Raw genomic sequence first — 144,179 nt, forward strand, 5'->3', positions numbered from 1 at the left:
GTCCAGTTCAAGGCAAGTAAGAAAGTCTAACCTTTGGTTGAGTATGGAAAACCCTTCTCGGAGAATGGCTCCAACACGCAATTGGGTAGAATGTCCCCTAAAGCGGCGGAAAATTCCTCACTACTTTTCTCTATCCTGTTCTCTCTTAAACTTCTCCTTTTCTCTCAGGGACCATTCACCAGGCATCTATTGCTGCCAGGCAGAATAGGAAAGATGTTCACCAGGCACCTGTTACTGCCAGGCATCCGAGGGAAGGTACACAAGGGATGCAATGCTGGTGGACTTCCCCATCACCCATTGCTATAGGAACCCCACATTAGGAACGACAGGTGGGATGCTGCCCTAGGTTCACAGGGGATTTTCAAGGAAATTCACGTGTCTCATTCATCTTTGTTAGAGTTACACGGGCCATTTTCATCTCCTTTTTAGCTTTGCAACCGGAAAACAGAGGAATCTTTGAAGAGTCAAGGCCTCCACGCCTGGGAGCCCCAACTTTGGCTTTCTACCCTGATCACCACGGCAACACCAAGTAGGGTGCCCTTTTTTGGCAGATGACTGATTGAGGATTTTAGTCACCTACTGAGTTGGCTATGAGGGTAGCAGACCTGTGATTTATTCTGTGAACTGTCGTGCTAGGGTAGTGTGCCCCAGCATGGGAACTGTTGTGTGACTCTTATCTTGAGAACCCTCTGGGAGTGGCCATGAGGGTGAGGTCTGGTGTCTTCTTTTCCTTTCTTTGTTTTGCTCATCATGTAGTCTGTTGTCACCAAGTCGAGCTTAAGTTCAGGGTGTACCTGACCAGAACCTGGACCTTCTGTAAAATCGAAAAACTTGAAAACATTTTGCAAGGGACTTAACTCTCAACCCGGCTGCTGGGAGCCCTGACCTCCAGCCAGTTCCCGGCTTCTGTGGGCACTGCACCCTTTTCCAGTCCACTGTCAGTCAGACACTGGCCTTACTGCCATGGGGAATGCCGTAAGCATCCCCAGAGACTCACCACTCAGAATCCTTCTAACTAATTAGAAACACTTTCAATTGTATGGTGATGCCCCAGAAACTCCAACTAGGAGAAAATTTGCGAGGTATCTCTGTGCCTTTCTGGTGCAGTTGGACAGGTGGATCAACCTAAAAGGACCTTCAAGTTACAGTCCAGTTTCTGGGAAATAAAGAGCAACTGTCCTTACAAAATCCTTGCAAGACTGGAAAGACAGCTCTAGAGGCAGTTCAGATTCCACCTAGTTCCTTTATCATGAAAAAGATTATCATCCTCCCTCTCCAGGAACTACTGTCCAGTCCATCACTCATTCTTAAGACTGAAAAACAAAAAAGGAAGGGAAAGGAAAATGAACATAAGTGTGCCTTTGCCAAAAGTCTAGCATGTCAAAGGTCTTCTCCATAAGTATTAGTAAAAAGGCTCAAAACAAAGTTTGGATTCATAACTTGTGAGCTCAATATTATTGTTCCTGACTCACAGCAGTAGTTTTTAAAAGGATGGTTGTACAGTCTCTCTGTATGTGTGGCTATGTGTATGTTATAGGTGTGATACTTTTATCCTGGATGCTATGGCCAAAATTAAGATCTCTGTTTAGTTGGCTTAAAGTAAGTGCTTTATTAAATTCTAAATGTAGTAGAAATTAACTCAGTGCCTTTCAAAGTAAATGAGACGTGAATTGACCTATGGTAAATGAAAACTTGTTTAAGTTTGTTGGTTTGATTGAAAATAGTCTTCTTGTCAGAGTTGTCTGTATTTGCATAGTATGCAGGCATTCATCCTGGGTTGACTAGTCACATAAGTTCACGTTGTCTGTTAAATTTGTCAGCAAAATAATAGCTGTAAACGATGACCAGTTTTTTCAAATGCCTCATGAGGTTTCTGTAGGTAATCTGAACATAATTGTCGGAAAAAATGATTTAAATACATAAAACTCACAATAACTTTTACAGTCTGTATACTTGGGGAAAAAAACAGCTTCGAAATTCTTTTTGGTAACAATCTTGAGTTTTGCCAAGTTAAGTTAAATGATAAAAATCTGAATATCTGGGTCATTTTTGGATAGGATGAAACACTGAAACATTATTAATAAACATAGCTAAGTTATCTGATTTTGGCTTCTTAGTGAAGAGGCTAAAAGCGTTTGGGTGTATTAAGAAGCATGCCTTGTGTTTTGTTGTAAACTACCACGTTTCTAAATTTATGAAGTGTTTAGAATGCTGATATAAAACACAATTCATAATTGTTTACATTTTTAGTGTTTACTAGGTCTGTTAAGGTTTAAATGTTCTAATTAACCTATGGAATTAAAGCTACTGGAAATTAATAAGCAAAAGAGCTCTGTATTCAAGGAAGTTAAAATGGATGTTTTCAGTAAAAAAGGTATAAAGAATGGAAATATTTTTGTTTGATAGGTTAAGAAACATAAATTTGTCCTGATGTACTAGAAAGGAAAAAGAAAGACTTTGGGACAAAGTTGTAGAATGCTTGTGAAGGAGAAATTCTGAAAGGAGTTTTATGCCTGGTCAAGTAGACTAAAGTAAGTTCAATTAAGTGCATGAGTTTGAATGTTAAAAATAAGTACGTGCAGAAATTCAAATTTGGTTTTCTCTGAAAGGATACTTTTTCTTGAACTTTGGATCTGCTCTTGAAAAAGACGTTGTAAAAGCTATTCCTTTCAGTAATTCTACCTAAGAGACAAATCTGTTTTTTGAAAATAATGACTGAGGTCACTCTTAAGATTTTTCACTCTTTCTGTTATCACTTTGAATAGATAGCTGAGCATTGTTTCACAGTGAGTGTTGTTTCCTATTTGAAGAAGCACTTTAAAAACTTTTGATATGTGTTGACAAGTTTCTCCCTGAAAAATATTCAAATCCTGAATGAAGGCTTTCTTTTGACCTGGTAGACAGAAGAAAAATTACTCTGAGGATTTTCAGAGGCCCCCTGAGTCTTCTCAAAGAAATTTTCTCTCTCTTCCTATAAGGAGGAAAATACCAAACTAATTAGGCTTATTTGGTCTATTAAATTACATGGAAAACATTGGGAAATAAGTGAAGATAGACTTTCTTAGGTGGTATTAGATGGGTAAATGTTATTAATATAGATGTCTTAAAATTATATGGCATTCTTAAGATTCTGATCTGTCCTGGTTATCAGTCATAAGTCCAATTACTATCTGGAAGTGTTATATGTCACAGAAGTAGCCAAGTTTCTTTGGCAATTGCCCTTTGGAGTCCTTTGTCCATTTGCAGATAGCTGTTGTTTTACTCTGATGCTTTTTCTTTTGCAAATATCTTTCATCTTCCAAGAAATTCCTGGAAAGGATTCTGACACAGAGGTTCTAAACTACACGTTTCTGACAAACTTTCAGATTGTAAAACTGAACTGAGTAAGAAATGAGAGAATTCTAACAGAAACTAAGTTCATCAATCTGCTGACAGAAGATTCAGCTCAAGAGTTGATTATACAGGACTGTGTGAACTGATGAGGATGATTATAATTTTTTTAGGACATCTGTTTGAAATATTGTTGACTTTTGATGTGTTGTTTTGTTTTCTCGTAATGGAGGAAATATTTTTTCTTTTCTCCTATGCTAACTTTGACTTACAACCGTTTGGTGAAATTATGCCTTTATAAGAAAAACTGAAACATTTATCTTTTTCTCCCTACCTTATCCCTCTGGAATTGGGAAACCCTTTGTGACCGAGTATGGTTATGTAGTGGCAATATTTGCATAAGTTCCATAAGAATCTGTTCTCCTTATAACAGGACACATTTGTTATACTACCAAGGCTTTGACTGGAATGTCATATTTGAATCACACAGGCTCAGATATGACAAGACAGCATTTCAGGAACAAAGATTGGACTTTCTGGAATACAGCCACTTGGAAACATGGGCCTGGTACCTTGTTTACAGAGATTCTGGCAATCTTACCCAGTAAGTAAGGAAGCTTGCTTATCTGACAGGTGTAAGGACCTCCGAATATTTTGGGGGACCTCAAAGAGAACACCACTCAAATCTGTAAGTACTGCAGGCCAAATCTGATGGCAAGTCCTTAGCTTGGCTTTTCTGGCCTTGCAAGACCTTCACAGTTGAATCTGAGATTCCTCATAAAAAAGTCCGGCAAAGCAGATTTTAAAAAGCCTGTATAAGCAATTACTATTCTTGTTCCTCTTATGTAAATAATTGGAGCAAGTTGTATTGAAGCTACACTTTATCTGCAAACCAGTTCATCCTAATTTGGCTATCTTTTGTAAAAATGAGGGTGATTTAAGAGAGAAAAAATACGTTTATGTAGAAGCTATAGTAGGTATTCCTGGATATTAGATTCTAGCTGTTTTCTTTTGCAAGATTCATCTATTGCTAATTGTAATGTCTCCTTGTGGCCATCTATCTCTGACACCTGGGAGTTCCCTGGCCACCATCAAACATTTTCCTTCAATACTACTGCCCGAATACTAAATAGATTTGCTTTGTCACGGGTGGATCCTAAACAACATGTTCCAAATTTAAAGTCCCCAGCTTATCAAGACACAGGATGGACCCTATCAAATTTGGAATGAATATATTTGGTTCACTCCTACTAGTGGTCAACCCAGTAAAAGATCACTCTCTGTTGGGAACAAACCAATCACACCTGTGATACATGGCCTAATAGCACTCGACTTATGGGGAAAATTCCCTGTTATTTGTGTTCTCGTATCATAGCCTTAAAAAAATAATGACTGGTCTGGGACTGACTGGGATAGACGGCCCAGCACGTTTTGGTTAGCCCCTAATGGTGCTCAGTGTTGATGTGGGTCCAATTTATGGCCTTGGCTGCCACCTGGATGGATTGGATGATGCACCCTAGGCTTTGTCTGCATGCAAGGTAGAACTACATTTAATATATCTCCTCCTGCTAACCTACCCAACTGCAACAGCGCTGGACCAGCTGTGTCTTCCACTGGTATTTCCATCTTTACTCAATTATCCTTCACCAATTAGGAATTGAAAATGCTGTCCTGCACATGGAAGTCCTAATCAAATTCAGTAGGAAGGCATTAAATGACGCACAATATAGCATTTCGCTGCTCAATTTGGAAGTATCCCAAATGTGTAAGGCAGTCCTCCAAATCCAAGTGGCACTGGATGTCTTGACAGCAGCACAAGGGGGCACCTGTGCCATTATAAAAACTGAATGTTTTGCCTATATTCTTGACTACCATCAAAATATTTCTGGCTTCCTATCCCAGCCACCAAATTAAATCCATGTCTGACCAACCCTAACTCTAAACGATTGGTTGAACTCCCAGTCAGTACCAGGTTTCTGCACTACTTCAAAACCTTATTCATTGGGTTAAACATACTGCTTGTATTTCTACTTGTAGTTTGTTGTCTATTTCGTTGTTTGTCTTCTGCATGCCAAAATATTTCACCTCTTGGAGCACATCTCGTCAAATGATTCTCTCCTCTCCAGGGGCTCTGTATAACTTAGCCTTGGACTCCACAGGTGAAGACTTCTGGTCCACTGAACTTATACCTGTGCCTATGGCCCCATTTAGGGACACCTCTACAACATTGTACAGCCAGAAGTATTTACAGAAGAGTGAACATCATCCATATCCCCAAATATTTCCGGTCCAAATGGGTTCGAGGGGGTTTATGTCGTGGATTGAGGCTGCTCCAGCTACAAAAGCCCAAGATGACCTGGCCTACATGCCAATCTATATGACCCGGTGGAGTTTTTGTTGATATGAATTAGGGCTGTCCCATGGAGAGCATCTCAGGGCATACTAACCTACATGGTAATATATATGGGCAGATCCGTATCTAAAGTTATATGACCGCACAATAACCCGACCCCATCTGCACTGAAATCATTTAAAGACATTGAACATCATCATTTCTTTTTCCAGTAAAAACAAGTCATGTACCAAGTCCTTATAAAATTATCACTAACCCTCAAATGAGAGATGCAGCAGGAGCTCTGACTGCTCATGGGTCCCTTCCCCAGGGAGCAGCAGCAGCTCTTCACTGCCCATTGGTACTGTCCCCATGCCATCCCGTACTATTCTCTAAATAAAAGAGCACCAATGCCAGACCTTGAGAGTCCAAGAAATCTTATATTTGAGTCTTCAGCTCGCCGAGCCCATATCAACAATTATACCATGGAAAAGAGAAAACGGTCACAGAAAATGGAAGGCACACAGAAATCACATCTGAATAATCCACAATGAAACAATTAAGTTTTAGTCATACTCTGAACGTTCGAAAGTCAGAGAAAGTCACATCCACAAAAACTGGAGCAAATGTCAAACTTAGGCAAATTGGTAAAGGTGAGTTATCACACTGCTAACATCGGGCTCTGAAAACCTGTGTCAATGAAGTGTGCAAGGACAGCAGAGACAGAATTCTGACAAATCTTCTGACATCACAGTGGAGAAGAAAAATAAACTGGCCTCATCTACACAGTGCCACATTTGGCCCAAGTAGCCCATTCAAGTCACATTCCACTCAACTGCAGGTTGCCAATGGAACATGAAAGGTGCCGGCCAGTGGTGTAGTGGTGAACACTGCATGTTGTGGTCAGCAGCCCCGGGCAGGCCATGCGGAATCCTGGGGGTGAACCTCATCACAGCTGGTCCAGCCATTCTGGGACAGGCGTCTGAGGTAGTGTAGAGGCAGATGGGAAGCAACGTCGGACAGCGTCAATCTTCCTCAGAAAGTACAGCATCATCGCCAGCAGATGTGAGCACAGCCATGAACATCTGCCAAAACAAAACCAATGAAAAGTTGCATAGGATAGAAAAAACCTCAGAAAGAAAAAACATGCACGTAAGAACAATAGGATTTCTAGGAATTAGCTTAGACAAACAGGTGCAAGCAATGGAAACCGAAAACTAGCAAAGCTTTGGCGAAAGCAATTCCAGAAGACACAAGCAAACGGAAGGGTATTCCATGCTCTAGGAATGTAAGAACTAAAACAACTGAAATGGCCGTAAAGGATAAATCAATCTCTAGATTCCATGCAATCCCAGTCAAAGTTGCAGCAATCTTTCCCAGAGAAATAGAAGAGAGAATCCTAAAGTCTCTATCCAGCAACAAGAACCCTGAATACCCAAAGGAATCCTGAGGAAAAAAGCAGGACGAACAAAGCAGGATGTAAAACACTTTCTGATTCCAACATGTAGGACGAAGAGCTAGGTACCGAAACATAGCCTGCTCCCAAAAACAGGCAAACAGACCAATGGAACAGAATCCATGGCCAGAGGTCAACTCGTCCATATATGAACAACTCATTTGCAACGAGGAAGGCAAGAGGAGACAGTGGAGAAAGGTGAGTCTCTAAAAGAAACGGTGCTGGGAAGCCTGCACAGCCACATGTAACACAATGAGAGTAGACCATGATGTTACACCAGGCACACACCCCACCTCGAAATGGATTAAACCCTTCAACTTAAGACTTGAAACCGTGAAACTTCTAGAATAAAACCCAGGGAGCTTGCTCTTTGCCATCTGGCGTAGCTGCCTATTTGGAAGAAGCATGTGTGACTAGTCAAGGTCAACAATGGAAACAAGAAACAAACGGGACTCCATCCAATGCAGTAGGTTCTGTCCAGCCAAGGCAACCGTCGACTCAATGCAAGGACAGCACAACAGCAGGAAGAGAATATTTCAAACCGCAGATCAGAGAAAGGCTGAATAGCCAAAAGATCCAATGACCTCACACGTCTCCACAAGAGGAAAAACAACAAACCCAGTAAAACCTGGGCAAAAGATGGAAACAGAGATTTCTCCCAAAGAGAGAAAGATGGGCAACAGCTGTATGAAAACATGTTCACCATCATAAATTCTCAGGCCAGTGCAAATCCAAACGGCAATGGGATAACAGCTCCCTGTGGTCAGAATGGCTATAAGGAACAAGACAGGAAACAAGTGTCAGAGAGGAGGTGGAGACAAGGGAAGCCTCCTGCACCACTGGTGGGAGTGTAAACCGGTGCAGCCAGTAGGAAAAGCAGTGTGGAATTGCCTCAGAAATTTCTACCATCTGATCCAGCTATTCCTCGGCAGCTTGTCTATCCATAGAACTTGGAAACACTAATGCATAGAGATCCGTGCACCACTGTGTTCACCACAGCCTTACTCCCGAGATACAAGACTTGTAAGCCGCCCTGGTGCCCATCAAGGGACGAATGGAGAAGGAAGATGGGCTATATCAACACAATGGCATAGCACTCAGCTGTAGGAATGGATGCAGTCCAGTCATTTGTGACCACCAGAATGGCTCCTGAGGGTATGAGGGGAATTGAAACAAGACCAGGGAGAAGCTCAAATACCATGCGATCTAAGTTACAAAGAGATATAGAAAAAAAGGACAAACAAGCTGGAATCACGTGAGATGGAACCGGTGGTTCCCAGAGGGAATGGGAGCCTGGGCCTGGAGGGAGACATAGTTGAATAGGCACAAGTGTGTGGTGAGGGCCTGTAATTAGGCTTATGGTGGTGAAGATGATGTAACCTACACAGAACTTTAAATCTGTGAGGATGTAAATGTGAAAGATATAGGATGTTATAATGCAGGGTTACGGCCACCAATTCACATAAAATCAAAACTCCAAAAAGGGGTGCAGATTTACGGCCTAAAGCTTTGGAGGCTGAAACAGATTAGAGAAGATGAACTTCCAAGGATTGGTAATCACCTCAAAATGCTTAATGATGCTACAGAAAGGTAGACCTTTGCAAAGAGATGAAGCGGAATACTAAGAAGAGAACATGTTCCGTGCTAAACTCATGAACCAACGGAAAATGCTACCTTCCATGTTGTTACTACTGATTCCCTTCATCCATGATCCAAGCAGGCCAACATCTTCCCAATTTCAGCCCAAAGTTTGGTCCAAAAGTCCAATTCAGGGCCTGCCCTGTATTGCAGCAGGTAAGTTCCCACGTTCCGCCTCGGTGGCCGGGGCTTCATTGGCTAGCATCACGTATGTGGATCAGATTACTAGCATTAGGAAATCCAGATTTCATGGTCTCGTGGGCACAGAGATCATAAAGAAGTAGAAAGTGTGAGATGACCTTATCAATACTCACCAGCAAAAGAACCATGAGAATATTACAATCTATGAACGCGTCAACTACACTTGCCCAAATGATGAAGGAAACAAAACATGTGAGATGCCAAGGTGGAATTGTCACACCGCTAGGAGATCACACGATCATTGTGCATCAGGGGATTGCCTGGACAACATCAACTTCTTACGGAGTTCAGGACGTTCTCTGAGGAAAGTCCATTGGCCATATCCACAAAAGATGAGAGATAAAACCAGGGATGATCTTTAAGGGAAGAAACCAGTGTCTAGAGGGAATATAGTAGACCTTTCAAAGTTCGAGGAGAAAGTTAGAAACTGACAAGAAATCCAGAAGAAGGAAAACTATCCTACCTGGAAAGGGGGAACAGTCAGACTGGTATGAGATGGGTCTGAACCACTGCGTGCATGGAGGTTTTCAGGACAACTTAGAATTCTGAGGGTGTTTATGACATCGCGGTGAACATGTCACCCAAGATGGCCACATGTTTCCAGTCCTAGCATTGGACTAGGCTAGGATAGTCAAGTGAGAGATACCCAGAAACAGCTTTTACAAACAGAAACCAGGCACAGAATCTCGAAGAGACCAAAGAGACGCTGGTTCAAGGGATAAGAAAGGAATCATTGTGATGATACGTCATGATTTCTTTGTTTTCCTCAGGATTCCTTTGGTTCTTCAGGGTCTTTTGTTGCTGGAGAGAAACATTAGGATTCCCTCTTCTATTTCTGTGGGAAAGATTGCTGCAACGTTGACTGGGATTGCATGGAATCCAGAGATTGCTTTATCCAGTACGGACGTTTCAAATTTGTTACATCTTCCATTCCAAGAGCACTGAATGCCCTTCCAGTTCCTTGTGTCTTGTGGAATTTCTTTCCTCAAAGCTTTGCTATTTCTCGGTTTACATAGCTTTCACCTGTTTGGCTCAGGTTATTCCTAGATACCTTAATCTTCTAAAGCATGCTTTTATTTTTTTTAAGGGTAAGTTTTTCTGTCATTTGTAACTTTTAATTGCTTTTGTTTAGGCAGAAGTTTATCGCTGTGCTCACATCTGTTGGCAATGCTCCTGTATGTCCTGATGAAGAGGGCCCTGTCTAACGTCTCTTCCCTTCTGCCTCTACACTACCTCGGACGCATGTCCCAGAGTGGCTGGACCAGCCGTGAGGAGGTTCACGCCAGGATTCTATGCGGCCACCGCTGGCTGCCTACCCAGAGCACATGGACTTCACCTCTGCACCACTGGCCGGCCCCTTCATGTTCCATTGACAGCCTGCAGTTGAGTGGAAGGTGACTCGAGTATGCTACTTGAACCCAACTCTGGCCCTGTGTAGATGAGGCCAGCTTGTTTATCTGGTCCAGTGTGATGTCAGAGGATCCGTCAGAATTGTGTCTCTGCTGTCCCGGCAAGCTTCATGGACACCGGCTTTCATAGCCCACTTGGAGCAAACTCATAACTCACCCTTCCCAGGTAGCCCAGCTTTGACCTTTGCTGCAGTTTTTGGGGTTGTGAATTTCTCGGACTTTCAAACATTCCAGCAGAGTCTGTCTAATGAATGACATATTTCATAGTGGATTATTCAGGTGTGATTTCAGTTTGCCTTCCATTTCGGGGACCTTGGTTTCATTTCCATAGTCTAATCATCATGGTCTTTCTCAGCTATCTCCCCTACATATGCTTATCAATCCGTTCTCCTTCATTCCAAGTTATTAATTTTGTATTTTTTTAATCACCATATTTTCTGTAGGCCAAGGTGTGAGTCCTTTCGTGATTGTTGGGTGTTGTCTTGGAATTTCCATCTGTCACTTGAAGGAATCTCTGCTATCCTAGCCTAGGCCAAACTGAGCACTGAGAACACCAGGTCCTCTTGGATGGTTTGACATTCTGAGATCAGAAACTCCAGATTCATGGGTGTCCTGGCAACCACCTTCACGGAAATGATGTTTCCGAGACAAATTAGACAAATCTGATGAACTCCTCTCTCCAGGCAACAGATTTTTCTGTCTCTTTTCTGGATTTGGGAAGTTTCTAACTTGAGCCCTGATCCTTGAACATTCCACTAGCTTACGTCCAGATACTGGCTTGCTGTATTTCTATAGGGTTTATTTGTTTGATTTACATCCTCAGATCTGGCATGTGTAGTTTTCTTTAAATGTCACTGTAATGTTTAATTTTCCACCAACTCCTTACATAAGGTGTCAAAACACATAATCAATACTCCTTCCAGGGTCAGAGATATGGGGAGAGAACTTCATTAGAGTCCAATGGAGCAATCTAGCCTGGGAGGGCAGCCTTCACAAAGGAACGAAGCCCTCTGGAAAAGGGTGCATTTCAGCACACTTCTGGAGCCCTTCCAAACAAGGAGTCATACCCCAAGCATGACAGGTGCCCACGCCTTCAGGGCTTCAAAGAGTACTCTTGTGAGACATAACCGTCTACCCAGTGGGCCCCTGTGATGCCAGACCTATGGAAAGGGTGACTTCTCCTCAAAGAATGCTAGGGGCCCAGGAAAGAAGGCATGGATTCTCCTCTTTGATGTCCTGAAGACTTCATTCTTGACTTTGGATTAAGATTAAGTCAGAAGGACAATGTCGGTCTGATAAGCCCCAAGTCTGGCCTCTTGTTTCCAATCAAGTTTCAAGCTTGAATCAGCATGGTCTCCCCATCTACTTGAGTAGATGACAATGTTCCCCTCTTGGTGCTTGTCCCTCTATTATCGCTTCTTCCCAATGATTCCTTTCTTGTCCCTTGGATCATAGTCTCTTTGATCTCTTCAAGATTCTGTGCCCAGTTTCTGTTTGTAGCAGCTGTCTCTGGGTATCTCTCACTTGAATATCCTAGCCTAGTCCAACGCTCCGACTGGAAATATGCGGCGATCTTGGGTGACATGTTCACCGTGATATCATAAACACCCTCAAAGTTACAAGTTGTCCTGACAACCTCCCTGCACACCATGTTTCAGAGCCATCTCATACAAGTCTGACCACGCACCTTTTCCAGGCAGGATAGTTTTCCTTTTTCTGGATTTCTTGTCAGTTTCCAACTTTATCCTCCAACTTTGAACGGTGTACTACATTCTCTCTAGACACCGGTTTCTTTCCTTTAAGATTATCCTAGGTCATCTCTCATAATTTGTGGCTATGACCAAATGGGTGGACCTTCCCCATAGAAAGTTCTGGAGTACTTCCCAAGTTGAGGTTGCCCAGGCAATCCTCTGATGCGCAATGATCGTTTCATCTCCTAGCAGTCTCACAAGTCCACCTTGGCAGGTTAAAAGTTTTCCTTCCTTCTTCATTTGGCAAGTGTACCAGCTGCTTTCACACATTGTAGTACCCTCATGTTTCTTTTTCTGGTGCATATTGCTAACACATCCTCACAATTTCTACTTCTTTATGGTCTCTGTCTGCACCATCCCGTGAAATCTACATTTCCGATTGCTACTAATCTGATCCCCACACCTGATGCGAACCACTGAAGCCCGGGCCGCCCAAGCGGAACGTGGGCACTTACCCCCTACACCACAGGGCCAGCCCTGAATTGGACTTTTGGGCCAATCATTGGCCTGAACTGGGGACGATGTTATCCTCCTTTGATTATGGGTGAATGGCATTACTAGCAACATCATGGACGGGAACATTTTCCGATGGTGCATGAGATTAGCACAGAACATGTTCTCTTGATAGTATTCCTCATCATCTCGTTGCAATGGTCTACCTTTCTGTAGCAGTACTAAGCATTTGGAGGTGATTGTCAATACTTGGAAGTTTATCTTCTCTCATCTCTTTCAGACTCCAAAGCTTTATGCCATAAATCCACACGCCTTTCTGGATTTTGGATTTTATGTTAGTTTATTGTTGTAACCCTGCATTATAACATCCTGTAGCTTTCAGATTTCCACCCCCAGAGATTTAGACTTCTGTGTAGGTTATATCATCCTCCCCTCCGGAAGCCTCATTACAGGCCTGAACCACATGCTTGTGGCTAATCTTCTCTTTCACCCTCCCTCCGCCCCCCAGTCCCCTTGGGAACCACCAATCCACTGTCCCATGGTACCTGTACATTAGCCCATGTTTTTCTGTTCTCCTTGTAAGTGAGAACCTACGGGATTTGACTTTCTCCCTGTGACTGGTTTCACTTCCCATAAGACCCTCAGGAGCCATTCTGGAGGTCACAAAGGGCTGGATTACATCCTTACTTATAGCTGAGTAGTATGCCCTTGTGTCGCTATAGCCCATCTTCCTTCTCCATTGGTCCCTTGATGGGCACCAGGGCAGCTTCCAAGTCTTGGATATCAGGAGCAAGGCCGTGGTGAACACAGCGGTGCAGGGATCTCTATGCATTGATGTTTCCAAGTTCTTTGGATAAATACACCACCGAGGAAAAGCTGGATCATATGGTAGATGGAATCTTAAATTTCTGAGGCAAGTCCACACTGCTTTGTGGAGTGGCAGCATCGGTTTACACTACCACCAGCAGTGCTGGAGTCTCCACTTCTCTCCACCTCCTCTCAGACACTTGTTTCCTGGCTTGTTACTTAGGGCCATTGTGACCACAGTAAGCTGCTATCTCATTGAAGTTTGGATTTGCACTGGCATGGGACTTCCTGATGAGGAACATGTTTTCATACAGCCTATTGGCCATCTTTCTATCTTCTGGGGAGAAATCTCTGTTTGCATCTTCTGCCCAGGTTTTAGTGGGCTTGTTGTGTTTTCTCTTTTGGAGCCGTATGAGGTCATTGGATCTTTTGGCTCTTAACCCCTTCTCTGATGTGTGTTTTGAAAACATCCTCTCCCAGTTGTTGTGCTGACTTTGCACTGAGTCGATGGTTTCCTTGTCTGGGCAGAAGCTTCTGCAGTGTATGAAGTCCCGTTTGTTTCTTGTTTCCTTTGTTGCCCTTGACTAGTCAAACATGCTTCTTCCAAATAGGTGGCTAAGCCAGATGGCAAAGAGCAAGCTGCCTGGGTTGTCTCCTAGAAGCTGCACGGCTTCAAGTCTTCCATTCAAGGGTTTAATCTATTTCGAGGTGGTGTGTGTGCCTGGTGTAACATCATGGTCTACTCTCATTGTGTTACATGTGGCTGTGCAGTCTTCCATGCACCGTTGCTTGTCGAGACTCTCCTTTCTCCGCTGTCTCCTCTTGGTTCCCTTGTCGAAAATGGGTTGCCCATATGTAGTTAAGTTGACCTCTGGGCTCTCGATTCTGTTCCATGTGTCTGTGTGCCTGTTTTTGGACCCAGACTGTGCCATTTCGGTTGGATGCACTCCGTCCTACATGAGGAAATCAGACAGTGTGATATGTCATGCTTTGTTCGTTTTCCTCAGGATTCCTTTGGGTATTCAGATTCCTTTGCTGCTGGGTAGAGGCTTTACTATCCTCTCTCTATTTCTGTGAGAAAGATTGCTGCAACTTGGACTGGGATTGCATGGAATCCACAGATTGCTTTATGGGGTATGGACGTTTCAAGTGTATTAGTTCTTCCATTTGAAGAGCATGAAATAGCCTTCCGTTTCCTTAGGTCTTCTGGAATTTCTTTCCGCAGAGATTTGCCAGGTTTTAGTTTACATAGCTTGCATCTGTTTGGCGAAGCATAGTCTTAGATATCTTATTTCTCCTACTGGCATGCTTCCCTTTTTGAGGTTCATTATTTCTATTCTTTGCACCTTTTAATTGGTTCTGTTTTGGCAAACGTTTATTGCTATGCTCACATCTGCTGACAATGCTGCTGTACTTGCTGAGGATGAGTGGCACTGTCTTACGTCGTTTCCCAACTGCCTCTACACTACCTCGGACGCCTGCCCCAGATGGCTGTAACCACCATGAGGAGGATCACCCCAGGATTCCACGCTCCCGACCGCGGCCGGCCGACCAAGAACACGTGGACTTCACCCCTGCAACACTGGCCGGCCCTTTACATGTTCCATTGCCAACCTGCAGTTGAGTGGAATGTGACTTGAATATGCTACTTGAGCCCAACTCTGGCCCTGTGTCGACTAGGCCAGGTTGTTTTTCCGGTGCAATGTGATTTCACAGGATTTGTCAGAATTTTGTCTCTGCTGTCCCCGGAAGTTTCATGGACACACGGTTTCAGAGCCCGTTTGGAGCAGCCTGAGAACTCACCCTTCTCAGTTAGCCCAGGTTTGACCTTCACTGCAGGTTTTGGGGTTGTCACTTTCTCAGACTTTCCAACATTCAAGCAGAGTCTGTCTAAAGACTGACGTTTTTTACTGTGGATCATTGAGGTGTGATTTCTGTTGGCCTTCCATTTTCTGGGACCATGTTTTCTTTTCCATAGTCTAATTGTCATGGTCCTTCTGATCTATCTCCCTTTGACATGCTTATGATTGCATTCTCCTTCATTCCAAGTTAGGAATTTTGTATTTCTTTAATCACTGTATGTTCTGTAGGCTGGTGTGTGAGTGCTTTTGTGATTGTTTGGTGTTATCTTTGAATTTCTATTGGTAACTTGAAGTAATCTTTGCTATGCTAGTCTAGGTGCAACTGACCACTGAGTACATGTGGTCATCTTGGTTCGTTTGACATTGTGAGATGAGAAACTCCATGTTGTCCTGGCAACCAACTTCAAGGACCCAAGGGTTTAGAGACAAATTGGATGAATCTGATGAATTCCTCTCTCCAGGGGGGAGATCCTTCCATCCCTTTTCTGGATTTGGGTGGTTTTGTACTTCACCCCTCATCCCTGAACGCTCCACTAGATTACGTGTAGATCGTTTCTTACTTTATTTCTACAGGTGTTTTTTATTTGTTTGAGTTACATCCTCAGCTGTGGCATGTTTATTTTTCTTTAAATATAATGGAAATGTTCTACTTTTTCAGCCAACCTCCTTACATGTAGTTCGAAACACATAATCAATACTCCTTCTAAGATAAGAGATGGGGGAGAGAATCTCATTGATCCCAACTGAGCACTCTAGCCTGGGAGGGCAGCCATCACCAAGGAACGAAGCCCTCTGGAAAAGGGTGCTTTTTAGCACACATCTAGAGCCTTTCCAAAGCAAGAAACACACCCAACCATGGCAGAGATCCATTCCTTCCAGGCTTCAATGAGATCTCTTGAGACACACTGGCATGTACCCAGTGGACCCCTGTGAAGCCAGAGCTATGGAAAGAGAGACTTGTCTTCAAGATGCTAGGGGCCTAGAAAAGGAGGTCTTGATTCTTCTCTTCAATGTCCTCAAGTGATCATTCTTGACTTTGGATTATGAGTAAGGCAGAAGGACAACGTAGGTCTGATAAGCCCCAGGTCTGGCCCCTTTTTCTAAACAAGTTTCAAGCTTGAATCAGCACAGTCTGCCCATCTACTTGAGTAGATGACACTGTTCTCCTCTCAGTGCTTGCCCCTCTAGTATCGCTTCTTCCCAATGATTCCTTTCTCAACTCTTGAATCAGCATCTCTTTGATCTCTGCAACATTCTGTGCCAGGATTCTGTTTGGAAAAGCTGTTTCTGGGTAACTGTCACTTGAATATACTGTCCCAGGCCTATCCTCGGGCTGGAAACCTCAGCCAACTTGGGTGACATGGTCACCATGATGTCATAAACACCCTCAGAATTCTAAGTTGTCCTGACAACCTCCATGCACACAGTGGCTTAGAGTGATCTCATACCAGTCTGACTACTCTCCCTTTCCAGGTAGGACAGTTTTCCTTTTTCTGGACTTGTTGTCAGTTTCTAACTTTATCCTCGAACCTTGAAAGGTCTACTACATTCCTTCTAGACACTGGTTTCTTTCCTTTAAGATCGTCCTGGGATTTATCTCTTATCATTTGTGGATGTGGCCAAATGTGTGGTTTTTCCCCACAGAAAGTCCTGGAGTCCTGGCCAACTTTATGTTCCCAGCAATCCTCTGATGTACAATGATCGTGTCATCTCATAGCACTCTGGCAATTCCACCTTGGCTGGTCACGTGTTTTACTTCCTTCATCATGTGGGGAAGTGTACCTGATGCGTTCATAGATTGTGATATTCTCATGGTTCTTTTTCTGGTGTGTATTCATAAGGTATCCTCACAATTTCTACTTCTTCATGATCTCTGTCTGCATCATACCTTGAAATCTATGTTTCCAAATGCTCCTAATCTGATCCGGACCTGTGATGCTGGCCAGCAAAGCCCAGGCCACACAAGCAGAACATGGGCACTTACCCGCTACACCACTGGGCCGACCCTGAATAGGACTTTTGAACCAACCTTTGTACTGAACTTTGGAAGATGTTGGCCTGCTTTGATTATTCATAAAGGTTATTAGTAGTAACATCATAGACAGCTACATTTTCCGTTCTCTCATGAGCTTAGCATGGAACGTGTTCTCTTGGTAGTGCTCCTCTTAATCTCTTTCCAATGGTCTACCTTTCTGTAGCATCATTAAGCATTTGATGGTGATTATCAATCCATGGAAGCCCATCTTCTCTAAACTCTTTCAGCCTGCAATCTTTATGCCATAAACCTGCTTGCCTTTATGGAGTTTTGATTTTATGTGAACTGGTTTCCGTAACCCTGCATTATAACATCCTATAACTTTCAGATTTACATCCTCATATATTTAGACTTCTGTGTATGCTACGTCATCTTGACCACTCTAAGCTTAATTACAGGCCCACACCACACACTTGTGCCTAATCAACTGTTTCCCCCTCCGTCCCCTGCCACCCGTTACCTCTGGGAACCACCAATCCTTGTCACATGCTACCGCTTTGTTGCTCCTTGTTTTAACCTTCTCCTTGTAAGTGAGATCCTATGGTATTTAACTTTCTCCCTGGGGATTGTTTCAGTTACCTTCGTACACTCAGTAGCCATTCTGGTGTCACAAATGGCTGGACTGCACCCTTTCTTACAGCTGAGTGCTATGCCATTGTGTGGATATAGCCCATCTTCCTTCTCCAAGAGCCCTTGATGGGCACCAGGGAGGATTCCAAGTCTTGGATATCGGGAGTAAGGCTGTGGTGAACAAAGCAGTGCAGGGATCTCCATGCCTTAGTGATTCCAAGGTCTTTGGATAAACACGCTGCAGAGGAATAGCTGGATCATATGGTAGATGGATTCTGAAATTTTTGAGGTAATGTCACATGGCTTTACGTAGTGCCCGCACTGGTTTACACTCCCACAAGTTCTGCAGGACTCTTCCCTTCTCTCCACCTCCTCTCCAACACTTGTTTCCTGTCTTGTTCCTTGTAGCCATTCTGACCACAGTGAGCTGTTATCTCATTGCCGTTTGGATTTCCATTGGCCTTAGACTTAACGATGATGAACATGTGTTTATATAGCTATTTCCCAACCTTTCTGTCTTCTTGGGGTAAATTTCTGTTTCCATCTTTTGCCCAGGTTTTAATGGGCTTGTTGATTTTTCTCTTGTGGACACGTGTGTGGTCATTGGATGTTTTGGCTATTCAGCCCTTCTCCGATGTGTGGTTTGAAACATCCTCTCCCTGTTGTGCTGTCTTTGCATTCAGTAGATGGTTTCCTTGGCTGGACAGTAGGTTCTGCATTGGATGGAACCCCGTTTGTTTCTTGTTTCATTTGTTTCCCTTGCCCAGTCACACATGCTTCTTCCAAATAGGTGGCTAAGCCAGATGGTAAAGAGCAGGCTGCCTGTGTTTCCTCCAGGAAGTTTCACGGTCTCAAGACTTCCATTCAAGGCTTTAATCCATTTCGAGATGGTGTGTGTGCCTGGTGTAACATCATGGTCTACTCTCATTGTGTTACATGTGGTTCTCCAGTCTTCCCAGCACTGTTTCTGTTAGTCTCTCCTTTCTCCACTGTCTCCTCTTGCCTTCCTCGTTGCAAATGTGCTGTCCATATATGTGTGAGTTGAACTCTGGGTTCTGGATTCTGTTCCATTGGTCTGTTTGCCTGTTTTGGAGACCAAACTGTGCCGTTTTAGTACCTAGCACTTCGTCCTACATGTTGAAATCACAAAGTGTGATACGTCCTGCTTTGCTTGTTTCCCTCAGGATTCCTTTGGGTATTCAGCGTCCCTTTTCACTGGATAGAGACTTTAGGATTCTCTCTTCTATTTCTGTGGGAAAGATTCCGCAACTTTGACTGGGATTGCATGGAATCCAGATATTGCTTTATCCATTATGGAAGTATCAAGTGTTTTAGTACTTACATTCTTAGAGCACGGAATACCCTTCCGTTTGCTTGTGTCTTCTGGAATTTCTTTCCCCAAATCTTTGCTAGCTTTCGGTTTCCATAGCTTGCAGCTGTTTGGCTAAGCTTATTACTAGAAATCTTTTTGTTCTTACTGGCATTTTTTTCTTTGAGGTTCAGTTTTTCTGTTCTTTGCAACTGTTCATTGATTTTGTTTTGGCATATGTTTATGTGTGTGCTCACATCTGCAGGCGATGCTGCTGTATTTTCTCAGGAAGAGTGATGCTGTCTGACATCACTTCCCAGCTGCTTCAACACTACCTCGGAGGCCTGCCGGTAAACGGCTGGACCAGCAGTGAGGAGGTTCACACCCAGGATACCACGTGTCCGGCCCCGGGCTGCCGACCCAGAACATGTGGACCTCACCACTGTGCCACTGGTGGCGCCTTTCATGTTTCATTGGCAACCTGCAGTTGAGTGGAATGTGACTTGAATATGCTACTTGAGCCCAACTCGGGCACTGTGTAGATGAGGCCAGTTTGTTTTTCTTCTCCACTGTGATGTCAGAGAATTTGTCAGAATTGTGTCTCTGCTATTCCAGCAAACTTCATCAACACAGGTTTTCAGAGCCCGATTTTAGCAGTCTTGTAACTCACCCTTCCCAGTTAACCTAGGTTTGACCTTCGATGCAGTTTTTGGAGTTGTGACTTTCTCTGACTTTAGAACGTTCAGAGTATGTCCAAAATTGATGTCTTTCATTGTGCATTATTCAGGTGTGATTTCTGTGTGCCTTCCATTTTCTTGAACCGTTTTTTCTTTTCCATGATATAATCGTTGATAGGGGCTCGGCGAGCTGAAGACTCGAATGAAAGATTTCTTGGAATCTAAATGTCTGGCATTGGTGCTCTTTTATTTAGAGAATAGTACGGGATAACATGGGGACAGGATCCATGGGCAGTCAGAGCTCCTGCTGTTGCCCTGAGTTAAGGGTTATGGCGAATTTTATAAGGCATGGGTACATGACTTACTTTCACTGGAAAAAGAAATGATGATGTAAAATATCTTTAAATGATTTCAGTGCAGAATGGGTCTGGTTATTGTGTGGTCATATAACTTTAGATACGAATCTGGCAATATAGATCAGCATGTACGTGATGATGGCCTGGGCTTCTCTCCCTGGCTTCTCAGCCCTAATTCATACCATAAAGAAATCCAGATGGTCACATAGTTTGGCATGTAGGCCAGGTCACCTTGTGTTTCTCTAGCTGGGGCCGGCTTAATCCACATCATAAACCCCCCTGAACCCATTTGGACCAGAAATCTTTGGGGATATGGACGATGGGCTGTCTTCTGTGACTACTTCTGGCTGTACAAGGTTATAGAGCTGTCCCTAAATGGGACCATAGGCACAGGTAGGAAGTTCAGTGGAGTGTAAGGCTTCACCCATGGTGTTCAAGGCTGACAAGGTATACAGAGCCTCTGGAGACAAGAGAATCATTTGACGAGAGGTGGTCCACGAGGTGAAACATTTTTGACATGCGGAAGACAAACAATGAAACAGATAAGTTATCACAAGAAATACAAGCAGTATGTTTAACCCAATGAATAAGGTTTTGAAGTAGTACAGAAAACTGATCCGGACTAGCAGTTCAATGAATCGTTTAGAGTTAGGGTTAAGACATTGATTTAATTTGGTGGTGGGGGTAGGAAGCCAGAAATATTTTGATGGTAGTCAAGAATATGGACACAACATTCAGTTTTTATAATGGCACAGTGCTGCTCTTGTGCTGCTGTCAAGACATCCAGTGCCGTTTGGATTTGGAGGACTGCCTTTCACATTTGGGATACTTCTAAATTGAGCAGTGAAGTGCTATAGTGAGTGTCATGCAATGCCTTCATAATAAATTTGTTTAGGACTTCCATGTGCAAGACGACATTTTGGATTCCTAATGAGGGAAGGAAAATTGAGGAAAGATGGTCACACCAGTGGAAGACACAGCTTGTTCAGTGTTGCTGCAAGTTGGGTAGGTTAGCAGGAGGAGATATAGTAGATCTCGTTGTACCTTGCATCCAGACAAAGCCTAGGGTGCATCATCCAATCCATCCAGATGGCAGCCAAGGCTGTAAATTGGAGCCACATAGCCACTGAGCACAATTAGGGGCTAACCAATGTGTGCAGGGCCATCTATCCCAGTCAGTCCCAAACCAATCAGTATTTTTTTAAGCCTATGATATGAGAACACATATAACAGCGAATTTTTCCCATCGGTCAGGTGTTAATAGGTGATGTATCACAAGCGTGATTGGTTTGTTCCCAACAGAGAGTGACCTTTGACTGAGTTGACCACGAGTAGGAGTGAACCAAATATATTCATCCCAAATTTGATATTGTCCATCCTATGCGTATCAATAAGTTGGGGACTTTACATTTGGAACTTGTTGTTTAGGATCCACCTATGACAAGGCAAATCTAGTTAGTATTTGGGCAGTAGTACTGAAGGAAAATGTTTGATGATGGCCAGAGAACTCCCAGGTGTCAGACATAGATGGCAACAAGTAGACATTACGATTAGTAACAGATGAATCTTGCCAAAGAAAACAGCTAGAATCTAGTATCCAGGAATGCCTATTATGGCTTCTAGAGAAACATAATTTTTGACTCTTAGATCACCCTCATTTTTACAAAAGATAGCCAAATTAGGATTAACTGGTTTTCAAATAAAGTGCAGTTTCAATACAACTTTCTCCAATTATTTACATAGCAGCAAGAATAGTAATTGCTCATACAGGCTTTTTAAAATCTGCTTTGCTAGAATTTTTTCTGAGGAATCTCAGATTGAACTGTGAAGGCCTCTCGAGGCCAGAAAAGCCAAGCCAAGGACTTGCCATCAGATTTGGCCTGCAGTACTTACAGATTTGAGTGGAGTTCTCCTTGAGTTCCCCCAAAATATTCAGAGGTTCCTTACACCTGGCAGATAAGCAAGCTTCCTTACTTACCGGGTGAGATTGCCAGAATCTCTGTAAACAAGGTACCAGGCCCATGTTTCCAAGTGGCTGTATTCCAGAAAGTCCAATCTTTGTTCCTGAAATGCTGTCTTGTCATATCTGAGCCTGTATGTTTTAAATATGACATTACAGTCAAAGCCTTGGTAGTATAACCAATGTGTCCTGTTATAAGGAGAACAGATTCTTATGGAACTTATACAAATATTGCCACCAAATAACTGTACTCAGTCACAAAGTGTTTCCCAATTACGGAGGGATAAGATAGGGAGAAAAAGATAAAAGTTTCAGTTTTGCTCATAAAGGTATAATTTCACCAAATTGCTGTAAGTCATAGTTAGCATAAGAGAAAAGAGAAAAAGATTTCCCTCATTATGAGAAAACAAAACAACACATCAAAACTCAACAATATTTCAAACAGAAGTCCTAAAAATTTATAATCATCCTCATCAGTTCAGACAGTCCTGTATAATCAAGTCTTGAGCTGAATCTTCTGTCAGCAGATCGAGGAGCTTAGTTTCTGTTAGAATTCTGCAGTTTCTTACTCAGTTTAGTTTTACAATCTGAAAGTTTATCAGAAATCTGTAGATTAGATCCTCTGTGTCAGAATCCTTTCCAGAAATTTCTCGGAAGTTGAAACATATTTGCTAAAGAAAAAAGCAGCAGAGTAAAACAAGAACTAACTGAAAATTTGCAAAGGAATCAAAAGGGCAATTGACAAAGAAACTTGGCTACTCCTGTGACATATAACACTTCCAGATAATAATTGGACTTATGACTGATAACCAGGACAGATCAGAATTCTAGGAATGCTATATAATTTTAAGACATCTATATTAATAACATTTACCCATCTAATACCACCTAAGAAGATCTATCATCACTTATTTCCCAATGTTTCCCATGTAATTTAATAGACCAAATAAGCCTAATTAGTTTAGTATTTTCTTCCTTATAGGAAGAGAGAGCAAATTTCTTTGAGAAGTCTCAGGGGCCCTCTGAAAATCCTCAGAGTAATCATTCTTCTGTCTGCCATGTGAAAAGATAGCCTTCATTTAGGATTTGAATATTTTTGAGGGAGAAGCTTGTTAAAACATATCAAAAGTTTTTAAAATGCTTCTTCAAATAGGAAACAATACTCACTGTGAAACAATGCTCAGGTGTCTATTCAAAGTGATAACAGAAAGAGTCAAAAATATTAAGACTGAGCTCAGTCATTATTTTCACAAAACAGATTTGTCTCTTGGGTAGACTTACTCAAAGGAACAGCTTTCATTACCTCCTTATCAAGAGCAGATCAAAGGTTCAAGAACATTTATCCTTTTAAAGAAAACCAAATTTGAATTTCTGCACCTACTTATTTTGAACATTCAAACTCATTCACTTAATTGAACTTACTTTAGTCTACATGACCAGGCATAAAACTCCTTTCAGAATTTCTCCTTCACAAACCTTCTAAAACTTTCTTTTTTGGTTTCAGATTTTGTCCCAAACTCTGTCATTTTTCCTTTCTAGTACATTAGGACACATTTATCTTTCTTAACCCATCAAACAAAAATATTTCCATTCTTTATACCGTTTTTACTGAAAGCGTAGACTTTAACTTCCTTGAATATGAGCTCTTTTCCTTAGTAATTTCCAGTAGCTTTAATTCCATAGGTTAATTAGAACTTTTAACCCTTAACAGACGTAGTAAACACTAAAAAGGCAAACAGTTATGAATCGACTTTTATATCAGCATTCTAAACACTTCATAACTTTAGAAACACGCCACTTTACAATAAAACACAAGGCATGCTTTTTATACGCCCAAACGCTTTTAGCCTCTTCAATAAGAAGCCAAAAGTAGATAACATAGATATGTTTATTAATAATGTTTCGGTGTTACATCCAATCCAAAAACAACCCAGATATTCAGATTTTTATCATTTAACTTAACTTGGCATAACTCAAGATTGTTACCAAAAAGAATTTTGAAGCTGTTTTTTTTTCAACAAGTATACTGACCATAAAAGTTATTGTACTCATTTTTATGAGTTTTATGTATTTAAACCATTTGTTTCCAACAATTATGTTCAGATTACCTACAGAAACCTCATGAGGCATTAGACAAAACTGGTCATCATTTAAAGCTATTATTTTGTTGACAAATTTAACAGACAACGTGAACTTATATGACTAGAAAACCCATGCTGAATGCCTGCATACTATGCAAATACCAACAACTCTGAGAAAAAGACTATTTTCAATCCTTAATCTACATCAATCGTCTTTTTCTTTCTCAGCTATCTCTCATAGGTATGCTTATCAGTCCATTCTCCTTCATTCCAAGTTATTAATTTTGTATTTCTTTAATCACCATATGTTCTGTAGGCCGATGCATGAGTGATTTTGTGATTGTTATGTATTGTCTTTGAATTCCCATTGTTCACTAGAAGGAATCTTTGCTACCCTAGCCTAGATCCAACTGAGCACTGAGAACACATCATCATCTTGGTTGGTTTGACATTCTGAGATCAGAAACTCCAAATGCTAGGTTGTCCAGCCAACCAACTTATGGACATAATGTTTCTGAGACAAATTAGACAAACCTGATGAATTCTTCTCTCCAGGTAAGATATTTTCATGTCTATTTTCTGAATTTGGGAAGGCTCGAACTTGATCGTTAGAGTAGATTACATCTAAGGACTGCTTTACTTTAATTCTGTAGGGATTGTTAGTTGTTCGATTTACATCCTCAGCTCTGGCATGTTTATTTTTCTTGAAATATAAGTGTAATGTTTCAATTTTCAGCCAACTTCCTCACATATGTTTCAAAACACATAATCAATACTCTTCCAAAAAGGCATGCAGATTTGCACCATGAAGCGTTTGAGGCTGAAAGACGTTAGAGAAGATGAACTTCCAAGGATTGTGAATCTCCTCCAAATGCTTAATGATGATACACAAAGGTAGACCATAGCAAATAGATTAAGAGGAATACAATGAAGAGAACGTGTTCCGTGCTAAGCTCATGAAGCAAGGGAAAATGTTACCATGAGTGAGGTTACTACTAATTACCTTCACGAATAATCACAGCAGGGCAGCTTCTTCCCAAGTTCAGGCAACAGATTGGTCCAAAAGTAAAATTCAGGTCCAGCCATGTGTTCTGGTGTGTAAGTGCCCACGTTCCTAGTGGACGACCTGGGATTCATGGATTCAATGATGGGTGCTGATCAGATTAGTAACATTAGGAAAGATAGATTTCTGAATCTATCACCATGGTATGGTGCAGACAGAGATCAAAAATAAATGGAAATTGTGAGCATACCTTATAGATACGCACAAGGAAATAAACATGAAAATATTGCAGTCTATGACACATCTGGTACACTTCTCTAAATACAAAATGAAGGAAGGGATGTGACCTGCATAGGTGGAACTGTCAGACTGCACGAGATAACGTGATCATTGCACATCAGAGGATTGGCTGGGCAACTTCAACTTGGGAGGGACTCCAGGACTTTCTCTGGGGAAAGTCTACACATTTGGCCATATCTACAAAATGTAACAGCTAAAACCCAGGATAAACTTAAAGTAAAGAAACTAGTGTCTAGAGAGAATGTACTAGACGTTTAAAAGTTCAAGGATAAAGTTAGAAACTGACAAGAAATCTAGGAAATGGAAAAGTATTCTAGCTGGAAAGCGTGAGTAGTCAGACTGGTATGAGATCGCTCTGAAATGCTTTGTGCATGGAAGATGCCGGGACAACTGAGAAGCTTGAGGGTGTTTATGACATCACAGTGAACATGTCACCCAAGATGGCCTCATGTTAATAGTCCGAGGATTATCTTAGGCTACTGATACTCAAGGGAGAGATACCCAGAAGAGAATTTAAAAACAGAAACCAGGCAGTGAAACTTGAATAGATAGAATAGACGCTGATTAAAGGGATAAGAAAGAAGTCATTGTGAAGATACAATAATAGAGGGACAATCACTGAGTGGAGACCACTGTGATCTACTCAAGTATAGGGGGAGGCCATGGAGATTCAAGCTTGAAACTTGATTTGAAACCAGAGGCTGGACTTGGGTCTTATCAGGCCTACATTTTCCTTCTGCGTTAATCATCATCCAAAATCAAGAGTGATCTCCTGAGGACATTGTAGAGAAGGATTGATGCTTCCTTGCCTATGCCACTAGCATTCATTGAAGAGAAGTATCACTTTCCATAGCTCTGGCATTACGGAGCTCCAAAGGGTACATGCTAATGTGTCACAAGACATCTCTTTGGACCCTTGAAGGAATGGACCCCCGTCGTACTTTGTGTATGTCTCATTGTTTGGCAGGGCTACAGAAATGTGCTGAGAAGCACCCTTTTCCAGAGGGCTTCGTTGCTTTGTGAGGGCCACCGTAACAGGCTAGTGTGCTCAGTTTGGCTCCAATGAAGTTCTATTCCCGTATCTCTTGGAGTAGAATGATTATTGATGACGTGTATTGACAAAATATGTAAATAGGTTGGCTGAAAATTAGATCATTACAATTATCTTTATAGAAAAATAAACTTGCCAGAGCTGAGGATGTAAATCAAACAAATAACACACCCTATAGAAATAAAGTAAGCCAGTATCTAGACATAATCTAGAGGAATGTTCAAGGATGGGGGTCAAGATTGAAACTTCCCAAATCCAGAAATGAGACAGAAAAGTATCTTATTTGGAGCGGAATTCAGCAGATTTGCTGAATTTGTTTTGGATACATTATGTTCATGAAGGAGGTTGCCAGGCCTACCTAGAATTTGGAGTTTAAGATCTCAGAATGTCAGACCAACCAAGATGAACACGTGTTCTCAGTGCTCATCTTCACCAAGGCTAGCATGGCAAAGATGGCTACACGGGACCATGTAAATTCAAAGACAACACCCAACAATGAAAAGCACTCACACGTAGGTCTATAGAACATAGGGTGCTTAAAGAAATAGAAAATTGATACCTTGGGATGAAGGACAACCGACTGACAAGCATACCAAAGGGGGAAATCTGAGAACGACCAGGATGATTATACTATGGAAAAACAAAATGTGCTCAGAAAAGGGAATGCAAACACAAATAACACCTGAATAATCCACAACAAAAGATGTCAGACTTTAGACAGACTCTGCTTGAACTTTTGAAAGTCAGAAAGTCACAAACCAAAAAGCTGCAGCGAGGTAACACCTGGGCTACCTTGAAAGGGTGAGTCTGAGATTGCTCTGAAACTCTGTGTCCATGATGCTTGCCTGGACAGCAGAGACACAATTATGACAAATTCTCTGACATCACAGTTGAGCAAAAATACAAACCGTCTACATCAACTCAGTGCCAGAATTGGGCTGAAGTAGCCTATTTAAGTCACATTCCACACAACTGCAGGTTGCAAGGGAACTTGAAAGGGGTCGGGCAGTGGAGAACTGGGGAAGTCCGCGGGTTTTTGGTCGGCAGCCTGCACTTGGCTGGGTGGAATCCTGGGGGCAGACCTCCTCACCGCTGGTCCAGCCATTCTGGGGCAGGTGTGGGAGGGAGTGTAGAGGCAGATGAGAAGCGACGTGAGACAGGGCCACTCTTCCTCAGCAAATACAGGAGCACTTCCAGCAGATGTGAGCCCAGCGATAAACCTCTGTCAAATGGAAACAAATTAAAAGTTGCAATGAATAGGAAAATTGAACCTCAAAAAAAATGCCAGTAAGAATAATAAGATACCTACGAATAACCTCACCCCGACAGGTGAAAGCTCTGTAAATCGATAACTAGCATACCTTTGCAGAAGAAAAATGGGAGAAGACACAAGGAGGCGGAAGGATATTGCATGCTCTTGAAATGGAAGAATTAACACACTGGAAACCTCCACACCAGCTAAAGCAATCTCTAGATTACATGAAATCCCAGTCAAAGTTGCAACTATATTTCTCACAGAGATAGAAGCGAGCATCCTAAAGTTTACATCCAGCAACAAAAGGCCCCAAATAACCAAAGGAATCCTGAGGAAAAAGAACAAAGCTCAATGTATCACATTTTCTGATTTGAATATAGAGGACGAAGAACTAGAAATGGAAACGGCACAGGCTGGGATGCAAAACAGACACACAGAACCATGGAACAGAATCAAGAGCCCAGAGGTATACGCACACCTATATGGACAGCCCATTTTCGACCACGGCGCCAAGAGGAGACAGGGGAGGAAGGAAAGTCTCTACAATAAATGGTGGTGGGAAGACTGCAGAGCCTCACCTAAGACAAGGAGAATAGACCACGGTGTTACACCAGGCACAAACACCAACTCGAAATGGATTAAAGTCTTGAATGTAAGACTGGAAACCATGAGACTTCTGGAAGAAAACGCTGGCAGCTTGCTCTTTGTCATCTGTCATAGCCTCCTATTTGGAGGAAGCCTTTCTGTCTGGGCAAGGGCAATAAAGGAAACTAGAAACAAGTGGGACTACATCAAACGCAAAAGCTTCTACCCAGCCAAGGAAACCATCGATTCAATGCAAAGACAGTACAACCACAGGGAGAGGAAGTTTGAAAACCACACATCAGTGAACGGATGAATAGCCAAAAGATGCAGTGAACTCATATGGGTCCACAAGAGAAAAAAACAAATAAGCCCATTAAAACCAGGGCAGTAGGTGGAAACAGAGATTTCAACCAAGAAGAGATAGAGATGGTCAACAGGTGTATGAAAACATGTTAATCATCATTAAGACTCAGGACAATTGAAATCCAAATGGCAGCGAGATAGCAGCTCAATGTGGTCAGAATGACTATAGGTAAAAAGTCAGGAAACAAGTGTCAGAGAGGAGCTGCAGAGATGGGAAGACTCCTACAGTGCTGCTGTGAGTGTAAGCTGGTGCAGCCATGACGCAAAGCCCTGTGGAATTGCCTCAAACATGTCAGAATCCATCTACTATATGATCCAGCTATTATTCAGTGGCGTGTTTATCCAAAGACCTTGGAAAAGGTCGTGCACCGATATATGTGCACCCCTGTGTTCACCCTGGCCTTACTCCCGTTATCCAAGACTTGAAAGCTGCCCTGATGCCCATCAAGGCAGAAGGAAGAATAGATAGGGAAGATTGGAGAAGGAAGCTGGGCTTTATGAACACAATGGCATATCTCTGAGCCATAACAAAAGAGAGAATCCAGCCATTAGTGACCAGAAGGATCATTCTTGAGGGTTTCATTGGAACTGAAACAGCTCGCAGGGAGAAACTCAAGTACCGTAGGAGCTCACTTACAAGGAGAAGAGACAAACAAGGACCAACAAACTGGAAAGCTTTGCGGAAAGAAATTAAAGAACACATAAGGAAACGGAAGTCTATTCACCGCTCTTCAAATGGAAGAACGAACACACTTGAAACGTCCATATTGGATAAAGCAATCTCTGGATTCCACGCAAGCCCCATCGAAGTTTCAGCAATCTTTCCCACAGGAATAGAAGAGAGAATCCTAAAGTTTCTATCCAGCAACAAAGGAGCAGGGAAGGCCAAAGGAATCCTGAGGAAAACGAACAACTCAGCAAGTACCACATTTTCGAATTTCCACCTATAGGACGAACAGCTAGGTACCGAAACGGCAAAGGCTGGCCACAAAAAGAGGCACACAGACGCAAGGAAGAGAATCGAGAGCCCAGAGGTCAACTCCCACATATATGGACAGCCCATTTTAGACCAAGGAGCCAAGAGGAGACAGCAGAGAAAGGAGAGTCTCGACAAGAAACGGTGCTGGGAAGACTGCACAGCCACATGTAACACAATGAGAGTAGACCATGATGTTACACCAGCCACACACACCACCTGGAAATGGATTAAGGCCTTGAATGGAAGGCTTGAAACCATGCAACTTCTAGGAGAAAACGCAGGCAGCTTGCTCTTTGCCATCTGGCTTAGCCGATTATTTGGATGAAGCATGTGTAACTGGGCAAGGGCAACAAAGGAAACAAGAAACAAGCAGGACTCCATCCAACGCAGAAGCTTCTGAACAGCCAACGACTCCATCGACTCAATGCAAAGACAGCACAACAACTGCGAGTGGATGTTTGCAAACCACACATCGGAGAAGGGGTGATTAGTCAAAATATCCAATGAACTCATATGTCTCCACAATAAAAAAACAACGAGCCCCATAAAACGTGGGCAAAAGATGGAAAGAGATATTTCTCCCAGGAAGATAAAAGATGGCCAACAGTCTGTATGAAAACATGTTCAGCATCATTAAGTCTTTGGCAATGCAAATACGAACGGCAATGAGATAGCAGCTCACAGTGGTCAGAATGGCTATAGGGATGAAGACAGGGAACAACAAGTCTCGGAGAGGAGGTGGAGAGAAGGGAAGCCTCCTGCACTGCTGGGGGGAGTGTAATCAGGTGCAGCCACTACCCAAAGTGCTGTGGAATTGCCTTAGAATTTTCAGAATCCATCTACCATATGATCCAGCTATTCCTCTGTGGCATATATATCCAAAGAACTTGGAAACACTAATGCTCAGAGATCCATGCAGCACTGTGTTCACCACAGCCTTACTCCCAATATCCAAGACTTGGAAGCCTACGTGGTGCCCATCAAGTGACGAATGGAGAAGGAAGACGATCTATAGCCACACAATGGCCAATCTTCGGACTGTATAGATGTGGCCATCTTGGGTGACATGTTCATAAACACCCTCAGAATTCTAAGTTGTCCTGACAACCTCCATGCACACAGTGTTTCAGAGCCATCGCATACCAGTCTGACCACTCCCCATTTCCAGGTAGGATAGTTTTCCTTTCTCTGGATTTCTTGTCGGTTTCTAACTTTCTCCTCGAACTTTGAAAGGTCTACTACATTCCCTCTACACACCAGTCTTTTTCCGTTACGATTATCAAAGATTTTATCTCTTATGTTTTGTGGATATGGTGAAATGGGTGGACTTTCCCCAGAGAAAGTCATGGACTCCCTCCCAAGTTGAAGTTGCCCAGGCAATCCCCTGATGCACACTTATCATGTCATCTCCTAGCAGTCTGACAATTCCACCAGGCAAGTCACATGTTTCCTTCCTTCATCATTTGGGGAAGTGTAGCTGATGCGTTCATAGATTGTAATATTCACATGGTTTTTTTCTGGTGCATATTGCTCAGTTTCCCTCACCATTTCTACTTCTTTATGATCTCTGTGCCCACCAGACCGTGAAATCTGGATTTCCTAATGCTAGTAATCTGATCCACAACCGTGGTGCTATCCTGTGAAGCTCAGGCCGCCCAAGCAGAACAGGGGCACTTACCTGCTACATCACAGGTCCGCCAATGAATTGGACTTCTGGACCACCTTTTGGCCTGATCGTGGGAGGATGTTAGCCTGCTTCGATTATTCGTGAAGGGAATCAGTAGTAACATGAATGACGGTAACATTTACCTTTGGTTGATGAGTTTAGCAAGGAACATATTCTCTTGCTAGTATTCCGCTTCATCTCTTTGCTAAGGTCTACCTTTCTGTAGCATCATTAAGCATTTGGAGGTGATTACTAATCCTTGGAAGTTCATCTTCTCTAATCTCTTTCAGCCTCCAAAGCTTAGGACGTAAATCTGCACCGTTTTTTGGAGTTTTGATTTTATGTGAATTGATTGCCGTAACCCAGCATTATAACATCCTATAGCTTTTCACATCTACAATCTCATAGATTTAGACTTCTGTGTAGGTTACATCATCTTCACCACTGTAAGCCTAATTACAGGCCCTCACCACACACTTGTGCCTAATCAACTCTTTCTCCCTCAGACCCCCGCATCCATTTCCCTTTGGGAACTACCAATCCCATGTCACGTCCTACCTTTTTGTGGCTCCGTTTTTCCTCTTCTCCTTGTACATGAGATCCTGTGGTATTCAACTATATCCCTGGGCCTTGCTTCAGTTCCCATAAGACCCTCAGGAGCCATTCTGGTGGTCACAAATGGCTGGACTGCATCCATTCCTACAGCTGAGAGCTATACCATCGTGTGGCTATAGCCGATCTTCCTTCTCCATTCATCTCTTGATGGTCACCACTGACCCTTCCAAGTCTTGGATATCGGGAGTAAGGCTGTGGTGAACACAGCAGTGCATCGATCTCTGTGCATTAGTGTTTCCATGATGTTTGGATATATACGCCACAGAGGAAGACATGGATCATGTGGTAGGTGGATTCTGAAATTTTTGAGACAATTCCACACCACTTTGTGTAGTGGCCGCACAGGTTCACATTCCTACCAGCAGTGCAGGAGGCTTCCTTTCTCTCCACCTCCTCTGTGAAACTTATTGTTTCCCGTCTTCATCCTTATAGCCATTCTGACCACTGTGTGTTGCTATCTCATTGCCGTTCGGATTTGCATTGACCAGAGCCTTAATGATGATGAACATGTTTTCATACAGCCTGTTGACTATCTTCCTATCTTCCTGGGAGAAATGTCTGTTTCCATCTTTTGCCCAGGTTCTATTGGGCTCGTTGTTTTTATTCCTGTGAAGACGTATGAGTTCATTGGATCTTTTAGGTACTCACCCCTTCTCTGATGTGTGGTTTGCAAACAGCCTGTCGCAGTTGTTGTGCTGTCTTTGCATTCTGTCGATGGAGTCGTTGGCTGGGCAGAAGCTTCTGCGTTGGATGGAGTCCCGCTTGTTTTTTGTTTCCTTTGTTGCCTTTGCCCACTGACACGTGCTTCTTCCAAATAGGCAGCCAAGCCAGATGGCAAAGAGCAAGCTGCCTGGGTTGTCTCCTAGAAGTTGCACGGTTTCAAGTATTCCATTCAAGGCTTTAATCCATTTCGAGGTCATGCGTATGTCTGGTGTAACATCATGGTCTACTCTCATTGTGTTACCTGTTGGTGTGCAGTCTTCTCAGCACCGTTTGTTGTGGAGACTCTCCTTTCTCCACTTTCTCCTCTAGGCTCACTGTTCGAAAATGCGCTGTCAGTAGATGTGTGAGTTGGCCTCCGGGCTCTCGTTCTGTTGCATGAGTCTGTGTGCCTATTTTGGGGGCCAGGCTGTGCTGTTTCCGTACCTAGGGCTTCGTCCTATATGTTGAAATCAGAAAGTGTGAGACTTGCTGCTTTGTTCGTTTTCCTGAGGATACCTCTGGCTATTCCGGGTCCTTTGTTGCTGAATAGAAACTTTAGGATTCTGTCTTCTATTTCTGTGGGAATGATTGTTGCAACTTTGACTGGGACTGCATGCAATCCAGACACTGCTTTATGCGGTATGGACGTTTGAAGTATGTTCGTTCTTCCATTGGAAGAGCATGGAATAGCCTTCCGTTCCCTTGTGTCTTCTGTAATATCTTCGCCCAAACCTTTGCAAGTTTTCTGTTTCCATTGCTTTCTGCTGTTTGGCCACGTTTATTCCTAGATATCTTTTTCTTCCTACTGGCATGCTTTCTTTTTTGAGGTTCAGTTTTTCTATTCTTTGCAATTTTCAATTGGTTTTGTTTTGACAGAAGTTTATGGCTGTGCTCACATCTGCTGGCCATGCTGCTGCATTTCCTGAGGAAGAATGGCGATGTCTATCGTCGGTTCCCATCTCCCTCTACACTACCTCAGATGCCTTCCCCAGAATGGCTGGACGAGCAGTGAGGTGGCTCACCCCCAGGATTCCACATCGCCAACCCTGGTCTGCTGAACCACAATGTGCAGACTTCACCAAGGCCCCACTGGCTGGCCCTTTTCATGTTCCATTGGCAACCTGCAGTTGAGTGGATTGTGACTTGAATATGCTACTTGAGCCCAACTCTGGCCCTGTGTAGATGAGGCCAGCTTGATTTTCTGGCCCACTGTGATGTTGGGTGATTTGTCGGAATCGTGTCTCTGCTGTCCAGTCTAGCTTCGTGGACACAGGCTTTCAGAGCCCGTGGGGAGCAGTCTCATAACTCACCCTTCTCATTTAGGCCAGGTTTGACCTTTGCTGCTGTTTTTGGCATTGTGACTTTCTCTGACTTTCAAACGTTCAAACAGAGTGTGTCTAATGACTGATGTCTTTCACTGTGGATTAGTCAGCTTTGATTTCTGTTGGCCTCCATATTCCGGGATCCTTTTTTCTTTTCTATAGTCTAATTGTTATGGTCTTGCTGAGATATCTCCATTGGATTTGCTTATCAGTGCGTTCTCCTTCCTTCCAAGTTAGGAGTTTTGTATGTCTTTAATTACCATAGGTTCTGTAGCCCGAGGTGTGAGTCATTTCGTGATTGTTGGGTGTGGTCTTGGAATTTCCATCGGTCACTTGTAGGAATCTTTGCTATCCCAGCCCAGGTGACACTTAGCCCTGAGAACACATGGTCGTCTTGGTAGGTTTGAGATTCTCAGATCAGAAACTCCAGATTCGAGGTTGTCCCGACAACCACCTTCACGGACATTATGTTTTTGAGAGAAATTAGAGAAATCTGATGAATTCCTCCCTCCAGGTAAGTGATTTGTCTGTCTCTTTTCTGGATTTGGGAAGTTTCAAACTTGACCCCTGATCATTGAATGCTCCAACAGAGTACGTCTGGATACTGGGCTTTTTATTTCTACATGGTTTCCTATTGGTGTGATTTTCATTCTGAACTTTGGCAGGTGTATTTATATTTAAACATAATGGCAATGTTCTAATTTTCAGCAAACCTCATTCCATATGTTGTCAGAACAAGAAATCAATACTGTTTCCATGGCAAGAGGTGGGGGAGAGAATTTCATTGGAGCCCAACTGAGCACTGTAGCCTGGAAGGGCAGCCTTCACACAGGAACGAAGCCCTCTCGAAAAGGGTGCTTTTAAGCACACTTCTACAGCCCTCCAAACCAAAGGACACACCCCAAGCATGACAATCATCCCTTCCTTTAAGTCTTCACAGAGATGTCTTGGGACACATTAGCATGTACCCAGTGGGACCCCGTGACGCCAGAGCTATGCAAAGGGAGACCTCTCTTCAAAGAATGCTACGGGCCTAGGAAAGAAGGCCTCAATTGTTCTCTTCAATGTCCTCAAGAGATCATTCTTGACTTGGGATTATGAGTAAGGCAGAAGGAAAACGTAGGTCTGATATGCCCCAAGTCCAGCCTCTTGTTTCAAATCAAGTTGCAAGCTTCAATCAGCATGGCCTCCACATCTACTTGAGTAGATAACAATGTTCTCCTCTCAGTGCTTGCCCCTCTAGTGTCCCTTCTTCCCAATGATTCCTTTCTTATCCCTTGAATCAGTGCCTCTTTGATCTCTTCAAGTTTCTGTGTGCGGTTTGTGTTTGGAAAAGCTGTTTCTGGATATCTCACACGTGGGTATCCTAGCCACGGCAATCCTCGGACTCTAAACTTGCTGCCATCTTGGGTGACACGTTCACCGTGACGTCATAAACACCCTCAGAATTCTAAGTTGTCCTGAAAACCTCCAGGCACACAGTGTTTCAGAGCCATCTCATATCAGTCTGATGACTCCATCTTTCCAGGTAGGATAGTTTTCCTTGTTCTGGGTTTCTTGTCAGTTTCTAACTTTCTCGTGGAACTTGAAAGGTATGCTACATTCCCTCTACCCACCGGTTCCTTTCCTTTAAGATTATCCCTTGTTTTATATCTTATCCATTGTGTATATGCCCAATTGGGTGGACTTTCCTCAGAGAAAGTCCTGGAGGCCCTCCCAATTGGAAGGTGCCCAGGCAATCCCCTGATGCACAATGATCGTGTGATCTCCTAGAAGTCTAAAAATTCCACTTGGCAGGTCACATGTTTTCCTTCCTTCATCATTTGGGGAAGTGTTCCTGATGCGTTCATAGATTGTCATATACTCATGGTTCTTTTTCTGGTGCATATTGTTAAGGTCTCGTGACAATTTCTCCTTCTTTATGATCTCTGTGCCCACCATACCTTGAAATCTATATTTCCTAATGCTAGTAATCTGATCCGCACCCCTCATGCTAGCTGGTGACTCCCGGGCCGTCCAAGTGGAACGTAGGAACCTACCTGCTACATCACAGGGCCGGCCCTGAATTGCACTTTTGGACCAACCTTTGACCTGACCTGTGAAGATGTTGGCCTGCTTCGATCATTCGTGAAGGAAGCAGTAGTAACATCATGAATGGTAACGTTTTCTGTTGGTTCATGAGTTTAGCACAGAACATGTTCTCTTGGTAGTATTCCTCTTCATCTCTTTGCAAAGGTCTACCTTTCTGTAGCAACATTGAGCATGTTGAGGTGATTACCAATACTTGGAAGTTCATCTTCTCTAACCTCTTTCTGTCTCCAAAGCTTCCGGTTGTAAATCTGCATCACTTTTGGGAGTTTCGGTTTTATGTGAATTGATTGCCGTAACCCAACATTCTAATGACCTATAGCTTTCAGATCTACATCCACATAGATTTAGACTTCAGAGTAGGTTACATCATCTTCACCAACGTAAGCCTAATTACTGTCCCTAACCACACACCTGTGCCTAATCAACACTTTCTCTCTCTGGCCACTGCCCCACTTTCCCTCTGGGAAATGCCAATCCATTGTCATGTGATACCTGTTTGTTGGTCCGTTCTTGCTCTTCTCCTTGTACGTGAGATCCTGTGGTATTTGACCATACACCTGGGGCTTGTTTCAGTTCCCCTAAAACCGTCAGGAGCCATTCTGGTGATCACAAATGGCTGGCCTGAATCCGTTCCTATAGCTGAGTGCTATGCCTTTGTGTGGCTATAGCCCATCTTCCTTCTCCATTCATCCCTTGATGGGCACCAGGCAGGCTTCCAAGTCTTGGATATCAGGAATAAGGCCAGGGTAAATAGAGGTGTGCACCGATCTCTGTGTAGGAGTGTTTCCAAGTTCTTTGGATAAACACACCACAGAGGAATAGCTGGATCATATGGTTGATGTATTCGGAAATGTCTAAGGCAAGTCCACACCGTTTTGTGTCGTGGCTGCACCTGTTTACACTCCCTCCAGCAGTGCAGGAGGCGTCTCTTCTCTCCACCTCCTCTCCGAAACTTATTTCCTGTCTTCATCGTTATAGCCATTCTGACTGCCGTGAGCTGCTATTTCATTGCCTTTCAGATTTGCACTGACCAGAGACTTAATGATGATTAACATGTTTTCATACAGCCTGTTGGCCATCTTTCTATCTTCCTGGGAGAAATGTCTGTTTCCAGCTTGTGCCCAGATTTTAATGGGGCTTGTTTTTTTTTTTTTTCTTGTGGAGCCGTATGAGTTTATTGGATCTTTTGGCTATTCACCCCTTCACCAATGTGTGGTTTGCAAACATCCTCTCCCAGTTGTTGTGCTGTCTTTCCATTGAATCAATGATTTCCTTGGCTATGCAGAAGCTTTTGTGTCTTATGTAGTCCCATTTGTTTCTTGTTTCCTTTATTGCCCTTTCCCAGACAGATATGCTTCTTCCAAATATGAGGCTAAGAAAAATGACAAAGAGCACCCTACCTACGTTTTCTTCCAGAAGTCTCATGGTTTCCAGTATTACATTCTAGACTTCAATCCATTTCGAGTTGGTGTTTGTGCCTGGTGTAACACCATGGTCTACTCTCCTTGTCTTACATGAGACTCTGCACTCTTCCCAACACTGTTCATTGTAGAGACATTCCTTTCTCCACTGTCTCCTCTTGGCGCCCTGGTCGAAAATGGGCTGTCCATATATGTGTCCCTATACCTCTGGGCTCTTGATTCTGTTCCATGGTTCTGTTTCTCTGTTTTGCATCCCAGCCTGCGCTGTTTCCATTTCAATTTCTTCGTCCTATATGCTGAAATCAGCAAGTGTGATACATTGAGCTTTGTTCTTTTTCCTCAGGATTCCTTTGGCTATTCGGGTTCTTTTGTTGCTGGATGTGAACTTCAGGATGCTCGCTTCTATCTCTGTGAGAAATATTGCTGCAATTTTGACTGGGACTGCATGGAATGAAGAGATTTCTCTATGCGGTTGGACATTTCAAGTCTGTTAATTGTTCCATTTCAAGAGCATGGAATATCCTTCCACTTCCTTGTGTCTTCTCCCATTTCTTTCTGCAAAGGTTTGCTAGTTTTCTGTTTACAGAGCTTTCACCTGTTGGGGTGAGGTTATTCCTAGGTATCTTATTCTTCTTACTGGCATCCTTTTTCTTTTTTATTGAGGTTCAATTTTCCTATTCTTTGCAACTTTTAATTTGTTTCCTTTTGAAAGAGATTTATCACTGTGCTCACATCTGCTGGAAATTCTCCTGTATTTGCTGAGGAAGAGTGGCTCTGTCTAATGTCGCTTCTCATCTGCCTCTACATTACCTCCCACTCCCGCCCAAGAATGGCTGTACCAGCGGTGAGGAGGTTTACCCCCAGGATTCTACCCTGCCAACTCCTGGCTGCCAACTCAGAGTGTGTGGACTTCCCCAATTCTTTACTGACCAGCCCCATTCATGTTCCCTCGGCAACCTGCCTTTGAGTGGAATGTGACTTAAATAGGCTACTTCAGCCCAACTCTGGCACTGAGTAGATGTAGCCAGTTTGTATTTTTGGTCAACTGCGATGTCAGAGAATTTGTCATAATTGTGTCTCTGCTCTCCCGGCAAGCTTCATGGACACAGGGTTTCATAGGACGTGTGGAGGAGTCTCATACCCACCCTTTCCAGGTAGCCCAGGTTTTACCTCGCTGCAGTTTTTTGGTTTGTGACACTTTCTGACTTTCAAAAGTTCAAGCAGAGTCTGTCTAAAGCCTGACATCTTTCGTTGTGGATTATTCAGGTGTTATTTGTGTTTGCCTTCCTTCGTTTGAGCCCATTTTGTTTTTCCATAGCATAATCATCGTGGTCTTTCTCAGATTTCCCCCTTTGGTATGCTTGTCAGCCAGTTCTCCATCATCCCTAGGTATCAATTTTCTATTTCTTTAACCACCCTATGTTCTATAGGCCTACGTGTGAGTGCTTTTCATTGTTGGGTGTTGTCTTTGAATTTACATTGGTCACTTGTAGCAATCTTTACCATGCTAGCCTTGGTCAAAATGAGCACTGTGAACACGTGTTCATCTTGGTTGGTCTGACGTTCTGACATCTTAAACTCCAAATTCTAGTTTGTCATGTTAACCTTCTTCATGAACATAATGTACCCGAGACAAATTAGACAGATGTGATGAATTCCGTTCCAGGTAAGATACTTTTCTGTCTCATTTCTGGATTTGGGAAGTTTCGATCTTGACCCCCGATCCTTGAACGTTCCACTAGATTACGTCTAGATACTGGCTTACTGTATTTCTATAAGGTGTGTTATTTGTTTGATTTACAACCTCATGTTTATTTTTCTATAAAGATAATTGTAATGTTCTAATTTTCAGACAACCTCCTTTCACATGGTGTCAATACACGTCATCAGTAATCATTCTACTCCAAGAGATGGGGGAGGAGTATTGAATTGGAGCCAAACTGAGCACACTAGCCTGGTAGGGCATCCCTCACAAAGCAATGAAGCCCTCTGGAAAAGAGTGATTCTCAGCACACTTCTGGAGCCCTGCCAAACAATGCGACATACCAGGAGCATGACGGGGTTCTAGTCCTTCAAGGGTTCAAAGAGATGTATTGTGACACATTAGCATGTACCCAGTGGGCCTCCGTAATGCCAGAGCTATGGAAAGTGAGACTTCTCTTCAATGAGTGCTAGGGGCATAGGAAGGGAAGCATCGATCCTTCTCTACAATGTCCTCAGGAGATCATTCTTGATTTTGGATTATGATTAAGGCAGAAGGACAACGTAGGTCTGATAAGACAGAGTCCAGCCTCTGGTTTCAAATCAAGTTGCAAGCTTCAATCAGCACGGCCTCCACATCTACTTGAGTAGATAACAATGTTCTCCAGTCAGTGCTTGTCTCTCTGTTATTTATTGCTTCTCCACAATGACTTCTTTCTTATCCCTTTAATCAGCGGCAATTTAACTCTTCAAGTTTCAGTGCTGGTTTCTGTTTTTAAATTCTTTTCTGGGTATCTCTCACTTGAGTATCGTAGCCTAGGACAATGCTCGGACTATATAGATGAGGCCCTCTTGGGTGACATGTTCACTGTGATGTCATAAACACCCTCAAACTTCTCAGTTGTCCCGGCATCTTCCATGCACACAGTATTTCAGAGCCATCTGATATCAGTCTGATAGTTTTCCATTTCCTGGATTTCTTGTCTGTTTATAACTTTATCTTTGGACTTTTAAATGTCTACTACATTCTCTCTAGACACTGAATTCTTTACTTTAAGTTTATCCTTGGTTTTATCTGTCACATTTTGTGGATATGGCCAAATATGTAGACTTTCCCCAGAAAAAGTCCACGAGTCCCTCCCAAGTTGAAGTTGCCCAGCCAATCCTCTGATGTTCAATGATCGTGTCATCTTGTGCAGTCCGACAATTCCACCTATGCAACTCACATCACTTCCTCCATTCTGTATTTGAGAAGTCTACCAGATGCGTCATAGATTGCAATATATTCATGTTGTTTTCCTGGTGCATATGTATAAGGTATGCTCACAATTTCCACTTATGTATGATCTCTGCCCGCACCATACCATGAAATCTATCTCTCTGGATGTTACTAATCTGATCAGCACCCGTGATGCAAATCCATGAGTCCCAGGCCACAGACTAGGAACGTGGGCTCTTACACACCAGAACAAATGACTGGCCCTGAATTTTACTTTTGGACCAATCTTTTGCCTGAACTTGGGAGAAGCTGGCCTGCTGTGATTATTCGTGAAGGTAATGAGTAGTAACCTCACAGAAGGTAACATTTTCCCTTGGTTCATGAGTTTAGCATGGAACACGCTGTCTTTGTAGTATTCTTCTTAATATATTTGCAATGGTCTACCTTTCTGTAGCATCATTAAGCATTTGGAGGAGATTCACAATCCTTGAAAGTTTATCTTCTCTAATCTCTTTCAGCCTCAAAAGCTTTATGCCGTGAATCTGCACAGCTTTTTGGATTTTTTCTTTCCCCCTGGGAACCACCAATCCAAAGTGAAGGCTGCCATCAAAGCTAAAATGCTCCATTTGGCCCCAATGAAATTCTCTCCCCCTATCTCTTGTCATAGAAGAGTATTGATTATGTGGTTTGCCACCGTATGTGAGGAAGTTGGCTGAAAATTAGAACATTACACTTATATTTAACGAAAAATAAACATGCCAGAGCTGAGGATGTAAACCAAACAACTAGCAAACCCTACAGAAATAAAGTAAACCAGTATCTAGACGTAATCTACTGGCACAATGAAGGATCCGAAGTCAAGGTCTAGCCTACCCAAATTCAGAAAAAAAGACATAAAAATATCTTACCTGGAGAGAGGAATTCATCAAATTTCTCTAATTTGTCTCAGAAACATTATGTCCATAAGGTGGTTGCCAGGACAAACTAGAATTTGGCATTTCTGATCTCAAAATGTCAAACCAACCAAGATGACCTCCTGTTCTCAGTGCTCAGTTGGACCTAGGCTAGGATAGCCAAGATTCCTTCAAGTGAACGATGGAAATTCAAAGACAAAACCCAACAATCACGAAAGCACTCACATCGGCCTAGAGAACACATGGTGATTAAAGAAATACAAAATTCCTAACTTGGAATGAAGGAAAACACACTGATGAGCATATGTATGGGAGACAGCTGTGAAAGACCATGAGGATTGATGTGGATTAAGGCTGCCCCCATTCGAAAGCCCAAGGTTAGCTGGTGAACATGCAGAACTATAGGACCCGTTGAATTTCTTTTGGTATGAATTAGAGGTGCCCCAGTGAGAGAAGCCCAGGTCATGCTCACCTACATGCCTATCTATGGGGCCAGTTTCGTATCTAGTATTATATGACCACACAATATCCAGAACCCATCTGAACTGAAATCATTTAATGACTTTTTACATCATCTTTTCTTTTTCCAGGAAAAATAAGTCACGTAACCATGCCTGATAAAATTAGTGCTTAACCTCAACTCCGGGCAGCAGCAGGAGCTGTGACTGCCCATGGGTCCTTTCCCAATGCAGCAGCAGCAGCAGCTCTTCACTGCCCATGGGTCCTGTCCCCATGCCTGCAGCTCTTCACTGCCCATAGGTCCTGTCCCCATGCTATCCTGTACCATTCTCTAAATAAAAGAGCACCACTGCCAGACCTTGAGGGTCCAAGAAATCTTATTTTCAACTCTTGAGCTTGCCGACCCCACATCATATCTCGTGTCCCATATGAGGATCGTGCTTCATTGGTTTGTGAGCTCGAATTCTCGTAAGTGCCCTTTCCTTCCTTGTGCCTCTCTCTTTTTCGAGGATGGATCTAAATTCACTTCTCCATCAGGAACTGTCTTGAATAGCTGTATGAATTCATGTTTGCTGCCCATGGCTACTCTATGGTGCAAATCTGGCATTCAGCTTGAAGAGAATCAGTGGCTTAAGCCTAAGAGTGATGTAGAATGAATTAATCCATTCCTTCCTGACCCTATCTCTAATACATAAATTTTACGTGGGAACGGGTCAGCCATTTAAGTCATTAGGATGGTTGGCAATCTCCAAGACTCTCGTGGAAGGTTTCTATCCCTAAAGCTGGATTGGGATACCTCCCATGCACTTGACCATCTGAACTGTGTGAATGTCCCAATCGGGACTGCAGTTCAGGGAAAGTACCAACGTCTAACCTTTGGCTGAGTATTGGAAACCCTTCTTTGGAGAATGGCTCCAACACGCATTGGGTAGAATGACCCCAGCGTGGCAGAAACTTCTTCACTATTTCTCTCCATCATGTTCTCTCTTAAACTTCTCCTTTTCTCTTGGGGACCACTCACCAGGCACCTATTACTTCCAGGCAGAATAGGAAAGATGTTCAGCAGGCACCTGTTACTGCCAGGCATAGCAGGGAAGTTATCCAAGGGATGCAATTCTGGGGGACACCCCCATCACCCCTTGCTATAGGCACCCCACAGTAGGAACAACAGGTAGGATGCTTCCCTAGGTTCAGGGGGGATTTTCAAGGTAATGGACCTGTCTCTTTCATCTTTCTTAAAGTTACAATGGCCATTTTCATCTCCTTTTGAGCTTTGCAACCGGGAAACAAAGAAATCTTTCAACAGTCAAGTCCTCCAACACTGGGAGCCCCAACTTTGGCTTTCTGGGCCTGGTCACCCCGACGACCCCAAGTAGGGTGCCCTCTGTTGACGGTTGACTGATTGAGTATTTTAGTCACCTACTGAGTTGGCTATGAGGTTAGGAGAGCTGTGATTTATTCTGTGAACTGTCATGCTAGGGTAGTGTGCCCCAGCATGGGAACTGTTGTGTGACTTTTATCATGATAACCCTCTGGGAACGGCCATGAGGGTGAGGTCTGGTGTCTTCTTTTAATTTCTTTGTATTGCTCATCATGTCCTCTGTTGTCACCAAGTCTTGGTTAAGTTCAGGCTGGACTTGACCAGAACCTGGACATTCTGTAAAATTGAAAAACTTGAATATATTTTGCAAGGGACTTAACTCTCAACCCGGCTACTGGGAGCCCCGGCCTCCAGCATGTTCCAGGCCTTTGTAGGCACTGCACCCTTGAACAGTTCACTGTCAGTCCGACACTGGCTTTACTGCCATGGGGAATGACGTAAGCATCCCAAGAGACTCACCACTTAGGGTCATTCTAACTAATTAGAAACACTTTCAATTGTATGGGTATGCCCCAGAAACTTCATCTGGGAGAAAATTTGTGATGTATCTCTGTGCCTTTCTGGTGCAGTTGGACAGGTAGATCAACCTAGAATGTCCTTCAAGTTACAGTCCAGTTTCTGAGAAATCAAGAGCAACTGTCCTTACGAAATCCTTGCAAGACTGGAAAGACAGCTCTAGAGGCAGTTCAGATTCCACCTACTTCCTTTATCATGAAAAGGATTCTCATCCCTCCTCTCCAGGAACTACTATGTAGCCCATCACTCATTCTTAAGACTGAAAAAAAAAAAGGAGGGGAAAGGATAAATGGTCATAAGTGCGCCCTTGCAAAAAGTCTACCATCTCGAGGGTCTTCTCCATAAGTATTAGTAAAAAGGCTCAAAACAAAGTGTGGATTCATAACCGGTGAGCTGTACCTGATTCACTGGAGTAGTTTTTAAAACAATGGTTGTACAGTCTCTGTCTATGTGTGTCTATGTCTACATTATACGTGTGATATTTTTACCCCTGGATGGTCTGGCCAAAATTAAGATCTCTGTTTAGTTGGCTTAAAGAAAGTGCTTACATAAATTCTAAATGTAGTAGAAATCAACTCAGTGCCTTTCAAAGTTAATGTGATGTGAATTAACCTTTGGTAAATGAAAGCTTGTTAAAGTTTGTTGGTTCGATTGAAAATTATCTTCTTGTCAGAGTTGTCTGTATTTGCCTAGGATGCAGGCATTTCAGCCTGGGTTATCTAGTCATATAAGTTCACTTTCTTAAATTTGTCAGTAAAATAATAGCTTTAAATGATGACCTGTTTTGTCTAATTCCTCATGAGGTTTCCATAGGTAATCTGAACATAGTTGTTGGAAACAAATGGTTTAAATACATAAAACTCATAAAGGTGAGTACAATAACTTTTATGGTCAGTATACTTGTTGAAACAAAGCAGCTTCAAAATTTTTCTGTGTAACAATCTTGACTTTGGCAAAGTTAAGTTAAATGATAAAAAGATGAATATGCAGGTCATTTTTGGATAGGATGAAACACTGAATCATTATTAATAAACATATCTAAGTTATCTACTTTGGGCTTCTTCTTGAAGAGGCTAAAAGCGTGTGGGTGTATCAAAAAGCATGCCTGTGTTTTATTGTAAAGCTGCATGTTTCTAAAGTTATGAAGTGTTTAGAATGCTGATATAAAAGACAATTCATAATTGCTTACTTTTTTGTGTTTAGTAGATCTGTTAAGGCTTAAAAGTTCTAATTAACTTATGGAATTAAAGCTGCAGGAAATTAATAAGGAAAAGAGCTCTGTATTCAGGGAAGTTAAAATGTATGCTTTCAGTAAAAAAGGTATAAAGAATGGAAATGTTTTTGTTTGATGGGTTAAGAAACATAAATTTATCCTAATGTACTAGAAAGGAAAAAAGAAAGAGTTGTTGACACATTCTGAAAACGAAAAAGAAAGTTGTAGAAGGTTTGTGAAGGAGAAATTCTGAAAAGAGTTTTATGCCTACTCAAGTAGACTAAAGTAAGTTCAATTAAGTGAATGAGTTTGAATGTTCAAAATAAGTAGGTGCAAAAATTGAAATTTGGTTTTCTCTAAAAGGATACTTTTTCTTGAACTTTGGATCTGCTCTTGATAAAGAGGTTATAAAAGCTCTTCCTTTGAGTAAGTCTACCTAAGAGAGAAACGTGTTTTGTGAAAATAATGACTGAGGTCACTCTTAAGATTTTTGACTCTTTCTGTCATCACTTTGAATAGATACCTGAGCATTGTTTCACAGTGAGTGTTGTTTCCTATTTGAAGAAGCATTTAAAAAACTTTGGATATGTTTTGACAAGCTTCTCCTTCAAAAATATTCAAATGCTGAATGAAGTCTTTCTTTTGACCTGGTGGACAGAAGAGAAATTACTCTGAGGATTTTCAGAGGGCCCCTGAGTCTTCTCAAAGAGATTTGCTCTCTGTTCCTGTAAGGAGGAAAACATTAAACTAATTAGGCTTATTTTTTCTATTAAATTACATGGGAAACATTGTGAAACAAGTGATGATAGATATTCTTAGGTGGTATTAGATGGGTAAATGTTATTAATATAGATGTCTTCAAATTATATAGAATTCCTAAGATTCTGATCTGTCCTGGTTATCAGTCATAAGTCCACTTATTATCTGTAAGGGTCATATGTCACAGAAGTATCCAAGTTTCTTTGTCAATTGCCCTTTTGAGTCCTTTGTCCATTTGCAGATAATTGTTGTTTTTCTCTGATGCTTTTTTCTTTTGCAAATATGTTTCATCTTCCGAGATATTCTGGGAAAGGATTCTGACACAGAGGATCTAAACTACAGGTTTCTGATAAACTTTCAGATTGTAAAACTGAGCTGAGCAAGAAACTACAGAATTGTAACAGAAACTAAGCTCCTCGATCTGCTAAGGACAGATTTAGCTCAAGAATTGATTATACAGGACTGTGTGAACTGATGAGGACGATTATAATTTTTTAGAACTTCTGTTTGAAATATTGTTGAGTTTTGATGTGTTGTTTTGTTTTCTCATAATGAAGGATTTCTTTTTCTCTTTTCTCTTATGCTAACTTTGACTTACAGCCATTTGGTGAAATTATACTGTTATGAGCAAAACTGAAACATTTATCTTTTTCTCCCTACCTTATCCCTAAGGAATTGTCAAACTCTTTGTTACTGAGTATGGTCATTTCGTGGCAACATTTGCATAAGTTCCACAAGAATCTGTTCTCCTTATAACAGGTCACATTGGTTATATTACGAAGGCTTTGACTGGAATGTCATATTTGAAACATACAGGGTCAGATATGACAGGACAGCATTTCAGGAACAAAGATTGGACTTTCTGGAATACAGCCACTTGGAAACATGGGCATGGTACCTTGTTTACAGAGATTCTGGGAATCTTACCCGTTAAGTAAGGAAGCGTGCTTATCTGGCAGGTGCAAGTACCCTCCGAATACTTTGGGGGACCTGAAAGAGAACTCCACTCAAATCTGTAAGTACTGCAGGCAAAATCTGATGGCAAATCCTTGACTTGGCTTTTCTGGCCTCTAGAGGCCGTCACAGTTCAAGCCGAGATTCCTCATAAAAATTTCCAGCAAAGCATACTTTAAAAAGCCTGTATAAACAATTGCTATTCTTGTAGCTGTTATGTAAATAATTGGAGCAAGTTGTATTGAAACTACACTTTACTTGCAAACCTGTTAATCCTGATTTGGCTATCTTTTGTAAAAATGAGGGTGATTTAAGAGAGAAAAAATTATGTTTCTGTAGAAGCTATAGTAGGCATTCATGGATATTAGATTCTAGCTCTTTTCATCCACAAGATTCATCTATTACTAATCGTAATGTCTCCTTGTGCTCATCTATGTCTGACACCTGCGAGTTCCCTGGCCACAATCAAACATTTTCCTTTAAAACTACTCCCAAATACTAACTAGATTTGCCTTGTCACAGGTGGATCAGAAACAACAAGTTCCAAAGGGAAAGTCCCCAACTTATCGATACACACAGGATGGACAATATGAAATTTGGGATGAATGTATTTGGTTCACTCCTACTAGTGGTCAACTCAGTAAAAGGTCACTCTCTGTTGGGAACAAACCAATCACACTTGTGAGACATGGCCTAACAACAGCCGACCTATGGGAAAAATTCGCTGTTATATGTGTTCTCATATCATAGTCTTAAAAAAGTACTGATTGGTTTGGGACTGACTGGGATAGACAGCCCAGCACGCTTTGGTTAGTCTCTAATGGTGCTCAGTGGCTATGCGGCTCCAATTTATGGCCTTTGCTGCCACCTAAGTGGATTGCATGATGCACACTAGGCTTTAGCTGGATGCGGGGTAGAACTAAATTTACTACATCTCCTCCTGCTATCCTACCCAACCTGCAGCAGCGCTGAACAAGGTCTGTCTTCCACTGGTATGACCATCTTTCCGCAATTTTCCTTCCCCAATTAGGAATCGAAAGTGTCGTCTTGCACATGGAAGTCCTAAACAAATTTAGTATGAAGGCATTAAATGATGCACAACATAGCATTTCGCTGCTCAATTTAGAAGTATCCCAAATGTGTAAGGCAGTCCTCCAAATCCAAATGACACTGGATGTCTTGACAGCAGCACAAGGGGGCACCTATGCCATTATAAAAACTGAATGTTGTGTCTATATTCCTGACTACTGTCAAAATATTTCTGGCTTCCTATCCCAACCACCAAATTAAATCCGTGTCTTATCAACCCTAACTCTAAACGATTGGTTGAACTCCAAGTCAGGACCAGGTTTCTGCACTACTTCAATACGTTATACATTGGGTTAAACATACTGCTTGTATTTCTTATGATATTTTGTTGTCTGTTTCATTGTCTGTCATCCGTATGTGAATAAAGTTTCACCTCCTGGACCACCTCTCGTCAAATGATTCTCCCGTCTCCAGAGGCTCTGTATACCTTGTCAGCCTTGAACTCCACAGGTGAAGGCTTCCAGTCCACTGAACATCCTACCTGTACCTATGACCCCATTTAGGGACAGCTCTGCAACCTTGTACAGCCATAAGTAGTTACAGAAGACTGACCATCGTCCATATCCCCAAAGCTCTCCAGTCCAAATGGGTTCAGGGGGTGTTTATGATGTGTATTAAGGCTTCCCCAGCTAGGGAAGCCCAAGGTGATCTGGCCTACATGCCAAACTATATGAGCAGGTGGAATTAGGGCTGACTCAGGGAGAGAAGCTCAGCGCATCCTCACCTACATGCTGATCTACAGGGCCAGATCCGTATCTAAAGTTATATGACTGCACATTAACCAGACCCCATCTGCACTGAAATCATTTAAAGACATTTTACCACATCATTTCTTTTTCCAGTAAAAATAAATCATGTACCCATGACTTATAAAACTAGCCCTAACCCTCAACTCAGGGCAGCAGCAGGAGCTTTGACTGATCATGGGTCCCATCCCCAGGGAGCAGCAGCAACTCTTCACTACCCATGGGTCCTGTCCCCATGCTATCCCATACTATTCTCTAAATAAAAGAGCACCAGTGCCAGACCTTCAATGTCCGAGAAATCTTTCATTCGAGTCTTCAGCTCGCCGAGCCCATTTCAACAATTATAACATGGAAAACAAAAAACCGTCCCAGAAAATGGAAGGCACACAGAAATCACACCTGAATAATCCACAATGAAAGATGTCCGTTTTGGACATTCCCTGAACGTTCGAAAGACAGAGAAAGTCACAAACCCAAAAACTGTAGCAAATGTCAAACCTAGGCTAACTGGTAAGGGTGAGTTATGAGACTGTTAAAATCTGGCTCTGAAAACCTGTGTCGATGAAGTTTGCCATGATAGCAGAGACACAATTCTGAGAAATCCTCTGACATCAGAGTGGAGAAGAAAAACAAACTGGCCTCGTCTACACAGTGCAAGATTTGTCCCAAATAGCATATTCAACTCACATTCCACATCAAATGCAGGTTTCCAATGGAACATGAAAGGTGCTGGTCAGTGGTGCAGTGGTGAAGTCCACAAATTCTGGGTCAGCACCCAGGGCAGACCATGCAGAATGCTGGAGGTGAACCTCCTCACCGATGGTCCAGATATTCTGGGGCAGGCGTCCAAGGTAGTGTAGAGGCAGATGGGAAGCAACGTCAGACAGCGTCATTCTTGCCCAGCTAATACAGCAGCATCGACACCAGATGTGCGTACAGCCATAAACATCTGCCAAAACAAAAACAATGAAAAGTTTCAAAGAATAGAAAAACTGAACCTCTGGAAAAAAACATGCAAGTAAGAAGAAGAAGATTTCTAGGAATAAGCTTAGACAAACAGGTGCAAGCTATGGAAACCAAAAACTAGCAAAGCTTTAGGGAAAGAAATTCCAGAAAACACAAGGAAACGGAAGGGTATTCCGTGCTCTAGGAATGTAAGATCTGAAACACCTGAAACGTCCGCAATGGATAGAGCAATCTCTGGATTGCATGCAATCCCAGTCAAAGTTGCAGCAATCTTTTCCACAGAAATAGAAGAGAAAATCCTAAAGTCTCTATCCAGCAACAAGGGACCCGGAATACCCAAAGGGATTCTGAGGAGAACGAACAAAGCAGGACTATCACACTTTGATTTCAACATGTAGGACGAAGCTCTTGGTACCGAACCAGCACAGCCTGGTCCCAAAAACAGGCACAAACCCCAGTGGAACAGAATGGAGAACACAAGGGTCAACTCACACATATATGGACAGCGCATTTGCAATGAGGAAGGCAAGAGGAGACAGTGGAGAATGGAGAGTCTCTAAAATAAATGGTGCTGGGAAGACTGCACAGCCACATGTAACACAATAAGAGTAGATCATGATGTTACACCAGGCACACACACCACCTCGAAATGGATTAAAGCCTTCAACGGAAGTCTTGAAACAGTGAAACTTCTAGGAGAAAACACAGGCAGCTTGCTCTTTGCCATCTGGGGTAGCCGCCTATTTGGAAGAAGCATGTGTGACTGGGCAAGGGCAACAAAGGAAACAAGAAACAAGCAGGACTCCATCCAACGCAGAAGCTTCTGCCCAGTCAACGACACCATGGACTCAGTGCAAAGACGTCACAACAACGGCGACAGCAGGTTTGCAAACCACACATCAGAGAAGGGGTGAATAGCCAAAAGATCCAATGAAGTCATATGTCTCCACAGGAGAAAAAACAACGAGCCAAATAAATCCTGGGCAAAAGATGGAAACAGACATTTCTCCCAGGAAGATAGAAAGATGGCCAACAGGCTGTATGGAAACATGCTCATCATCATTAAGTCTCTGCTCAATGCAAATACGAACGGCACTGAGATAGCTCACAGTGGTCAAAATGGCTATAAGGATGAAGACAGGAACCAACAAGTTTCAGAGAGGAGGTGGAGAGAAGGCAAGCCTCCTGCACTGCTGGTGGGAGTGTAAACCGGTGCAGCCACTACGCCCAGTGGTGTGGAATTGCCTCAGAATTTTCAGAATCCATCTACCACATGATCCAGGTATTCCTCTGTGGCATATATATCCAAAGAACTTGGAAACACTAATGCACAGAGATCCATGCACCGCTGTGCTCACCACAACCTTACTCCCGATATCGAAGACAGGGAAGCCTCCCTGGTGCCCATTAAGGGACGAATGTACAAGAAAGATGGGCTATAGCCACACAATGGCATAGCACTCAGCTGCAGGAACAGATGCATTTCAGCCATTTGTGACCAACAGAATGGCTCCTGAGGGTTTTAGGGGAATGGAACCATCCCCAGAGGGAAGGTCAAATACCATAGGGTCTCACTTACAAGGAGAAGAGGAAAAAAAGGACCAAGAAACAGGTAGCACGTGAAATGGGATTTCTGGTTCCCAGAGCGAAGGGTGGCGGGGCCCAGAGGGAGAAATAGTTGATTTGACACAAGTGTGTGGTGAGGGCCTGTAATTAGGCTTACGGTGGTGAAGATGATGTAACGTACACAGAAGTCTAAATCTATGAGGATGTAGATCGGAAAGGTATAGGATGTTATAATGCTGGGTTATGGCAAACAATTCACGTAAAATCAAAACTCCCAAAAGACGTTAAGGTTCACGGCTTAAAGCTTTGGAGTCTGTAAGAAATTAGAGAAGATGAACTTCGAAGGATTGGTAATCACCTCCAAATGCTAAATGATGCTACAGAAAGGTAGACCATTGCAAGGAGACGAAGAGGAACACTAACAAGAGAACGTGTTCCCTGCTAAACTCATGAACCAGCGGAAAATGCTACCGTCCATGATGTTACTAACTGCCTTCACGAATGATCGCAGCAGGCCAACATATTCCCAAGATCAGGCCAAAGGTTTGTCCAAAAGCCCAATTCAGGGTCGGCCCTGTGGTGTAGCAGGTAAGTGCCCAAGTTCTGATTGGGCGGCCGGGCTTCACCTGCTATCATCAGGGTTGCAGATCAGATTGCTAGCATTAGGAAATACAGATTTCACAGTATGGTGGGCACAGAGATCATAAAGAAGTAGAAATTCTGAGGATACATTTTCAATACACACCAGAAAATGAACGCTGAGAATATTACAACCTATGAATGCATAAGGTACAATTTCCCAAATGATGAAGGAAGGAAAACATGTGACCTGCCCAGGTGGAATTGTCAGACTCCTAGGAGATGACACGTTGATTGCACATCAGAGAATTGCCTGGGCAAATTCAACTTGGGAGGAGCTCCAGGAATTTCTCTGGGGAAGGTCCACCCGTTTGACCACATCCACAAAAGATAAGAGAGAAAACCGGGGATAATCTTCATGGAAAGAAACCCGTGTCTAGAGGGAATGTTGTAGATCTTTCAAAGTTCGAGGAGGAAGTTAGAAACCGACAAGAAATCCAGAACTGGGAAAACTATCCTACTTGGAAAACGGGAGTAGTCAGAATGGTATGAGATTGCTCTGAAACACTGAATGCATGGAGGTTGTCAGTACAACTTAGAATTCTGAGGGTGTTTATGATATCACGATGAACATGTCACCCAAGATGGCCACATGTTTACAGTCCAAGGATTGGCTTAGGCTAGGAGAATCAAGTGAGAGATACCCAGAAACAGCTTTTCCAAACAGAAACCGGGCACAGAAACTTGAAGAGACCAAAGAGACGCTGATCCAAGGCATGAGAAAGGAATCATTGTGATGATACCTCATGCTTTCTTCGTTTTCTTCCATTCCAAGAGCACTGAATTCCCTTCCGTTTCCTTGTGTCCTCTGGAATTTCTTTCCCAAAGGTTTCCTATTTCTCGTTTACATAGCTTTCACCTGTTTTGTGCAGGTTATCCCTAGATTACTTGTTATTCTTTCTAGCATGCTTTTTTTTTTGAGGTTCAGTTTTTCTATCATTTGCAACTTTTAATTGGTTTTGTTTAGGCAGATGTTTACTGCTGTGCTCATATCTGCTGGCAACGCTGCCGTATTTGCTGAGGAAGACTAACGTCGCTTCCCATCTGCCTCTACACTACCTCGGACGCCTGCCCCAGAAAGGCTGCACGAGCGGTGAGGAGGCTCACCCCCAGAATTCCACGCAGCCAACCACACGCTGCCGACACAGAACACGCGGACGTCACCTATGCAACACTGGCCGGCCCCTTTCGTGTTCCATTGGCAACCTGCAGTTGAGTGGAATGGGACTTGAATATGCTACTTGAGCCCAAATCTGGTCCAGTGTAGACGAGGCCAGGTGGTTTTTCCGGGTCACTGGGATTTGTCAGAATTGGGTCTCTGCTGTCCCAGCAAGCATCATGGACACAGGGTTTCAGAGCCAGCTTGGAGCAGTCTGAGAACTCACCCTTCCCAGTTAGCCCAGGTTTGACATTCACTGCAAATTTTGGGGTTGTGACTTTCTCGGACTTTCAAACGTTCAAGCCGACTCTTTGTAAATACTGACTTCATTCACTGTGGAGTATTCAGGTGTGATTTCTGTTTGCCTTCCATTTTCTGGGAGCTTGTTTTCTTTCCTTAGTCTAATCGTAGTGGTCTTTCTGATCTCTCTCCCTTCGATATGCTTATCAGTGGGTTCTCCTTCATTCTAGGTTAGGAATTCTGTATTTTTTAATCACCATATGTTCTGTAGGCCGACGTGTAGGTGCTTTGGTGATTGTTGGATGTGGTCTTTGAATTTCCATCTGTCAGTTGAAGGAATCTTTGCTATCCTAGCTTACGTCCAAGTGAGAACTGAGGACACGTGTCCATCTTGGTTCATTTGACATTGTGAGATGAGAAACTCCAGGTTAGACGTTGTCCTGGCAACCACCTTCACGGACACAATGGTTCCGAGACAAATTCGATGAGTCTGATGAATTCCTCTCTCCAGGTGAGAAATCCTTCCGTCTCTTCCCCTGGATTTGGGAAGCTTCGACGTTCAGCCCTGAACCTTGAACGCTCCCCTAGATTACATCTAGATACTGGCTTACTTTATTTCTACAGAGTCTGTTACTGTTTGATTGACATCCTCAGCTCTGGCATGTGTATTTTTCTTTAAATATCATGGTAATGTTCTAGTTTTCAGTCAACCTCCTTCCATATGGTGTCAAAACACAGAATCAGTACTCCTTCTACGGCAAGAGATGGGGGAGTTAATTTCATTGGAGCCCAACTGAGCACTGTAGCCTGGGAGGGCAGCCTTCACACAGGAATGAAGCCCTCTGGAAAAGGGTGCTTTTCAGCACACTTCTAGAACCCTTCCAAACCAAGCTACATACCCAAAGCATGACAGGCGTCCATGCCTTCAAGGCTTCAAAGAGATCTCTTGGGAAAGCTTAGCATGTAGCCAGTGGGCCCCCGTGAGGCCAGAGTTATGCAAAGGTAGAGTTCTCTTCAAAGGATGTTAGGGGCCTACGAAAGGAGTCCTCGATTCTTCTCTTCAACGTCCCCAAGAGATCATTCTGTACTTTGGATTATGAGTAAGGCAGAAGGACAACGTAGGTCTGATAAGCCCCAAGTCTGGCCTCTTGTTTCAAATCAAGTTCCAAGATTGAATCTGCACGACCTCACCATCTACTTGAGTAGGTGACAATGTTCTCCTCTCAGTGCTTGTCCATCTATTATCCCTTGTTCCCAATGATTCCTTTCTTCTCCCTTGAATCAGAGTCTGTTTGATCCTTTCAAGTTTTTGTGTGGAGAAGATGTTTCTGGGTATCTCTCACTTGAGTGTCCTAGACTAGGCCAATCCTCGGACTGTAAACAAGCGGCCATCTTGGGTGACATGTTCACCGTGATGTCATAAACACCCTCAGATTCTAAGTTGTCCTGACAACCTCAATGCACACAGTGTTTCAGAGCCATCTCATCCCAATCTGACTAGTCCCCCTTTCCAGGTAGGATAGTTTTCCTTGCTCTGGATTTCTTGTCGGTTTCTAACTTTCTCCAAGGACTTGAAGGGTCTACTACGTTCCCACTAGACACCGGTTTCTTTCCTTTAAGCTTATCCCGGGTTTTATCTCTTATCTTTTCTGGATATGGCCGAATGGGTGGACATTCCCCAGAGAACGTCCGGGAGGCCCTCTCATGTTGAAGTTGCTCAGGCATTCCCCTAATGCACACTGATCGTGTGATCTCTTAGAAGTCTGACAATTCCACCTTGGCAGGTCACATGTTTTCCTTCCTTCATCATTTGGGGAAGTGTTCCTTATGCGTTCATAGATTGTAATATTCTCGTGGATCCTTTTCTGGTGCGTACTCATAAGGTCTCCTCACCATTTCTACTTCTTTATGATCTCTGTGACCACTAGACCTTGAAATCTGTATTTTCTATGCTAGTAATCTGATCCGCACACATGATGCCAGCCAGTGAAGCCCGGGCCGCCCAAGCGGATGTGGGCACTTACCTGCTACACCACAGCCAGGCCCCAAATTGGGCTTTTGGACCAACCTTTGGCCTGAATTTGAGAAGATGTTGGCCTGATTCGATCATTCGTGAAGGGAAGCAGTAGTAACATCAGGGACGGTAGCATTTTCCGTTGATTCATGATTTGGCTCGGACCATGTTCTCTTGGTAGTATTCCTCTTCATCTCTTTGCAAAGTTCTACCTTTAGGTATCATCATTAAGCATTTGGAGGCGATTGCTAATCCTTGGATGTTCATCTTCTCTAATCTCTTTCAGCCTCCAAAGCTTTAGGCCGTAAATCTGCACCCGTTTTCGGAGTTTTGATTTTATGTGAATTGATATCCGAAACCCTGCATTCTAACATCCTATAGCTTTCAAATCTACATCCTCATAGATTTAGACTTCTGTGTAGGCTACATCATCTTCACCAGTGTAAGCCTAATTACAGGCCGTCACCACACACTTGTGCCTAATCAACTCTTTGTCCCTCCGTCCCCCGCACCCCTTTCCCTCTGGGAACTGCCAATCCTATGTCACGTGCTACCTGTTTCTTGGTCCATTTTTCCTCTTCTCCTTGTACGTGAGATCCTGTGGTATTTGACCTTACCCCAGGGCTTGTTTCAGTTACCCTGATACCCTCAGGAGCCATTCAGGTGGTCACAAATGGCTGTACTGCATCTGTTCCTACAGCTGAGTGCTATGCCATTGTGTGGCTATAGCCCATCTTCCTTCTCCATTCGTCGCTTGATGGGCATCAGGGAGGCTTCCAATTGTTGCATATGGCGAGTAAGGCTGTGGGGAATACAGCGATGCATGGATCTCTGTGCATTAGTGTTTCCAAGATCTTTGGATATATACGCCACAGAGGAATACCTGGATCATGTGGTAGATGGATTCTGAAAATTCTGAGGCAATTCCACACTAGTGTGCGTAGTGGCTGCACCGGTTTGCACTCCCACCAGCAGTGCAGGAGGCTTGCCTTCTCTCCACCTCCTCTCTGAAACTTGTTGGTTCCTGTCTTCATCCTTATAGCCATTCTGACCGCTGTGAGCTGCTATCTCAGTGCCGTTCATATTTGCATTGAGCAGAGACTTAATGTTGATGAGCATGTTTTCATACAGCCTGTTGGCTATCTTTCTATCTTCCTGGGAGAGCTGTCTGTTTCCATCTTTTGCCCTGGTTTTACTGGGCTCGCTGTTTCTTTTCCTGTGAAGACGTCTGAGTTCATTGGATCTTATGGCTGTTCACCCCTTCTCCGATATGCGGTTTGCAAACATCTGCTGTCAGTTGTTGCACAGTCTTCGCAGTCAATCGATGGTGTCGTTGGCTGGGCAGAAGCTTCTGCGTTGGATGGAGTCCCGCTTGTTTCTTGTTTCCTTTGTTTCCCTTGCCCGGTCACACATGCTTCTTCCAAACAGGTGGCTAAGCCTGATGGCAAAGAGCTAGCTGACTGCGTTTTCTCCTAGAAGCTGCACGTTTTCAAGTCTTCTGTTCAAGGCTTTAATCCATTTCGAGGTGGTGTGTGTCCCTGGTCTAACATCACCGTCTGCTGTCACTGTGTTCCATGTGGCTGCGCTGTCTTCCCAGCACCATTTCTTGTCGAGACTCTCCTTTCTCTGCTGTCTCCTCTTGGCTCCCTGGTCGAAAATGGGCTGTCCATATGTGTGTCAGTTGACCTCTGGGCTGTCGATTCTGTTCCATGGGACTGTGTGCCTCTTTTGGGCGCCAGGCTGTGCTGTTTCCGTACCTAGCACTTAGTCCTATATCTGGAAATCAGAAAGTGTTATGGCTGCTGCTTTGTCCGTTTTCCTCAGTATTCCTTTGGCTATTCAGTGTCCTTTGTTGCTGGATAGAAACTCTAGGATTCTCTCTTCCATTTCTGTGGGAAATAGTGCTGCGACTTTGACTGGGACTGCATGGAATCCAGAGATGGCTTTATGTGGTATGGACGCTTCAAGTGTGTTAGTTCTTCCATTCGAAGAACACGGAATAGCCTTCCATTTCCTTGTGTATTCCGGAGTTTCTTCCCCAGAATCTTTGCTGGATTTCGGTTTCCATAGCTTTCTCCTGTTTGGCCAAGTTTATTGCTAGATATCTTTTACTTCTTACTGGCATGCTTTCTTTTTTGAGGTTCAATTTTTCAATTCTTTGCAACTTTCGATTGGCTTTGTTTTGGCAGAAGTTTATGGCTGCGCTCACATCTGCGGGCCATGCTGCTGTATTTGCTGTGGAAGAGTGGAGCTGTCTAATGTCGCTTCCCATCTACCTCTACACTACCTCACACATCTGCCCCAGAATGGCTGGACGAGCCGTGAGGATGCTCACCCACAGGATTAAATGTGGCCGAAGCCGGGCTGCCGAACCAGAATGCACGGACTTCACCACTTCCCCACTGGCAGGCCCCTTTCGTGTTTCATTGGCAACCTGCATTTGAGTGGGACATGACTTGAATATGCTACTTGAGCCCACCTCTGGCCCTGTGTAGATGAGGCCAGCTTCTTTTTCTGGCCCTCTGTGATGTCGGAGGATTTGTCAGAATCGTGTGTCTGCTGTCCTGTCTAGTTTCGTGGATGCAGGCTTTCAGAGCCCGTGGGGAGCAGTCCAATAACTCACCCTTCCCAGTTAGTCCAGGTTTGACCTTCACTGCAGTTTTTGGCGTTGTGACTTTCTCGGACTTTCAAACGTCCAGTGAGAGTCTGTCTAATGACTGAAGTCTTTCACTGTGGATTATTCAGATGTGATTTCTATTGGCCTTCCATTTTCAGGGATTTTTTTCTCTTTCCAAAGTCTAATCGTTATGGTCTTTCTGACCTATCTCTCTTCGATATGCTTATCAGTCCGTTCTCCTCCATTGCAAGCTATGACTTTTGTATTTCTGTAATCACCATATGTTCTGTATGCCGAGGTCTGAGTCTTTTCGTGATTGTTGCGTGTTGTCTTGGAATTTCCATCAGTCACCTGTAGGAAACTGCTATCCTGGCCGAGGTGACACTGAGCCCTGAGAACACGTGGTCGTCTTGGTTGCTTTGACATTCTGAGATAAGAAACTACAGATTCCAGGTTGTGCTGGCAACCACCTTCACGGACATTATGTTTCCGAGACATATTAGAGAAATCCGATGAACTCCGCTCCAGGTAAGATACTTTTCTGTCTCATTTCTGGATTTGGGAAGTTTTGAACTTTACTCCCGATCCTTGAGTGTTCCACTAGATTACGTCTAGATACTGGCTTACTATAGTTCTATAGAGTGTTTTACTTGTTCGATTTACATCCTCAGCTCTGGCATGTTTATTTTTCTATAAACATAATTGTAATGTTCTAATTTTGAGCCAACCTCCTTACATCTGCTGTCAATTCACGATATTAATAATCATTCTACTTCAAGAGATACGGGGAGAGAATTTCATTGAAGCCAAACCAAGCATACTAGCCTGGTAGGCCAGCCCTCACAAAGCAACGAAGCCGTCTGGAATAGGGTGCTTCTCAGCACAATTCTGGAGCCCTGTCAAACAATAGGACATACACGAAGCATGATGGGGGTCCATTCCTTCAAGGGTTCAAAGAGATATCTTGTGACACATTAGCATGTACCCAATGGGCCTCTGTAATGCCAGAGCTATGGAAAGTGAGACTTCTCTTCAATGAATGCTAGGGGCATAGGAAAGGAAGCATCAATCATTGTCTACAGTGTCCTCAGGAGATCATTCTTAATTTTGGATTATGATTAAGGCAGAAGGACAATGTAGGTCTGATAAGCCCCAAGTCCAGCCTCTAGTTTCAAATCAAGTTTCAAGCTTGCATCAGCATGGCCTCCCCATACACTTGAGTAGATTACAATGTTCTCCACTCAGTGCTTGTCCCCCTATTATTGCTTCCTCACAATGACTTCTTTCTTACCCCTTTAATCAGCATGTATTCTCTCTCTTCAAGTTTCAGTGCCTGGTTTCTGTTTTTAAATTCTCTTCTGGGTATCTCTAACTTGAGTATCGTAGCCTAGGACAATCCTCAGACTATAACCATGAGGCCATCTTGGGTGACATGTTCACTGTGATGTCATAAACTCCCTCAAACTTCTAAGTTCTCCCAGCATCTTCTATGCACATGACTACTCTCCCTTTCCAGCTTGAATAGTTTTCCATTTCCTGGATTTCTTGTGGGTTTCTAACTTTATCCTTGAACTTTTAAATGTCTACTACATTCTCTCTAGACATGGTTTCTTTACTTTAAGTTTATCCTGGGTTTTATCTGTTACATTTTGTGAATATGGCCGAATGTGTAGACTTTCCCCAGTGAAAGTCCTGGAGTCCATCCAAAGCTGAAGTTGCCCACTCAAGCCTCTGATGTGCAATGATCGTGTCATCTCATGCAGTCCGCCAATTCTACCTATGCAGGTCACATCACTTCCTTCAGTCTGTATTTAGGGAAGTGTACCAGATGTGACATAGATTGCAATATTTTCATGTTTCTTTCCTATTGCCTATCTCTAACGTATGCTCACAATTTCGACTTCTTTGTGATCTCTGTACACACCATATCATGAAATCTATCTTTCCCAACGTTACTAATCTGATCAGCACTAGTGATGCGAATCCATGAATCCCAGGCCACCCAATAGGAATGTGGGCACTTACACTCCTGAACACATGGCTGGCCCTGAATTTTACTTGTGGACCAATATTTTTCCTGAACTTGGGAAGAAGATGGCCTGCTGTGATTATTCATGAATGTAATTACTCGTAACATCATAGACGGTAACATTTTCCCTTGGTTCATCTGTTTAGCACGGAACACATTCTCTTCATAGTATTCCCCATAATCTATTTGCAATGGTCTACTTTCTGTAGCATCATTAAGCATTTGGAGGAGATACACGGTCCTTGGAAGTTCATCTTCTCTAATCTCTTTCAGCCTCAAATCCTTTATGCCCCAAATCAGCATGCCTTTTTGGATTTTTTCATTCCCTCTGGGAATCACCAATCCAAAGTGAAGGCTGACATCCAAAGCTAGAATGCTCACTTTGGCACCAGTGAAATTCTCTCCCATCTCTGGCCGTAGAAGATTATTGACTATGTGTTTTGACAGCATATGTGAGGAAGTTGGATGAAAATTAGAACCTTACACTTATATTTAATGAAAAATAAACATGCCAGAGCTTAGGGTGTAAATCAAACAACTTACAAACCCTACAGAAATAAAGTAAAGCAGTATCTAGATGTAATCTACTAGAAGGACTATGGATCTGGGGTCAAGTTCCAGCCTTCCCAAATTTAGAAAGGAGACATAAAAATATCTTACCTGGAGACAGGAATTCATCACATTTCCCTAATTTGTCTCAGAAACATTATGTCCATAAGGTGATTGCCTGGACAACCTAGAATTCGGAGTTTCTGATCTCAGAATGTCAAACCAACCAAGATCACATCGTGTTCTCAGTGCTCAGTTGGACCTAGGCTAGGATAGCAAAGATTCCCTCAAGTGAACGATGGAAATTCAAAGGCAATGCCCAACAATCATGAAAACACTCACACATCAGCTTAGAGAACACATGGTGATTAAAAAACACAAAATTCATAACTTGGAATGAAGCAGAATGGACTGATAAGCGTATCTATGGGAGATGGCTGAGAAAGACAATGACGATTGATGTGGATTAAGGCTGCCCCAGCTCGAAAAGCCCAAGGTTACCTGGCCTACATGTCAAAGCTTATGAGCCGGTGAAGTTTTTTTGGTATGAATTAGAGGTGCCCCAGTGAGAGAAGCCCAGGCGATGCTCACCTACATGCCTATCTATATGGCCAAATTCATATCTAATGTTATACCACACAATAACCAGACTCCATTCTGTACTGAAGTCATTTAATGGCTTTTTACATCATCTTTTCTTTTTCCGGTAAAAATGTCACGTACCCATGCCTTATAAAATTTGCCCTTACCCTCAACTCAGGGCAGCGGCAGGACATCTGACTGCCCATGGCTCCTTTCCCCATGCAGCAGCAGCATCTATTCACTGCCTGTGCGTCCAGTTCCCATGCCTGCAGCTCTTCACTACCCATAGGTCCTGTCCCCATGAAGCAACTCTTTACTCCCCATGGGTCCTGTCCCTATGTTATCCTGTACCATTCTCTAAATAAAAGAGCATCTCTGCCAGGCCTTGAGAGAGCAAGAAATCTTTCTTCCGACTCATCAGCTCACTGACCCACCATCATATATTGTGGCCCCCCTATCAGGAACTTGCTTCATCGGTTTCTGAGCTCAACTTCTGGTAAGTGCCCTTTCTTCCTTGTGCCTCTCTCTGTTTCGAGGATGAATCTAAATTCACTTCTCCATCAGGAACTGTCTTGGATAGCTGTAAGAATCCACGTTTGCTGCCCATGGCTACTCTATGGGGCAAATCATGACATTCAGCTTGAAGAGAATCAGTACCTTAAGCCTAAGGGCGATGTAGAGTGAATTACTCCATTCCTTCCTGACCCTATCTCTAATATACAAATTTTAGGTGGGCACGGGTCGGCCACTTAAGTCATTAGGATGGTCAGCAATCTGCAAGACTCCCCTGTAAGGTTTCTTTTCCTAAGGTTGGATTAGGATACCTCCCATGGCTCCTGACCATGCTCTGAACTGTGTGAATGTCCCAATTGGGACTCCAGTTCAAGGAAAGTACCAAAGTCTAACCTTTGGTTGCGTATGGGAAGCCCTTCTCGGAGAATGCCTCCAACACGCAATTGGGTAGAATGTCCCCCAGAGCGGCAGAAAATGCCTCACTAATTTTCTCCGTCCTGTTCTCTCTTGAAATTCTCCCTTTGTCTTGGGGACCATTCATCAGGCACCTATTACTTCCAGGTAGAATAGGAAGGATGTTCACCAGGCACCTGTAACTTCCAGGCATACCAGGGAAGATATGCAATGGATGCAATGCTGGGGGACACCCCCATGACCCCTTGTTATAGGAACCCCACAGTAGGAATGACAGGTAGGATGCTGCCCCAGGTTCAGGGGGGATTTTCAAGGTAATGGACCTGTCTCTTTCATCTTTCTTAGAGTTGCAATGGCGTTTTGCGTCTCCTTTTGAGCTTTGCAACAGGGAAGCAAAGAAATCTGTCAACAGTCATGGCCTCCAACCCTGGGACCCCAAACTTGGCATTTCTGGGCCTGAACACCCCGGAAAGCCCAAGTAGGGTGCCCTCTCTTGGGGGTTGACTCATTGAGTGTTTTAGTCACCTACTGAGTTGGCTATGAGGGTAGCAGACCTGGGATGTATTCTGTGAACTGTCATGCTACTATAGAGTGCCCCAGCACGGGAACTGTTGAGTGAGTCTTCTCTTGAGAACCCTCTTTGAGCGGCCATGAGGGTGAGGTCTGATGTCTTCATTTCCTTTCTTTGTTTTGCTCATCATGTCCTCTGTTGTCACCAAGTCTTGGTTAAGTTCAGGCTGGACTTGACCAGAACCTGGAACTTCTGTAAAATCAGAAAACTTGAAAACCTTTTGCAAGGAACTTCATTCTCAACCCGGGTACTGGGAGCCCCGGCCTCCAGCCAGTTCAAGCCCTTTGTATGCACTCCTCCCTTCTCCACTTCACTGTCAGTCGGACACTGGCTTTACTGCCGTGGGGAATGAGATAAACATCCCTTAAGACTCATCACTCAGGGTCATTCTAACTAATTAGAAACACTTTCACTTGTATGCGTTATGCCCCAGAAACTCCAGCTGGTAGAAAATGTGTGATGTTTCTCTCTGCCTTTCTGGTGCAGTTGGACAGGTAGATCAACCTAGAACGTCCTTCAAGTTACAGTCCAGTTTCGGAGAAATCAAGAGCAACTGTGCTTAGAAAATCCTTGCAAGACTGGAAATACAGTTCTAGAGGCAGTTCAGATTCCACCTTGTTCCTTTACCATGAAAAGGATTATCTTCCCCCCTCTCCAGGAACTACTATCTAGCATATCACTCATTCTTAAGACTGAAAAAAAAAAAAAAAAGGAGGGGCAAGGATAAATGGCCATAAGTGTGCCCTTGCAAAAAGTCTAGCATCTTGAGGGTCTTCTCCATAAGTATTAGTAAAAAGGCTCAAAACAAAGGTTTGATTTGTAACTGGTAAGTTTTATATTATTGTACCTGATTCATGGCAGTAGTTTTTAAAACAATAGTTGTACAGTCTCTGTGTATATGGTTCTATGTGTACATTATATGTGTGATATTTTAACCCCTGGATGGTCTGGCCAAAATTAAGATCTCTGTTTAGTTGGCTTAAAGTAAGTGCTTTCTTAAATTCTAAATGTAGTCCAAATTAACAGAGTGACTTTCAAGGTTAACGTGATGTGAATTAAACTTTGGTAAGTGAAAGCTTGTTTAAGTTTGTTGGTATTATTGAAAATTGTCTTCTTGTCAGAGTTGTCAGTATTTGCATAAGATGCAGGCATTCAGACTCGGTTTACTAGTCATATAAGTTCACGTTGTCTGTTAAATTTGTCAGCAAAATAATAGCTTTAAATGATGACCAGTTTTGTCTAATGCCTCATGAGGCATCCGTAGTAATCTGAACATAATTGTTGGAAACAAATGGTTTAAATACATAAAACTCATAAAAGTGAGTACAATAACTTTTATGGTCTGTATACTTGGGGAAAAAAAACAGCTTCGAAATCCTTTTTGGTAACAATCTTGAGTTTTGCCAAGTTAAGTTAAATGATAAAAAGATGAATATGAGAGTCACTTTTGGATAGAACGGAACACTCACACATTATTGTTAAACATATCTAAGTTATCTACTTTTGGCTTCTTATTGAAGAGGCAAAAAGCGTTTGGGTGTATCAAAAAGCATGCCTTGTGTTTTAGTGCGAAGTGGCATGTTTCTGAAGTTGTGAAGTGTTTAGAATGCTGATATAAAACACATTTCATAATTGTTTACCTTTTTAGTGTTTACTAGGTCCGTTAAGCGTTAAAGGCTCTAACTAACCTATGGAATTAAAGCTACTGGAAATTACTAAGCAAAAGAGCTCTGTATTCAAGGAAGTTAAAATGTATGTTTTCAGTAAAAAAGGTATAAAGAATGGAAATATTTTTGTTTGATGGGTTAAGAAAGATAAATTGCTCCTGATGTACTAGAAAGGAAAAGAGAAAGACTTTGGGACAAGTACTGAAAATGAAAAAGAAAGATGTAGAAGGTTTGTGAAGGAGGAATTCTCAAATGAGTTTTATGCCTGCTCAAGTAGACTAAAGTAAGCTCAATTAAGTGAATGAGTTTGAATGTGAAACATAAGTAGGTGCAGAAATACAAATTTAGTTTTCTCTAAAAGGATACATTTTCTTCAACCTTTGATCTGCTCTTGGTAAAGAGGATGTAAGTGCTGTTCCTTTGAGTACGTCTACCTAAGAGACAAACCTGTTTTGTGAAAAGAATGGCTGAGGTTACTCTTAATATTGTTGACTCTTTCTGTTATCACTTTGAATGGATACCTGAGCATTGTTTCACCGTGAGTGTTGTTTGCTATTTGAACAACATTTTAAAAACTTTTGATATGTTGTGACAAGCTTCTCCCTCAAAAATATTCAAATCCTGAATGAAGGCGTTCTTTAGACCTGGTAGACAGAAGAATGATTACTCTGAGGATTTTCAGAGGGTCCCTGAGACTTCTCAAAAAATTTGCTCTCTCTTCCTACAAGGAGGAAAATGCTAAAGTAATTTGGCTTATTTGGTCTATTAAAGTAAAGGGGAAACATTGTGAAATAAGCGACAATAGACTTTTTTAGCTGGTATTTGATGGGTAAATGTTATTAATATAGACGTCTCAAAATTAGATAGCATTCCTAAAATTCTGATCTGCCCTGGTTGTCAGTGATAAGTTCACTTATTATCTGGCAGTGTTATATGTCACAGAAGTAGTCAAGTTTCTTTGCCAATTGCCATTTTGAGTTCTTTGTCCATTTGCAGATAGTTGTTGTTTTACTCTGATGCTTTTTCCTTTTGCAAATATGTTTCAACTTCCGAGAAATTCCTGGAAAGGATTCTGACACAAAGAGTCTAAACGACAGGTTTCTGTTAAACCTTCAGATTGTAAAACTGAACGGAGTAAGAAATGACAGAATTCTAACAGAAACTAAGCTCATCGATCTGCTAACAGAATATTCAGCTCAAGAATTGATTATACAGGACTGTGTGCACTGATTAGGACGATTATAAATTTTTAGGACTTCTGTTTGACATATTGTTGAGTTTGGATGTGTTGTTTTGTTTTCTCATAATGAAGGAAATCTTTTTCTCTTTTCTCTTATGCTAACTATAACTTACAGCCATTTGGTGAAATTATACATTTATGAGCAAAACTGAAACATTTATCTTTTTCTCCCTACCTTATCCCTCTGGAATTGGGAAACCCTTTGTGACTGAGTATGGTCATTTCGTGGCAATATTTGCATTAGTTCCATAAGAATCTGTTCTCCTTATAACAGGAAACATTGGTTATATGACCAAGGCTTTGACTGGAATGTCATATTTGAAACACACAGTCTCAGATATGACAAGACAGCATTTCAGGAACAAAGATTGGACTTTCTGGAATACAGCCACTCGGAAACACAGGCCTGGTACCTTGTTTACTGAGATTTTGACAATCTTACCCTGTAAGTAAGGAAGCTTGCTTATCTGGCTGGTGCAAGGAACCTCCGAATATTTGGGGAGACCTCAAAGAGAACACCACTCAAATCTGTAGGTACTTCAGGCCAAATCTGATGGCAAGTCCTTGGCTTGGCTTTTCTGGCCTCGAGAGGGCTTCACAGTTCAATCTGAGATTCCGCAGGAAAAGATCCAGTGAAGCACATTTAAAAAAGCCTGTATGAACAATTACTATTCTTGCTGCTCTTATGTAAATAATTGGAGCAAGTTTATTGAAACTACACTTGATTTGCAAGCCTGTTAATCCAGATTTGGCTATGTTTTGTAAAAATGAGAGTGATTTAAGAGAGAAAAAATTATGTTTCTGTAGAAGCTATAGTATGCATTCATGGATATTAGATTCTCGTTCTTTTCTTCCGCAATATTCATGTATTATTAATAGTAATGTCACCTTGTGGCCATCTACCTCTGACACCTGGAAGTTCCCTGGCCACAATCAAACATTTTCCTTCAATACTACTGTCCAAATACTAACTAGATTTGCCTTGTCACACTTGGATCATACAGAACAAGTTCCAAAGGTAATGTCCCCAACTTATTAATACACACAGGATGGACAATACAAAATTTGGGATGAATATATTTGGTTCACTCCTACTAGTGGGCAACTCAGTAAAAGGCCACTTTCTTTTGGGGAAAAAATATCACCCCTGTGATACATGGCCTTATAGCACTCGACCTATGGGAAAAAATCCCTGTTATATGTGTTCTCATATCATAGCCTTAAAAAAAATACTGATTGGTTTCAGACTGACTGGGATACATGGCTCAACACGCGTTGGTTAGCCCCTAACGGTGCTCAGTGGATATGTGGCTCCAATTTATGACCTTGGCTACCACCTGCATGGATTGGACGATGCACTCTAGGCTTTGTCTGGATGCAAGGTGGAACTACATTTACTATATCTCCTCCTGCTAACCTACCCAACTTGCAACAGCACTTGACCAGCCCTGTCTTCCACTGGTATGACCATCTTTCCGCAATTTTCTTTCACCAATTAGGAATCGACTTTTGTAGCATATTCAAGTCTTGCACATGGAAGTCCTAGACAAATTTACTATGAAGACATTAAATGATACACAACGTAGCATTTCACTGCTCAATTTAGAAGTATCCCAAGTGAGTGAGGCTGTCCTCCAAATCCAAATGGCTCTGGATGTCTTGACAGCAGCACAAGGGGGCACCTGTGCCATTATAAAAACTGAATGTTGTGTCTATATTCCTGACTACCATCAAAATATTTCTGGCTTGGTATCCCAGCCACCAAATTAAATCCATGTCTGACCAACCCTAAATCTAAATGATTGGTTGAACTCCTAGTCAGGACAAGGTTTCTGCACTACTTCAAAACCTTATTCATTGGGTTAAACATACTGCTTGTATTTCTTATGATATTTTGTTGTCTGTTTCATTGTTTGTCTTATCCATGTCAAAAATATTTCACTTCCTGGACCACCTCTTGTCAATGACTCTCATCTCCAGAGGATCTGTATAACTTGTCAGGCTTGAACTCAATGGGGCAAGCCTTCTGGTCCACTAAACTGCCTAAGTGTACCTATGGCCCCATTTAGGGACAGCTCTACGACCCTGTACAGCCAGAAGTAGTCACAGAAGACTGACCATCATCCATATCCCCAAAGATTTCCAGTCCAAATAGGTTCAGGGAGGTTTTATGATGTGGATCAGGGCTGCCCCAGCTAGGGAAGCTGAAGGTGACCTGGACTACATGCCAAACTATATGACCCAGTGGATTTTTTTATGGTATGAATTAGGGCTGCCCCAGGGCGAGAAGCCAAGGGCATTCTCACCTACATGCTGATCTATATGGCCAGATTCGTATCTAAAAATATGACAACACAATGTCCAGACTCCATCTGTACTGAAATCATTTAAAGACATTTTACATCATTATTTCTTTTTCGAGTAAAAATAAGTCATATACCCATGCCTTATGAAATTAGCCCTAACCCTCTAGTCAGGGCAGCAGCAACAGCTCTGACCAGCCATGGGTCCTGTCGCCAGGCAGCAGCAGCAGTAGCTCTTCACTGCTAATGTGTCCTGTCCCCATGCTATCCTGTACTGTTCTCTCAATAAAAGAACACCAATGCAGGATCTTGAGAGTCCAAGCAATCTTTCATTCGAGTCTTCAGCTCGCTGAGCCCATATCAATGATTCTACCACGGAAAATAAAAAACGGTCCCAGAAAATGGAAGGCACACAGAAATCACACATGAATAATACATAAAGAAAGATGTCAGTTTTAGACATACTCTGAACATTCGAAAGTCGGAGTATGTCACAATCCCAAAAACCCAAGCGAAGGTCAAACCTAGGCTAACTGGTAAGGGTGAGTTATGAGACTGCTAAAATCAGGCTCTGAAAGCCTGTGTCTATGAAGTTTGCAGGGACAGCAGAGACAGAATTCTGACAAATCCTCTGACATCACAGTGGAGAAGAAAAACAAACTGGACTCATCTACACAGTGCCCGAGTTGGGCTCAAGTGACATATTCAAGTCCCATTCCACTCAACTGCAGGTTGCCAATGGAACATGAAAGGAGCCGGCCCGTGGTGCAGTGGTGAAGTCTGCACGTTCTGGGTCGGCATCCCGGGGCTAGCCATGCGGAATCCTGGGGTGAACCGCATCACCGCTGTTCCTGCCATTCTCGGGGAGGCATGGAAGGTAGTGTAGAGGCAGCTGGGAAGCAACGTCAGACAGCGTCAGTATTCCTCAGCAAATACAGCAACATCGATAGCAGATCTGAGCACAGCCATAAACATCAGCCGAAACAAAACTAATGAAAACTTGAAAAGAACAGAAAAACCGAACCTCAGGAAAAAAAGAATAAGGTCTCTAGAAATAAGCTTAGCCAAAGAGGCGCAAGCTATGGAAATCAAAAACTAGCAAAACTTTGGGGAAAGAAATTCCAGAAGACACAAGCAAATGGAAGGGTATTCTGTGCTATAGGAATCTAGGAACTAAAATACTTGAAACCTCCATAACGGATAAAGCAATTTCTGGATTCCATGCAATCCCAGTCAAAGTTGCAGAATCTTTGCCACAGAAATATAAGAGAGAATCCTTAAGTCTCTATCCAGCAACAAGGGACCCTGAATACCCCAAGGAATCCTGAGGAAAACGAACAAAGCAGGACATATCACATTTACTGATTTCAACATGTAGGACGAAGTGCTACGTACCGAAACGGCACAGTCTGGTCTCAAAAACAGACACAGAGATCAACGGAAAAGAATCGAGAGCCCAGAGGTCAACTCACACATATATGGACAGCCCATTTGCAACGAGGATGGCAAGAGGATCAGTGGAGAAAGGAAAGTCTCAAGAAGAAAAGGTGCTGGAAAACTGCACAGCCGTATGTGACCAATGAGAGCAGACCATGAGGTTACATCAGGCTCACACACCACCTCAAAATGGATTAAAGCCTTGAACGGAAGACTTGAAACCTTGAAACTTCTAGTAGAAAACCAGGCACCTTGCTCATGGCCATGTGGCATAGCCGCCTATTTGGAAGAAGCATGTGTGACTGGGCAAGGGCAACACACGAAACAAGAAACAAATGGGATTGCATCCAATGCAGAAGCTTCTGCCCAGCCGAGGAAACCATCCACTCAATGCAAAGACAGCACAACAACTGCGAGTGGATGTTTCAAACCACACATCGGAGAAGGACTGAATAGCCAAAAGAGCCAACAACCGCACATGCCAACACAAGACAAAAAACAACAAGCCCATTAAAACCTGGGCAAAAGATGGAAACAGAGTTTTACCAAATAAGATAGAAAGATGGCCAACAGCTGTATGAACACATGTTCATAATCATTACGTCTAAGGCCAATGCAAATCCAAATGGCAATGAGATAACAGCACATTGTGGTCAGAATGCCCATAAGGAACAAAACAGGAAACAAGTGTCGGAGAGGAGGTGGAGAGAAGGGAAGCCTCCTGCACCGTTGGTGGGAGTGTAAGCCGGTGCGGGAACAACGCAAAGCGGTGTGGAATTTCCGCGGAAATTTCAGAATCCATCTACCATATGACCCAGCTATTCCTCGGCAGCGTATTTATCTGAAGAACTTGGAAACACCAAAGCATAGGAATCCCTGCACCGCTGTGTTCACCACAGCCTTAATCCTGATGTCCAGGACTTGGATATCGCCCTGGGGCCCATCAAGGGACGAATGGAGAAGGAAGATTGGCTATAGCCACACAATGGGATAGCACTCAGCTGCAAGAAAGGGTGCAGTCCAGCCATTTGTGACACCAGAATGGCTCCTGAGGGTATGAGGGGAACTGAAAGAAGCCCCAGGGAGAAAGTCACATACCGTAGGATCTCACTTACAAGGAGAAGAGTAAAATAAGGAGAAACAAACCGGTAGCACATGACAAGGGATTGGTGGTTCCCAGAGGGAATCGGTGGCAGAAGACAGTGGAAGAAAGAGTTGATTAGGCACCAGTGTGTGGTATGGGGATGTCATTAGGCTTACGGTGGTGAAGATGATGTACCATACAAAGAAGTCTAAATCTAGGAGGTTGTAAATCTGAAAACAATAGGGTGTTATAATGCAGGGTTATGGCAATCAATTCATGTAAAATCAAAACTACAAAAAGGCAAGCAGGTTTATGGCCTAAAGCTTTGGAGGCTGAAAGAGATTAGAGAAGATGAACTTCCAAGCATTACTAATCACCTCCCAGTGCTTAATAATGCTACAGAAAGGTAGACAGTGGCGAAGAGATGAAGAACAACTCTACCAAGAGAACATGTTCCATGCTAAACTCAGGATCCAAAGGAAAAGGTTACCGTCCATGATGTTACTACTAATTACCTTTACAAATAATCAAAGCAGGCCAACATCTTCCCCAGTTCAGGCAAAATGTTGGTCCAAGAATCCAATTCAGTGCCGGCCCTGTGGTGTACTGGGTAAGTTCCCACATTCCACTTGGGTGGTACAGGCTTCATCGGCGATCATCACGGGTGCGGATCAGATTAGTAGCATTAGCAAATATAGATTTCATGGTATGGTGCAGACAGACATCCTAAAGAAGTCGAAATTGTGAAGAGACGTTGTGAATACACATCAGAGTAAGAACCATGGGAATATTGCAATCTACGAGCGCATCAGGAACACTTCCCCAAATGTTGAAGGAAGGAAAACATGTGACCTGCCAAGGTGGCAATGGAGATGACACGATCATTACGCATCAGAGGATTGACCAGGAAAATCAATCTCGGGAGGGACTCCATGGCTTTCTCTGGGGAAAGTCCACCCATTTGGACTCATCCACAAAAGATAAGAGATAAAACCCAGGATAATCTGAAAGGAAAGAAACTGGTGTCCAGCGGGATTGTAGTAGACCTTTCAAAGTTCGAGGATAAAGTTATAAACAGACACGGAATCCAGAACAAGGAAAACTATCCTACCTCGAAAGGGGAAGTAGTGAGACTGGTATGAGATGGTCGTGAAGAACTGTGTGCATGGAGGTTTTCAGGACAGTTTAGAATTCTGAGGGTGTTTATGACATCACGGTAAACATGTCACCCAAGATGGCCGCAGGTCTCCAGCCCGAGGATTGGCCTAGGCTTGGATACTCAAGTGACAGATACCCAGATACAGCTTTTGCAAACAGAATCTGGGCACAGAAACGTGAAGAGATGCAAGAGACGCTAATTTAATGGATAAGAAAGGAATCATTGGGAAGAAGTGATAACAGAGGGACAAGCACTGTGAGGAGAACATTGCCATCTCCTCAAGTCGATGGGGAGGCCATGCTGATTCAAGCTTGAAACTTGACTTGAAACAAGAGGCCGGACCTTGGGCTTATCAGACCTATGTTGGCCTTCTGCCTTACTCATAATCCAAAGTCAAGAATGATCTCTTGAAGACATTGAAGAGAAGAATAGAGGCCTCGGTCCTAGGTCCCTAGTATTCTGTGAAGAGAAGTCTCACTTTCCATAGCTCTGGCGTCATAGGCACCCACTGGGTACATGGTAATGTGTCACTAGGCATCTCTTTGAAGCCTGGAAGGAATGGACCCCTGTCATGCTTGGGGTATGTCTCTTGGTTTGGAAGGACTCAGTAAGAGTGTGCAAAAGCACCCTTTGCCAAAAGCTTCATTAGTGTGTGAAGGCTTTCCTCCCAAGCTACAGTGCTCAGTTGAGATCAATGAGATTCTCTCCCCCATCTCTTGCCATAGAAGGAGTATTGATTAGGTGTTGACACTGCACATAACGATGTTTGCTGAAACTTAGAACATTACCATTCTATTTAAAGGAATGTAAACATGCCACAGGTGAGGAGGTAAATTAAACAAATAACAAAACCTGTGGAAATAAAGTAAGCCAGTATCTAGACATAATCTAGTGGAGCGTTCAAGGATCAGGTGTGAAGTTCTGAACTTTCCAAATCTAGAAAAGAGACAGAAGGATCTCTCACCTGGAGAGAGGAATCCATCAGATTCATCTAATTTGTCTCGGAACCATTGTGTCTGGGAAGGCGGTTTCCAGGACAACCTCAAACATGGGGTTTCTGATCTCACAATATCGAACCAACCAAGATGACCACGTTTACTCAGTGCTCAGGTGGATCTAGGCTAGGATGGCAAACATTCCTTCAAATGACCGATGGAAATTCAAAGACAACATCCAACAATCACCAAAGCACTCACACATCAGACTAGAGAACCTATGATGATTAAAGAAATACCAAACTCCTAACTTGAAATGAAGGAGAACACACTGATAAGCATATCGAAGGGAGATAGCTCAGAACCATGATGATTAGACTATGGAAAAGAAAGCAAGCTCCCAGAAAATGGAAGGCAAACAGAAATCACACCTCAATAATCCACAGTGATTGACTTCAGTGTATAGTTAGGGTCTGCTTGAACGTTTGAAAGTCCGAGAAAGTCACAACCCCAAAACTTGCATTGAAGGTCAAACCTGGGCTAACTGGGAAGGGTGAGTTCTGAGACTGCTCCACGCGGGCTCTGAAACCCTGTGTCCCGAAAGCCTGATTGGAAAAGAGACACGATTCTGACAAATACTCCAACATCACAGTGGTCCAGAAAAAGAAGCTGGCCTCATCTACACAGGGCCAGAGTTGGGCTCAAGTAACATGTTAAAGTACATTCCACTCAACTGCAGGTTGCCATTGGGACACGAAAGGGGCCAGCCAGTGGGGCAGCCGTGAAGTCCCTGCGTTCTGAGTCGGCAACCCAGGGTCGGCCACGTGGAATCCTGGGGGTGAGCCTCCTCACCGCTCATCCAGCCTTTCTGGGCCAGGCGTGCCACCTAGTGTAGAGGCATATGGGAAGCAACGTTATACCACGCTACTCTTGCTCAGCAAATACAGCAGCATGGCCAGCAGATGTGAGCACAGCCATAAACTTCTGCCAAAACAAACCAATTAAATGTTGCTAAGAATAGAAAAAAGGAACAGCAATAAAGAAAGCATGCCAGTAAAAAGAAAAAAACATCTAGGAATAACATTGGCCAAACAGGAGAAAGCTATGTCTACCGAAATCTAGCAAAGCTTTGGGCAAAGAAATTCCACAAGACACAAGGAAACGGAAGTCTATTCCATGTTCTTTGAATGGAAGAACGAACACACTTTAAGCATCCATACCGCAAAAAGCAATGTCTGCATTCCCTGTCGTCCCAGTCAAAATTGCAGCAATCTTTCCCACAGAAATAGAAGAGAGAATACTAAAGTTTCTAGGTGGCAACAAAGGACCCTGAATAGGAGAAGGAATCCTGAGGAAAACGAACAAAGCAGCATGTATCACACTTTCTGATTGCCAAATATAGGACAAAGCGCTAGGTACCGGTACAGCACAGCCTTTCCCCCAAAATAGGCACACAGACCCATGGAACAGAATTGAGCCCAGCAGTCAACTGCCACATATATGGGCAGCCCATTTTCGACACAGGAGCCAAGAGGAGACAGCAGAGAAAGGAGAGTCTCGAAAAGAAACAGTGCTGGGAAGACTTCAGAGCCACAAGTGGCACAATGAGACTAGACCATGATGTTACACCAGGCACACATACCACATTGAAATGGATTAAAGCTTTGAATGGAAGACTTGAAACCATGAAACTGCTGCCGGAAAATGCAGGCAGCTTGCTCTTTGCCATCTGGCATAGCCGCCTACTTGGAAGAAGCATGTGTGACTGGGCAAGGGCAACAAAAGAAACAAGAAACAAGCGTGACTCCATCCAACGCAGAAGCTTCTACCCGGCCAACGACTCCATCGACTCAATGCAAAGACAGCACAACAACTGCGACAGGATGTTTGCAGAACAGACATCGGAGAAGGGGTGAACAGCCATAAGATCCAGTGAACTCATACATCTCCACAGGAAAAAAAAAACATTGAGCCCAACAAAACCTGGGCAAAAGATGGAAACACACATTCTCCCAGGAAGATAGAAAGATGGCCAACAGGCTGTATGAAAACATGTTCCTCATCATTAAGTCTGAGGCCAATGCAAATCCGAAGTGCAATGAGATAGCAGCTCACAGTGGTCAGAATGGCTATAAGGGTGAAGACACGAAACAACAAGTTTCAGAGAGGAGGTGGAGAGAAGGGAAGCCTCCTGCACTGCTGGTGGGAGTTTGAGCCAATGCAGCCACTACACAAAGGAGTGAAAATTCTGAATGTTTCAGAATCCACCTAGCCTATGATCCAGCTATTCCTCCGTGATGTATATATCCAAAGATCATGGAAACAGTAATGCACAGAGATCCGTGCACTGCTGTATTCACCACAGCCTTACTCCCGATATCCAAGACTTGGAAGCCTCCCTGATGCCCATCAAGGGACGAATGGAGAAGGAAGATGGGCTATAGCCACACAATGGCATAGCACTCAGCTGTAGGAACAGATGCAGTCCAGCCATTTGTGACCACCAGAATGGCTCCTGAGGGTACTAGAGGAACTGAAACAAGCGCCAGGTGTAAGGTCAAATACCACAGGATCTCACGTACAGGAGAAGAGGAAAAACGGACCAGCAAACAGGTAGCATGTGACATGGGATTGGTAGTTCCAAGCGGAAAAGTAGGCGAGGGCCAGAGGGAGAAAGAGTTGATTAGGCACAAGTATCGTCAGAGCCTGTAATTAGCCTTACGGTGGTGAAGATGATGTAACCTACTCAGAAGTCTAAATCTATGAGGATGTAGATCTGAAAGCTATAGCATGTTAGAATGCAGGGTTACGGCAATCAATTCACATAAAATCAAAACTCCAAAAAGGGGTGCAGACTTATGGCCTAAAGCTTTATAGGCTGAAAGAGATCAGAGAGGATGAACTTCCAAGGATTGGTAATCACCTCAAAGTGCTTAATGATGCTACAGAATGGTAGACCTTTGCAAAGTGATGAAGCGGAATACTAGCAAGAGAACATGTTCCGTGCTAAACTCATGAACCAATGGAAAATAATACCTTCCATGATGTTCCTACTGATTCCCTTCACGAATGATTGAAGCAGGCCAACATCTTCCCAAGTTCAGGCCAAAGGTTGCTGCAGAAGTCTAATTCATTGCCAGCCCTCTGGTGCAGCAGGTAAGTGCCCAACTTCATCTTGCGTGGCCCAGGCTTCAGGGGCTAGCATCATGGGTACAGATCAGATTTCTAGCATTAGGAAATCCAGATTTCAAGGTATGGTTGGCACAGAGATCATAAAGAAGTAGTAATTGTGAGGAGACCTTATCAATACTCACCAGAAAAAGAACCATGAGAATATTAGAGTCTATGAACGCATCTGGTACGCTTTGCCAAATCATGAAGGAAGGAAAATATGTGACCCACCAAGGTGGAATTGTCAGACTGCCATGAGATCACACGATCATTGTGCATCACAGGATTTCCTGGGCAACGTCAACTTGGGAGGGAGTCCAGGACTTTCTCTGGGGAAAGTCCACCCATTTGGCCATATCCACAAAAGATATGCGATAAAACCCAGGATAATCTTAAAGGAAAGAAACCGGTGTCTAGAGGGAATGTAGTAGACCTTTCCAAGTTAGAGGACAAAGTTGAAACCCGACAACACATACAGAACAAGGAAAACTATCCTTCCTGGAAAGGGGGAGTAGTCAGACTGGGAGGAGACGGCTCTGAAACACTGTGTGCATGGAGGTTGTCAGGACAACTTTGAATTCTGAGAGTGTTTATGACATTACAGTGAACGTGTCACCCAAGATGGCTGCATGGTTACAGTACCAGGATTGGCTTAGGCTGAGATACTCAAGTGAGAGATACCCAGAAACAGCTTTTCCAAACAGAAACCAGGCACAGAAACTTTAAGAGATCAAAGAGATGTTGATTCCAGGGATAAGAAAGGTATCATTGTGATGATACTTCATTCTTCCTTCGTTTTCTTCCATTCCATGCGCACTGATGCCCTTTCGTTTCCTTGTATCTTGTGGAATTTCTTTCCCCAAAGCTTTGCTACTTCTCGGTTTACATAGCTTTCACCTGTTTGGCACAGCTTATTCCTAGATACCTTGTTCTTCCTAGTAGCATGCTTTTTTTTTTTTTTGAGGTTCAGTTTTTCTATCCTTTGCCACTTTTGATTGGTTTTATTTAGGCAGATGTTTACTGCTGTGCTCACATCTGCTGGCAATGCTGCTGTATTTGCTGAGGAAGACTGGCCCAGTCTAACGTCACTTCCCATCTGCCTGTTTCCTTTGTTGCCCATTCCTGTCACACACGCTTCTTCCAAATAGGCTGCTAAGACAGATGGCAATGAGCATGCTGCCTAGGTTTTCTCCTAGAAGTCTCACGGTTTCAAGTCTTCCATTCAAGTCTTTAATCCGTTTCGAGGTGGTGTGTGTGACTAGTGTAACATTATGCTCTACTCTCATTGTGTTACATTTGGCTGTGCAGTCTTCCCAGCACCGTTTCTTGTCGAGACTCTCCTTTCTCCGCTGTGTACTCTTGGTTCCCTGGTTGAAAATGTGTTGTGCATGTATGCATGTGCATATATGCGTGAGTTGACCTCTGGGCTCTCGATTCTGTTCCATGGATTTGTGTGCCTGTTTTTGGGCCCAGACTGTGCCGTTTCGGTTCCTAGCACTTCGTCCTATATGTGGAAATCAGAAAGTGTGATACGTCCTGCTTTGTTCATTTTCTTCAGGATTCCTTTGGGTATTCAGGGTCCTTTCCTTCTGGATAGAGACTTTATTATTCTCTCTTCTATTTCTGTGGGAAAGATCACTGCAACTTTGACTGGGATTGCCTGGAATCCACAGATTCCTCTATCCGCTATGGACGTTTCAAGTGTGTTAGTTCTTCCATTCCAACAGCAAGGAATAGTCTTCCATTTGCTTGTGTCTTCTGGAATTTCTTTAGCCAAAGCTTTGCTAGTATCGGTTTATAATGCTTCCACCTGTTTAGTGAAGGTTAGTCCTAGATACCTTATTATTCTTAGTGACATGCTTCTTTTTTTGAGGCTCAGCTTTTCTATTCTTTGCAACTTTTAATTGGTTCTGTTTTGGCAGAAGTTTATGGCAGTGCTCACATCTGCTGGTCGTGCTGCTGTATTTGCTGAGCAAGAGTGGCACTGTCTAACGTCACTTCCCATCTGCCTCTACACTAACTCCCAGGACTCTCCCAGGATGGCTGTACCAGCGGTGAGGAGGCTCAACCCCAAGAGCACAAATGGACGACCACGGGCTGCGGACCCAGAAGGCACGGACTTCACAGCTTCACCAGTGGCCAGCCCCTTTCATGTTCCATTGGCAACCTGCTGTTTTGGAATGTGACTTCAATATGCTATTGGAGCCCAGCTCTGGCCCTGTGTAGATGAAGCCATGTTGTTTTCCTGGTCCACTGTGATGTCATAGGATTTCTGAGAATTGTGTCTGTGCTGTGCCAGCAAGCTTCATGGACACAAGGTTTCAGAGCCCGCTTGGAGTAGTCTCAGAACTCACCCATTCCATTTAGCCCAGGTTTGACCTTCACTGCAGGTTTTGGGGTTGTGACTTTTCTGACTTTCAAACGTTTAAGCAGAATCTGTCTAAACACGGCTGTCTTTCACTGTGGATTATTCAGTTGTGATTTCTGTTTGCCTTACATTTTCTGGGACCTTTTTTCTTTTCCATAGGCTAATCATCATGGTATTGCTAAGCTATCTCCCTTCAATATGCTTATCAGTTTGTTCAATTTTCATTCCAAGTTATAAATTTTGCATTTCTTTGATCACGATATGTTCTGTTGGCAGTTGTGAGAGTGCTTTCGTGATTGTTGGGTGTTGTCTTTGAATTTCCATTGGTCACTTGAAGGAATCTGTGCTATCCTGGCCGAGGTGACACTGAGCACTGAGAACATGTGGTCATCTTCCTTGGTTAGAGATTCTGAGATCAGAAGCTCCAGATTTGAGGTTGTCCTGGCAACCATCCTCACGGACACAATGGTTCCACAACAAATTAGACGAATCTGATGAATTTCTCTTTCCAGGTGAGCGATCCTTCTGTCGATTTCTGGATTTGGAAAGTTCGAACTTCACCCCTGATCCTTGAACACTCTCCTAGATTATGTCTAGATACTGGCTTACTTTGTTTCCACAGGGTTTGTTATTTGTTTGATTTATATCCTCACCTGTGGCATGTTTATTTTTCTTTAAATATAATGATAATGTTCTAATTTTCAGGCAACATCGTTCCATGTGGTGTTGAAACACAAGATCAATACTCCTTCTACGGCAAGAGAAGGGGGAGACAATCTCATTGATCCCAACTTAGAACTCTAGCCTTGGAGTGCAGCATTCACCAAGGAATGAACCCGTCTTCAAAAGGGTGCTTTTGAGCAAGTTCTAGAGTCCTTCCAAACCAAGAGACATACCCCAAGCATGACAGGGGTCCATTCCTTCCAGGCTTCAAAGAGGTGTCTTGTGACACATTAGCATGTAGCCAGTGGGCACCCGTGATGCCAGAGCTATGGAAAGTGAGACTTCTCTTTAAAAAATGCTAGTGGCCTAGGACGGCGGCCTTGATTCTTCTCTACAATGTCCTCAAGAGATCATTCTTGACTTTGGATTATGAGTGAGGCAGAGGGACAACATAGGTCTCATAGTTCCAACCTCTTGTTTCAAATCAAGTTTCAAGCTTGAATCAGAACAGCCTCCTCTTTGACATGAGGAGATGGCAATGTTCTCCTCTCAGTGCTTGTCCCTCTATTATGGCTTCTTCCCAATGATTCCTGTCTTATCCCTTGAATTAGCATATCTTTGATCTCTTCAACTTTCTGTGCCCGGTTTCTGTGGGCAAAAGCTGTTTCTGAGTATCCCTCACTTGAATATCCTAGCCTATGCCAATCCTCGGGCTGGAAACCTGTGGCCATCTTGGGTGACATGTTCACCTTGATGTCATAAACACCCTCAGAATTCGAAGTTGTCCTGATGACCTCCATGCACACAGTTCTTCAGAACCATCTCATCCCAGTCTGATTACTCCCCCTTTCCAGGTAGGATAGTTTTCGTCGTTATGTATTTCTTGTCTGTTTCTAACTTTCTCCTCGAACTTGAAAAGGTCGGCTACCTTCCCTCTAGACACTGGTTTCTTTCCTTTTGGATTAATCTGGGTTTTCTCTCTTATCTTTTGTGGATGAGGCCAAATGGGTGGACTTTCCCAAGAGAAAGTCAGGGAGGCCCTCCCAAGATGACTTTTCCCAGGCAATCCTCTGATGCGCAATGATCATGTCATCTCCTAGCAGTCTGACAATTCCACTTTGGGAGGTCACATGTTTTCCTTCCTTCATTATTTGGAGAAGTGTTCCTGATGCGTTCATAGATTGTAATATTCCCATGGTTCTTTTTCTGGTGTGTACTCATAACGTCTCTTCAAAATTTCGATTTCTTTAGGATGTCTGTCTGCACCATACCGTGAAATCTATATTTGCTAATGCTACTACTAATCTGATCCACACCCATGGTGCTAACCAATGAAGCCCTGGCCGCCCAGACAGAACGTGGGCACATACCCAGTACACCGCAGGGCCGGCACTGAAATGGACTTTTGGATCAAACTTTTGCCTGAACTAGGGATGATGTTGGCCTGCTTTGGTTATTCGTAATGGTAATTAGTAGAAATTCTCTCCCATTATCTCTTGCCGTAGAAAGAGTACTGACTGTGTGTTTTGACACCATATGGAAGGGGGTTGGCTGAAAATTAGAACACTACCATTATATTTAATGAAAACTACACATGCCAGAGCTGAAGATGTAAGTCAAACCAATAGAAAACCCTGTGGAAATAAAGTAAACCACTATCTAGACCTAATCTGGTGTAGCGCCCAAGGATCAGGGGTTAAGTCCGAAATTTCCCAAATCCAGAAAAGAGACAGAAAAATCTGTTACCTGGAGAGAGGAGTTCATCAGATTTTGCTAACTTGTCTCAGAAACATAATGTCCATGAAGGCGGTTGCCAGGACCCCCACGAATCTGGAGTTTCTGATCTCAGAATGTCAACTCAGCCAAGACGACCACGAGTTCTCAGGGCGCAGTGTCAACTCGACCAGGATAGCAAAGATTCCTACAAGTGACCTATAAAAATTCCAAGACAACACCCAACAATCACGAAAGGACTCACACTTCTGCCTACAGAACCTAAGGTGATTAAAGAAATGCAAAATTCATAACTTGGAATGAAGGAGAACGCACTGATAAGCATACCAAAGGGAGATACCTCAGAAAGACCATGACGATTGGACTATGGAAAAGAAAATAAGGTCCTGTCGAATGGAAGGCAAACAGAAATCACAAGTGAATAGTCCACAGTGATAGACGTCAGTCTTTAGACAGATTCTGCTTGAACACTATGCAGTAGTGTTTCCGAGTTCTTTGGATCAACACGCCACAGAGGAATAGCTGGATCATATGGGACATGGATTCTTAAAGTTCTGAGGCAGTTCCACACCGCTTGGCGTAGTGGCTGCACCTGTCTGAACTCCCACCAACGGTACAGGAGGCTTCCCTTCTCTCCACCTCCTCTCTGACACTTGTGGCTTCCTGTCTGCTTCCTTATAGCCATTCTGACCACAGTGAGCTGCTGTGCCCTTGCAGTTTGCATTTGCATTGGCCTGAGACTTAATGATGGTGAACAAGTTTGCATGCACCCGTTGTCCCTCTTTCGATCTTCTTAGCAGAAATCTCTGTTTCCATCTCTAGCCCAGGTTTTCATTGGCTTCTTGTTTTTCTTGTGGAGATGTGCGAGTTGATTGCATCTTTGGGCTTTTCACCCCTTGTCCGATGTGTGGTTTGCAAACATCCTCTCCCACTTGTTGTGCTATCTTTGCATTCAGTCGATGGATTCCTTCACTGGGCAGAAGCGTCCCCATTTGACGTGGTCCCGTTGGTTTCTTGTTGACTTGGTTGCCCTGGCCCAGTCGGACTTGCTTCTTCCAAACAGGCGGCTCAGACAGATGGCAAAGAGCACTCTGCCTAGGTCTTCTGCTACAAGGTTCACGGTTTCAAGTCTGCCATTCAAGGCTTTGATCCATTTCAGGTGGTGTGTGTGCCAGGTGTAACATCATGGTGTACTCTCGTTGTGTTCCAGGTGGCTGTGCAGGCTTCCCAGCACCATTAATGGTAGAGACTCTCCTTTCTCCACTGTCTCCTCTTGGCTCCCTGGTGGAAAATGGGCTGTCCATGTACGTTTGAGTTGGGCTCTGGGTTCCTGATTCTGTTGCATGGGTCTGTGTGCCTGTTTTGGGGCCCAGACTGTGCCGTCTCGGTACCTAGTGCTTCGTCCTATATGTTGAAATCGGAAAGTGTGCCACGTCCTGCTTTTTTCGTTTTCCTGAGGATTCCTTTGCCTAGTCAGGGTCTCTTGTTGCTGTCTAGAAACTTTAGGATTCCCTCTTCTGTCTCTGTGGGAAACATTGCTGCAACTCTGACAGGGATTGCATGGAATTTAGAGATTCCTTTCTCTGGTATGGACGTTTCAAGTGTGTTGGTGCTTCCATTCCTAGATCCTGGAATCTACTTCTTTCTCCTTGTGTCTTCTTGAATTTCTTTCCCCCAACGTTTGTTAGTTTTCCATTGACATGGCCTTCACCTGTTTTGCTAAGTTTCTTCCTAGAGATCTTATCCTTCTCACTGGCATGCAGTTTTTCATTTTGTCTTTTCAGCTTGTTTTTCTATTCTTTGCAACTTTGAATCGGTTTTGTTTTGGCAGAAGTGCATCGCTGAGCTCACGTCTGCTGGCAATGCTCCTGTATTTGCTGTGGAAGTCTGGCCATGTCTAACCTCCCTTCCCATCTGCCTCTGCACTACCTCAGATGCCTGCCCCAGAGTGACTGAAGCAGTTTTGAGCAGGCTCACCCGACGGTCTACCCGGCCCACCACAGGCCACCGACCCAGAAGGTGCAGACCTCACCGCTGCACCACCGGCCGGCCCCTTTCATGTTCCATTGGCAACCTGCAGTTGAGGGCAATGGGACTTGAATATGCTACTTGAGCCCAACTCGGGCACTGTATAGATGAGGGCAGGTTGTTGTTCGTGTCCACTGTGATGTCAGAGGATTTGTCATAATCGTGTCTCTGCTGTCCCGGCAAGCTTCATGGACACACGGTTTCATGGCCCGCTTGGAGCAGCCTCATAACTCACCCTTCCCACTTAGCCCAGGCTTGACCTTCGCTGCCGTCTTTTGGCTTGTGAATTTCTCTGCCTTTCAAACGTTCCAGCAGAGTCTGTCTAAAGACGGACATCATCTTTCATTGTGGATTATCCAGGTGTGATTTCTGTTCACCTTCCATTTTCTGGGACCTTATTCTCTTTTCCATAGTGTAATCGTCATGGTATTTCTCAGCTATCCCCCTTAGACATGCTTATCAGTCCATTCCCCTTCATTCCAAGTGATTAATTTTGCATTTCTTGAATCACTGTATGTTCTCTAGGCCGAGGTGTGAGTGCTTTCGTGACTCTTGGATGTTGTCTTTGAATTTCCACCAGTCACTTGAAGGAGTCTTTGCTGTCCTAGCCCAGGTCAAACTAAGCACTGAGAACACGGGGTCATCTGGGTTGGTTTGACATCCTGAGATCAGAAACTCCAAATTCGAGGTGGTCCTGGCATCCCCCTTCACGGACACAATGTTTCCAAGACAAATTAGACAAATCTGATGAATTCCTCTCTCCAGGAAAGATATTTTTCTGTCTCCTTTCCGGATCTGGGAAGTTTCGAACTTCACCCCTGATCCTGGAACGTTCCCCTAGATTCCGTCTAGATACGGGCTTACTTTATTTCTATAGGCTGTGCCATTTGTTTGCCTTACATCCTCAGCCCTGGCTTGTTTATTTTTCTTGAAACAGAATTCTCATGTTCTAATTTTCAGCCCACTTCCTTAGATATGGTGTCAAAACACATAATCAACTATCCTTCTATGGCAAGAGGTAGGGGGAGAGAATTTCATTGGGGGCAAACTGAGCACACTAGCCTGGGAGTGCAGCCTTCATGAAGGAATGAAGCCCTGTGGAAAAGGGTGCTTTTCAGCACCCTTGTAGAGCACTTCCAAACAAAGAGACATAGCCCAAGCGTGACAGGGCTCCATTCCTTCAAGGCTTACAAGACAACTCTTGGGACACATTAGCATGTACCCAGTGGGCCCCCGTGATGCCAGAGCTATGGAAAGTGAGACTGATCTGCAAAGAATGCCAGGGGCCTAGGAAAGGGGGCCTCGATTCTTCTCTTCAACGTCCTCAAGACATCATTCTTGACTTTGGCTTATGCTTAAGGCAGAAGGACCACGTAGGTCTGATAAGGCCCAAGTCCGGCCTCTTGCTTCCAATCAAGTTGGAAGCTTGAATCAGCATGGCCTCCCCATAGACTTGAATAGATGACAATGTTCTCCTCTCAGTGCTTGTCCCTCTATTCTCGCTTCTTGCCAAGGATTCCTTTCTTACCCCATGAATCAGCCTCTGTTTTATGTCTTCCAGTTTCTGTGTCCGCTTTCTGTTTTTCAAAGCTGTTTCTGGGTATCCCTCCCTTTAATAGCCTAGACTAGGCCAATCCTCAGTCTGTAACCGTGCGGCCATCTTGGCGGACATGATCCTCGTGATGTCATAAACAACCTCAAAATTCGAAGTTGTCCTGACAACCTGCGTGCACACAGAGTTTCAGAGCCATCTCAGGCCAGTCTGACTCCTCACCCTTTCCTGGTAGGATAGTTTTCCTTTTTCTCGATTTCTTGTCAGTTTCTGACTTTCTCCTCGAATGTTGAAAGGCCTGCTACATTCTCTCTAGACACTGGTTTCTTTCCTGTAAGATTATCCTGGGTTTTATCCCTTACATTTTATGTAGATGGCCAAGTGGGTCTACGTTCCCCAGAGAAAGTCCTGGACTCCCTCCCAAGTTGAAGTTGCCCGGGCAATCCTCTGATGCGCAATGATCGTGTCATCTCCTAGCACTCTGCCGATTCCTACTTGGCAGGTCCCATGTTTTCCTTCCTTCTTCCTTTGGGGAAGTGTACCCGATGCGTTCATGGATTGTAAAAGCCTCACGGTTCTTTTTCTGGTGCATATTGATAAGGTGACCTCACCACTGCTGTCTGTCCGCACCGTACCATGAAATTTATATTTCCTAACACTGCTAATGTGATCTGCACCCGTGATGTGAAACAGTGAGGCCTGGGCTGGCCAAGCGGAACGTGGGCACTTACCCGCTCCACCACAGGGCTGGCCCTGAATTGGACTTTTGGACCAACCTTTTGCCTGAGCTTGGGAACACGTGGGCCTGTTTGGATTATTCGTGAAGGTGATTAGTAGTAACGTCATGGACGGTAACCTTTTCCGTTGGTGCATGGGTTTAGCACGCATCATGTTCTGTGGGTAGTATTCCTCTTCAACTTTTTGGAATGGTCTACCTTTCTGTAGCATCAGTATGCATTTTGAGGTGATTTTCCAGCCTTGGAAGTTCACCTTCTCCAATCTCTTTCAGCCCCAAAGCTTTATGCCGTCATTCTGGACCCCATTTTGGATTTTTTTTGCTTTTAGGTGAATTTATTGCCATAACCCTGCATTAGAACATCCCATACTTTTCCGATTTGCATCCTCATCGATGTAGACTTCCGTGTAGCTTACATCATCTTCACCTGCGTAAGCCTAATAGCAGGCCCTCACCACACACTTGTGCCTCATCATCTGTTTCACCCTCTCACACCTCCCCGCTTTGTCTCTGGGAATCCCCAATCAAATGTCCCGTGCCACCTGTTCCTGACCGCTTGTTTTTTCTTCTCCTCTTAAGTGAGGTCCTACGGTATTTGACTTTCTCCCTGGGGCCTTTTTCACTTCCCTAAAGCCCTCACAGCCATTCTGGTGGTCACAAATGGCTGGGTTGCATCCTTTGATCCAGCTGACTGGTATGCCATTGTGTGGCTATAGCCCATCTTCCTGTTAATTCTTCCATTCCTAGATCCCGTAATATCCTTCTTTTTCCTTGTGTCTTCTATAATTCCTTTCTCCAAAGATTTGCTTGCTTTCGAATTGACATGGCTTTCACCTGTTTTGCTAAGTTTCTTCATAGAGATCTTATTCTTCTTACTGGCAACGTGTTTGTTTTCTTTTGTTTTGTTTTTTTTGAGCTTCAGTCTTTGTATTCTTTGCAACTTGTAATCGGTTTTGTTTTGGCAGAAGTGCATCACTGAGCTCACATCTGCTGGCAATGCTCCTGTATTTGCTGTGGAAATTTGTCCCTGTCTAATGTCCCTTCCCCTCTGCCTCTACACTACCTCGGCCGCCAGATCCAGGATGACTGAAGCAATGGTTAGGAGGCTCACACTCAGGATTCCACCCGGCCCATCCCGGATCACCGACCTGGAAGTTGTGGACCTAACCACTACACCACTGGCAGGCCGCTTTCATGTTCCTCTGGCCACCTGCAGTTGAGTACAATGGGATTTGAATATGCTACTTGAGCCCAAGTCTGGCACTGTGTAGATGAGAGCAGGTTGTTTTTCGGGTCCACCGTGATGTCAGGGGATTTGTCATAATTGTGTCTCTGCTGTCCCGGCAAGCTTCATTGAAACAGGGCTTCAGAGCCTGCTTGGAGCAGTTAGCGCAGGTTTGACCTTTGCTGCCGTCTTTTGGCTTGTGAATTTCTCTGACTTTCAAACGTTCAAGCAGAGTCTGTGTAAAGACTGACATCTCTCATTGTGGATTATTCAGGTGTGATTTTTGTTCACCTTCCATTTTCTGGGACTTTTTTCTTTTCCATATTATACTCATCACGGTCTTTCTCAACTATCTCCCTCAGATATGCTTATCAGTCTGTTCTCCTCAGTTTGTAATGATTAATTTTGTATTTCTTTAATCACTGTATGTTCTGCATTCCAAGGTGTGATTGCTTTCGTGACTCTTGGTTGTTGTCTTTGAATTTGCACCGGTCACTTGTAGGACTGCTTGCTATCCTAGCTGGGTCAAACTAAGCACTGAGAACATGTGGTTATCTGGGTTGATTTGACATCCTGAGATCAGAAACTCCAAATTCGCGTGGTCCTGGCAACACCTTTCACGGACATACTGCCTTCACAAAGAAATGAAGCCCTGTATGAAAGGGTGTATTTCAGCACACTTGTAAAGCCCTTCCAAACAAAGAGACACATTAACATGTACCCAGTGGGAACCCATGACGCCAGAGCTTTGGAAAGTGAGACTGATCTTCAGAGAATGCTAGAGGCGTAGGAAAAGTGGCATCAATTTTTCTCTTCAATGTCCTCATGAGAACATTCTTGATTTTGGGTTATACTAAAGATAGAAGGACACTGTGTCCATGAAGGGGGTTTCAAGGTCCACCTCGAATTTGGAGCTTCTGATCTCAGGATGTCAAACCTACCCAGATGATGAACAGGTGGCATGGAACATTTGATTGGGGATTCCCAGAGGCAAAGCAGGTCGGTGGGGGGGTGGGGGAAAGAGATGGTGAGGCACAAGAGTGTGGTGAGGGCCTGTGATTAGGCTTATGCTGGTGACTATGATGTAAGCTATCTGAAAGATATAGGATGTTTTAATGCAGGTTTATGGAAATAAATTCAGCAAAAATCAAAGATCCAAAAAGGGGTCCAGAATGATGGCATAAAGCTTTGGGGGCTGAAAAAGAATCGCTAAGGTGACCTTCCAAGGATGGAAAATCACCTTAAAATTCTTACTGATGCTACAGAAAGGAAAACCATTCCAAACAGGTGAAGAGGAATACTGCCCAAAGAACATGATCCGTGCTAAACCCATGAACAACAGGAAAAGGTTACTGTCCATGATGTTACTACTAATCACCTTCACAAATAATCAAAACAGGCGCACGTTTTCCCAAGCTCAGGCTAAAGGTTGGTCCAAAAGTACAATTCGGGGCCGGCCCTGTGGTAGACGGGGTAAGTGCCCACGTTCTGCTTTGGCGGTCCGGGCCTCACTGATTCACATCAGGGGTGCAGATCTCATTAGCAGTGTTAGTAAATATAGATTTCATGGTACGATGCGGACAGAGATCATAAATAAGTAGCCCTTGTGAGGATAGCTTATCAATACGCAAGAGAAAAAGAACCACGAGACTATTACAATCTATATACGCATTTGGTACACTTCCCCAAAGGAAGAAGGAAGGAAAACATGTGACCTGCCAAGGTGGAGTTGGCAGAGTGTTAGGAGATGACACGATCATTGTGCATCAGAGGATTGCCTGGGCAACTTCAACTTGGGAGGGAGTCCAGGACTTTCTCTGGGGAATGTCCACCCACTTGGCCGCCTACACAAGATATAAGAGATACAACCCAGGATAATCTTATAGGAAAGAAACCAGTGTCTAGGGAGATTGTGCTAGGCCTTTCAAAGTTCGAGGAGAAAGTTAGAAACCGACAAGAAATCCAGAAAAAGGAAAACTCTCCTTTCTGGAAAGGGTTAGGAGTCAGACTGGTCTGAGATAGCTCTGAAATTCTGTGTGCATGGAGGTTGTCAGGACAACTTAGAATTTTGACGTTCTTTATGACATCATCGTGAACATGTCCCCCAAGAGGGCCGCATGGTTACAGTCTGAGGATTGGCCTAGGCTAGGCTATTAAAGGGAGAGATAACAAGAAACAGCTTTGACAAACAGAAAGCGGGCACAGAAAGTAGAAGAGATAAAAGCGACTCTGATTGAAGGGATAAGGAAAGAATCCTTGGCAAGAAGTGAGAATAGAAGGACAAGCACTGAGAGAACATTGTCATCTGTTCAAGTCTATGGGGGCGGCATGCTGATTGAAGCTTGAAACTTGATTGGAAACAAGATGCCTCACTTGGGCCCTATCAGAACTACGTTGTCCTTCTTCCTTAAGCATAAGCCAAAGTCAAGAATGATGTCTTGACGACATTGAAGAGAAGAATCGAGGCCTCCTTTCCTAGACCCGTAGCATTCTTTGAAGATCAGTCTCACTTTCCATAGCTCTGGCATCACGGGGGCCCACAGCGTACATGCTAATGTGTCCCAAGAGATGTCTTGGAAGCCTTGAAGGAATGGACCCCTGTCACGCTTGGGGTATGTCTCTTTGTTTGGAAGTGCTCTACAAGTGTGCTGAAAAGCACCCTTTTCGAGAGGGCTTCATTCCTTTGTGAAGGGTGCCCTCCCAGGCTAGTGTGCTCAGTTTGCCACGAATGAAATTCTCTCCCCCGACCTCTTGCTGTACAAGGATTATTGATTATTTGTTTTGACACCATGTGTAAGGAAATTGGTTAAAAATTAGATATTAGAATTCTGTTTCAAGAAAAATAAACAGGCCAGGGCTGAGGATGTAAGGCAAACAAATGGCACAGCCTATAGAAATAAGTTAAGCCCGTATCTTGACGGAATCTAGGGGAACGTTCAATGATCAGGGGTCAAGTTTGAAACTTCCCAATCCAAAAAAGAGACAGAAAAATATCTTTCCTGGAGAGAGGAATTCATCAGATTTGTCTAATTTGTCTCGGAAACATTGTGTCCATGAAGGGGGTTGCCAGGACCACCTCGAATTTGGAGTTTCTGATCTCAGGATGTCAAATCAACCCAGATGACCACGTGCTCTCAGTGCGAGTTTGACCTAGGCTAGGATAGCAAAGACTCCTTCAAGTGACCAGTGCAAATACCAAGACAACAACCAAGAGTCACGAAAGCACTCACACCTCGGCCTAGAGAACATACAGTGATTCAAGAAATGCAAAATTAATCACCAGGAATGAAGGAGAACAGAGTGATAAGCATGTCTAAGGGAGATAGCTGAGAAATACCATGACGATTATACTATGGAAAAGAAACAAAGCTCCCAGAAAATGGAAGGCGAACAGAAATCACACCTTGATAATCTACAATGAAAGATGATGTCAGTCTTTAGACGGACTCTGCTTGAACGTTTGAAAGGCAGAGAAATTCACAAGCCAAAAAAGGGCAGCGGAGGTCAAGCCTGGGCTAAATGGGAAGGGTGAGTTATGAGACTGCTCCAAGCGGGCTCTGAAATGGAGTGTCCATGAATCATGCAGGGACAGCAGCGACACGATTATGACAAATCCTCTGACATCACAGTGGACCCGAACAACAACCTGGCCTCATCTACACAGTGCCAGAGTTGGGCTCAAGTAGCATATTCAAGTCCCATTGCCCTCAACTGCAGGTTGCCAATGGAACATTAAAGGGGCCAGCCGGTGGTGCAGTGGTGACGTCCGAACCTTCTTGGTGGGTGGCCTGACGTGGGGCACGTGGACCAACACGGTGTGCCTGCTCACCACTGCTTCAGTCATTCTGGGGCCGGCATCCGAGGTAGTCTAGAGGCAGATGGAAAGTGACATTAGAGAGGGCCAGACTTCCACAGCAAATACAGGAGCATTGCCAGCAGATGTGAGCTCTGCGAGGCAGTTCTGCCAAAATAAGACCAATTAAACGTTGTGAAGTACAAAAAACCTGAAGCTAAAAAAAAATAAAAACCAGCTTGCCAGTGAGAAGACTAAGATCTCTATGAAGAACCTTAGCAAAACAGGTGAAAGCTATGTCAATCAACAACTAGAAAACGTTTGGGAAAGAAATTCAAGAAGAAACAAGGGGAAAGAAGGATATTCCTGGATCTAGGAATGGAAGCATTAACACAATTGAAACGTCCATACCAGAGAAAGGAATCTCTGGATTCCATGCAATCCCATTCAATGTTGCAGCAATATTTGGCACAGAGATACAACACAGAACCCGAAAGTTTCTAGCCAGCAACAAGTGACCCTGAATAGGCAAAGGAATCCTAAGGAAAACGAACTAAGCAGGACGTGTCACACTTTATGCTTTCAACATAAAGGACGAAGTGCTAGGTTCCAAAACGGCACAGTCTGGGCCCTAAAACAGGCACACAGACCCATGCAACTGAATTGAGAGCCCCGAGCCCAACTCAAACTTACATGGACATCCAATTTTCGACCAGGGATCCACTAGGAGACAGTGGAGAAAGGAGAGTCTCTACAATCAATGGTGCTGGCAAGCCTTCACAGCCACATGGAGCACAACGAGAGTACACCATGATGTTACACCTGTCTCACATACATTCTGGAAATCGATTAAAGCCTTGAATGGCAGACTTGAAACCATGAACCTTGTAGGAGAAGACCTAGGCAGAGTGCTCTTTGCAATCTGTCTGAGCCACCTATTTGGAAGAAGCAAGTCCGACTGGGCAAGGGCAACAAAGGAAACAAGAAACAAATGGGACCACATCAAATGCACAAGCTTCTGCCCAATCAAGGAAACCAACGACTCAATGCAAAGACAGCACAACAACTGGGAGACGATGTTTGCAAAGCACACATCGGACAAGGGGTGAAAAGCCCAAACATACAATCAACTCGCACCTCTCCACAAGAAACAAAACAAAAAGCCAATTAAAACCTGGGCAAAAGATGGAAACACAGATTTCTCCCAAGAAGATCGAAAGAGGGCCAACAGGTGCATGAATATTTGTTCACCATCATTAAGTCTCAGGCCAATGCAAATGCAAACTGCAAGGGCACAGCAGCTCACTGTGGTCAGAATGGCTATAAGGAAGCAGACAGGAAACAAGTGGCAGCGAGGAGGTGGAGAGAAGGGAAGACTACTGCACTGCTGGTGAGAGTGGAAACAGGTGCAGCCACTACGCCAAGCAGTGTGGAACTGCCTCAGAAATTTAAGAATCCTTGTCCCATATGATCCAGATATTCCTCTGCGGTGAGTTGATCTAAAGATCCTGGAAACACTATTGCATAAAGACATGTACACTGCCGAGTTCAGCACAGCCTTACTCCCACTAGCCAAGACTTGGAAGCCGCCCTGGTGCTTAGCAAGGGACGAATGCAGAAGGATGGGCTATAGCCACACAATGGTACACCACTCAGCCGGGACAAAGGATGCAATACAGCCATTTTGATCACCAGAATGGCTGTGAGGGTTTTAGGGGAAGGGAAACAAGCCCCAGGTTGAGAGTCAAAAACCTTAGGATCTCACTTACAAGGAGAAGAATAAACAAGCACTAACCAACAGGTGGCACGGGACATTTGATTGGGGGTTCCCAGAGGCAAAGCGAGGCAGTGAGGGAGGGAGAAAGAGATGATGAGGCACAAGTGTGTGGTGAGGGCCTGTGATTAGGCTTCTGCTGGTGAAGATGATGTAATGTACACAGAAGTCTAAATAGATGAGGATGCAAATCTGAAAGATATAGGATGTTCTAATGCAGGGTTATGGCAATAAATTCACCAAAAATCAAAAATCCAAAAAGTGGTACAGAATGACGGCATAAAGCTTTGGGGGCTGAAAGAGATTAGAGAAGGTGAACTGCCAAGGATGGAAAATCACCTCAAAATGCTTACGGATGCTACAGTAATGTAGACCATTGGATTAGATGAAGAGGAATACTACCAAGAGAACATGATCAGTCCCAAAACCATGAACCAACGGTAAATCTTACAGTCCATGATGTTGCTACTAACCACCTTCACAAGTAATCCAAACAGGCCAACGTCTTCCCAAGTTCAGGCAAAAGTTTGGTCCAAAAGTACAATTCAGGGCCTGCCCTGTGGTGGAGCGGGTAAGAGTCCATGTTTCGCTTGGGCGGCCCAGGCCTCTCTGTTTCACATCACGGGTGCAGATCACATTAGCAGTGTTAGGAAATATAGATTTCATGGTACAGTGCGGACAGGGATCATAAATAAGTGTCAATTGTGAGGATACCTTATCAAGAATCCCCAGAAAAAGAACTATGAGACTATTACAATATATGAGCGCATCTGGTACACTTCGCCAAGGAAGAAGGAAGGAAAACATGTGACCTGCCAAGGTGGAATTGGCAGAGTGCTAGGAGAAGAAGCAATCATTGAACATCAGAAGATTGCCTGGGAACTTCAACTTGGGAGGCAGTCCATGACTTTCTCTGGGGAAGGTCCACCCACTTTGCCATCTACACAAGATATAAGAGATGAAACCCAGGATAATCTTACAGGAAACAAACCAGTGTCTAGAGAGAATGTAGCAGGCCTTTCAAAGTTCGAGGAGAAAGTTAGAAAACGACAAGAAATCCAGAAAAAGAAAAAGTATCCTGCCTGGTAAAGGTGAGGAGTCACACTGGTCTGAGATGGCTCTGAAACTCTATGTGAATGGAGCTTGTCAGGACAACTTAGAATTTTGAGGTCATTTATGACATCACGGTGAACATGTCCCCCAAGATGGCCGCATGGTTACAGTCTGAGGATTGGCCTAGGATAGGCTATTAAAGGGAGAGATACCCAGAAATAGCTTTGACAAACGGAAAGAGGCCATAGAAAGTATAAGAGAGCAAACTGACTCTGATTCAAGGGATAAGAAAGGAATCCTTGGCAAGAAGCGAGAATGGAGGGACAAGCACTGAGAGCAGAACATTGACATCTATTCAAGTGTAAGGGAGGCCGTGCTGATTCAAGCTTGCAACTTGATTGGAAACAAGAGCCTGCACTTGGGCCTTTTCAGACCTAGGTTGTACTTCTGCCTTAAGCATAATCCAAAGTCAAGAATGATGTCTTGAGGACATTGAAGACAAGAATCGATGTCTACTTTCTTAGGCCCCTAGCATTCTCTGAAGATCAGTCTCACTTACCATATCTCTGGCGCCATGGGCCCCACTGGGTACATGCTAATGTGTCCCAAGAAATGTCTTGGAAGCCTTGAGGGAATGGACCCCTGTCATGCTTGGGGTATGTCTCTTTTTTTGGAAGTGCTCTACAAGTGTGCTGAAAAGCACCCTTTTCCAGAGGCCTTCGTTCCTTTGTGAAGGGTGCCCTCCAAGGCTAGAGTGCTCAGTTTCCCTCCAATGAAATTCTCTCCCCCTACCTCTTGCTGTAGCAGGATTATTGACTATGTGTTTTGACACCATCTGCAAGGAAGTTGGCTGAACGTTAGAACTTTACAATTCTGTTTCAGAAAAATAAACAGGCCAGGGCTGAGGATGTAAGGTAAACAAATGGCTCAGCCTATAGAAATTAAGTAATCCCGTATCTAGGCAGAATCTAGGGGAACGTTCAAGGATCAGTGGTCAGGTTCCAAACTTCGCAAATCCGGAAAGGAGACAGAAAAATATCTTTCCTGGAGAGAGGAATTCATCAGATTTGTCTAATTTGTCTCGGAAACATTTTGTCCGTGAAGGGGGTTGCAGGTCCACCTCGAATTTGGAGATTCTGATCTCAGGATGTCAAACCAACCCAGATGATCATGTGTTCTCAGTGCTAAGTTTGATCTAGGCTAGGATAGCAAAGATTCCTACAGTGACCAGTGCAATTCAAAGACAACAACCTAAAGTCACAAAAGCACTCACAACCTCGGCCCAGAGAACATACCATGATCAAAGAAATACAAAATTAATCACTTGGAATGAAGGAGAACGGACTGCGAAGCACATCTAAGGGAGATAGCTGAGGAAGACCATGACGAGCATACTATGTAAAAGAAAAAAAGAACCCAGCAAATGGAAGGCGAACAGAAATCACACCTGAATAATCCATAATGAATGATGATGTCCATCTTTAGACAGACTCTGCTTGAACGTTTGAAATTCAGAGAAATTCACAAGCCAAAAAAGGGCAACGAAGGTCAAACCTGGGCTAACTGGGAAGGGTGAGTTATGAGACTGCACCAAGTGGGCTCTGAAACCCTGTGTCCATGAAGCATGACGGGACAGCAGAGACACAATTATGACAAATCCTCTGACATCACATTGGACCCGAAAGACAACTTGACCTCATCTACACAGTGCCAGAGTTGGGCTCAAGTAACATATTCAAGTCCCATTGCACTCAACAGCAGGTGGCCCAGGGAACATGAACGGGGCCAGCCCGTGTTGCTGCAGTGAGGTCCACACCTTCTGGATCAGTGGCCCGGTGTGGGCCGGGTGGAAGTCTGGGGGTGAGACTCCTCACCACTGCTTCAGGCATTCTGGGGCAGGCGTCCGAGGTAGTGTAGAGGCAAATGGGAAGGGACATTAGACAGAGCCAGACTTCCACAGCAAGTACAGGAGAATTGCCAGCAGATGTGAGCACAGCATTGTACTTCTGCCAAAACAAAACCAATTAAATGTTGCAAAGAATAGAAAAACTGAAGCTAAAAACAAACAAACAAACAAGAGCTTGCCAGTATGAAGAAGAAGATCTCTCTGAAGAACTATAGCATAACTGGTGAAAGCTATGGCCATTGAAAACCCAAAAACATTTGGGGAAAGAAATTCAAGAAGACACAAGGAAAAAGAAGGATATTCCAGCATGTAGGAATGGAAGAATTAACACACTTGAAAGGTCCATACCGGAGAAAGGAATCTGTGGATTCCATGCAATGACAGTCAACGTTGCAGCAATATTTCCCACAGAGATAGAAGAGAGAATCCGTAAGTTTCTAGCCAGCAACAAGAGACCCTGCATAGGCCAGGGAATCCTCAGGAAAATGAACAAAGCATGACATATCAAACTTTCTGATTTCAACATATAGGATGAAGCGCTAGGTACCGAAACAGCACAGTCTGGGTCCTGAAACAGGCAGACAGACCCCTGCAACAGAATCGAGAGCCCAGAGCCCAACTCAAACGTACATGGATAGCCCATATTCAACCAGGGAGCCAAGAGGAGACAGTGGAGAAAGGAGAGTCTCTACAATAAACGGTGCTGGGAAGCCTGCACAGCCACATGGAACACAACGAGAGTACACCATGATGTTACACCTGGCACTCACACCACCTCAAAATGGATTAAAGCCTTGAATGGCACACTTGGAAGCCGAGAAACTGGTAGGAGAAGACCTAGGCAGAGTGCTCTTTGCCATCTATGTGAGCCGCTTATTGCGAAGAAGCATGTTTGACAGGGCAAGGGGAACAAAGGAAACAAGAAACTAATGGGATGACATCAAATGCACACGCTCCTGCCCAGTCAAGGAAACCGACTCAATGCAAAGACAGCACAACAACTGAAGGAGGATGTTTGCAAAGCAATCATCAGACAAGGGGTGAAAAGCCCAAAGATACAATTAACTTACACGTCTCCACAAGAAACAAAACAACAAGCCAATGAAAACCTGGGCTAGAGATGGAAACAGAGATCTCTCTCAAGAAGATCGAAAGACAGACAACAGGTGCATGAAAACTTGTTCACCATCATTAAGTCTCAGGAAAATGAAAATCTAAACTGCAAGGACACAGCAGGTCAAAGGGGTCAGAATGTCTATAAGGAAGCAGACAGGAAACAAGTGTCAGAGAGGAGGTGGAGAGAAGGGAAGCCTCCTGCACTGCCGGTGGGAGTGTAGACCGGTGCAGCCACTACGCCAAGCGGTGTGGAAGTGCCTCAGAAATTTAAGAATCCATGTCTCATGTGATCCAGCTATTCCTCTGCTGAGTGTTGATCCAAAGAACCTGGAATCACTATTGCATAAAGACATGTGCACCGCTCAGTTCACCATAGCCTTACTCCCGCTATCCAAGACTTGGAAGCCGCCCTGGTGTCCAGCAAGGGACGAATGCAGAAGGAAGATGGGCTATAGCCACACAATGGCATACCACTCAGCCAGAGCAAAGGATGTAATCCAGCCATTTGTGACCACCAGAATGGCTGTGAGGGCTTTAGAGGAAGTGAAACAAGCCCCAGGGAGAAAGTCAAATACCGTAGGATCTCACTGACCTGGTGAAGAAAAAGCAAGCAGTAAAAAACAGGTGGCACTGGACATTTGATTGCGGGTTCCTAGAGTCAAAGCAGGGCGGTGGGTGAGGGTGAAAGAGATGATTAGCCAAAAGTGTTTGGTGAGGGCGTGTGATTAGGTTTATGCTGGTGAAGATGATGTGACATACACAGAAGTCTAAATCGATGAGGATGCAAATCTGAACCATATAGGATGCACTAATGCAGGGTTATTGCAATAAATTCACCAAAAATCAAAAATCCAAAAAGGGGTCCAGAATGACGGCCTAAAGCTTTGGGGGCTGAAAGAGATTAGAGAAGGTGCACTTCCAAGAATGGAAAATCACCTCAAAATGCTTACTCATGCTACAGAAAGATAGACCATTCCAAATAGATGAGGAATACTACCCAGAGATCATGATCCATGCTAAACCCATGAACCACGGGAAAAGGTTACTGTCCATGACGTTACTCCTAATCACCTTCACAAATAATCAAAACAGGCCCACCTCTTCGCAAGTCCAGGCAGAAGCTTGGTCCAAAAGTACAATTCAGGGCCGTCCCTGTGGTGGAGCAGGTAGGTGGCCACTTACTCTTCCGTGGCCCGTGCCTCACTGTTTCACATCACGGGTGCACATCACATTAGCTGTGTTAGGAAATATAGATTACATGGTACGTGTGGACAGAGATCATAAATAAGTAGCAATTGTGAGGATACGTTATCAATACGCACCACAAAAAGAACCATGAGACTATTACAATATATGAACGCATCTTTTACACTTCCCCAAAGGAAGAAGCAAGGAAAACATGTGACCTGCCAAGGTGGAATTGGCAGAGTGCTAGGAGATGACATGATCATTGGGCATCAGAGGATTGCCTGGGCAACTTCAACTTGGGAGGGAGTCCAGGACTTTCTCTGGGGAACGTCCACCTACTTGGGCATCTACATGAAATATAGAGATACAACCCAGGATAATCTTACAGGAAAGAAACCAGTGTCTAGAGAGAATGTAGCAGGCCTTTCAAAGTTCGAGGAGAAAGTTAGAAACTGAGAAAAAATCCAGAAAAAGGACAACTATCCAACCTGGAAAGGGTGAGGAGTCAGACTGGTCTGAGATGGCTCTGAAACTCTGTGTGCATGGAGGTTGTCAGGACAACTTCGAATTTTGAGGTTGTTTGTGACATCACAGTGAACCTGTCCCCAAGATGGCCGCATGGTTACAGTGTGAGGATTGGCCTATGCTAGGCTATAAAAGGAGAGAGAGCCAGAAACAGCTTTGACAAACGGAAGTGGGCACGGAAACCGGAAGAGATAAAACGGACTCTGATTCAAGGGATAAGAAAGGAATCCTTGGCAAGAAGCTAGAATAGAGGGACAAGCAATGAGAGGAGAACATTGTCATGTATTCAAGTCCATTGGGAGGCCATGCTGATTCAAGCTTGAAACTTGATTGGAAACAAGAGGCTGGACTTGGGGCTCATCAGACCTACAGTGTCCTTGTGCCTTAAGCATAATGCAAAGTCAAGAATGATGTCTTGAGGACATTGAAGAGAAGAATCGAGGCCTCCTTTCCTAGACCCCTAAAATTCTTTGATGATCAGTCTCAGTTTCCATAGCTGTGGCATCACGTGGGCCCACTGGGTACATGCGAATGTGTCCCAAGAGATGTCTTGGAAGCCTTGAAGGAATGGAACCCTGTCACGCTTGGGGTATGTCTCTTTGAGTGGAAGGGCTCTACAAGGGTGCTGAAAAGCACCCTTTTCCAGAGGGCTTCGTTCCTTTGTGAGGGGTGCCCTCCCAGGCTAGAGTGCTCAGTTTAGCTCCAATGACATTCTCTCCCCATACCTCTTGCTGGAGAAGGATTATTGATTATGTGTTTTGACACCATATGTAAGGATGTGGGCTGAAAATTAGAACATTACAATTCTGTTTCGAGAAAAATAAACAGGCCAGGGCTGAGGATGTAAGGCAAACAAATGGCACAGCCTATAGAAATAAAGTAAGCCCGTATCTAGACGGAATCTAGGGGAAAGTTCAAGGATCAGGGGTCAAGTTCGAAATTTCTCAAATCCAGAAAAGAGACAGAAAAATATCTTTCCTGGAGAGAGGAATTCATCCAATTTGTCTAATTTGTCTCGGAAACATTGTGTCCTTGAAGGGGGTTGCCAGGACCACCTCGAATTTGGAGTTTCTGACCTCAGGATGTCAAACCAACCCAGATGACCACGTGTTCTCAGTGCTTAGTTTGACGTAGGCTAGGGTACTAAAGATTCCTACAACTGACCTGTGAAAATTCAAAGACAACAACCAAGAGTCACCAAAGCACTCACACCTCGGCCTAGAGAACATACGGTGATTATAGAAATGCAAGATTAATCACTTGGAATGAAGGAGAACGGACTGATAAGCATGTTTAAGGGAGATAGCTTAGAAAGACCATGACGATTATACTATGGAAAAGAAAAACAGGTCCCAGAAAATGGAAGGCGAACAGAAATCACACCTGAAGAATCCACAATGAAAGATGATGTCAGTCTTTAGACAGACTCTGCTTGAACGTTTGAAAGTCAGAGAAATTCACAAGCCAAAAACCGGTGGTGTAGGTCAAGCCTGGGGTAAGTGGGAATGGTGAGTTATGAGACTGCTCCAAGCGGGCTCTGAAACCGTGTGTCCATGAAGCTTGCCTGGACAGCAGAGACACAATTATGACAAAATCACTGACATCACAGTGGACCCGAAAAACAACCTGGCCACATCTACACAGTGCCAGTGTTGGGCTCAAGTAGCATATTCAAGTCCCATTGCACTCAATTGCAGCTTGCCAATGGAACATGAAAGGGGCCGTCCGATGTTGCAGCGGTGAGGTCCGCAGCTTAAGGGTTCGTTGCCCGGGGTGGGCCTCGTGGATTCCTAGGGTTGAGCCTCCTCACCACTGCTCAGTCCATCTGGGGCAGGCTTCCTGGGTAGTGTAGACGCAGATGGGAAGGGACGTTACACAGGGCCAGACTTCCCCGTCAAATACAGGAGTCCCAGAGTGTGCCATTTCAGTACCTAGTGCTTCATCCTATATGTTGAAATCAGAAAGTACTCTCGTTGTGTTCCATGTGGATGTGCAGGCTTCCTAGTTCCCAATCAAATGTCCCGTGCCACCAGTTGGCTAGTGCTTGTTTTTTCTTCTCCTAGTCAGTGACATCCTATGGTATTTGACTTTCTCCCTGGGGCATGTTTCCCTTCCCCTAAAACCCTCACAGCCATTCTGGTGGTCACAAATGGCTCGAGGTGTCAGTGCTATCGTGACTCTTGGTTGTTGTCTTTAAATTTGCACCAGTCACTTGTAGGAATCTTTGCTATCCCAGCCTAGGTCAAACTAAGCACTGAGAACACGTGGTCATCTGGGTTGCTGTGACATCCTGAGATCAGAAACTCCAAATTCTAGTTGGTCCTGGCCACCCCCTTCACGGACACAATGTTTCCGAGACAAATTAGACAAATCTGATGAATTCCTCTCTCCAGGAAAGATTTTTTCTGTCTCTTTTCTGTATTTGTGAAGATTGGACTTTGTCCCCCGATTCTTGAACGTTCCCTTGATTCCGTCTAGATACGGACTTACCTTATTTCTGTAGGCTGTGATATTTGTTTGCCTTACAACCTCAGCCCTGTATCTGGGTATCTCTCACTTTTTTATTTCTTGTCAGTTTCTAACTTTCTCCTCGAACATTGAAATGCCAGCTACATTGTGTCTAGACACTGGTTTCTTTCCTGTAAGATTATCCTGGGTTGTATCTCTTATATTTTGATTAGATGGCCAAGTGGGTGGCCTTTCAACAGAGAAAGTCCTGGACTCCCTCACAAGTTGATGTTGCCCAGGAAATCCTCTGATGCACAATGATCGTGTCATCTCCTAGCACTCTGCCAACTCCACCTTAGCAGGTCACATGATTTCCTTCCTTCTTCCTTTGGGGAAGTGTACCTGATGCGTTTGCAGATTGTAATATTCTCATGGTTCTTTTTCTGGTGCGTATAGATAAAGTATCCTCACAGTTGCTACTTATTTATGATCTCTGTCCACACCGTACCATGAAATCTATATTTCCTAAGACAGCTAATGTGATCTGCACCCGTGATGTGAAGCAGTGAGGCCCGGCCGCCCAAGCGGATCGTGGGCACTTACCTGATCCACCACAGGGCCGGCCCTGAATTGTACTTTTGGACCAACCTTTTGCCTGAACTTGGGAAGACGTGGGCCTGTTTGGATTATTCGTGAAGGTGATTAGTAGTAACATCATGGACTGTAACCTTTTCCATTGGTGCATGGGTTTAGCAGGCAGCATGTTCTGTGGGTAGTATTCCTCTTCATCTATTTGGAATGGTCTACCTTTCTGTAGCATCAGTACCCATTTGAGGTGATTTTCCAGCCTTGGAAGTTCACCTTCTCTAATCTCTTTCTGCCCTCAAAGCTTTATGCAGTCATTCTGGACCCCTTTTTGGATTTTTGATATTTGGTGAATTTATTGCCATAACTCTGCATTACAACATCCTATATCTTTCTGATTTGCATCCTCATCGATTCCAACTTCTGTGTAGCCTACATCATCTTCACCAGCGTAAGCCTAATCAAAACCCTCACCACACGCTTGTGCCTCATCATCTCTTTCACCCTGCCCCACCTCACCGCTTTGCCTCTTGGAACCCCACATCAAATGTCCCGTGCCACCTGTTGGTTCGTGCTTGTTTTTTCTTCTACTCTTAAGTGAGATCCTACGGTATTTGACTTTCTCCCTGGGGCTTGTTTCACTTCCCTAAAACCCTCACAGCCATTCTGGTGGTCACAAATGGCTGGATTGCGTCCTTTGCTCCGGCTGAGTGGTATGCCATTGTGTGGCTATAGCCCACCTTCCTTCTGCATTCGTCCCTTGCTGGGCACCAGGGTGGAATCCAAGTCTTGGATAGCGGGAGTAAGGCTGTGGTGAACTGAGCGGTGCACATGTCTTTATGCAATAGTGTTTCCGAGTTCTTTGGATCAACACGCCGCAGAGGAATAGCTGGATCATATGGTACATGGATTCTTAAGTTTCTGAGGCAGTTACACACAGCTTGCCGTAGTGGCTGTACCGGTTTCCAATCCCACCAGCAGTGCAGGAGGCTTGCCTTCTCTCCACCTCCTCTCTGACACATTTCCTGTCTGCTTCCTATTACCCATTCTGACCACAGTGACATGCTGTGTCCTTGCATTTGGATTTGCATTGGCCTGAGACTTAATGATGGTGGCCAAGTTTTCATACACGTGTTGGCCCGCTTTCGATCTTCTTGGGAGAAATCTCTGTTTCCATCTTTTGCCCAGGTTTTCATTGGCTTCTTGTTGTTTTTCTTGTGGAGACGTGTGAACGGATTGTATCTTTGGGGTTTGCACCCCTTGTCCGATGTGTGGTTTGCAAACATCCTCTCCCAGTTGTTGTGCTATCTTTGCATTCAGTCGATGGATTCCTTGAGTGGGCAGAAGCATCTGCATTTGACGTGGTCTCATTTGTTTCTTGTTTCCTTTGTTGCCCTTTCCCAGTCAGACATGCTTCTTCCAAATAGGAGGCTCAGACAGATGGCAGAGAGCACTCTGCCTAGGTCTTCTCCTACTAGTTTCACGGTTTCAAGTCTGGCATTGAAGGCTTTAATCCATTTCAAGGTGGTGTGTATGCCAGGTGTAACATCATGGTGTACTCTCGTTGTGTTCCATGTGGCTGTGCAGGCTTGTCAGCACTGCTTATGGTAGAGACTCTCCTGTCTCCACTGTCTCCTTTTGGCTCCCTGGTCAAAAGTAGGCTGTCCATGTACCTTTGAGTTGTTCTCTGGGCTCTCGATTCTGTTGCATGGGTCTGTGTGCCTGTTTCCGGGCCCAGACTGTGCTGTTTTGGTACCTAGCGCTTTGTCCTCTATGTTGAAATCAGAAAGTGTGGCACGTCCTGCTTTGTTCGTTTTCCTGAGGATTCCTTTGCCTATTCATGGTCTCTTTTTGCTGGCTAGAAACTTTAAAATTCTCTCTTCTATCTCTGTGACAAATATTGCTGCAACTTTGACTGGGATTGCATGGAATCCAGAGATTCCTTGCTCTGGTAGGGACGTTTCCAGTGTGTTGATGCTTCCACTCCTAGATCCGGGAATCTCCTTCTTTCTCCTTGTGTCTTCTTGAATTTCTTTCCCCAAACGTTTGCTAGTTTTTGATTGCCATAGCTTTCACCTGTTTTGCTAAGATTCTTCATAGATATCTTATTCTTCTCACTGGCAAGCTGCTTTTATTTTTTTCAGCTTCAGTTTTTCTATTCTTTGCATCTTTTAATTGGTTTTGTTTTGGCAGAAATGCAATGCTGTGCTGACATTTCCTGGCAATGCTCCTGTATTTGCTGTGGAAGTCTGGCCCTGTCTAACGTCCCTTCCCATCTGACTCTACACTACCTCGGACGCCTGCCCCAGAATGACTGAAACAGTGGTGGGGAGGCTCACCCCCAGGATTCCACCCGGACCACCCTGGCCCACTGACCCAGAAGGTGCAGACCTCACCGCTGCACAACCGGCCTGACCTTTTCATGTTCCATTGGCAACCTGCTGTTGAGTGCAATGGACCTTGAATATACTACTTGAGCCCAACTCAGGTGGTGGGGGCCGTGGCTACATCATTTCATCAGCTGTTTGACACTGTCCAGCCAATTAGCGCCTAGGTTTTCAGGGTCGCCCCTTGGTGAAGAATAACTGTCCAGCCCATCACATAGTTCTGAAAATTTTGCTGCTTCTAATTGACCTTCATTCCTTTTGCTTTCTTATCCTCTAGTTTTCACTCCTTTGGGTGGCTGCTTGGGAGGCACTACCTCCTGGGAAATTTAGATATAGTAAGAGAATGTGACCACCTGCAGGTAGCTATCAAGATATTTTCAGTTAATTATTGGAGTAGCACACAGTCCCATTTGAGACAATCAGAAAGGAATCCTGCCCAGATAAGATGCCTAATTAGGTTTATGGCCTCTGTCTGGTTAATGTTTCCTTCTCCCTCCAGTTCTTTGTCTAAATATATATGCATCGTCCTTCAAAGTTTGTTGGTTAATTGGATGATCAAGAAGTAGCTATATATTATTCTTGACCTTCTGCTTTCTGTTAAAATGTTATAGAGGTTTTCTCCTAAAAGCAATAAATAATAAATAATTGATGAGTAGAAGGGCCGAGGGGTGCAGGGATGCCCCTAGGTGAAGAATGGCCGGCCGACACCCCTGATGTTTTCTGAATTATATGCATGCTTTCTATCAAGGTTATGTCTATACTGATTTCTGTTTTTTATTCTTGAAGATATATAGTTTAGCTTAGCTTTTCAGCCCTTTACTTTACTAACAAAATGTTACTTTCTCCGGCACTGTGTTTAAGGGACTGTAGGCTCCACAATTTAAAAGACAAAGGAATGCTTTCACCCCATAAAGGGAGCGTAAATGTAAAGATGTTTAACTGCCCACTGAGAATGCAGACAGCCCTGAGGATAAGATACCCTGGAGTCGCCTTTTGTTCCCATTAACCATCTACACTAATGGCATAAATGATTGAGGGATGCAGGGATGTCTCCCCCAGGATGTAAACAGCTGTCCTGTCCAGAGGTCTGGACCTTCTCTCTTTGATTTAACTTTACCATGAATTACAACGGGTGTCTAGGTACCTATCTCTTTTAGCTTAGAGACAACAAACACTAGTTAGTTGTGAAGAAGACGATCATTAACCTTATGCTATATAGAATGAAATGCTAATAAATATTCTTGTGCTCGTTTTTTTTACTTCCTTATCTCTGTGAGAATATATGTAGAACCATTTCTGTACTATTCGTGAAAGATATATAAACGACACTTCTGCACAGTAAAGTCCGACATGCTAACACCAACCCAAGTCTCGCATCACCTTTAGTTTTCCCTCATTGCGCTGACGCCGTCTATCCCTCAGGAAGCTGGACTCAGCCGGGGCAGGACTCCGGCACTCTGGCACTGTGTAGATGAGGCCAGGTTGAGTCTCGGGTCCCCTGTGATGTCAGAGGATTTGTCATAATCGTGTCTCTGCTCTCCCGGCAAGCTTCAGGGACACAGGGTTTCAGAGCCCGCTTGGAGCAGTCTCATAACTCACCCTTCCCAGTTAGTCCAGGCTTAACCTTCGCTGCCGTTTTTTGGCATGTGAATTTCTCTGACTTTCAAACGTTCAAGAAGAGTCTGTCTAAAGATGGAGATCATCTTTAATTGTGGATTATTCAGGTGTGATTTCTGTTCACCTTCCATTTTCTGGGAACTTTTTTTCTTTTCCATAGTATAATCGTCACGGTCCTTCTCAACTATCTCCTTTAGATATGTTTACCAGTCCATTCTCCTTCAGTCCAAGTGATTAATTTTGTTTTTCTTTAATCACCGTATGTTCTCTAGGCAGAGGTGTGAGTGCTTTCGTGATTCTTGGTTGTTGTCTTTGAGTTTTCACCGGCCAGTTGTAGGAATCTTTGCTATCCTAGCCTAGGTCAAACTAAAAACTAAGAACAGGTGGTAATCTGGGTTGGTTGGACATCCTGAGATCAGACACTCCAAGTTCGTGGGGGCCCTGGCAACCCCCGTCACGGACACAATGTTTCTGAGACAAATTAGACAAATCTGATGAATTCCTCTCTCCAGGAAAGATATTTTTCTGTCTCTTTTCTGGATTTGAGAAGTTTCGAACTTGACCCCTGATCGTTGAACGTTCCCCTAGATTCCGTCTACATACGGGCTTACTTTATTTCTATAGGCTGTGCCATTTGTTTGCCTTACATCCTCAGCCCCGGCATATTTATTTTTCTTGAAACAGAATTGTAAAGTTCTACTTTCCAGCCAACTTCCTGACATATGAAGTCAAAACACATAATCAATAATCCTTCTACGGCAAGAGGTAGGGGGAGAAAATTTCGTTGGAGCCAAACTGAGCACTGTAGTCTGGGAGGGCAGCCTTCACAAAGAAATGAAGCCCTCCGGAAAAGAGTGCTTTTCAGGGCACTTGTAGAGCCTTTCCAAACAAAGAGACATACCCCAAGCATGACAGGGGTCCATTCCTTCAAGGTTTCCAAGACACCTCTAGGAACACATTAGCATGTACCCAGTAGGCCCCCATGACGCCAGAGCTATGGAAAGTAAGGCTGTTCTTCAAAGAATGTTAGGGGCCTGGGAAAGGAGGCCTGGATTCTTCTCTTCAATGTCCTCAAGACATCATTCTTGACTTTGGCTTATGCTTCAGCCAGAAGGACAACGTAGGTCTGATAAGCCCCAAGTCCGGCCTCTTTTTTCCAATCAAGTTGCAAGCTTGAATCAGCATGGCCTCCCCATAGACTTGAATAGATAACAACGTTCTCCTCTGAGTGCTTGTCCCACTATTCTCGCTTCTGGCCAAGGATTCCATTCTTATCCCTTGAATCAGAGTCTGTTTGACCTCTTCCAGTTTCTGTGCCAGCTTTCTGTTTGTCAAAGCTGTTTCTGGGTATCTCTGCCTTTAATAGCCTAGCCTAGGCCAATCCTCAGACTGTAACCATGCAGCCATCTTGGGGGACATGTTCACCCTGATGTCATAAACGACCTCAAAATTCTAAGTTGTCCTGACAACCTCCATGCACACAGAGTTTCAGAGCCATCTCAACCAGTCTGACTGCTCACCCTTTCCAGGTAAGATAGTCGTCCTTTTTCTGGATTTCTTGTCGGTTTCTAACTTTCTCCTTGAACTTTGAAAGGGCTTCTACATTCTCTCTAGACACTGGTTTCTTTCCAGTATGAGATTATCCTTGGTTATATCTCTTATATCTTGTGTACATGGCCCAGTGGGTGGACCATCCCCAGAGAAAGTCCTGGACTCCCTCCCAAGTTGAAGTTGCCCAGGCAATCCTCTCATGCGCAACGATTGTATCATTTCCTAGCACTCTGCCAATTCCACCTTGGCAGGTCACATGTCTTCCTTCCTTCTTACTTTGGGGAAGTGTACCACATGTGTTCATTGATTGTAATATTCACATGGAGCTTTTTCTGGTGCGAATTGATAATGTATCCTCAGAATTGCTACTTATTTATGATCTCTGTCTGCACCGTACCATGAAATCTGTATTTCCTAACACTGCTAAACTGATCTGCACTCGTAATGTGAAACAGTGAGGCCCGGGCCGCCCAAGTGGAAGGTGGGCACTTACTCACTCCACCACAAAGCCGGCCCTGAATTCTTATTTTGGACCAACCTTTTGTCTGAACTTGGGAAGACGTGGGCTTGTTGGGATTATTCGTGAAGGTGATTTCTATTAACATCATGGACGGTAACATTTTCCCTTGGTTCATGGGTTTAGCACGCATCATGTTCTGTGGGTAGTATTCCTCTTCATCTATTTGGAATGGTCTACCTTTCTGTAGAATCAGTAAGAATTTTGAGGTGATTTTCCATCCTTGGAAGTTCACCTTCTCTAAATGCTTTCAGCCCCAAAAGCATTATGCCGTCATTCTGGACCCCGTTTTGGATTTTTGATTTTAGGTGAATTTATTGCCATAACCCTGCATTAGAACATCCTATATCTTTCAGATTTGCATCCTCATTGGTTTAGACTTCTGTGTAGGTTACATCATCTTCACCAGCTAAAGCTGAATCTCAACCCCTCACCGCACACTGGTGCCTCATCATCTCTTTTACCCTCCCCCACCACCCCGCTCTGCATCTGGGAACTCCCAATAAAATGTCCCGTGCCACCTGTTGGTTAGTGCTTGCTTTTTCTTCTCCTTGTAAGAGAGATCCTACGGTATTTGACGTTCTCCCTGGGGCTTGTTTCACTTCCCCTAAAACCCTCACAGCCATTCTGGGTGTCACAAATGGCTGGAATGCAACCTTTGTTCCAGCTGAGTGGTTTGCCATTGTGTGGGTATAGCCCATCTTCCTTATGCATTCTTCCCAGCTGGGCACCAGGGCAGCTTTCAAGTCTTGGATAACGGGACTAAGGCTGTTGTGAAATCAGCGGTGCACGTCTCATTATGAGGTAGTGTTTCTGAGCTCTTTGGACAAACACGCCTCAGAGGAACAGCTGGATCATATGGGACATGGATTCTTGAATTTCTGAGGCAGTTCCACACCGCTTGCCATAGTGGCTGCACCGGTTTCCACTCCCACTTGCAGTGCAGGAGATTTCCCTTCTCTCCACCTCCTCTCTGACACTTGTTGTTTCCTGTCTGCTTCCTTCTAGCCATTCTGACCACAGTGAGCTGCTGTGTCCTTGCAGTTTGGATTTGCATTGGCCTGAGACTTAATGATGGGAACAAGTTTTCAGGCACCTTTTGGCCCTCTTTCAATCTTCTTGGGAGAAATCTCTGTTTCCATCTTTTGCCCAGGTTTTCATTGGCTTCTTGTTTTTCTCGTGGAGCTGTGCGAGTTGATTGTATCTTTGGGTTTTTCACACCTTGTCCGATGTGTGGTTTGCAAACATCATCTCCCAGTTGTTGTGCTGTCTTGGCATTGAGTCGATGGTTTCCTTCACTGTGCAGAAGCTTGTGCATTTGATGTGGTCCTGTTTGTTTCTTGTTTCCTTTGTTGCCCTTGCCCAGTCAGACATGCTTCTTCAAAATAGACAGCTCAGACAGACGGCAAAGAGAACTCTGCGTAGGTCTTCTCCTACAAGGTTCACGGTTTCAAGTATGCCATTCAAGGCTTTAATCCATTTCGAGGTGGTGTGTGTGCCAGGTGTAACATCATGGTGTACTCTCGTTGTGTTCCATGTGGCTGTGCAGGCTTCCCAGCACCATTTATTGTAGAGACTCTCCTTTCTCCACTGTCTCCTATTGCCTCCCTCATCGGAAAGGGGCTGTCCATGTACGTTTGAGTTGTTCTTTGGGCTCCCGATTCTGTTGCATGGGTCTGTGTACCTGTTTTTGGGTGCAAACTCTGCCCTTTTGGTACCTAGCGCTTCGTCCTCTATGTTGAAATCAGAAAGTGTAACACATCCTGCTTTGCTCATTTTCCTGAGGATTCCGTTTCCTATTCAGGGTCTCTTGTTGCTGCCTAGAAACTTTAGGATTCTCTCTTCTATCTCTTTGGAAATATTCTGCAACTTTGACTGAGATTGCATGGAATCCAGAGATTCTTTTCTGCGGTATGGACCTTTCAAGTGTGTTAATTCTTCCATTCCTAGATCCCGGAATATCCTTCTGTTTCCTTGTGTCCTCTTGAATTTCTTTCCCAAAACTTTTGCTAGTTTTCGATTGACATGGCTCTCACCTGTTTTGCTAAGGTTCTTTATAGAGATCTTCTTCTTCTCACTGGCAAGATGTCTCGACCTGTCTAACGTCCCTTCCCTTCTGCCTCTGCACTACCTTGGATGCCGGCCCCACAATGACTGAATGTCTTGAGGACATTGAAGAGAAGTATCGATGCCTCCTTTCCCAGCCCCGTAGCATTCTTTGAAGATCTGTCTCACTTTCCATAGCTCTGGCGTCACGGCAGACCACTGGGTACCTGCTAATGTGTCCCTAGAGATGTCTTGGAAGCCTTGAAGGAATGGAGCCTTGTCATGCTTGGGGTATGACTCTTTGTTTGGAAGGGCTCTACAAGTGTGCTGAGAAGCACCCTTTTCCAGAGGGCTTCGTTCCTTTGTGAAGGCTGCCCTCCCAGTCTAGTGTGCTCAGTTTGGCTCCAATCAAATTCTCTCCCCCTACTTCTTGCTGTAGAAGGATTATTGATTATGTGTTTGGACACCATATGTAAGGAAGTTGGCTGAAAATTTGAACCTTACAATTCTGTTTCAAGAAAAATAAAGAAGCCAGGGCTGAGGATGTAAGGCAAACAAATGGCAGAGCCTATAGAAATAACGTAAGCCCATATCTAGAGGAAATATAGGGGAACATTCAAGGATCAGGTGTCAAGTTCAAAACTTTCCAAATCCAGAAAAAGACAGAAAAATATCTTTCTTAGAGAGAGGAATTAATCAGATTTGTCTAATTTGTCTCGGAAACATTGTGTCCAGGAAGGGTTTGCTAGGACCCCCGCGAATTTGGAGTTTCTGATCTCAGGATGTCTAACCAAACCAGATGACCACATGTTCTCAGTGCTTTGTTTGACCTATGCTAGGGTAGCAAAGATTACTACTAGTGACTGGTGAAAATTCAAAGACAACATCCAAGAATCATGAAAGCAGTCATACCTCGGCCTAGAGAACATACAGTGATTAAAGAAATACAAAACTAATCACTTGGACTGAAGGAGAACGGACTGATAAGCATGTCTATGGGAGATAGCTGAGAATGACCATGACAAGTATACTATAGAAAAGAAAAAATGCTCCCATAAAATGGAAGGCGAACAGAAATCACACCTGAATAATCCACAATGAAAGATATCACTCTTTAGACAGACTCGGCTTGAAACTTTGAAAGTCAGAGAAATTTACTAGCCAAAAAACGGCAGCGAAGCTCAAACCTGGGCTAACTGGGAAGGGTGAGTTATGAGACTGCTATAAGTGGGCTCTGAAACCCTGTGTCCATGAAGCTTGCTGGGACAGAAGACACACAATTATGACAAATCCTCTGACATCACAATGTACGCGAAAATCAACCTGGCCTCATCTACACAGTGCCAGAGTTGGGCTCAAGTAGCATATTCAAGTCCCATTGCAGTCAACTGCAGGTGGCCAATGGAACAGGAAAGCGGACGGCCAGAGGTGCAGAAGTGAGGCTCGCACCTACTGCGACGGTTGCCTGGGGTGGGCCAGGTGGAATCCTGGGCGTGAGCCTGCTCACCACTGCTTCAGTCAGTGGGGGGCAGGCGTCCAAGGTAGTGTAGAGTCACATGGGAAGGGACGTTAGACAGGGCCAGACTTCCACAGCAAATACAGGAGCATTGCCAGAGGATGTGAGCACAGCGATGCACTTCTGCCAAAATAAAACCAATTAAAAGTTGCACAGAATAGAAAAACTGACTCTGAAAAAAAAAAAAACAGCTTGCCAGTTAGAAGAATAAGATCTCTATGAAGAATCGTAGCAAAACAGGTGTTAGCTATGTGAATCAAAAACTAGCAAACGTTTCGGGAAAGAAATTCAAGAAGACACAAGGAGAAAGAAGGATATTCCAGGTTCTAGGAATGGAAGAATTAACACACTTGAAACGTCCATTCCGGAGAAGGGAATCTCTGGATTCCATTCAATCCCAGTCAAAGTTGCAGCAGTATTTGCGACAGAGATCGAAGAGAGAATCCTAAAGTTTCTAGGCAGCAACAAGAGACCCTGAATAGGCAAGGGAATCCTCAGGGAAACGCACAAAGCAGCACGTGTCACACTTTCTGATTTCAAATAGAGGACGTAGCGCTAGGTACCGCAACGGCACAGTCTTGGCACAGAAACAGGCACACAAACCCATGCAAAAGAATCGAGAGCCCAGAGCCCAAATCAAAAGTACATGGACAGCCCCTTTTCGAGCAGGGAGCCAAGAGGAGACAGTGGAGAAAGGAGAGTGTCTACAATAAGCGGTGCTTGGAAACCTGCACAGCCACATGGGACACATCGAGAAAAGACCATGATGTTACACCTGGCACTCACACCACCCCGAAATGGATAAGAGCCTTGAATGGCAGACTTGAAACCGTGAACCTTGTAGGAGAAGACATAGGCAGAGTGCTCTTTGCCATCTGAGCCGCCTATTTGGAAGAAGCATGTCTGACTGTGAAAGGGCAACAAAGTAAACAAGAAACAAACGGGACCACATCAAGTGCACAAGCTTCTGCCCAGTGAAGGAAAGCATCGACCCAATGCAAAGACACCAAACAACTGGGAAAGGATGTTTGCAAACCACACATCGGACACGGGGTGAAAAGCCCAAAGATACACATCTCCACAAGAAAAAAAACAAGAACCCAATGAAAACTTGCGCAAAAGATGGAAACAGAGATTTCTCCCAAGAAGAACTAAAGAGGGCCAACAGGTGCATGAAAACTTGTTCACCATCATTATATCTCAGTCCATGGCAAACCCAAACTGCAAGGACATAGCAGCTCACTGTGGTCAGAATGGCTATAAGGAAGCAGACAAGAAACAACAAGTGTCCAGGGGAGGTGAAGAGAAGGGAAGCCTCCTGCAGTGCTGGTGGGAGTGGAAACAGGTGCAGCCACTACTCCAAGCGGTGTGGAACTGCCTCAGAAATTTAAGAATCCATGTCCCATATGATCCAGCTATTCCTGTGCGGCGTGTTGATCCAAAGAACTCGGAAACACTACTGCATAAAGACATGTGCACCACTGAGTTCAACACAGCCTTACTCCCGCTATCGAAGACTTGGAAGCCGCCCTGGGGCCCATCAAGGGACGAATGCACAAGGAAGATGGGCTATACTCACTCAATGTCATACCACTCAGCCGGAACAAAGGAGGCAATCCAGCCATTTGTGACCACCAGAATGGCTGTGAGGGTTTGAGGGGAAGTGAAACAAGCCCCAAGGAGAAAGTCAAATACCGTCGGATCTCACTTACAAGGAGAAGAAAAAACGAGCACTAACCAAAAGGTGCCACGGGTCATTTGATTGTTGGTTCCCAGAGGCAAAGCACAGGGGTGGGGAAGTGTGAAAGAGATGATGAGGCACAAGTGTGTGATGAGGGCCTGTGATTCAGCTTACGCTGGTGAAGATGATGTAACCTACACAGATGGTTAAATCCATGAGGATGCAAATCTGAAAGATATAGGATGTTCTAATGCAGGGTATGGCAATAAATTCACCAAAAATCAAAAATCCAAAAAGTGGTCCAGAATGACAGTATAAAGCTTTGGGGGTTGAAAGAGATTAGAGAAGGTGAACTTCCAAGGATGGAAAATCACCCCAAAATGCTTAATGATGCTACGGAAAGGTAGACCTTTCAAAATAGATGAAGACAAATACTACCCTGAAACCATCATCCATGCTAAACCCATGAACCAAGGGAAAATGTTAACCGTCCATGATGTTACTACTAATCACCTTCAAGAATAATACAAACAGGCCCACGTCTTCCCAAGATCAGGCAAACGGTTGATCCAAAAGTATAATTAAGGGCCGGTTATTGGTGGAGCGGGTAGGTGCCCACGTTCTGCTTGGGCGGCCCGAGTCTCACTGTTTCACATCACGGGTGTAGATCACATTAGCAGTGTTAGGAAATATAGATTTCATAGTACGGTGCGGACAGGGATGATAAATAAGTAGCAATTGTGAGGATACGTTAATAATATGCACCAGAAAAAGAACGATGAGAATATTACAATCGATGAAGGCATCTGGTACAATTCCCCAAAGGAAGTGGGAAGGAAAACATGGGACCTGCCAAGGTGGAATCGGCAGAGTGCTAGGAGATGACACGATCATTGCGCATCAGAGGATTGCCTGGGCAACTTCAACTGGGGAGGGAGTCCAGGACTTTCTCTGGGGAGGGTCCACACACTTGGCCATCTACAAAAGATATAAGAGATACAATCCAGGATAATCTTACAGGAAAGAAAACAGTGTCTAGAGAGAATGTAGCAGCCTTTTCGAAGTTCGAGGAGAATGTTAGAAAACGACAAGAAATCCAGAAAAAGGACAACTATCCTACCTGGAAAGGGTGACGAGTCAGACTGGTCTGAGATGGCTCTGAAGATCTGTGTGCATGGAGGTTGTCAGGACAACTTAGAATTTTGAGGTTGTTTATGACATCACGGTGAACCTGTCCCCCAAGATGTCTGCATGTTTACAGTCTGAGGATTAGCCTAGGCTAGGCTATTAAAGGGAGAGATACCCAGAAACAGCTTTGACAAACAGAAAGCGGGCTGAGAAACTGGAAGAGATAAAACAGAGTCAGAATCAAGGGATAAGAGAGGAATCCTTGGCCAGAAGCGAGAATAGAGGGACAAGCACTGAGAGGAGAACATGGTCATCTATTCAAGTCTATGGGCAGGCCATGCTGACTCAAGCTTGCAACTTGATTGGAAGCAAGAGGCCGGACTTGGGGCTCATCAGAACTACAGTGTGCTTCTGCCTTAAGCATAATGCAAAGTCAACAATGACGTCTTGAGGACGTTGAAGAGAAGAATCAATGCCTCCTTTCCTAGGCCCCTAGCATGCTTTGAAGATCAATCTCACTTTCCATTTCTCAGGTGACATGGGGGCCCACTGGGCACATGCTAATGTGTCCAAAGAGATGTCTTGGAAGCCTTGAAGGAATGGAGCCCTGTCACGCTTGGGGTATGTCTCTTTGAGTGGAAGGGCTCTACAAGTGTGCTGAAAATCACCCTTTTCCAGAGAGCTTCGTTCCTTTGTGAAGGTTGCCCTCCCAGGCTAGAGTGCTCAGTTTGGCTCCAATGAAATTCTCTCCCCGTACCTCTTGCCCTAGAAGGATTATTGATTATGTGTTTTGACACCATATGTAAGGAATTGGGCTGAAAATTAAAACATTACAATTCTGTTTCAAGAAAAATAAACAGGCCAGGGTTGAGGATGTAAGGCAAACAAATGGCACAGCCTATAGAAATGAGGCAAGCCCGTATCTAGACGGAATCTAGGGGAACGTTCAAGGATCAGGGGTGAAGTTTGAATCTTCCCTAATCCAGAGAAGTGACAGAAAAATATCTTTCCTGGAGAGAGGGATTAATCCTATTTGTCTAATTGGTCTCAGACACATTGTGTCCCTGAAGGGAGATGCCAGGACCACCTCGAATTTGGAGTTTCTGATCTCAGGATGTCGAACAATGTTACCGTCCATGATGTTACTAGTAATCACCTTCATGAGTAATTCAAAGAGGCCCACGTCTTCCCAAGTTCATGCAAAAGGTTGGTCCAAAAGTCCAATTCAGGGCCAGCCCTGTGGTGGAGCAGGTAAGTGCCCACGTTCCGCTTGGGCACCCTGGCCTCACTCTTTCACATCAGGGTTGCAGATCACATTAGCAGTGTTAGGAAATATAGATTTCATGGTACTATGCGGACAAGGATCATAAATAAGTTGCAATTGTGAGGATACATTATCAAAACACACCAGAAAAAGAACCATGAGAATATTACAATCTATGAACGCATCTGGTACACTTCCCCAAAGGAAGTGGGAAGGAAAACATGTGACCTGCCAAGGTGGAATTGGCAGAGTGCTAGGAGATGACACGATCATTGCACATCGGAGGATTGCCTGGGCAACTTCAACTTGGGAAGGAGTCCAGGACTTTCTCTGGTGAAGGGCCACCCACTTGGCCATCTACACAAGGCATAAGAGATGCAACCCAGGATAATCTTACAGGAAAGAAAGCAGTGTCTAGAGAGAATGTAGCAGGCCTTCAAAGTTCGAGAAGAAAGTTAGAAACTGACAAGAAATCCAGAGAAAGGAAAACTATCCTACCTGGAAAGGGTGAGGAGTCAGACTGGTCTGAGATGGCTCCGAAACTCTGTGTGCATGGAGGTTGTCAGGACAAGTTAGAATTTTGAGGTTTTTTATGGCATCACAGTGACCATGTTCCCATCGTTTTCTAACTTTCTCTTCTAACTTTGAAAGGTCTACTACATTCTCTCTACACACCGGTATCTTTCCTTTAAGATTATTCTTGGTTGCATCTCTTATCTTTTGTGGATATGGTTAAACTGGTGGAATTTCCCCGGAGACAGTCCTGGAGGCCATCCCAAGTTGAAGTTGCCCATTCAATTGCCTGATGCACAATGATCATGTGATCTCCCAGCAGTCTGACAATTCCACCTTGGCAAGTCACATCTTTCGTTCCTTCATCATTTGGGGAAGTGTACCTGATGCGTTCAGAGATTGTAATATTCTCATGGTTCTCTTTCTGGTGTGTATTGATAAGGTCTCCTCACCATTTCTACTTCTTTATGTTCTTTGTGCCCATCAGACCGTGTAATCTGGATTTCCTAATGCTTGTAATATGGTATACACTGGTGATGCTAACCTTTAAATCCTGGTCAGCTCAAGCGGAACATGTGCACTTACCCGCTACACCACAGGGCTGGCCCTGAATTGGACTTTTGGACCAAACTTTGGCCTGAACTTCGGAATATGTTGGCCTGCTTCGATCATTTGTGAAGGGAATGAGTAGTAACATCATGGATGGTAACATTTTCCATTGGGTCCTGAGTTTGGCTCGGACAATGTTCTCTTGCTAGTATTCCTCTTCATCTCTTTGCAAAGGTCTACCTTTCAGTAGCATCATTAAGCATTTGGAGGTGATTGCCAATCGTTGGAAGCTCATCTTCTCTAATCTCTTTCAGCCTCCAAAGCTTTAGGCCATAAATCTGCACCCCTCTTTGGAGTTTTGATTTTATGTGAATTGATTGTCATAACCCTACATTGTAAGATCCTATAGCTTTCAGATCTACATCCTCATAGATTTAGACTTCTGTGTAAGTTACATCATCTTCACCACCGTAAGCCTAATTACAGGCCCTCACCACACACTTGTGCCTAATCAGCTCTTTCTCCCTCCGGTGGCCGCCCCCATTTCCCTCTGGGAACTACCAATCCTATGTCGCGTGCTACCTGTTTGTTGGTCCATTTTTCCTCTTCTCCTTGTGCATGAGATCCTGTGGTATTTGACCTTTCCCCAGGGCTTTTTTCAGTTCCCCTAATACCCTCAGGAGGCTTTCTGGTGTTCACAAATGGCTGCACTGCCTCCGTTCCTACAACTGAGTGTTATGCCATTGTGTGGCTATAGCCCATCTTCCTTCTTCTTTCGTCACATGATGGGGACCAGGGCGGCCTCGAAGTCTTGGATATCAGGAGTAAGGCTGTGGTGAGCACAGTGGTGCACGGATCTCTATGTGTTAGTGTTTCCAAGTTCTTTGGATAAATATGCTGCCAAGGACTACCTGGATCTTATGGTAGATGGATTCTGACATTTCTGAGGCTGTTCCACACAACTTTGTCTAGTGGCTGCACCGGTTTACACTCCCACCATCAGTGCAGGAGGCTTCTCTTCTCTCCACCTCCTCTCCAAAACCTGTGGTTTCCTGTCTTCTTCCTTATAGCCCTCTGACCACTGTGAGCTGCTATCTCAGTGCCGTTCAGATTCACATTGACCATAGACTTAATGATGATTAGCATGTTTTCATATAGCCTGTTGGCCATCTTTCTATCTTCCTGGGAGAAATTCTGTTTCCATGTTTTTAACAGGTTGTATTGGGCTCGTTGTTTTATTTCCTCTGGAGACATATGAGTTCATTGGACCTTTTGGCTATTCACCTCTTCTCCGATGTGTGGTTTGCAAACATCCGGTTGCAGTTGTGCTGTCTTTGCATTGAGCCGATGGTGTCATTGGCTGGGCAGAAGGTTCTGCGTTGGATGGAGTCCTGCTTGTTTCTTGTTTCCTTTGTTGCCATTGCTCAGTCACACATGCTTCTTCCAAACAGGCAGCCAAGCCAGATGGCAAAGAGCAAGCTGCCTGCGTTTTCTCCTCGAAATGTCACGGTTTCAAGTCTTCCATTCAAGGCCTGAATCCATTTCGAGGTGGTGTGTGTGCCTGGTGTAACATCATGGTCTACTCTCATTGTGTTACATGCGGCTGTGCAGTCTACCCAGCACCATTTCTTGTCGAGACTCTCCTTTCTCTGCTGTCTCATCTTGGCTCCCTGGTCGTAAATGGGCTGTCCATGGATGTGTGAGTTGACCTCTGGGGTCTCGATTATGTTGCATGGGTCTGTGTGCCTATTTTGGGGTCCAGGCTGTGCTGTTTCGGGACCTAGCTCTTTGTTCTATATGTGGCAATCAGAAAGGGTGATAATTGCTGCTTTGTTCGTTTTCCTCAGGATTCCTGTGTCTATTCAGTGTCTTTTGTTGCTGGATAGAAAGTTTAGGATTCCCTCTCCTATTTGTGTGGGAAAGATTGCTGCAACTTTGACTGGGACTGCATGGAATCCAGACATTGCTTTGTCGTCAAAAATAATCCATAACCAATCTATAAATGAAACTTTGGTGAGCTTACTCTGAGCTTAAATCTGAGGATTATAACCCGGGGCCTTTCTTCCCAAAGGAAGAAAGAGCATCAAAGAAGTGGGGTGCACAGACTGGTTATATGCTCCCAGAGAGGATGTGTCACATAGGATTAAAATCTCCCATTTACAATAGTCACGAGACTGCTCTGTTGGCACAGTGATTGATGGAAATAGCAGGTAGGTCTTCTGAATCAGTGAACACATCAGGGTGGCGGTCTGTTGTCTCCAGCTGACTGGTCACAGGTGGGCTGGGTGGTCAAAGTTGAGTACAGCAATCTGTTCATAGCCTAGGACAAAATGCTTATCCCTAAGGAAATGCTAATGTGGGGGGAAGTTGCACCTTTATCTCAAGGGCCATAGGAAATGTCTAAGCAGATATGCAATGCGTGCTAAATAGCCATAGTCAGGCCCTTTTGGAAAAAACAAAATCAGGCCGAATTAGGTCTATACCAAATGGCTTCCTCATATACTCCAATATATCCTATTGCTTCCCATTTTTATTTGTCAGCTTTATGCCGTATGGACGTTTCAAGTGTGTCCATTGTTCCATTCGAAGGGCACGGGATAGCCTTGCGTTTCCTTGTGACTTGTGGAATTTCTTTCCCCAAAACTTTGCTAGTTTTTCTTTTCCATCGCTTTCTCCTGTTTGGCAAAGGACATTCTTAGATATAATTTTCTTCTCACTGGCATGGGTCTTTTTTATTTTGAGGTTCAGCTTTTCTATTCTTTGCAACTTTTACTTGGTTTTGTTTTGGGAGATGTTTATGGCTGTGCTCAAATCTGCTGGCCATGCCGCTATATTCTCTGAGGAAGAGTGGTGCTCTCTAAAGTCGCTTCCCATCTGCCTCTACACTAGGTCACACGCCTGGCACAGAATGGCTGGAAGATCATTGAGAAGGCTGACCCCCAGGATTCCACGTGGCTGACCAAGGGCTATCGACCCAAAAGAAGTGGACTCCACACTGTCCCACTGGCCAGCCCCTTTCATGTTCCATTGGCAACCTGCAGTTGAGTGGAATGGGACTTGAATATGCTACTTGAGCCCAAATCTGGCCCTGTGTAGATGAGGCCAGCCTGTTTATCTGGCACACTGTGATGTCGGAGGATTTGTCAGAATCGTGTCTCCTCTGTCCAGTCTAGCTTCGTGGACACCGGCTTCAGAGCCTGCGGGGAGCAGTCTCATAACTCAGCCTTCCCAGTTTGGCCAGGTTTGACATTCGCTGTAATTTTTGGGGTTGTGACTTTCTCAGACTTTCAAGCGTTCAAGCAGAATCTGTCTAAAGACTGACGTCTATCACTGTGGATTATTCACTTGTGATTTCTGTTGGCCTTCCATTCGACAGGACCTTATTTTCTTTTCCATCGTCCAATCGTCATGGTCTTTCTGAGGTATCTCCTTTTGGTATGCTTATCAGTGCGTTCTCGTTCATTCCAAGTTATGAATTTTGCATTTCTTTAATCACCTTAGGTTCTGTAGGCAGAGGTGTGAGTCCTTTCTTGATTGTTGGGTGTTGTCTTGGAATTTTTATAGGTCACTTGCAGGAATCTTTGCTATCCTGGTCGAGTTGACACTGCGCCCTGAGAACTCGTGGTCGTCTTGGCTGGGTTGACATTCTGAGATCAGAAACTCCAGATTCGTGGGGGTCCTGGCAACCGCCTTCATGGACATTATGTTTCTGAGACAAGTTAGCAAAATCTGATGAACTCCTCTCTCCAGGTAACAGATTTTTCTGTCTCTTTTCTGGATTTGGGAAATTTCGAACTTCACCCCTGATCCTTGGGTGCTCCACCAGATTAGGTCTAGATACTGGCTTACTTTATTTCCACAGGGTTTTCTATTGATTTGACTTACATCCTCAGCTCTAGCATGTGTAGTTTTCTTTAAATATAATGGTAGTGTTCTAATTTTCAGCCAACCCCCTTCCATATGATGTCAAAACACAGAATCAGTACTCCTTCTACGGCAAGAGATAATGGGAGAGAATTGGAGTCCAACTGAGCATGCTAGCCTGTGGGGGCAGCCTTGACACAGGAACGAAGCCCTCTGGAAAAGGGTGCTTTTCAGCACACTTCCAGTGCCCTTCCAAACCAGCAGACATACTCAAAGACTGACAGGCGTGCATTTCTTCAAGTCTTCAAAGAGATGTCTTGGGACACATTAGCATGTACCCAGTGGGCCCCCATGACTCCAGAGCTGTGGAAAGGGAGACTTCTCTTCAAAGGATGCTAGGGGCGTAGGACGGAGGCTTCGATTCTTCTCTTCAATGTCCTCAAGAGATCATTCTTGACTTTGGATTATGAGTAAGGCAGAAGGCCAACGTAGGACTGATAAGTGACAGGTCCGGCCTCTTTTTTCAAATCAAGTTTCAAGGTTGAATCAGCACGGCCTCCCCATCTACTTGAGTAGATGACAATGTTCTCCTCTCAGCGCTTGTCCCTCTATTATTGCTTCTTCCCAGTGATTCCTTTCTTATCCCTTGAATCAGCGTCTCTTTGATCTCTTCAAGTTTCTGTGCCTGATTCCTGTTGGGAAAAGCTGTTTCTGGGTATCTCTCACTTCACTATCACAGCCTAGGCAAATACTCGCCCTGGAAACATGTGGCCATCTTTGGTGACATGTTCAGCGTGATGTCATAAACACCCTCGGATTTTTCTAAGTTATCCTGACAACGTCCATGCACACAGTGTTTGAGAGCCATCTCATACCAGACTGAAGACTCCATCTTTCCAGGTAGGATAGTTCTTCTTGTTCTGCATTTCTTATCAGTTTCTAAGATTCTCCTTGAACATTGAAAGGTCTACTACCTTCCCTCCAGAGACCGGTTTCTTCCCTTAAGATTATCCTGGGTTTTACCTCTTACCTTTTGTGGATATGGCCAAATGGGTGGATTTTCCACAGAGAAAGTCCTGGAGTCCCTCCCAAGTTCAATTTGCCAAGACAATCCTCTGACTCGTGTGATCACCTGACAGTCTGACAATTCCACCTTGTCGGGTCACATGTCTTCCTTCCTTCATCATTTGGGGATGTGTACCTGATACGTTCATAGATTGTAATATTCTCATGGTTCCTTTTCTGGTGCGTATTGATAAGTTCTCCTCACAATTTCTACTTCTTTATGATCTCTGTGCCGACCAGACCATGAAATCTGGATTTCCCATTGCTATTAATCTGATCTCCACCCGTGATGCTAGGCGGTGATGCCCGGGCCGCCCAAGAGGAATGTGGGCACTTAGTTGCTACACCACAGCACTGGCCCTGAATTGGACTTTTGGAGCAATCTTTCGCTGAACTTGGGAAGAAGCTGGCCTTTTTCGATCATTCGTGAAGGTAATTAGTAGTGACCTCATAGAGGGTAACATTTTCCCTTGGTTCATGAGTTTAGCACGGAACACATTCTCTTTGTAGTATTCATCTTAATCTATTTGCAATGGTCGACCATTCTGTAGCATGATTAAGCATTTTGAGGAGCTTCACAATCCTTAGAAGTTCATCTCTCTAATCTCTTTCAGCATCAAAAGCTTTATGCTGCAAATATGCACGCCTTTTAGGATTTATTCTTTCCCTCTGGGAACCACCAATCCAAAGGGAAGGCTGGTATCCAAAGCTAGAATGCTCAGTTTGGCAACAATGAAATTCTCTCCCCCATCCCTCGCCATAGAAGAGTATTGCTTATGTGCTTTGACACCATATGTGAGGAAGTTGACTGAAAATTAGACCATTACACTTATATTTAACGAAAAATAAACATGACAGAGATGACTATGTAAGTCGAACAACTAACGAATCCTACAGAAATAAAGTAAACCAGCATCCAGATATAGTCTACTGAAATGATCAAGGATCCAGGGTCCACTTCGAGCGTCCCCAAATTCAGAAAAGAGACATAAAAATATCTTATGTGGAGATAGGAATCCATCAGATTTCTCTAATTTGTCTCGGAAACATGTCCATATGGTGGTTGCCAGGACAACCTAGAATCTGGAGATTCTGATCTCAGAATGTCAAACCAACCAAGATGACCTCGTGTTCTCAGTGCTTAGTTGGACCTAGGCTAGGATAGCAAAGATTCCTTTAAGTGAACGATTGAAATTCAAAGACAATACCCAAAAATCACGAAAGCGCTCACACGTCAGCCTAGAGAACATATGGTGACTAAAGAAATACAAAATTAATAACTTGAATGAAGGACAAGGGACTGATAAGCATACCTATGGGAGACAGCTGAGAAAGACCATGACAATTGATGTGGATTAAGGCCACCCCAGCTCGAAAAGCCCAAGGTTATCTGGTGTACATGCAGAATTATATGACCCGGTGAATTTCTTTTGGTATGAATTACAGGTGCCACAGTGAGAGAAGCCCAGGTCATGCTCACCTACATGTCTATCTATATGGCCAGATTAGTATCTAATATTATATGACCACACAACAACCAGACCCCATCTGAACTGAAATCATTTAATGACGTTTACATCATATTTTCTTTTTCCAGTCAAAATAAGTCATGTACCCATGACTCATAAAATTAGCCCTTCCCCTCAACTCAGGGCATCAGCAGGAGCTCTGACTGCCCATGGGTCCTTTGCGCCTTCAGCAGCAGCAGCAGCTCTTCGCTGCCCATGGGTCCTGTCCCCATGCATGCAGCTCTACACTGACCATAGATCCTGTCCCCATGCAGCAACTCTTTACTGCCCATGGGTCCTGTCCCCATGTTATCCTGTAACGTTCTCTAAATAAAAGAGCACCACTACCAGACGTTGAGAGTCCAAGAAATCTTTCAACTCTTCAGCTCGCTGAGCCTGCATCATATCTTGTGTCCTGTATGGGGAACTTGCTTCGTCAGTTTTTGAGCTCGACTTCTGGTAAGTGCCCCTTTCTTCCTGGTGCCTCTCTCTTTTTCGAGGATGGATCTAAACTCACTTCTCCATCAGGAACTTTCTTGGTTAGCTCTATGAATCGATGTTTGTTGCCCACGGTTACTCTATGGGGCAAATCATGGCATTCAGCTTGAAGAGAATCAGTAGCTTAAGCCTCAGGGTGATGTAGCATGAATTAATCCATTCCTTCCTGAGTCTATCTCTAATATATAAATATTACCTGGGCATGCATAGGCCACTCAAGTCATTAGGATGGTTGGCAATCTGCAAGACTCCAGTGGAAGGTTTATTCTACCAAGGCTGGATTGGGATACCTCCCATGGCACCTGACCAGGCTCTGAACTGTGCAAATGTCCCAATCGGGAATCGAGTTCAAGGAAACTATCAAAGTCTAACCTTTGCTTGAGTATGGGAAACCCTTCTTCAGAGAATGACTCCAACACGCAATTGGGTAGAATGTCCCTCAGAGCGGCGGAAAATTCCTCACACTTTTTCTCCATTATGTTCTCTCTTAAACTTCTCCTTTTGTCTCGGGGACCATTCACCAGGCACCTATTACTCCCAGGCAGAATAGGAATGATGTTCACCAGGCACCTGTTACTGCCAGGCATCCGAGGGAAGGTATACAAGGGATGCAATGCTGGCAGACACCCCCGTCACCCCTTGCTATAGGAACCCCACAGTAGGAACAACAGGTGGGATGCTGCCGTAGGTTCAGGGGGCATTTTCAAGGTAATAGACGTGTCTCTTTCATCTTTGTTAGATATACAATGGCCATTTTCGTCTCCTTTTGAGCTTTGCAACTGGGAAACAAAGAAATCTTTCAAGAGTCAAGTCCTCCAACACTGGGAGCCCCAACTTTGGCTTTCTGGGCCTGATCACCCTGGCGACCCCAAGTAGGGTGCCCTCTCTTGGGGGTTGACTCATTGAGTATTTTAGTCACCTACTGAGCTGGCTATGAGGGTAGGAAATCTGTGATATTTTCTGTGAACAGTCGTGCTACAGTAGTGTGCCACAGCACGGGAACTGTTGTGTGACTCTTATCTTGAGAACACTCTGAGAGGCCATGAGGGTGAGGTCTGGCGTCTTCTTTTCCTTTCTTTGTTTTGGTCATCATCTCCTCTGTTGTCACCAAGTCGAGGTTAAGATAAGGCTGGACCTGATCAGCACCTGCACCTTCTGTGAAATCGAAAAACTTGACAACACTTTTCAAGGGACTTAACTCTCAACCCGGGTACTTGGAGCCCCGGCCCCCAGTCAGTTCCAGACCTTTGTAGGAACTCATAAAACTCATAAAAGTGAATACAACTCCACCCTTCTCCACTCCACTGTCAGTCGCACACTGGATTTACTGCCATGGGGAATGCCATGAGCATCCCCAGAGACTCACCACTCAGGGTCATTCTAACTAATTAGAAACACTTTCATTTGTCTGGATTATGGCACAGAAACTGCAGCTGGGAGAAAGTTTGTGAGGTTTCTCTGTGCCTTTATGGTGCAGTTGGACAGGTAGATCAACCTAGAACGTCCTTCAAGTTACAGTCCAGTTTCTGAGAAATCAAGAGCAACCGTCCTTAGAAAGTCCTTGCAAGACTGGAAAGACAGTTCTAGAGGCAGCTCAGTTTCGAACTAGTTCCTTTATCATGAAAAGGATTATCTTCCCCCCTCTCCAGGAACTACTATCTAGCCAATAACTCAGTCTTAAGACTCAAAAAAAAAAAAGAAAGGAGGGGAAAGGATAAATGGCCATAAGTGTGTCATTGCAAAAAGTATAGCATCTAGAGAGTCTTCTCCATAAGCATTAGTAAAAAGGCTCAAAACAAAGTTTACCTTCATAACTGGTGACCTTTATATTATTCTACCTGATTCACGGCAGTAGCTTTTAAAACAATAGTTGTACAGTGTCTGTGTATGTGTGTCTATGTGTACGTTATACATGTGATATTTTTACCCCTGGATGATATGGCCAAAATAAAGATCCCTGTTTAGTTGGCTTAAAGTAAGTGCATTCTTAAATTCTAAATGTAGTAGAAATTAACTCAGTGCCTTTCAAAGTTAATATCATGTGAATTAACCTTTGGTAAATGAAAGCTTCTTTAAGTTTGTTGGTTTGATTGAAAATAGTCTTGTCAGAGTTGTCAGTATTCGCATAGGATGCAGGCATTCAGCCTCGGTTTACTAGTCATATAAGTTCACGTTGTCTGTTAAATTTGTCAGCGAAATAATATATTTAAATGATGACCAGTTTTGTCTAATGCCTCATGAGGTTTCCGTAGGTAATCTGAACATAATTTTTGGAAACAAATGGTGTAAATACATAAAACTCATAAAAGTGAATACAATAACATTTATGGTCTCTATACTTGGGGGAAAAAAACAGCTTCAAATTCTTTTGGTAACAATCTTGAATTTTGCCAAGTAAAGTTAAATAATAAATATCTGAATATCTGGATCATTTTTGGATAGGATGAAACACTGAATCATTATTAATAAACACATCTAAGTTATCTACTTTTGGCTTCTTATGGAAAAGGCTAAAAGCGTGTGGGTGTATTAAAAAGCATGCCTTGTGTTTTGTTGTAAAGTGGCGTGTTTCTAAACTTAGGAAGTGTTTAGAATGCTGATATAAAAGACAATCCATAACTGTTTACCTTTTTAGTGTTTACTAGGTCTGTTAAGGGTTAAAGTTCTAATTACCTTATGGAATTAAATCTACTGGAAACTACTAAGGAAAAGAGCTTTGTATTCAAGGAGGTTAAAATGGATGCTTTCAGTAAAAAAGGTATAAAGAATGGAAATATTTTTGTTTGATGGGTTAAGAAAGATAAATTTGTCATGATGTACTAGAAAGGAAAAAACAAAGACTTTGGGTCAAATTCTGAAAACAAAAAAGAAAGTTGTAGAAGGTTTGTGAAGGAGAAATTCTGAAAGGAGTTTTATGCCTGGTCAAGTAGACTAAAGTAAGTTCAATTAAGTGCATGAGTTTGAAAGTTCAAAATAAGTAGGTGCAGAAATTCAAATTTGGTTTTCTCTAAAAGGATACATTTTCTTGAACTTTCGATCTGCTCTTGGTAAAGAGGTCTTAAAAGCTATTCCTTTGAGTAAGTCTACGTAAGAGACAAATCTGTTTTGTGAAAATAATGACTGAGGTCACTCTTAAGATTTTTGACTCTGTTATAACTTTGAATAGATACCCTAGCATTGCTTCACAGCGAGTGTTGCTTTCTATTTGAACAAGCATTTGAAAAGCTTTTGATATGTTTTGACAAGCTTCTCCCTCAAAAACATTCAAATGCTGAAAGAATGCTTTCTGTTGACATGGTAGGCAGAAGAAAAATTACTCTGAGGATTTTTAGAGGGCCCCTGAGACTTCTCAAAGACATTTGCTCTCTCTTCCTATAAGAAGGAAGATATTAAACTAATTAGGCTTACTTGGTCTATTAAATTACATGGGAAACATTGTGAAATAAGTGATGATAGACTTCCTTAGGTGGTATAAGATGGGTAAATGTTATTAATATAGGTGTCTTAAAATTATATAGCATTCTTAAGAGTCTGATCTTTCCTGGTTAACAGTCATAAGTCCAATTATTATCATCAAGTGTTATATGTCACTGAAGTAGTCAAGTTTCTTTGTCAATTGCCCTTTTGACTCCTTTGTCCATTTCCAGGTAGTTGTTGTTTTACTCTGATGCTTTTTTCTTTTGCAAATATGCTTCATCTTCCGAGAAATTCCAGGAAAGGGTTCTGACACAAAGGTTCTAAACGACAGGCTTCTGATAAACTTTCAGATTGTAAAACTGAACGGAGTAAGAAATTACAGAATTCTAACAGAAACTAAGCTCATCGATCTGCTAACAGAAAACTCAGCTCAAGGATTGATTATACAGGACTGTGTGAACTGATGAGGATGGTTGTAATTTTTTAGAACTTCTGTTTGAAATATTGTTGAGTTTTGATGTGTTGTTTTGTTTTCTCGTAATGAAGGAAAGCTTTTTCTCTTTTCCCTTATGCTAACAATGACTTACAGCCATTTGCTGAAATTATACCTTCATGAGCAAAACTGAAACATTTATCTTTTTCTCCCTACCTTATCCCTAAGGAATTTGGAAACACTTTGTCACTGAGTATGGTTATTTAGTGGCAATATTTGCATAAGTTCCATAAGAATCTGTTCTCCTTATAATAGGCCACATTGGTTATACTACCAAGGCTTTGACTGGAATGTCATATTTGAAACATACAGGCTCAGATATGACAAGACAGCATTTCAGGAACCAAGATTGGACTTTCTGGAATACAGTCCCTAGGAAACATGGGCCTGGTACCTTGTTTACAGAGATTCTGGCAATCTTGCCCAGTCACTAAGGAATCTTGCTTATCTGGCAGGTGCAGGGAACCTCCGAATATTTTGGTGGACCTCAAAGAGAACTCAACTCACATCTGTAGGTACCTAAGACCAAATCTGATGGCAAGTCCTTGGCTTGGCTTTTCTGGCATCTAGAGGCCTTCACAGATCAATGTGAGATTACTCTCCCTGGGGCAGCCCCAATTCATACTATAAAAATATCCACCAGGTCATGTAGTTTGGCATGTAGGCCAGGTCACCTTGGGCTTCTCTAGCTTGGGCAGCATTAATCCACATCATAAACCACCCCTGAACCCATTATGACCGGAAATCTTTGGGGATATGAATGATGGTCAGTCTTCTGTAACTACTTCTGGCTGTACAAGGTCATAGAGCTGCCCCAAAATGGGGCCATAGGTACAGGTAGGAAGTTCAGTGGACCAGAAGTCTTCACCGGTGGAGTTCAAGGGTGACAAGTTGTACAGAGCCTCTGGAGACGAGAGAATCCTTTGACGAGAGGTGGTTCAGGAGGTGAAACATTTTTGACATGCTAAAGACAAACAACGAAAGAGACAACAAATTATAATAAGAAATACAAGCAGTATGTTTAACCCAATGAATAAGATTTTGAACTACTGCAGAAACCTGGTCCTGACTAGGAGTTCAACCAGTCGTTTACAGTTAGGGTTGGTCAGACATGGATTTAATTTGGTGGCTGGGATACCAAGCCAGAAATTTTTTGATGGTAGTCAGGAATATAGACACAACATTGTTTTTATAATGACACTGGTGCCCCCTTGTGCTGCTGTCAAGACATCCAGTGCCATTTGGATTTGGAGGACTGCCTTACACACTTGGGATACTTCTAAATTGAGCAGCGAAAGGCTATGTTGTGTATCATTTAATGCCTTCATATTAAATTTGTTTAGGACTTCCGTGTGCAAGACGATATTTTGGATTCCTAATTGGGGAAGGAAAATTGCGGAAAGATGGTCATACCAGTGGAAGACAGGGTTGGTCAAGTGCTGTTGCAGGTTGGGTAGGTTAGCAGGAGGAGATATAGTAAATGTAGTTCTACCTTACATCCAGACAAGGCCTAGGGTGCATCATCCAATCCATCCAGGTGGCAGCCAAGGTAATAAATTGGAGCCACATATCCACTGAGCACCGTTAGGGGCTAACCAATGCATCCTGGGCCGTCTATCCCAGTCAGTCCCAAAATAACCAGTATTTTTTTTTTAAGGCTATGACATAAGAACACATATAAAAAAGATTTTTTCCCAAGGTCAGCTGCTATTAGGCCATGTATCACAGGTGTGGTTGGTTTCTTCCCAACAGAGAGCGGCCTTTTACTTAGTTGCCCACTAGTAGCAGTGAACCAAATATATTCGTCACAAATTTGATATGGTCCATCCTGTGTGTATCGATAAGTTGGGGACTTTACTGTTGGAACTTGTTTTGTTTGATACACCTGTGACAAGGCAAATCTAGTTAGTATTTGGACAGTAGTATTGAAGGAAAATGTTTGATTGTGACCAGGGAACCCTGAGGTGTCATAGATAGATGGCCACAAGGAGACATTACGATTAGTAATAGATGAATCTTGCGGAAGAAAAGAGCCAGAATCTAGTATCCATGAATGGCTACTATAGCTTCTACAGAAGTGTAATTTTTTGCTCTCTTAAATCATCCTGATTTTTACAAAAGATAGCCAAATTATGGTTAACACTTTTGCAAATAAAGTGTAGTTTCAATACAACTTGCTCCAATTATTTACATAAGAGCAGAAAGAATCGGAATTGCTTATACAGGTTTTTTAAAATCTGCTTTGCTGGAATTTTTTCTGAGGAGTCTCACATTGAACTGTGAAGGCCTCTAGAGGCCAGAAAAGCCAAGCCAAGGATTTGCCATCAGATTTGGCCTGCAGTACCTACAGATTTGAGTTGTGTTCTCTTTGAGGTCACCCAAAATATTTGGAGGTTCCCTGCACCTGCCAGATAAGCAAGATTCCTTAGTGACCGGGCAAGATTGCCAGAATCTCTGTAAACAAGGTACCAGGCCCATGTTTCCAAGTGGCTGTATTCCAGAAAGTCCAATCTTTGTTCCTGAAATGCTGTCTTGTCATATCTGAGCCTGTATGTTACAAATATGACATTCCAGTCAAAGCCTTGGTAATGTAACCAATGTGTCCTGTTATAAGGAGAACAGATTCTTATGGAACTTATGCAAATATTGCCACGAAATGACCATACTCAGTAACAAAGGGTTTGACAATTCCTTAGGGATAAGGTAGGGAGAAAAAGGTAAATGTTTCAGTTTTGCTCATGAAGGTATAATTTCACTAAATGGCTGTAAGTCATAGTTAGCATAAGAGAAAAGAGAAAAAGCTTTCTTTCATTACGAGAAAACAAAACAACACATCAAAACTCAACAATATATCAAATAGAAGTCCTAAAAAATTACAATCATCCTTATCAGTTCACACAGCCCTGCATAATCAGTTCTGGGGCTGAATCTTCTGTTAGTAGATTGATGAACTTAGTTTCTGTTAGAATTCTGTAATTTCTTACTCAGCTCAGTTTTACAATCTGAAAGTTTATCAGAAGCCTGTCAGTTACAACCTTTTTGTCAGAACCTTTTCCTGGAATTTCTCAGAAGACGAAACATATTTGCAAGAGGAAAAAGAATCAGAGTAAAATAACAACTACCTGGAAATGGACAAAGGACTCAAAAGGGCAATTGTCAAAGAAACTCTGCTACTTCTGTGACATATTAAACTTCCAGATAATAAGTGAACTTATGATTGATAACCAGGACAAATCAGAATTTTAGGAATGCTATATAATTTTAAGACATCTATATTAATAACATTTACCCATCTAATAACACCTAAGAAAGTCTATCATTACTTATTTTACAATGATTCCCGTGCAATGTAATAGACCAAATAAGTCTAATTAGTTTAGTATTTTCCTCCTTATAGGAAGAGAGAGCAAATGTCTTTGAGAAGTCTCAAGGGCCCTCTAAAAAGCCTCAGATTAATTTTTCTTCTGTCTACCAGGTCAAAAGACAGCCTTCATTTATGATTTGAATATTTTTGAGGGAGAAGCTTGTCAAAACATATCAAAAGCTTTTCAAATGCTTGTTCAAATGTGAAACAACACTCACTGTGAAATATGCTCGGGGATCTATTCAAAGTGAAAACAGAAAGAGTCAATAATCTTAAGAGTGACCTAAGTCATTATATTCACAAAACAGGTTTGTCTCTTAGGTAGACTTACTCAAAGGAATAGCTTTTATAACCTCTTTATCAAGAGCAGATCAAAAGTTCAAGAAAATGTATCCTTTTAGAGAAAACCAAATTTGAATTTCTCACCTACTTATTTTTAACATTCAAACTCATTCACTTAATTGAACTTACTTTAGTTTTCTTGACCAGGCATAAAACTCCTTTCAGATTTTCTTCTTCACAAACCTTCTAAAACTTTCTTTTATGTTTTCAGAATTTGTCCCAAAGTCTTTCTGTTTTCCTTTCTAGTACATCAGGACGAATTTATCTTCCTTAACCAATCAAACAAAAATATTTCCATTATTTATACATTTTTAATGAAAACGTACATTTTAACTTCCTTGAATACAGAGCTCTTTTTCTTAGTAATTTCCTCTGGCTTTAATTACGTAGGTTAATTAGAACTTTTAACCCTTAACAGACCTACTAAACACTAAAAAGGAAAACAATTATAAATTGTCTTTTATATCAGCATTCTGAACACTTCATAAATTTAGAAACACGCCACTTTACAATAAAACACAAGTCATGGTTTTTAATACACCCACACGCTTTTAGCCTATTCAAGAAGAAGCCAAAAGTAGATAACTTAGATGTGTTTACTAATAACGTTTCAGTGTTTCGTCCTATTCAGAAACGACCCAGAAATTCAGATTTTTATCATTTAACTTAACTTGGCAAAACTCAAGATGGTTACCAAAAAGCATTTCGAAGCTGTTTTTCTTTCCCAAACTATACAGACAATAAAAGTTTTTGTACTCACTTTAATGAGTATTACCTATTTAAACCATTTGTTTCCATCAATTATGTTCAGATTACCTACTGAAACCTCATGAGGCCCAAGACAAAACTGGTCATCATTTAAAGCTATTACTTTGCTGACAAATTTTGCAGACAACGTGAACTTATATGACTAGTAAACCCAGGCTGAAGGCCTGCATCCCTATGCAAATACCGACATCCCTGACAACAAGACTATTTTGAATCAGACCAACAAACTTAAACAGTCTTTCATTTACCAAAGGTTAATTCACATGACATTAACTTTGAAAGGCACTGAGTTAATTTCTACTGCATTTAGCATTTATGTAAACACTTACTTTAAGCCAACTAAACAGAGATCTTAATTTTGGTCATACCACCCTGAAAATATCACATGTGTAACCTACACATAGACACGCATACACAGAGACTGTACAACTACTGTTTTAAAAGCTACTGCCGTGAATCAGGTACAATAATATAAAGCTCACCAGTTATGAAGGTAAAGTTTGTTTTGAGCCTTTTTACTAACACTTATGGATAAGACCCTCGAGATGCTAGACTCTTTCAATGGCACATTTATGGCCATGTCTCCTTTCCCCTCCTTTGTTTTTGTCAGTCTTAAGAGTGAGTGATGGGCTAGACAGTAGTTCCTGGAGAGGGGGGCTGATAATTCTTTTCATGATAAAGGAACTAGGTGGAATCTGAACTGCCTCTAGGGCTGTCTTTCCAGTCTTGCAAGGATTTTCTAAGGACAGTTGCTCTTGATTTCTCAGAAACTGGACTGTAACTTGAAGGACGTTCTAGGTTGATCTACCTGTCCAACTGCACCATAAAGGCAGAGAGAAACATCACACATTTTCTACCAGCTGGAGTTTCTGGGGCATAACCCATACATTTGAAAGTGTTTCTAATTAGTTAGAATGACCCTGAGTGGTGAGTCTCTGGGGATGCTTATGGAATTCCCCATGGCAGTAAAGCCAGTGTGTGATTGGCAGTGGACTGGAGAAGGGTGCAGTGGCTACAAACACCTGGAACTGGCTGGAGGCCGGGGCTCCCAGGACCCGGGTTGAGAGTTAAGGTCCTTGCAAAATATTTTCAAGTTGTTCGATTTTACAGAAGGTCCATGTTCTGGTCAGGTCCAGCCAGAACTTAACCTCGACTTGGCGACAACATATGACATGATGAGCAAAACAGAGAAAGGAAAAGAAGACACCGGACCTCACCCTCATGGTTGCTCTCAGAGGGTTCTCAAGATAAGAGTCACACAACAGTTCCTGTGCTGTGGCACACTACCGTAGCCCAACAGTTCTCAGAATAAATCACAGGTCTCCTACCCTCATAGCCAACTCAGTAGGTGAATAAACTACTCAATGAGTCAAGCGTCAAGAGAGGGCACCCTACTTATGGTCGCTGGGATGATCAGTCCCAGAAAGCCAAATTTGCGGCTCCAGTAGTGGAGACCTTGATCCTTGAAAGATTCCTTTGTTTCCCCAGTTGCAAAGTTCAAAAGGAGATGAAAATGGCCATTGTAACTCTAACAAAGATGAAAGAGACATGTCCATTACCTTGAAGATCACCCCTGACCCTACGGCAGCATCCTACATGTGGTTCCTACTGTGGGGTTCCTATAGCAAGGGGTGATGGGCGTGGCCCCCAGCATTGCATCCCTTGTGTACCTTCCGTGGTATGCCTGGCAGTAACAGCTGCCTGGTGAACATCTTTCCTATTCTGCCTGGCAGTAATAGGTGCCTGTTGAATGGTCCCCAAGAGAAAAGGAGAAGGTTAAGAGAGAACAGGATGGAGAAAAATAGTGTAGAATTTTCCACCGAGCTGGGGGACATTCTACCCAATTGCGTGTTGGAGCCATTCTCCGAAGAAGGGTTTCCCACATGCAACCAAAGGTTAGACTTTGGTACTTTCCTTGAACTATAGTCCCTATTGAGACAGTCACACAGTTCAGAGCAGGGTGAGGTGCCATGGGAGGTATCCCAATACAGCCTTAGGAAGAGAAACCTTCCAGGGGAGTCTTACAGATTGCCGGCCATCCTAAGGACTTAAGTGGCTGACCCGTGACCACTTAAAATTTGTATATTAGAGATAGAGTCAGGAAGGAATGGAGTAATTCACTCTACATCGCCCTTAGGCTTAAGGTACTGATTCTCTTCAAGCTGAATGCCATGATTTGCCCCATAGAGTAGCCATGGGCAGCAAACGTGGATTCATGCAGCTATCCAAGAAAGTTCCTGATGTAGAAGTGAATTTAGATCCATCCTTGAAAAAGAGAAATGCACAACGAAGAAAAGGGCACTTACCAGAAGTCGAGCTCACAAACCTATGAAGCAAGTTTTTGATATGGGCCACAAGATATGATATGGGCTTGGTGAGCTGAAGAGTCAAAAGAAAGATTTCTTGGACTCTCAAATTCTGGAAGTGGCGCTCTTTTACTTACAGAATGGTACAGGACAACATGGCGACAGGACCCATGGGCAGTAAATAGTTGCTGCATGGGGACAGGACCTATGGGCAGTGAAGAGCTGCTGCTGCTGCTGCATGGGGAAAGGTTCCATGGGCAGTCAGAGGTCCTGCTGCTGCCCTGAGTTGAAGGTAAGGGCTAATTTTATAATGCATTGGTACGTGACATTTTTACTGGAAAAAGAAAAGATGATGTTAAAAGTCATTAAATGATTTCAGTTCAGATGGGGTCTGGTTATTGTGTGGTCATATAGCATTAAATACCAATCTGGCCATATAGATAGGCATGTAGGTGAGCATGAAATGGGCTTCTATCACTGGGACACCTCTAATTCATACCAAAAAAAACACAAAATAACTCACCGGGTCATGTAGTTTGGTATGTAGGCCAGGTAACCTTGGGCTTTTCGAGCTGGGGCAGCCTTAATCCACATCATTCGTCGTGGTCTTTCACAGCTATCTCCCATAGATATTCTTATCAGTCTTTTCTCCTCCATTCCAAGTTATGAATTTTGTATTTCTTTATTCACCATATGTTCTCTAGGGGTCCAGATTTACGGCCTAAAACTTTGGAGGCTGAAAGAGATTAGAGAAGATGAACTTTCAAGGATTGGTAATCACCTGAAAATGCTTGATGATGCTACAGAAAGGAAGACCATAACAAAGAGTTGAAGAAGAACATTACCAAGAGAACACGTTCCGTGCTAAACTCAGGAGCCAAAAGAAAAGGTTACAGTCCACAATGTTACTACTAATTACTGTTATGAATAACCAAAGCAGGCCAACATCATCCCTAGTTCAGGCAAAAGTTTGATCCAAAAGTCCATTTCAGTGACGGCCCTGTGGTGTACTGGGTATGTGCCCAGGTTCCGCCTGGGTGGCCAGGGCTTCATTGGTTAGCACCACGGGTGCGGATCAGATTAGTAGCATTAGCAAATATAGATTTCACGGTATGGTGCAGACAGACATCCTAAAGAAATCGAAATTTTGAAGAGACGTTATGAGTACACACCAGAAAAAGAACCATGGGAATATTACAAACTATGAACGCATCAGGAACACTTCCCCAAATAATGAAGGAAGGAAAACATGTGACCTGCCAAAGTGGAATTGTCAGACTGCTAAGAGATGACACGATCATTGCGCATCAGAGGATTGCCTGGGAAGTCATCTTGGGAGCGCCTCCGGGAGCTTGTCTTGGGAAAGTCCACCCATTTGGCCTCATCCACAAAAGATAAGAGAGAAAACCCAGATTAATCTGAAAGGAAAGAAACCGGTGTCTAGAGGGAAGGTAGCAGACCTTTTCAAGTTTGAGGAAAAAGTTAGAAACCGACAAGAAATAGATAACGACGAAAACTATCCTACCTGGAAAGGGGGAGTAATCAGACTGGGATGAGATGGTTCTGAAGAACTGTGTGCATGGAGGTCTTCAGGACAACTTCGAATTCTGAGGGTGTTTATGACATCACTGTGAATATGTCACCCAAGATGGCCACAGGTTTCCAGACCGAGGATTGGCATAGGCTAGGATATTCAAGTGAGGGATACTCAGAAACAGCTTTTGCCCACAGAAACCGGGCACAGAAAGTTGAAGAGATCAAAGATATGCTAATTCAAGGGATAAGACAGGAATCATTGGGAAGAAGCCATAATAGAGGGACAAGCACTGAGAGGAGAACATTGCCATCTCCTCACGTCGAAGAGGAGGCCATTCTGATTCAAGCTTGAAACTTGATTTGAAACAAGAGGCTGGAACTATGAGACCTATGTTGTCCTTCTGCCTCACTCATAATCCAAAGTCAAGAATGATCTCTTGAGGTCATTGTAGAGAAGAATCCAGGCCGCCGTCCTAGGCCACTAGCATTTTTTAAAGAGAAGTCTCACTTTCCATAGCTCTGGCATCATGGGTGCCCACTGGCTACATGCTAATGTGTCACAAGACACCTCTTTGAAGCCTGGAAGGAATGGACCCCTGTCATGCTTGGGGTATGTCTCTTGGTTTGGAAGGACTCTAGAAGTGGCTCAAAAGCACCCTATTGCAGAGGGGTTCATTCATTGGTGAATGCTGCACTCCAAGTCTAGAGTCCTAAGTTGGGATCAATGAGATTCTCTCCCCCTTCTCTTGCCGTTGAAGGAGTATTGATTATGTGTTTCAACACCACATGTAACGATGTTGGCTGAAAATTAGAATATTATCATTATATTTAAAGAAAAATAAACACGCCACAGGTGAGGATGTAAATCAAACAAATAACAAACCCTGTGGAAAGAAAGTAAGCCAGTATCTAGACATAATCTAGAAGAGCATTCAAGGATCAGGGGTGAAGTTCGAGCTTTCCAAATCCAGAAATAGACAGAAGGATCTCTCACCTGGAAAGAGAAATTCATCAGATTCGTCTAATTTGTTGTGGAACCATTGTGTCCGTGAAGATGGTTGCCAGGACAACCTCAAATCTGGAGTTTCTGATCTCAGAATCTCTAAGCAAGGAAGATGCCCACATGTTCTCAGTGCTCAGTGTCACCTCGGCCAGGATAGCACAGATTCCTTCAAGTGACCGATGGAAATTCAAAGACAACACTCAACAATCATGAAAGCACTCACACAACGGCCAACAGAACATATGGTGATCAAAGAAATGCAAAATTTATAAGTTGGAATGAAAAGGGAACACACTGATAAGCACATCGAAGTGAGATAGCTTAGCAATACCATGATGATTAGCCTATGGAAGAGAAAAAAAGGTCCCAGAAAATGTAAGGCAAACAGAAATCACAACTGAATAATCCACAGTGAAAGACGGCCGTGTTTAGACAGATTCTGCTTAAACGTTTGAAAGTCAGAAAAGTCACAACCCCAAAACCTGAAGTGAAGGTCAAACCTGGGCTAAATGGAATCGGAGAGTTCTGAGACTGCTCCAAGCGGGCTCTGAAACATTGTGTCCATGAAGCTTGCTGGCACAGCACAGACACAATTCTCAGAAATCCTATGACATCACAGTGGACCAGGAAAACAACATGGCTTCATCTACACAGGGCCAGAGCTGGGCTCCAATAGCATATTGAAGTCACATTCCAAAACAGCAGGTTGCCAATGGAACATGAAAGGGGCTGGCCACTGCTGAAGCTGTGAAGTCTGTGCCTTCTGGGTCCACAGCCCGTGGTCGTCCATTTGTGCTCTTGGGGTTGAGCCTCCTCACCGCTGGTACAGCCATCCTGGGAGAGTCCTGGGAGGTAGTGTAGAGGCAGATGGGAAGTGACGTTAGACAGTGCCACTCTTGCTCAGCAAATACAACAGCACGACCAGCAGTTGTGAGCACTGCCATAAACTTCTGCCAAAACAGAACCAATTAAAATTTGCAAGGAATAGAAAAACTGAGCCTCAAAAAACGAAGCATGTCACAAAGAATAATAAGATATCTAGGACTAACCTTCACTAAACAGGTGGAAACATTGTAAACAGATATAGCAAAGCTTTGGCTAAAGAAATTCCAGAAGACACAACGAAATGGAAGACTATTCCGTGCTGTTGGAATGGAAGAACTAACATACTTGAAACTTCCATAGCGGATAGAGGAATCTGTGGATTCCAGGCAATCCCAGTCAAAGTTGCAGTGATCTTTCCCACAGAAATAGAAGAGAGAGAAAGGACCCTGAATACCCAAAGGAATCCTGAAGAAAATGAACAAAGCAGGACGTATCACACTTTCTGATTTCCACATATAGGACGAAGTGCTAGGAACCGAAACGGCACAGTCTGGGCCCAAAAACAGGCACCAAGAGCCCAGAGGTCAACTCACGCATATATGCACATGCATACATGCGCAACACATTTTCAACGAGGGAACCAAGAGTACACAGTGGAGAAAGGAGAGTCTCGATAAGAAACGGTGCTGGGAAGACTGCACAGCCAAATGTAACACAATGAGAGTAGAGCATGATGTTACACTAGTCACACACACCACCTCGAAACGGATTAAAGACTTGAAACCGTGAGACTTCTAGGAGAAAACCTAGGCAGCATGCTCGTTGCCATCTGTCTTAGCAGCCTATTTGGAAGAAGCGTGTGTGACAGGAATGGGCAACAAAGGAAACAGGCAGATGGGAAGCGACGTTAGACTGGGCCAGTCTTCCTCAGCAAATACAGCAGCATTGCCAGCAGATGTGGGCACAGCAGTAAACATCTGCCTAAATAAAACTAATCAAAAGTTGCAAAGGATAGAAAAACTTAACCTCAAAAAAGAAAAAAAAAGCATGCTACTAGGAAGAACCAGGTATCTAGGAATAACCTGTGCCAAACAGGTGAAAGCTATGTAAACCGAGAAGTAGCAAAGCTTTGGGGAAAGAAATTCCACAAGATACAAGGAAACGGAAGGGCATCAGTGCGCATGGAATGGAAGAAAACGAAGGAAGAATGAAGTATCATCACAATGATACCTTTCTTATCCCTGGAATCAACATCTCTTTGATCTCTTCAAGTTTCTGTGCCTGGTTTCTGTTTGGAAAAGCTGTTTCTGGGTATCTCTCACTTGAGTATCCCAGCCTAAGCCACTCCTGGTACTGTAAACATGCAGCCATCTGGGGTGACACGTTCGCTGTAATGTCATAAACACTCTCAGAATTCAAAGTTGTCCTGACAACCTCCATGGCCACAGTGTTTCAGAGCCGTCTCCTCCAAGCCTGACTACTCCCCCTTTCCAGGAAGGATAGTTTTCCTTGTTCTGGATGCGTTGTTGGTTTTCAGCTTTGTCCTCTAACTCGGAAAGTTCTACTACATTCCCTCTAGACACCGGTTTCTTTCCTTTAAGATTATCCTGGGTTTTATCACATATCTTTTGTGGATATGGCCAAATGGGTGGACTTTCCCCAGAGAAAGTCCTGGACTCCCTCCCAAGTTGACGTTGCCCAGGAAATCCTGTGATGCACAATGATCGTGTGATCTCATGGCAGTCTGACAATTCCACCTTGGTGGGTCACATATTTTCCTTCCTTCATGATTTGGGAAAGCGTACCAGATGCGTTCATAGACTCCAATATTCTCATGGTTCTTTTTCTGGTGAGTATTGATAAGGCCTCCTCACAATTACTACTTCTTTATGATCGCTGTGCCAACCATACCTTGAAATCGGGATTTCCTAATGCTAGAAATCTGATCTGTACCCATGATGCTAGCCCCTGAAGCCCGGGCCACGCAAGAGGAAGTTGGGCACTTACCTGCTGCACCAGAGGGCCGGCAATGAATTAGACTTCTGTAGCAACCTTTGGCCTGAACTTGGGAAGATGTTGGCCTGCTTCAATCATTCGTGAAGGGAATCAGTAGTAACATCATGGAAGGTATTATTTTCCATTGGTTCATGAGTTTAGCACGGAACATGTTCTCTTGCTAGTATTCCGCTTCATCACTTTGCAAAGGTCTACCTTTCAGTAGCATCATTAAGCACTTTGAGGTGATTACCAATCCTTGGAAGTTCATCCTCTCTGATCTCTTTCAGCCTATAAAGCTTTAGGCCGTAAGTCTGCACCCCTTTTTGGAGTTTTGATTTTATGTGGATTGATTGCCGTAACCCTGCATTCTAATATGCTATAGCTTTCAGATCTACATCCTCATAGATTTAGACTTCTGAGTGGGTTACATCATCTTCACCACCGTAAGGCTAATTACAGGCTCTCACGATACTTGTGCCTAATCAACTCTTTCTCCCTCTGGCCCTCGCCTACTTTTCCTCTGGGAACTACCAATCCCATGTCACATGCTACCTGTTTGTTGGTCCGTTTTTCCTCTTCTCCTGTACGTGAGATCCAGTGGTATTTGACCTTACCCCGGCGCTTGTTTCAGTTCCTCTAGTACCCTCAGGAGCCATTCTGGTGGTCACAAATGGCTGGACTGCATCCATTCCGACAGCTGAATGCTATGCCACTGTGTGGCTATAGCCTATGCTCCTTCTCCATTCGTCCCTTGATGGGCATCAGGGAGGCTTCCAAGTCTTGGATATCGGGAGTAAGGCTGTGGTGAACACAGCAGTGCACGGATCTCTGTGCATTACTGTTTCCATGATCTTTGGATATATACGTCACAAAGGAATAGCTGGATCATAGGCTAGGTGGATTCTGAAACATTCAGAATTTTCACTCCTTTGTGTAGTGGCTGCATCGGCTCAAACTCCCACCTGCAGTACAGGAGGCTTCCCTTCTCTCCACCTCCTCTCTGAAACTTGTTTCGTGTCTTCACCCTTATAGCCATTCTGACCACTGTGAGCTATCTCATTGCACTTCGGATTTGCATTGGCCTCAGACTTAATGATGAGGAACATGTTTTCATACAGCCTGTTGGCCATCTTTCTATCTTCCTGAGAGAAATGTGTGTTTCCATCTTTTGCCCAGGTTTTGTTGGGCTCATTGTTTTTTTTCATGTGGAGATGTATGAGTTCACTGGATCTTATGGCTGTTCACCCCTTCTCCGATGTCTGTTCTGCAAACATCCTGTCGCAGTTGTGCTGTCTTTGCATTGAGTCGATGGAGTCATTGGCCGGGTAGAAGCTTCTGCATTGGATGGAGTCACGCTTGTTTCTTGTTTCTTTTGTTGTCCTTGCCCAGTCACACATGCTTCTTCCAAGTAGGCGGCTATGCCAGATGGCAAAGAGCAAGCTGCCTGCATTTTCCGGCAGCAGTTTCATGGTTTCAAGTCTTCCATTCAAAGCTTTAATCCATTTCAATGTGGTATGTGTGCCTGGTGTAACATCATGGTCTAGTCTCATTGTGCCACTTGTGGCTCTGAAGTCTTCCCAGCACTGTTTCTTTTCGAGACTCTCCTTTCTCTGCTGTCTCCTCTTGGCTCCCGTGTCGAAAATGGGCTGCCCATATATGTGGCAGTTGACTGCTGGGCTCAAATCTGTTCCATGGTTCTGTGTGCCTATTTTGGGGGAAAGGCTGTGCTGTACCAGTACCTGGCACTTTATCCTATATTTGGCAATCAGAAAGTGTGATACATGCTGCTTTGTTCGTTTTCCTCAGGATTCCTCTTCCTATTCAGGGTCCTTTGTTGCCACATAGAAACTATAGTATTCTCTCTTCTATTTCTGTGGGAAAGATTGCTGCAACTTTGACTGGGACGACATGGAATGCAGACATTGCTTTTTGCGGTATGGATGCTTAAAGTGTGTTCGTTCTTCCATTCAAAGAACATGGAATAGACTTCCGTTTCCTTGTGTCCTGTGGAATTTCTTTGCCCAAAGCTTTGCTAGATTTCGGTAGACATAGCTTTCTCCTGTTTGGCCAATGTTATTCCTAGATGTTTTTTTCTTTTTACTGGCATGCTTTCTTTTTTGCTGTTCCTTTTTTCTATTCTTAGCAACATTTAATTGGTTTGTTTTGGCAGAAGTTTATGGCTGTGCTCACATCTGCTGGCCATGCTGCTGTATTTGCTGAGCAAGAGTAGCATTGTATAACGTTGCTTCCCATATGCCTCTACACTAGGTCGCACGCCTGGCCCAGAACGGCTGGATGAGCGGTGAGGAGGCTCACCCCCAGGATTCCACGTGGCCAACCCTGGGTTGCCGACTCAGAACGCAGGGACTTCACGGCTGCCCCACTGGCTGGCCCCTTTCGTGTTCCATTGGCAACCTGCAGTTGAGTGGAAGGTACTTAACATGTTACTTGAGCCCAACTCTGGCCCTGTGTAGATGAGGCCAGCTCCTTTTTCTGGACCACTGTGATGTCAGAGTATTTGTCAGAATCGTGTCTCTTTTCCAATCAGGCTTCGGGGACACAGGGTTTCAGAGCCCGCGTGGAGCTGTCTCAGAACTCACCCTTCCCAGTTAGCCCAGGTTTGACCTTCAATGCAAGTTTTGGGGTTGTGACTTTCTCGGACTTTCAAACGTTCAAGCAGACCCTAACTAAACACTGAAGTCATTCACTGTCGATTATTGAGGTGTGATTTCTGTTTGCCTTCCATTTTCTGGGAGCTTGCTTTCTTTTCCATTGTCTAATCGTCATGGTTCTGAGCTATCTCCCTTCGATATGCTTATCAGTGTGTTCTCCTTCATTTCAAGTTAGGAGTTTGGTATTTCTTTAATCACCATAGGTTCTATAGGCTGAAGTGTGAGTGCTTTCGTTACTGTTGGGTGTTGTCTTTGAATTTCCATCGGTCATTTGAAGGAATCTTTGCCATCCTAGCCTAGATCCACCTGAGCATTGAGTAAACGTGGTCATCTTGGTTGGTTCGATATTGTGAGAACAGAAACGCCATGTTTGAAGTTGTCTTGGAAACCACCTTCCCAGACACAATGGTTCCGAGACAAATTAGATGAATCTGATGGATTCCTCTCTCCAGCTGAGAGATCCTTCTGTCTCTTTTCTAGATTTGGAAAGTTCAGAACTTCACACCTGATCCTTGAACGCTCCACTAGATTACGTCTAGATACTGGCTTACTTTATTTCCACAGGTTTTGTTATTTGTTTAATTTACCTCCTCAGCTGTGGCATGCTTATATTCCTTTAAGTAGAATGGTAATGTTCTAAGTTTCAGCAAACATCGTTATGCGTGGTGTCAAATACCTAATCAATACTCCTTCTACGGCAAGAGATGGGGGAGAGAATCTCATTGATCTCAACTGAGCACTCTAGCCTGGGAGGACAGCCTTCACACAGTAACGAAGCTTTCTGCAAAAGGGTGCTTTTGCGCACTCTTCCTGAGTCCTTCCAAACCAAGAGACATACCCCAAGCATGACAGGGGTCCATTCCTTCCAGGCTTCAAAGAGATGCCTAGTGACACATTACCATGTAGCCAGAGGGTGCCTATGACGCCAGAGCTATGGAAAGTGAGACTTCTCTTCACAGAATACTAGGGACCTAGGACCGAGGCCTCTATTCTTCTCTTCAATGTCTTCAAGAGATCATTCTTGACTTTGGATTATGAGTAAGGCAGAAGGCCAACATAGGTCTGATAAGCCCCAGGTCCGGCCTCTTGTTTCAAGTCAAGTTTCAAGCTTGAATCAGCATGGCCTCCCCATCGACTTGAGGAGATGGCAATGTTCTCCTCTCAGTGCTTGTCCCTCTGTTATCACTTCTTCCCTATGATTCCTTTCTTATCCATTGAATTAGCATCTCTTGCATCTCTTCACGTTTCTGCGCCCAGATTCTGTTTGCAAAAGCTGTATCTGGGTATCTGTCACTTGAGTATCCAAGCCTAGGCCAATCCCCGGGCTGGAGACCTGCAGCCATCTTGGGTGACATGTTTACCGTGATGTCATAAACACCCTCAGAATTCTAAGCTGTCCTGAAAACCTCCATGCACACAGTTCTTCACGACCATCTCATACCAGTCTCACTACTTCCCCTTTCCAGGTAGGATAGTTTTCCTTGTTCTGGATTCCTTTATCCTCGAACTTTGAAAGGTCTACCACAATCCCGCTAGACACCAGTTTCTTTCCTTTCAGATTATCCTGGGTTTTATCTCTTATCTTTTGTGGATGAGTCCAAATGGGTGGACTTTCCCCAGAGAAAGCCCTGGAGTCCCTCACGAGATTGACTTTCCTGGTCAATCCTCTGATGCGTAATGATCGTGTCATCTCCATTTCCACCTTGGCAGGTCACATGTTTTCCTTCCTTCATCATTTGGGGAAGTGTTCCTGATGCGTTCATAGATTGCAATATTCCCATGGTTCTTACTCTGATGTGTATTCATAACGTCTCTTCACAATTTCGACTTCTTTAGGATGTCTGTCTGCACCATACCGTGAAATCTATATTTGCTAATGCTACTAATCTGATCCGCACCCGTGATGATCGCCGATGAAGCCTGTACCACCCAAGTGGAATGTGGGAACTTACCCAGTACACCACAGGGCCGGCACTGAATTGGATTCTTGGACCAACATTTTGCCTGAACTGGGGAAGATGTTGGCCTGCTTTGATTATTTGTAAAGGTAATTAGTAGTAACATCATGGACGGTAACCTTTTCCTTTGGATCCTGAGTTTAGCACGGAACATGTTCTCTTGGTAGAGTCGTTCTTCATCTCTTTGCCACTGTCTACCTTTCTGTAGCATTATTAAGTACTTGGAGGTGATTAGCAATGCTTGGAAGTTCATCTTCTCTAATCTCTTTCAGCCTCCAAAGCTTTAGGCCATAAACCTGCTTGCCTTTTTGTAGTTTTGATTTTACATGAATTGATTGCCATAACCCTGCATTATAACACCCTATTGTTTTCAGATTTACAACCTCCTAGATTTAGACTTCTTTGTATGGTACATCATCTTCACCACCGTAAGCCTAATGACATCCCCATACCACACACTGGTGCCTAATCAACTCTTTCTTCCACTGTCTTCTGCCACCGATTCCCTCTGGGAACCACCAATCCCTTGTCATGTGCTACCGGTTTGTTTCTCCTTATTTTACTCTTCTCCTTGTAAGTGAGATCCTACGGTATGTGACTTTCTCCCTGGGGCTTCTTTCAGTTCCCCTCATACCCTCAGGAGCCATTCTGGTGTCACAAATGGCTGGACTGCACCCTTTCTTGCAGCTGAGTGCTATCCCATTGTGTGGCTATAGCCAATCTTCCTTCTCCATTCGTCCCTTGATGGGCCCCAGGGCGATATCCAAGTCCTGGACATCAGGATTAAGGCTGTGGTGAACACAGCGGTGCAGGGATTCCTATGCTTTGGTGTTTCCAAGTTCTTCAGATAAATACGCTGCCGAGGAATAGCTGGGTCATATGGTAGATGGATTCTGAAATTTCCGCGGAAATTCCACACCGCTTTGCGTTGTTCCCGCACCGGCTTACACTCCCACCAACGGTGCAGGAGGCTTCCCTTCTCTCCACCTCCTCTCCGACACTTGTTTCCTGTTTTGTTCCTTATGGGCATTCTGACCACAATGTGCTGTTATCTCATTGCCATTTGGATTTGCATTGGCCTTAGACGTAATGATTATGAACATGTGTTCATACAGCTGTTGGCCATCTTTCTATCTTATTTGGTAAAACTCTGTTTCCATCTTTTGCCCAGGTTTTAATGGGCTTGTTGTTTTTTGTCTTGTGTTGGCATGTGCGGTTGTTGGCTCTTTTGGCTATTCAGTCCTTCTCCGATGTGTGGTTTGAAACATCCACTCGCAGTTGTTGTGCTGTCTTTGCATTGAGTGGATGGTTTCCTCGGCTGGGCAGAAGCTTCTGCATTGGATGCAATCCCATTTGTTTCTTGTTTCGTGTGTTGCCCTTGCCCAGTCACACATGCTTCTTCCAAATAGGCGGCTATGCCACATGGCCATGAGCAAGGTGCCTGGTTTTCTACTAGAAGTTTCAAGGTTTCAAGTCTTCCGTTCAAGGCTTTAATCCATTTTGAGGTGGTGTGTGAGCCTGATGTAACCTCATGGTCTGCTCTCATTGGTCACATACGGCTGTGCAGTTTTCCAGCACCTTTTCTTCTTGAGACTTTCCTTTCTCCACTGATCCTCTTGCCATCCTCGTTGCAAATGGGCTGTCCATATATGTGTGAGTTGACCTCTGGGCTCTCGATTCTTTTCCGTTGATCTCTGTGTCTGTTTTTGAGAC

This window comes from Equus asinus, chromosome 25, assembly GCF_041296235.1.
Source record: "Equus asinus isolate D_3611 breed Donkey chromosome 25, EquAss-T2T_v2, whole genome shotgun sequence".
NCBI classification, from domain to species: domain Eukaryota; kingdom Metazoa; phylum Chordata; class Mammalia; order Perissodactyla; family Equidae; genus Equus; species Equus asinus.